The sequence below is a fragment of the Dendrobates tinctorius genome, unplaced genomic scaffold, assembly GCF_039654945.1.
Source record: "Dendrobates tinctorius isolate UK_male_01 unplaced genomic scaffold, ASM3965494v1 ptg000018l, whole genome shotgun sequence".
NCBI lineage: Eukaryota > Metazoa > Chordata > Amphibia > Anura > Dendrobatidae > Dendrobates > Dendrobates tinctorius.
Window position 1 is genome coordinate 17,568,966 of NW_027361686.1, and position 116,585 is coordinate 17,685,550.

At 44.7% G+C, this 116,585-nt stretch overlaps 1 protein-coding gene across 1 annotated transcript; it reads right to left on the reverse strand.

The window, feature by feature from the left end:
• Nucleotides 1-4,713: 4,713 nt before the first annotated feature.
• IZUMO2 (IZUMO family member 2) lies at nucleotides 4,714-71,880 on the reverse strand. Its single transcript, XM_073566423.1, has 7 exons — nucleotides 71,697-71,880; nucleotides 64,148-64,222; nucleotides 53,177-53,263; nucleotides 49,418-49,438; nucleotides 15,612-15,704; nucleotides 11,158-11,278; nucleotides 4,714-4,919 (listed from the first exon to the last, which is right to left on the reverse strand). The coding sequence occupies exons 1-7, from the start codon at nucleotides 71,749-71,751 to the stop codon at nucleotides 4,862-4,864; spliced, it is 510 nt and encodes a 169-aa protein (XP_073422524.1). The 5' UTR covers nucleotides 71,752-71,880; the 3' UTR covers nucleotides 4,714-4,861.
• Between the last annotated feature and the right edge of the window lie 44,705 nt (nucleotides 71,881-116,585).

The following is a 116,585-nucleotide window of genomic DNA, read 5'->3' on the forward strand; positions in this document are numbered from 1 at the left end:
CTGAGTCTGTATAAAAACTCACCAGACTTAGGGTACCATTACACATAACGATGTCCCAGCGATCCCAACAACGATCCGACGTGGATGGGATCGCTGGGACATTGCTAGCTGATCACTGGTGAGCTGTCACATAGACAGCCCCTTCAGCGATCAGGACCAGCGAGCACGCTGGTTACCAACACAAACATCGGGTTTCTGACAGACCGGAGTAGCAGATAGCAGAGCTACGCCGGTCTGTCTGCACCACTCTGCCTCCACCTCCTGCCCTGCCTGCAGTGCACGCTGGTATCTAGGGTAAACATCGGGTTTCTAAGGGCCCCACGGCCCTTAGAAACCCGAAGTTTACGTTGGTAACCAGCGCGCAGCGTCGCTCATCGCTGGCGCCTGCTGCAACACGCAGCGTTGCGCACTGGCCAGCGGGAGACCAGCGATGAAAAAACGGGCCAGGACGATCCAGCACGATCAGCGATACCCCGCGGGGGGGGGGGCGATTGCTGCTGGATGTCACACAGCGATCTCGTGGAGAGATCGCTGATGTGTCACAAAATCAGCGATCTCGCCAGCGAGATCACTGTGTGTAACGGGCCATTTATCCTTAATCATAACTTTTCCTTTTTCTGTGAGGAGTTAAACCTACAGCAATCTGGAACTGCTACAAGCAGTAAAATTGCCCCCCGACATGCCATCCTTATAATGACTAAAGTGGAGAATGAAATGTTATCATCCTGCTCCATCAAATCCTTTGCTTATTTCCGTTACATCAATTACATCTTCACAATCTGGATTGAGTCAGGAATCTATAAAATTCCAGGAAAGGTTCAATACCTTTCATCCCACCATAAACTTGGCATTGGGACAAATACAGAGATCAACTTTTATGATACCACCACACAAATTTAAAATGGTTCAATCCAGACATCCATGTATTAGAAACCAATTTACCAGCCCATACAGTCATGGCCAAAAATTTTGAGAATGACACAAATATTAATTTTTACAAAGTCTACTGCTTCATTTTTTCTAATGGCAATTTGCATATACTCCAGAATGTTATAAAGAGTGATCAGCTTAACAGCAATTACTTGCAAAGTCAATATTTGCCTAGAAAATGAACTTTATCCCCAAAACACATTTCAACATCATTGCAGCCCTGCCTTAAAAGGACCAGCTAACATCGTTTCAGTGATTGCTCCATTAACACAGGTGTGGGTGTTGATGAGGACAGGGCTGGAGATCAATCTGTCATGATTAAGTAAGAATGACACCACTGGACACTTTAAAAGGAGGCTGGTGCTTGGCATCATTGTTTCTCTTCTGTTAACCATGGTTATCTCTAAAGAAACACGTGCAGTCATCATTGCACTGCACAAAAATGGCCTAACAGGGAAGAGTATCGCAGCTAGAAAGATTGCACCTCAGTCAACAATCTATCGCATCATCAAGAACTTCAAGGAGAGAGGTTCCCTTGTTGCCAAAAAGGCTCCAGGGCACCCAAGAAAGACCAGCAAGCGCCAGGACCGTCTTTTAAAAGTGTTTCAGCTGCGGGATCGGGCTACCAGCAGTGCAGAGCTTGCTCAGGAATGGCAGCAGGCAGGTGTGAGTGCATCTGCACGCACTGTGAGGCGGAGACTCTTGGAGCAAGGCCTGGTCTCAAGGAGGGCAGCAAAGAAGCCACTTCTCTCCAGAAAAAACATCATGGACAGACTGATATTCTGCAAGAGGTACAGGGAGTGGACTGCTGAGGACTGGGGTAAAGTCATTTTCTCTGATGAATCCCCTTTTCGATTGTTTGGGACATCTGGAAAACGGCTTATTCGGAGAAGACGAGGTGAGCGCTACCACCAGTCTTGTCTCATGCCAACTGTCAAGCATCCTGAAACCATTCATGTGTGTGGTTGCTTCTCAGCCAAGGGAATGGGCTCTCTCTCAGTCTTGCCTAAAAACACAGCCATGAATAAAGAATGGTACCAGAATGTCCTCCGAGAGCAACTTCTTCCAACCGTCCAAGAGCAGTTTCGCGATCAACAATGCCTTTTTCAACATGATGGAGCACCTTGCCATAAAGCAAAGGTGATAACTAAATGGCTCAGGGAACAAAACATAGAGATTTTGGGACCATGGCCTGTAAACTCCCCAGATCTTAATCCTATTGAGAACTTGTGGTCAATCATCAAGAGACGGGTGGACAAACAAAAACCTTCAAATTCAGACAAAATAAAAGCATTGATTTTGCAAGAATGGACTGCTATCAGTCAGGATTTGATCCAGAAGTTGATTGAGAGCATGCCAGGGAGAATTGCAGAGGTCCTGAAGAAGAAGGGTCAACACTGCAAATATTGACTTGCTGCATTAACTCATTCTAACTGTCAATCTAACCTTTTGTTACTCATAATATGATTGCAATTATATTTCCGTATGTGATAAAAACATCTGACAAACACACATAAAAACCAGAGGGCAGCAGATCATGTGAAAATATAATATTTGTGTCATTCTCAAAACTTTTGGCCATGACTGTATACCTCAGATGGGGCAGCTTCCACCCAAAACACAATAAAAAGTCCATTGGCTTCAGCCAGGCCTTCAGATATAATCGTACCTACTCTAACCCAACAGAAAGGGATGAACACTTAACTCATCTGAAAAACACATATTTAAACAAAGGCTACCACCCCACTTCCATTGATGATCAGATCAATAAAGCCAGAAGGATCCCTGAAGGTCAAATACTTCAATATGGAGAAAAAGGGGTAAATAATTGTGTAGTTCTGGTGGTTGATGACCTATAACCCACAGGGTGAAGTGCTCAGAAAAACTGTAAAAAAATTTCACCATATCCTGCACAAAGATGACCGGAGATCTGGCAACTAGACCTCAATCTGAGCATGCGCCGCCCCAGCAGCCATTTTCCCGGAGACCACTGCATTACAGCAATGGATATGCGAGGCCTCCGGACTTTCCCAAGCTGCTGGCGGAGCCCCCCGCACCACCGCCACACCATCCTGGGATGGGACTTCCCAGAGGCCACCACATCACAGCAATAGATATGCAGAGCCTCTGGGCTTTTGCATGATGGCAGTGGAGCCCCTGAGCACCACTGCTGAACCTGCCTCACCAGCCGCAGCAGCCTGGGATGGGATTTCCTGGAGGCCACCGCACCAGCCTGGGATGGGAGTCCTATTGCCAAACCACCGAACACCCCCTGTGACCCTGCTCCACCAGCGTTGCTGATCCCCCTGGTAAGCTGAATTCAGACTGTAAGACGGACACTCAAATGACACATTAATTTTTTTTCCCTATTTTCCTTCTGAAAATTTGGGGTGCGTCTTATGGTTCCGGTGCATCTTATCGTCCGAAAAATACGGTACTTAATTTTGTACATTTGTCCTATTGGGTGTCTCCATGTTGGAGAAACAGGTCAAAAACTGAGAGCAAGGATGAGATCTCATCGCCACACAAGTACAGACAAAAAAACCCATCAACCTGTGGCCAAACATTTCTGTGATCCAGGACACAAAGTAAAAAATATCAAATAAGCTAGGAGGAGAAAAAACAGTGCAATGGCGTCTTATGGGTTGGGGAGATGAGGATGTTTAAACAAGGTTATGCTAACCTGATTTGGTTGTGTACACACAAAATTCCAAAGACATGTCAATCCAGCTGCTGCAGGTCCAGTGGGTCATCAGAGCAAGAAAACACAGATAAGGAGGATAATCTGCACTGCTGGTACACCCTTCTAATAGATTCAAGTCCAGACAGGAGGTACACCCTTCTAATAGATTCAACTTCAGACAGGAGGTATTAGCATTTTTTTCTTTATTCAGTCAACACGTTTCAAAGTGCTACAGATGTCTTCGTCAAGACAAAAAAACTTTTGGTGATCACATTTTGCACTCTGTGCAAAGCGTTTATGAGTGTAGAAGTGCTACAACTACCCTTTTTTTATTTTTTTTTATGAGGCACTCCAGTTGGTGCCTTCAAGTGTGTATGGATGACCCTTGCTTTGAATTCTTGGCAGGCTCTGCACTTAGTGCAGACCTTTTATGAGTGTAGGAATACCACAACTGCACTTTGTTCGCAATATTTGAATGAGGTACAGTTGGTGACTTGAAGGGGGCATGGATGACTTTGCTTGTAATTTTTGTCAGGCTTTGCACACAGTGCATAGCCTTTATGAATCTAGGAGCACCACTATATGGCAATTTGAACAGAATGTGTATGAGGCCCTCCTTTATGTCTAATACAGGGTGTATCTGACACAGAAGTTTCCAATTTTTTAATAAAGATTTCAATTTTGGTTTACTTATATTATTTTTTTTATTCTTTTTAAAATTTGCCTTATATAGGTCATTATATGGGGAAAAAATGTTGCTTAACATTATTTTTCCTGTAAACTCCAATTTCTTGTTGATTTTGAATGTTTTAATATCAATCCTTAAAGTAGAGTAAAAGTGTGACACCATTGTTCTAAGCAGCGAAATGGGGGTCAGAGATGGTTCCAGGGATCTTCCCCATGTTGTTCTCCTTCCATTCAGGAATTTTTCCATCCATTTCAACAATTTAACTGCCCCTCCAGAACCTCCTTGTAGGGTCTGGTCTGGTGAAAAAATGCTCTGATTTCCCATTGACTCCCATTATAGTCGTTACTCGAAATGAGCATCTGGAATTGCTTGGTTTGCATAACGAGCATCCTAGCATTTTAGTGCTCGCTCATCCCTACATACCAGACAACTTCTTATACTACCACAAAAATGTAGCAAAACAAAAACCAAATGGTGCAAACATATTACTTAAAGACACAATTTTATTGTTTAGCTCATTTAACTAAGATATCTAAGTTTGTTAGTGTCTCTTTATCTGTTCACACCAACATTGTTCTTTTGGCAAGTGACTTCTTTCTGTACCAGTACAGAAATGGCCTGAAAAGAATAATAAAAAAAAAAATATTAAAGGGATTGAATCATTATGTTAAATGAGTAAAATTACAAAATGCTTGTAAAAACACAATTTTCCAATTTACTTCTTATCTAAGATCTTCTCCATTCTCAAGAATGGAGGAATTTTTAATTCAATAGGTTACTACTTGTTGCTTAGTTAAATGTCACCTCTGCAGTGTATCAAAAAGTGACAAGCTCTTTGATTTCAAGCTTTCAAGTACTACTTTGAAGGTGACTGGATCTAGCCATCTTCAGTGCCACTGAGCTCCTTGAAAGCTGCCTCCACTAGCAGAATTGGGGAGCGTCCATCAGGACCAGAGATTAAAATCAGGAGCACACCGCCCTCCAATGAACAGAAAGCAGGAGCTGTTCCTGAACAGAGAAGATAAATACACCTTCGTAAACTGTATGCCAAGCCAAAAATGAACAGTCCATAGTAATTCTCAATCATATCCAAAGACTGTGACCTTTTCTAATTACAATTTTAGCCGTTTTTGCCGTAAACGACTCTTGGTCAGCCATATCTAATATGACTTTTAAATGGGCAGGCACAAAGTCAACTTTTCTGCTCTCCCCTTTCATATCGGCTTCCTATTTGTGCAGAGCAATGGTTACTGTATGTTTGCAGATTTATGGTGTGAACAAGTGTTTGCCCCTTCCTGATTTCCTATTCTTTTGTATGTTTGTGAAACTTAAATGTTTCAAATCACCACCAAATAAATTGAAATATTAGGCAAAGATAACACAAGTAATCACAAAATGCAGTTTTTATGTGAAGGTCTTTATCAATAAAGGAAAATGAAATCCAAGACTACAGTGCCTTGTTTGAAAAAGTGAAGGCCACCCTTAGCAGCAACAACTGCAATCAAGCATTTGCGATAACTGGCAATGAGTCTTTTACAACACTCTGGAGGAATTTTGGCCCATTTATCTTTGCAGAATTGCTGTAATTCAGCCTCATTGGAGGGTTTCCAAGCATGAACCACCTTTCTAAGGTCATGCCACAGCATCTCAATCGGGTTAAGGTCAGGACTTTGACAATGTAGTAATCGCAGGTACGCGGGATGCAGTGACGAGAATGGAGACGGGATGAACTTAAGATGTAACTTTTATATATATGTATACCTATAGGGGCTATCTTGAGTAACCAACAAGCTAACAACAGTTATTCTTGCAGTGATCAAAACAACAATACACTGGTAACACAAACACTACTACCCGGTCAAGACCGGTCACTATAGGGCCGCGGTATGGCCGAATACGGGTCCAGGGTATTAACTACAATGTGTCACTTATCCTTTCTGATGTCCAGCAGAGTGGTGGTCGGTGCTGCTTCGGTGTTTCAGCCGCTAGGCCCAGCCGACGAGGATCTGGCGGAGACTTCGGGTGTTCCTACGCCCAGACAAAGCGGGGGGCACAGCAGGCCCCTGAAGAGTTCCTCTGCGTTGAGCCTCTTGGCGGAGGTGGGACAGCATTGCCCGGGGATCGGGGGGTGCAGACCGCAGCCACAAGCTGGGGACTGGCAGCAGCGGAGGACAAGCAGCCGCAGGCGTGGGCCGGAGCCGAGCCTCGGGGGCTGCGGGCAGGCCACAGCCGCGGGTTGGAGCGGAGCGGCGGCGGCAGCGGGCAGGCCGCAGCCACAGGCTGGAGTCGGGCGGTGGCGACCACGCGCGGCAGCGGGCGGGCTGGAGTGGAGCTGCAGCATCCGCGGGCAGCAGTGGACAGGCCGCAGCCGCGGGCTGGAGTGGGGCAGCGGTGGCCGCGGACAGGCCGCAGCCACGGGCTGGAGTCAGGAGGTGGTGGCTGCGGGCGTCAGCGGGCAGGCCGCAGCCGCGGGCTGGAGTCGGGCGGTCGGTGTCTGTCTGCTGGACAGCTCGGTGCCGTCTCTCTCCAGTCGCTGCTCTTCTTCTGGCTCTAGCTCTCTGGCGCCCTCTAGCCTCCCTGCTCCTTCTCTCCTATTCGGTCGAGTGTCCCCTGCTGGCGTCCTCAGCCCCTTTTATACTTGCTCCACCCCCATCCCTTCTAGAACTCTCTCTGGTCTGCCCTCTAATTATGTCCCCCGGAAACAGTCCCCCTAGGAACCTTGGTGACAAGTCCCCTTGGTTCCGGCCCGGCTACAAAGCGGGGACTCCTCCTCCTACAAATATGCCACTCCAAAGTCTTATTTTTTTATTTCTTAACCCCTTAATGTCCAATGACGGACATAGTCCGTCATCAGACATTTCCCCTGCTTTGATGAGGGCTCCGGCGCTGAGCCCGCATCAAAGCCGGGACATGTCAGCTGTTATAAACAGCTGACATGTGCCCGCAATAGGCGCGAGCGGAATCGCCGTCCGCCCGTGCCTATTAACTGGTTAAATGCCGCTGTCAAAGGTGACAGCGGGCATTTAAATAGAATTTCCGGCCGCAGGGCCGGAAATGACGTCATCGCCAACCCCCGTCACGTGATCGGGGGTCGGCGTCACGTTGCCTGGACAACCAGAGGTCTCTATGAGACCTCTATGGTTGTTCCAGGCATAAGGCTTTCAGCGCCACCCGGTGGTCGGCGCTGAAAGCACAGCAGTAAATCTGCTACATATGGGCGATCTGCTCATCGCCCATATATAGCAGAGCCAATCGGGTTGCGCATGCTTCTAGCCTCCTATGGAGGCTATTGAAGCATGCCAAAAGTAAAAAAAAAAAAAAATGTTTAAAAATAAAAAAAAAATTAAAAAAACCTAAAAGTTCAAATCACCCCCCTTTCGCCCCAATCAAAATAAAACAGTAAAAAAAAAATCCCACATACACATATTAGGTATCGCCGCATTCAGAATCGCCCGATCTATCAATAAAAAAAAAGCATTAACCCGATCGCTAAACGGCGTAGCGAGAAAAAAATTCAAAACGCCAGAATTACGTTTTTTTGGTCACCAAGACATTGCATTAAAATGCAATAACGGGCGATCAAAAGAACGTATCTGCACAAATGTAGTGTCATTAAAAACGTCAGTCCGGCACGGAAAAAATAAGCCCTCACCCGACCCCAGATCATGAAAAAAGGAGACGCTACGGGTCTCGGAAAATTGCGCAAATTTTTTTTTTTTTTTTTAGCAAACTTTGGAATTTTTTTTCACCACTTAGATAAAAGAGGACATAGACATGTTTGGTGTCTATGAACTCGTAATGACCTGGAGAATCATAATGGCAGGTCAGATTTAGCATCTAGTGAACCTAACAAAAAAGCCAAGCAAAAAACAAGTGTGGGATTGCACTTTTTTTGCAATTTCACCGCACTTGGAATTTTTTTCCCGTTTTTGAGTACACGATATGGTAAAACCAATGATGTCATTTAAAAGTACAACTCGTCCCGCAAAAAATAAGCCCTCACATGGCCATATAAATGGAAAATTAAAAAAGTTATGGCTCTGGAAAGAAGGGGAGGGAAAAATGAAAATGTAAAACCAAAAATACCCCTGGTCGTTAAGGGGTTAAGCCATTTAGATGTACTGCTTTGTTTTGGATCATTTTCCTGCTGCATAACATAAGTGCGATTCAGCTTGAGGTCATGAACCAATGGCAGGACATTCTCCTTCAGGATTTTTTGGTAGACAGCAGAATTCATGGCAGGTCTTCCAGGTACTTAAGAAGCAAAACAGACCCACCATCACACTATTACCATCATATTTTACTCGTTGTGATTAGTTTTCCGAGCAATATGCGCTCCTGAAGGATGATGATGGAAATTGATATTCTGATTCAAGGATGATTTCAAACCAGGACACAACCGGTTTCGACTTCTTAGAATCTTCCTCAGGTATAATGTCATGCCTATACATGAGGAAGACTCTAAAAAGTCAAAACTGGTTGTGTTCTAGTTTGCAATAAAAATCATCCTTGAATCACAATATCGAGTTCCATCATCATCCTTCAGGAGCGCATATTGCTGGGAAAACTATTCACAAAGTGTTATCGCCTATGACAGCACTGTTCATTCCTCTCATGAGTTCCCAGATCTCTGCATCAAACTAAATGGAAAGAGGATAGGAGTGATCCATGGATTGGATCTACACGCAGTATCTCAAGACACCAAAAAGGTGAGTGGATTCACACTGAGTATATGCCTTTGGAAATTGGAAACTAACTACTACTCTCAGAAGCCTGCGCTTCCCATTTCTCTCCCTATAATCCCCTCTTGTTTAATATATTTTATTCGTGGTATGATGTTCCTTTTCTGAACTGCTGTGTTACTTCTACGAAAGATGAATTGAGACATACACCTTCCAAAAGTTCAACTTTTGTCTCGTCAGTCCACAGAGTGTTCTCCCAAAAGTCTTGAGTATCATCAAGATGCCTTTATGTTCTTATTACTCAGCAGTACTTTTCATCTTGGAATTCTGCCATGCAGGCCATTTTTGCCCAGTCTCTTTCATATGGTGGAGTCATGACCACTGACCTTAACTGAGGCAAATGAGGCCTACAGTTCTTTGGATGTTGTTGTGGGGTCTTTTGTGACCCCTTGGATGAGTCGTCGCTGCTCTCTTGGGGTATTTTGGGCTGCCTGTCACTCCCATGAAGGTTCACCACTATTCCATGTTTTCGCCATTTGTGGATAATTGCTCTCACTGTGATTCACCGGAGACTCACAGCATTAGAAATGGCTTTATAACATTTTTCAGACTGATATATCTCAATTACTTTGTTTCTCATTTGTTACAGAAATTCTTTGGATCGCGGCATGTAGTCTGGTTTTTCAGGTTCTTTTGGTCTACTTCACTTTGTCAGGCAGGTCCTATTTAAGTGATTTCTTGATTGTGAACAGGTGTGGCAGTAATCTGGCCTAAGAGTGGCTATTGAATTTGAACTCCGCTTTCCAAAACATGTGATAAACAGCAGTTAATGTTTTAAGGGGGGAGCAGTCACTTTTTCACACAGGGCCAAGTAGGTTTGGATTTCTTTTTCCTTTAATAATAGATATTTAATTAAAAATTGCATTTTGTGTTTACTTGTGTTATCTTTGTCTAATATTTAAATTTGTTTGGTGATCTGAAACATTTAAGTGTGACACACATGCAAAATAATAGGAAATCAGGAAGGGGGCAAACACTTTTCACACAACTGTATATTCCCAGCACTAATCCCTAGAGGTGTGAGATCTCACTGTCCTACACCAGCCCAAAATGTTATATAATGCCAGATACTATATAAGTGCTTACTGTCTATATTAGAGGTTACTCTAAAATAGTCTCCATGTCCCAGTTAATCCAACATAACCAGCTCTTGTTGCAGAATATGTAGCACTCTACTGGACACCATTGGTGGCACCTACCATAACTATTAGCAGAAAATAGGTAAAAATTATGAAATGGGTGGTCTCTTCAGACAAATATAGTATTTTACTTGGTGGTTATTCAGATGAAAATATTTCCCTGAAACACATAGACAGTTGATCTCGGGCTTCTGACCATTCTGGCTTACACAGGGTTTCCTGAGCTAGCCAGTCCCTGTATGATATTTCTTTGCTCTATCAAGGCATATTGACAGTTGCTTCCTCTGTGTCATCCCCTTAACCCCTCCATCAATAAGGGCGTAACTGTAGATCCTGCGCTGGGGTGACCTTGTATTGAGATGGCTCAGGAGCTGAGTTCGCTCCACACATGGCTGATGCCAGCTCTATTACATAGTGTCCGAAGCTGATCTCTGACCATGGCTGTTAACCATTTAGATGCTGCTGTCAATCACTGTCAGCAGCATTTAAATTATGACACTACCAATGCAGGCTTTCTCCAATCACTCCCCCACATGACATGATAATCGGACACAGATGGATTGCCATGACTTGCTGAAGGCCCCTGTCGCTGCCATCTTAGTCCTCCTTTGAAGTTTAGCCATATGTTGAGCTTCAAAAAAGAATGCAATTTATAGCAATTCTGAGGTATTGCTGTATATAGCATTAGGCATCAGACAATTGCAGGTTCAAGTCCCCTAAATGGACTAATAAATAAAGTAAAAAAAATTGTTTTTAAAAATGTTAAAAACAATAGCATCAACCTCTATTTCGCCTATCAAAAACCCAAATTAAATTAAACCAATCAGTAAATGCTGTAAAAAGAAAAAAAAACTCTTATGGCTAGGTCAATGGAAAAATAAAAATTTGAAAAAAATAACTAAATAAAAAGTGACAGAAGAAAGATGAGATAAGGTCAGCACATATAATTAAATGGAGATAATAGGGAACACTCACAGGAAGCTCATTACAATCAGTAGCATAAAAGCTAAAAGTGCAGCTTTGCGCAATCCATCCGACAACATGGCTGACATCGCTTCTTCCTCTTCTAACTCTACTGCAATCCTTTGTTTATCCTCTTTAAAAAAAAAAAAAAAAAAAAAAGAACACAGAGGTTAAAATATAAAATTGTATCTTACAGGTTTTATTGCTTAATTATTCAGTAATGTCTTTTAGAAGCATGGTCATGTCAAAGACGAGGTCACTATACAGGATACAAGAATGAAAATCTTCTTACGGAAACATCTTGACTACATGGAAGGTGGTCATTATATTACCCAGTAACTTATGGTAAATCAATGTGCATTGTGTCCAAAAGAATAATCCCAGACCTGAATCTTTTATATTTGATGTATTAATGTTAAGATTATTTTACCTATTACATATTGTCTTCTGTATTGTAAAAAGCAGAGTTTCCTTTGCACATAAGGCAGCACCCAAACAAGGAAATAGAGGAGAAAATGAGAATGCAGATTACCATGGCAGGATGGGACCTGCTGAAGCCCCCCATTGAGGCCAGCTTGGTCTGAAACCCAAGGTACATCCTGAGCTTCAAAATATAGTAATGGGGTGTTGCAGCCTATGGTTCCATTAGGATCCAGCCAAAGCTCAGAAAGTGCTGGATCACTTTGTGCCAGCGCTGGGTACAAACAGGCAGGTAGCTGCCACTGTTAGCAACTACCTGCCTGTGGTTTCTTTGTTTAACTATGTGTCAAAAAACTAAGTTCCGGACTATCCTCGAATGCATAAATGACCACATTTCTCAGAGTAACCTCCCAGAACTATAAAGAATCAAAGGCAATGGAGTCCAGTAAAATGATTTCTATATTAAAGTAACTGCAAAATGACTCCTTCATCAGGCATTTCTTACAGAGCAATGAAGTGGGTATACTGTATATAGACCTAAAAAAGCAGGGGGTAAAATAGAGAGTGGAGTAGGAAATTAGCATTACTTTAAAAATAAACTAAAATACTAAATAAAGATAAGAACCTTGTCTTATGAAAGCAATTAGGCCTGAACTGTGGTGTAAATTGCTTTGAAAAGATGTAAAATATTTCTGCAAAAATGTTGCCACTTTTGGTGTTTTCACACCAGTTTTGACCCAACTGTACCAACATAGCTGGAGCTCAGATAGCATGGAAGTGGAAAGCCACAGCTCATTTAAATTATGACAAGCTGCACCTCTCCTTAATCTTAGGGTCCCGTTTCACATAGCGACGCACCAGCGATCCCGACAATGATGCGACCAGGTAGGGATCGCTGGTGCGCCAACGATCGAGCACGATCAGCGATATCCAGCGGGGGGGCCAGTTGCCGCTATGTGTCACATGTAGCAAGATTGCAAGCGAGATCGCTGTTGCGTCCCAAAATCGGTGACGCGTTAGCAATCTCGCTATGTGAGACAGGGCCTTTATCCTATTCTGTGACTGGAGTAAAATTTGTGAAGACGTACAGTATATGGGTCACATGCCACTTGTCATATGTGCCTGCTTCATTAAAGGGGATATCCAGCACTTTGTAAAAAAAAAAAAATGGCGAAGCACTAATAGGCAGGTAGTTGCTAACTACCTACCTGTTGTGATTACTGTCATTCTTTTGTTGATTCAGCTGCCTCTGCTGATGACAGGTCAACAGAGCAGCTGGTTCTTTCCCACTCTACTCTGTTGTCAAGGCGAAACTGCAGACTTCATACTGATTGACAGCCAGCTCCCTACTGCCTAAAGGCCCCTTTACATTTAGCGATGCACCAGCGATCCCGACCACGATACGACCCGGTCAGGATCGCTGGTGCATCGCTAAATGGTCGCTAGTGAGCTGCCACACAGGCAGATCTCACAGTGATGCAGCAGCGATCTAGCGGTCGTTACTTACCTTTCAGACGCGGCGATCCTGACGTCCTCCCGTCCGCGTCCACGCGTCGCTCGTCGGCGCCAGCAGGAAGCGCCCGACGGGAAATGGATCTGCGCGATTTCGCGCGATCAGCGATGGACAGCGGGGGAGCCGGTCGGAGGTAAGTATCACACATAGCAATATCGCTAGCGATATTGCTGCTGCATCACCAAATCGGTGATGCTTTAGCGATATCGCTATGTGTAAAACCCTCTTAACTGCGGGGAGCTGGCTATCAACCAGCATGACATCAGCAGTCACTCCCCATCTACCGACCAGGCCAGAAGGAGGTCTCCTAACAGGTCACATGAGGTGGAAGTGTATGATCTCTCCATTATCTGTCCTGATAGAAATAAAGACAGGAGAAAAATAGAAACAAAGGAAAGGGTCATTTTCCCCCTAACACCCAGAGGTCTCCCAAACAGGTACTGACCCACTATCAATCCTGCTTTACTTCATAGACCAGCAGTAATCAGTGGAGTGTCCTAAAGATAGCTTATACAGAGAGAGCAAACTTCATAGTTCATGTCAGATAGGTGTAAATTGTGGCATTGATTGAGGGTCCATGTGGGAAAAAAATAATAATTCTTTCTTCCCCAGAAGTCTCCAATCCAATTGATGACCAAGGATACCCTTGTTGAGATGTAGGGGGGAGAGTTTCCGCTATGTAACCGGGCCGGAACCGAGGGGACTGTCACCAAGGTTCCCAGGGGAACTGTTTTTGGGGGACATAATTAGAGGACCGACCAGAGACAGTTCTAGAAAGTGTGGGGGCGAAGCGGTTATAAAAGACACAGGTCATCAGCAGGGGGCACTCGACGGAGCAGGAGAGAAAGAGCAGGAAGTCTAGGTGGCACCAGAGAGCCGGAAGATGTCAGCACCTGCCAGGGAGATTGGACGGGGACTCACAGGTCTCAGGGAGAGGACAGCTCCGAACAGCACAGCAGAGTGACAACGACCGGACGCCCGCGGTTGCGCTCCAGACACCGAGACCGCCGCAGCCCCGACCCCTGACCGTGGTTGCGGCCTGTACGCCGCCACCCGCCGCACTCCGTCCCGCGGCTACGGCCTGCCCACTGCCCGACCTCAGCCTGCAGCCTGCCTGCTGCCACCCGCGGCCCCCACTGTCCGACTCCAACCTGCAGCTGCGGCCTGACCGCTGCTACCCACGGCCGCCGCTGCTCCTCTCCGTCCCACGGCTGCGGCCCAGACGCTACACCCCGCGGCAGCCACTGCCCCGTTCCAGTCCGTGGCTGCGGCCTATACATTGAGGCCGACGACCGCCATTATCACGCCTCCGCAAGGGGGCCCAACGCTGAGGGACTCTCCGGGGCCTGTCGTGCCCCCTCTACACCTGGGCGTAGGATCACCAGAAGCTCGCGTCAGCTCATCGTCGGCTGGGCCCAGCGGCTGAAACGCCGAACGGACACCTCCTGGACAACAACTCTGCAGGACATCAAAGAAGGATAAGTGACACTTTGTAGTTAGCAAATTTTAGTTCCTGGTTGGCCACATCGCGGCCACATAGTTACCGGCACCGACCGGGTAGTTAATATCGTGTTATCTGTGTGTAATATTGTTTGAATCCCTGCAAGGAAAACGATTGTCAGCTTGCCAGTTATCCAAATAACCCATATATAAAAGTTGAATTTAAGCTTGCTCCGTCTCTGTCTTGTCACTGCATCCTGCGTACCTGCGAATACCACAGAGATTCTAAGGTCAAGCATATCCTGGGTGAATTTGCCAAAGAATAGTTTATGTAACAAAAACACCCATGTGGGATAGGCATAGGTTGTGGCTTTATGGCTTTGGGCGCACACCACTAGATAGAAGAATATTTAGAATTGAGAGTCCTCAGTGGTTGATACCTTTTAATGGCTAACTGAAAAGATGGTTAATACATTGCAAGCTTTCGAGACTACTCAGGTCTCTTCATCAGGCGAAGACTAATACAACATCTAGCTCATCAGGCTATTAGTCTAGCCTGATGAAGAGACCTGAGTAGTCTCGAAAGCTTGCAATGTATTAACCATCTTTTCAGTTAGCCATTAAAAGGTATCAACCACTGAGGACTCTCAATTCTAAATATTCTTCTATCTACTGGCTAACACGGTACAAAGATATATATCTTTCCTGCACCACTAGATAGACACTCCTGATTCATTAGGAGGCATGCACCTCTTCATAAATCAGGAGCATCTGACTACTATACGCCCCTCGTCAATACAGGTGAGAAAATCGCTGATCTTGATGAATCAGGCCTCAAACCAGTATTTCATTATGAAAGATCATTTTCTTTTGGCAATTTCATGTCTTCAAGAGTTTTTCCAGGGAAACTATCACTTGTCTTGAACGCCCCAATCTTCTTCACTTTGGTTTGGGACTGAATGAAGTGGCATGTTCGCGTTTGACTGTTGTCACTCTGTACATGCCTATGGGACTGACATCACATCTATAAATTAGAAATTATTTACTTTGTGCACAAATAAAATCATATAAAGAAATGAGTTGGAAATCTTACTAAAATGCAAGCCCATGCACACCGAATGACTTAAGCAGGAGGGCTTGACTTTAACACAGTTGGTGCAACTGAACACGTCCATCTTCAGCCAACCTGTGGAGGTAAAATGACAGTGTAATATAATGTGTATCATGTGTCCCCTACAATGCATCACATAGTTAATCCTATCCAACTGTTACCTGGGGAGGACTCAGGATTCAGTTCAAGGGATTCTGTCAGCAGGTTTTTTCTATGTAATATCAGAGCAGTATAATGTAGGGGCAGAGACCCTGATTCCAGCTATTTATCACTTACTGGTCAGCATGCTGTCATTTTAATAAAATCACTGATTTATCTTCTGCAGATCTAGAAACTCTCTGAATGCTAAGCTCTGCATAACCGAACCCACATCGCTGACAGTGGTGTACACCGTGCATAGGCAGAAAGCTGCTGAGCAGCGGTGAGGATAGCATTATGCAGAGCAAAAAGACTACATGGCACAAGACAACTAGTACTCCTTTCAGCAATGCTCATACTGACTGCACATTTCCTGATCCGAACCTGCAACCTTATACAAGTGCTTCACAAAATTAGAATATCATCAAAAAGTTAATTTCAGTTATTCAATACAAAAAGTGAAACTCATATTATATAGTCATTACAAACAGAGTGATCTATTTCACGTGTTTCCTTACAGCCAATGAAAACCCGAAAGTCATTATCTCAGTAAATTAGAATAATTAACAAAAAACACCTGCACAGGCTTCCTAAGCATTTAAAAAGCTCCCATAGTCTGTTTCAGTAGGCTCCACAATCATGGGGAAGACTGCTGACTTGATAGATGTCCAGAAGGCAGTCATGGACACACTCCACAAGGAGAGTAAGCCACAACAGGTCATTGATAAAGAAGCCGACCTGTTCAGAGTGCTGTATCCAAGCAGATTAATGGAAAGTTGAGTGGAAGGAAAAAGTGTGGTGAAAAAGTGTGGTAGAAAAAGGTGCACAAGCAACCGGGATAACCGCAGCCTTAAAAAGATTATTAAGAAAAGGTAATTCACAAATTTGGGGGAGATTCACAAGGAGTGGACTGCTGCTGGAGTCATTGCTTCAAGAGCCACCACACACAGACATATTCGAGATATGGGCTACAAGTGTCACATTCCTTGTGTCAAGCCACTCATGACCAATAAACGTCAGAAGCATCTTACATGGGCCAAGGAGAAAAAGAACTGGACTGTTGCTCAGTGGTCCAAGGTGTTGTTTTCAGATTAAAGTAAATTTTGCATTTCATTTGGAAATCAAGGTCCCAGAGTCTGGAGGAAGAGTGGAGAGACACACAATCCAAGCTGCTTGAGGTCTAGTGTGAAGTTTCCACAATCAGTGATGGTTTGGGGAGCCATGTCATCTACTGATGTAGGTCCACTGAATTTTATCAAGACCAAAGTTAGCACAGCCATCTACCAGGAAATTATAGAGGACTTCATGCTTCCCTCTGCCGACAAGCTTTTTAGAGATGGAAATTTCATTCTCCAGCAGGACTTAGCACCTGTCCACACTACCTAAAGTACCAATACCTGGTTTAAAAACAACAGTATCACTGTGCTTGATTCGCCAGCAAACCCGCCTGACCTTAATCCCATAGAGAATCTATGGGATATTGTCAAGAGGAGGAGGAGACACACCAGACCCAAAAATGCAGATGAACTGAAGGCTGCTATCCAAGCAACCTGGGCTTCCATAACACCTCAGCAGTACCACAGGCTGATCACCCCCATGCCAAGCTGCATTGATGCAGTAATTGATGCAAAAGGAGCACCGATCAAGTATTGAGCACGTTTACTGAACATACATTTCAGTAGGTCAACATTTCAGATTTTAAAATCATTTTTCAAGCTGGTGTTATAAAGTATTCTATTCTACTGAGATAATGACTGTCTAGAGCAGTGGTCCCCAACCTTTCTGACCTTGAGAGCCACATTCAGTTTAGAGAGAGAGTCACGAGCCACATTCAGCACTGAGAGGGTTGCAAGCCAAATCCAGCTCCATTCTCCCTCAAAGTAGTGTCAACCAAAGCCCCCATTATAGGCATTATCATAACCAAAGCTTTTCCGCATAAATTACTCCAAAGAAGTCCATGAGATCCAGGGGTTGTTCCCACAATACCCCCATTCAGTATTCTCCCTTGAAGGACTCCCAACACATTTTTGCATCCAGCTTCAAGAACCTCCTCTAAAAGGGAGTATCATCCTCCAGCGTACCATACCTAAATCATCTCTAAAACCCAAGACAGTATATGTGCATCCAGATCTGCTCTTCTGTGCAGGACTGCTCACATTCACCATTTTGAGATGTTCTCTTAATACCCGTTTGCTAGACCTGGAGCTAACACACCAAGCTGGCAATTCATGGGACCGCGAGCCTCCCGAGCTACAGGTTGGGGACCCCTAGTCTAGAGAAAAGAAGGTTCCATGATCATCATCATCACCACCACCACCACAGGTTATATGGGTCATTACAGTTTATTGGTCCTAGATTTCTGCAGACTGGACATTGATTCAGGGACTACCATATGTGGAGCTGGAAAGGAATATGGGGCAAATAGCATCTGCTTCATGGGGTTTTTGCCTTCTTCTGGATCAAAACACATTAGGATTATTGATTGAACTCAATGCATCTGTCTCTTTTTTAACCTTAATAACTAGTAGTACTTCCCATGATCAGTATAAGGCAGCCTTTGTTGGCCACGATATCTTCTTTTACTTAAATGCATTTGTTTGAGTAAAAATATATTTGTCAGTTCCATTTCATTAAAAATGATACACTGTTTTGCATTTATAGAGTCTTAGTTTTCCTACACATTCAACTTTAATGTCGTCCTTGAGCGCAAAAACAAGACAGAAAGATGAAATTTACAGTTAGGTCCATATCTATTTGGACAGAGACAACATTTTTCTAATTTTGGTTCTAGACATTACAACAATGAATTTTAAACAAAACAATTCAGATGCAGTTGAAGTTCAGACTTTCAGCTTTCATTTGAGGGTATCCACATTAAAATTGGATGAAGGGTTTAGGAGTTTCAGCTCCTTAACATGTGCCACCCTGTTTTTAAAGGGACCAAAAGTAATTGGACAGATTAAATAATTGTAAATAAAATGTTCATTTCTAGTACTTGGTTGAAAACCCTTTGATGGCAATGACTGCCTGAAGTCTTGAACTCAGGGACATCACCAGACGCTGTGTTTCCTCCTTTTTGATGCTCTGCCAGGGCTTCACTGCGGTGGTTTTCAGTTGCTGTTTGTTTGTGGGCCTTTCTGTCTGAAGTTTACTCTTTAACAAGTGAAATGCATACTCAATTGGGTTGAGCTCAGGTGACTGACTTGGCCATTCAAGAATATTCCATTTCTTTGCTTTAATAAACTCCTGGCTTGCTTTGGCTTTATGTTTTGGGTCATCATTGTCCATCTGTAGTATGAAACGATGACCAATCAGTTTGGCTGCATTTGGCTGGATCTGAGCACACAGTATGGCTCTGAATATCTCAGAATTCATTCGGCTGCTTCTGTCCTGTGTCACATCATCAATAAACACTAGTGACCCAGTGCCACTGGCAGCCATGCATGCCCAAGCCATCACACTGCCTCCGCCGTGTTTTACAGATGTTGTGGTATGCTTTGGATCATGAGCTGTACCACGCCTTCGCCATACTTTTCTCTATCCATCATTCTGGTAGAGGTTGATCTTGGTTTCATCTGTCCAAAGAATGTTCTTCCAGAACTGTGCTGACTTTTTTAGATGTTTTTTAGCAAAGTCCAGTCTAGCCTTTTTATTCTTGATGCTAATGAGTGGCTTGCACCGTGCAGTGAACCCTCTGTGTTTACTTTCATGCAGTCGTCTCTTTATGGTAGATTTGGATATTGATACGCCTACCTCCTGGAGAGTGTTGTTCACTTGGTTGGCTGTTGTGAAGGGGTTTCTCTTCGCCATGGAGATTATTCTGCGATCATCCACCACTGTTGTCTTCCGTGGGCACCCAGATCTTTTTGCATTGATGAGTTCACCAGTGCTTTCTTTTTTTCTCCGGATGTACCAAACTGTAGATTTTGCCACTCCTAATGTTGTAGCAATTTCTCGGATGGGTTTTTTTTGTTTTTGCAGCTTAAGGATGGCTTGTTTCACCTGCATGGAGAGCTACTTTGACCGCATGTTTCCTTCACAGCAAAACCTTCCAAATGCAAGCACCACACCTCAAATTAACTCCAGGCCTTTTATCTACTTAATTGAGAATGACATAACGAAGGGATTGCCCACACCTGTCCATGAAATAGCCTTGGAGTCAATTGTCCAATTACTTTTGGTCTCTTTAAAAACAGGGTGGCACATGTTAAGGAGCTGAAACTCCTAAACCCTTCATGCAATTTTAATGTGGATACCCTCAAATGAAATCTGAAAGTCTGAACGTCAACTGCATATGAATTGTTTTGTTTAAAATTCATTGTGGTAATGTCTTGAACCAAAATTAGAAAAATGTTGCCTCTGTCCAAATGTATATGGACCTAACTGTAAATATTACAACAGCTATAGAAGGCAAATGGTGCAAATTTAATGAAACCCAATACCAAAACTTAGTTTTAGTCTCAAATACAGTGACTTTATGTATATTTCAGTTACACAAGCCATCTTTTTTATGCGTAAGCAATTTATCTCTATTTTCTGACCTACTTTCTTGATCTGAAAGGTTGGGTACAAACAGGGCCGGACTGGGACTAAAATTCAGCCCTGGCATTTGAAGTTACACAGGCCCACTAGTCACATGGTGACAATATAATATCTTTGTACACTTGTAGGTTACAAGAAGTGAGAGGAGATTAACACGACTATATAACATGTAGTCACAGCTGTGCCCAGTATTTCAGCTCAGTCCTATTTATTGCTTTTAGTTGCAGTACTCCTCTCAAAGCTCTGTCCCCTTTTGGACCCATGGTGACAGAATTCCTGGCAGAACTGCTATCCATTGGGCAACCAGACCCCCTGATCATAGCCGCCCCTATCATACCTCCCAACTTTTGAAGAAGGGAAAGAGGGACAAAGACTGCGGCAAACAGCGCGCCGCTGCAAATTTTAGGCCACAGCCGGCCACACCCATTTCGCAACTAGTCACACCCATATCCACGCCCAACCGCACCCATTTAGCTGCTGATGACACTGACTGGTACTGAGGGCACAGTGGCTGGCATTATGGGCACATTTGCTGGTACTGTGGGCACACTGACTGGTACTAAGGAAGAGAGAAAACAGAGAAAAGAAAACAGAGAGAGAAACAAAGAACAAAGAGAAAGAAGAAAGAACAGAGAAAGAAAGAGGGGAAAGAAAGAACAGAGATAGAGAAAGAAGTAAAGAGAAAAAGAAAGAGAGGAAAGAAAAAGAAAGAAAGAGGGGAAAGAAAAAAAAAAAAAAGAGATTAGAGAGAGAAAGAACAGAGAGAAAGAAAATGAGGGAAAGACAGAACAGAGAATGAGAAAGAAAGAACAGAGAAAGAAACAGAGAAAGAAAGAAAGATTCTGTATAGATACTATAGCAGCCCGGCTCCCATTGTAGTGCCCACCTGAGCCTCCCGGTGCAAGACATATCATGATCCACTCACATGGCCGGAATCCCCGATTCCAAGGCGATCCTACTGTCTGCGCTGTCGGAGGACATGGTGATGGATCTGAAGCATTCCTAGTTCCGTCACAATCTCCTCATGAAATCATCTCATTTCTGGTCAGCTTCCAGCACATCACTTCCGGTGGAATGTCATGTGCGAGTTTTAAAATGCTCCTTGGGGCTCTGCCGTGTACTCCTGTGTCCGTGGGAAAAGCCTGCTTTGTATGCCTCGTACACATATGGCTACACTCCGTACACACAAGGCTCCACTCTGCATACCCCATACACACATGGCTCCGCTCCATACACCAAGTACACACGCGACTCCGCTCCGTACACCTCGTTTACACGCGACTCCGTACACCTAGTACACACACAGTTCCGCACGCCCCGTACACCTCGCACACACGCGGCTCCGCTCCGTACACCTCGTACTCACGTGGCTCCGCTCTGTACACCTCGTACACATGCGGCTCCGCTCAGCACACCTCGTACACATGCGGCTCCACTCAGTACACCTCGTACACACGCGGCTCCGCTCACATTCACTTCGTAAACACAGCTCTGCTACATCCACCCTGTAAACCCCTCCTGACCCCACACAGAAACTTACCCGCATCCAGCAGTGCACCATGACAACCAGAATGGCAGAGTCCTGCATACACACAGAGGCTCCTGATCATGTGACCCCTGACTCCTCCCCTCCTGTGACCTCATCACAGGTCCTGTGCGCACAGAGCAGCCAATTGCAGCCTGAGAACGAACCTGCCTGCAGGGGGTCAGAAGTTCCGTGCAGCGTCTCATCCAGTCATTGCAGGAGAGGGACCCCGCATTTGCGTGCAGTGCCCTGGAAGCAGGAACAGATCGAGCGGCCCACTACAGGCACCGGACCTTCTGGCATTTGCTAGAAGTGCCCGATGGTCAGTCTGGCCCTGGGTACAAACGGCAAAAAAAATGTTTAAAATTGAGGGTGAGTTTTAACTTTTTGGTTATAGATTGATTTTAAATAGGGATGGGGAAACCCAATCTGGAAAGTTCAGGGTTTATACTGGCCATCCAGTGTCTGGTAACGAACCCTGAACACTGACTTTTACTATATGTCCTGTTTCCTGTTCGGGTTCGTCAGTCTAATAAAGCTTGTTGAAAGGCTTCATCACAGCCAAATCACATGCTTTTAGACTGTGGGCACTTCTAGAGCCATCACAGCCATGCCAAGTATTTTCATGGCTGTGATTGGCCAGCGCTGTATAAAGGCTGGCTCATGAGTGCCGCTGTAGAGGAGAAAACTGGGCTGTTGATGCTGACAGGGCACCGGGTCCGGAACTCCTGGGGCTGAACCTATTGTTGCAGGGGGGAAGGCGAGCCAGGGAGGTATAAAAGGGTTTGCGCGGGAAAAGAAAGGGGCTTCGCGCCAGAGAGAGGAGTCAGTAAGGACTGGCACCAGGCTGCGGGGAAAGATAGGCCATATAACAGCAATTACGGCCAGGTGCGGCAAGGACTCAGTGGGTGTGTGAAGGAACGCACGCTGAGTGGAGGATTGCGGTGGATTCCTCTTTGCGGCTCTGCAGCATAACAGACTAGGTGCTCAGCAGGTTAGACCGGTGACCTCCCACTGCCACCAGTAGTGAGACCAACTTAGGCAGGGAAGCCGGAAGAACTCAACACCGTCCTCAGCAGGCTACCAACCATCCAACAAGGACAACCAAGTCACACTAAGTGAAGTTGATATATAACTGCCATCTTGAGTTACTCTTTCCCTTTGTACCCTTCAGCCTTTACATGTTTATTCCCTGTTGCTCCCAGCGAGGAGGTTACCCCTGTACCTATAAAACGAGTAATTGTTAACACCTGCTCTGTGCTTCTTGCTTCTGCGTCACTGCATCCGAATTTTTGTGCTACATTTAGCGTAGTCAGCAGGACTCAGTCCTTGGACACAGACGCTGCAGAGCAGTCCACCATGAGTAACCTGAGGTCTAGCTTGCCATTGGGGGCCATGCTCAGCAATCTCCCAAAATTCACGGGGAGTAATATGATGCTGTGGGACTGGACTGAGAGGGTTAAGAGCATGTTGCGGATGCACCCCATGACCCCTGCTATGCAGGCTGAGAAAGCTTTCATGACCCTGGATGGTGAGGCCCGGAACTCTGTTATGTTCCGCCCCCAATGAGCGGGATACGCTAGATAAGGTGGTGCAGATCAGGGCTGGACTGGCAATCTGGCAAATGCCAGAAGGGCCTGTCTGGTCATGGGCTGTCTTGTCTGCTACGTTGCTAACAGAATCGATGTTCTCAAGACACTCATACTGTTAAGAGTTGTGACGGAGCACCAAGTTGCTGACTCCGTCACTTACCCCAGCAGGCCACAGGTATCATTAGAAATATTGGTCTTGTATTAAATCTTTCATCCAGGGTAATATTAGTAATATATCCCATCTGGTTCTTGGGGACGGGGACAACATGGGCCTGTGCGATTTTAAATACCAGGGCTGAATTTCAGCCCCAGTCTGTACCTGGTGCAGATCCCAGAAGAAATGCATGGTGATCCGCCTGATGTAAGGGAGATGCTGACGCGATTATTTCCCCGCATTCAGCGAGTGGGAGAGACTGTGACTTGGTATATCAATGCATTGCAGCAGTGCATGTGCACATCACTAAGAGGGATAATGTGGGGACTATGGGAGTGGGGCCCCCTGATAGGATATTGAGAGATCAGTTTGTGTCGTGTCTCAGGGACATGCCGCTCAAGCAGGCTTTATGAGAATGCCTGCGTACTAGCCCACGTATGACCTTCCTAGAAGTAGGGCTGTAGGTGCGCGTGAGAAAGCAGGAACAGGGGGTGGCGGCCCTAGCAGGGATGGTCTGGAGAAATAAGGTGCCTACCCCACCCGCAGCTGAGCCAGAGAGGGCCTGAGAGATCCGGAGGGAAGAAATGCGGATTGAATGGTCCAGCTTCAGAAGAGCCCCCGCTCTGGCCCAAGAACCATCGAGAGCAGCCCCCTCACCAAGAGATAGGAGTGATGCAGGGTCCCACCCTTCTGCTGGACCCCGCAAGGGAGCGAGACAACTTAGTGCAGAAAGGGACCCAACTTGATATAGATGTGGAAACTCCGGACACTACGCCCGAGGCTGTTTGAGCCGAGGTCGGTCCCTGCCAAGGCAGCCGTTAAACTAGTGGGCTCTGTGGTTGAGGGACGCAGCTCGGAGCCTGAAAGACAAAGGAAAGGAGAAGGAACTCCCAAAAGCATTGTTTCTGCGAGCCCTACAGTGTGGGCTGAAGTAAATGGGCAAGCTGTTTTTGCTTGATTGACACCGTGTCACAGGTGACCACCATACCGGAAGCGTACTTCAGACAACATTTCCCAGAAGTATCATGGCCAGAGTGGGGGCCGGTAGTTAGATTGGCAGCAGCCAACCAATTGCATATTCTGGTCGCCAGGGTGGTCTGGATGGAGATCAGAGTGTGCAAGAAGGATGTAGGGCATAAAGAGATCGTTTTGGTCGCTGGGAATGTTGGCTGTGGGCCGTAATGACTCTCGGGATGAATGTACTGAAAGAGATTGGACAGCTCCTGATCAATGAGCTGTGAGAGCCCATTCTGAACCAGTGGAGCCCCCGAACCCCTCAACGGAAGGTGTTTCAGCAACTGATCTGAGCTGCCCAAGCACAGAAAACGTCGGGGGAAGGAAAAGTTTTGGGGAAGGTGATGGTTCCTGCGGCTGCAAACCGTTCCCTAGCGCCCGGCCAGACAGTGCTCACGTTATCAGTACGAACTTGTACACTCCTTGAGGGGGTGGAAGTGCAAATAGAGCTGACATTGATGGATCAAGTACCCCCTGGACTGCTCGTAGCTCGGACGTTAGCCACAGTCCAAGATGGCAACGTGGTAGTATGGTGCATCAACCTAGGGAAAGACAGTCTCACTCTCTTACCTAAAGGTGAAGTGGCCCAGATCTTAGGAATGCCAGAAAAGTTAGTGCGACCTGAAGCAGTACAACTGGTTGTCGTGCTGAGGAGATCCCTGGACTTTAGCAGTCCCAGTGACACCGGAAACCCCACCTGGCAGCACAAAGGAGGGTCGTAGGAACTTAGAGCAGATGCAGGATGAATTGACAGGACTCTCACCTCAGCAGGTGCAACAAATGGAAAATGTGCTAGAATGTTATCAAGAGGTCTTTGTCCACAACGAAGATGACTTCGGTTGCACTCAGACCATCACTCATGAAATCCCTACGGGGTGTGCTGCACTGGTTCGGGAAAGACACCGACAGATACCTCCCCAGATGTACGAAAAAGTGAAGGAGATGCTACCTTACAAGTTGCAGAGTGGAGTGATACGAGAAAGTTAGAGTCCGTGGGCAGCTCCCATATTTCTGGTCCGGAAGAAAGATTGGACCTTACGTTTCTGTGTTGATTACTGACGGCTGAATGCCTGTACGATGCGGGACTCCTATCCATTGCCAAGAATCGAGGAGTCGCTTTCTGCCTTGGAACAGGCAAAGTACTTTTTGTACCTTGATCTGGTCAGTGGGTACTGGCAGGTGCCCATGGCTGAACATGACCGGCCAAAGACGGCGTTCGTATTTCCCATGGGACAATTCAAGTTTAACCATATACCCTTTGGCCTGACTAACGCTCCCAGGACGTTTCAACGCTTGATGGAGAGATGCCTGGGGGACTTGAATTTTGAGGCCACTCTGATCTACAGTATCTTGACGATATCATCGTCTACGTGGACACCTTTGAAGAATACCACAAGCGACTGGAACAAGTGCTAAGTCGGTTACAGAGCCACGGCCTGAAGGTGAAGCCACAAAAATGTCATCTCTTTTGCAAGCAGATTGAATATTTGGGGCATGTTATGTGCGGTGAAGGAGTGAGACCAGCAAGTGGGAAGGTGGTGGCTGTGCAAGAATGGCCCACCCCAACGATGGTGAAAGATGTTCAGGCCTTCCTGGAACTTACTGGGTACTACCAAAGATTTGTGAAAAATTTCACCCACCTAGTCAACCCATTACTTTAGCTGCTAAAGGAAGTGCTGGCCGGCTCGAAGAACCGAACCATTCAGTGGGGAAGGAGTGAAGAAGAAGCCTTCAGAGCCTTGAAAATGGCTCTGACGGAGGCCCCAATACTCTTCTATGCAGATTTCTCATAACTCTTCATTCTCCACACTGATGGAAGTTTACAAGGTCTAGGGGCAGTCCTATCACAAATGCTGAGAGAGAAAGAACAAGTGATAGCCTACGCAAGCCGGTCCCCTTCACGACTCGGAACGGAACCGAGACAATTATAGCGCCTTAAAGCTGGAACTGCTGGTGCTGGTCTGTGCGATGACCAAGAAGTTTGCAGAGTACTTGTCCCAGCTGGTCATCCTGGTGCCGATGGACAATAATCCCCTGGCCCACCTGGAAAATGCAAAGTTGGGGGCCCTAGAACAACGATGGATAGACCGCATGGTGAAATATCGGTACAAGATTGTCTTCCGGGCTAAGGCTGAAAACACTCACGCTGACGCTCTCTCCAGGGTGACTTACGAGCGACCTGAACTTGATCGAGATGAAGAGCTAGAGGCAGAAAATATCCCTGGTTTCCGCTACTTTGCCAAATCGTTGGTGGCGATGCAGGGACAGATCAGAGAGTTGTCTGACGAACAGTGGCTGGGGCGGCCCCAGGATGACTGGGTTCGACTTCAACAGACAGATAGAGATTGCCCAGCTGCGACAGTGGGTGGCACTGAAACAACTCCGTAGTCAGAGAGACAGGAACTCACTGTCTCCAGGAACCTTGCGGATTCTGGGGCAGTTGAAAAGACTCCATTTGTAGGATGGATTGTTATACCGTAGGGTACAGGTGCTGCAAGAAGTGGGGGTCACTTGGAAAGTAGTACTCCGAGAGAAGTTGATCAGAGTAGTGGCTACGGAGGCTCATGAACGAAGGGCTCACTTCAGTCCGGAGAAGATGTTCCAGTGGTTACAGAAGCTGGTGTATCACCCACAATTGAGGACTGCAGTGGTGAATACTTGCCAACAATGTCGGAGCTGTAACCTGGCCAAACCCCCAGAACAGCGGGCCCCGATACAGACCATCGTGACTTCTGCTCCCTTGGAGGTTCTGATGATCGATTACTTGACTGTAGGACTGGCACATCTTGGATATGAACATTGCCTGGTAATGACCGACCATTTCACAAAGTTTGCTGTAGTAATCCCAACCAGAGACCAGACCGCTGAGTCAGCAGTACAGGCCATCTGCCGGGATTTCATCCGTGTGTATGACTGCCAAAAGTGGATCTTTTCCGACCAAGGCGCCTGCTTCCAGGGGTGATGGAAGAATTACACTGTTTATACCGGATTGAGAAATCCAGAACTACTCCTTACCACCCTCAAGGAAATGGGGCCTTTGAACGCTTCAATCGGACACTGATAAAGATGCTACGCACCTTAGAGGAAGATCAGAAGATACGATGGCCTGAGTTCATGGCTGAGCTGGTGTGGGTGTACAACAACCGAGTGCAAAGTTCACTCCACCTACCTTGCTGTTCGGGTGAAGGGGGCGAGAGATCACTGAGTTGGAGTTCGACCCGGAGGACTACCCACAGACGGGAATGTCTTCCTGGGTTCGAGAGGAGAGCATTCGACTGCAGACTCTCCATCGGCTGGTACAGATGAAGTTTCAAGAACTCAAGCATCATGAGGTGCCACCTTTCTGAGGGACAGCTCTGAGACCCGGGGATCGGGTGATGGTCCGGAATAAGCGGACGTGGGGGAAACTGGAAAGCCAATGGGAGTGAACCCCGCATCGAGTGAGACGACGAGTCTGCTCTAACAGGCCGGTGTATGAAATTCAGCCTGAACGGGTGGAGGGAGCTCCTAGCCAGGTTGGTCCACCATAGCATGCTGCGGCCCTGCCTGTCTAAAGGACCCGAGGGTGGATAAGAATCACCGAAAACTACTGAGGTACACACTTTGATGGTTCCATACTTCGACGGAGAGGAAAGGGTGCCAGCCTTGCTCCCAAACCAAATGCTTCGCTGCCTGCCACTCCCAGGGAAGTGAGCGCTGTGATAAAACACTCCGGGATCGCCTTTGTTGGGGTCAAAGGTCACGTGCGTTCAGCATGAAATTCAGGCGCAGAGCTGGGATTCGTGTATAACTGACCCTGGGTCAGGTTTATTAACAGTGAAAGCAATGCAAAAGGAAATAAAACATAAAACAAATCCTTGCTTGTCCGGCACTAACTAAACAATGGACAACCTAACTACCAACTGGCGGGCTTCTCCCGTCCAGCCAAACCACAGTTGCAGTGGGCACTGCTTCCACTCACATGTGTCTCTCACACAGACAGGCTCTCTGTGTTCCCAGGCTGAGACACTCACACAACCACCTGGCATCCTTTTATATCCACCTCCCATTATCCATTAGTAAGCAGGTGCGATACTGACCAGACTAGGCCACATAGGAAAGGAATCTGGGCGAGATATACCTGCCCTCATCCACTATTCCCCCATGATTCTCACATATCCCCCCCCTCTGCTCAGACCACTCCGGTCAAGCAATGACACCCGCCAAACAGTGCACTCGGGACAGGGCATCTGCGTTTCCCATCTGTACTCCTGGGCGGTGCTCCACCGTAAAAGTGTAGGCCTGCAGGGCAAGGAACCACCGGGTCACCCGGCTATTCCGTTCCTTGTTCAAGTGCATCCACTTGAGAGGGGCATGGTCAGTGATCAGCCTGAACTTTCGGCCCACCAGGTAATATTTGAGGGCCTCTAGAGCCCACTTAATGGCGAGGCACTCTTTTTCTATGACTGCATACCTTTGCTCGTGTTTATTCAGCTTCCTGCTGAGATAGAGGACTGGGTGTTCCACTCCGTCCCTCACTTGTGAGAGTACGGCCCCGATGCCGGTATCAGAGGCATCCGTTTGTACCACAAACTCGCTGCGGAAGTCCGGAGTCACCAGTACGGGCTGAGAGCAAAGTGCCCGTTTTAGTCTATGGAAGGCTTCTTCAGCCGCTAAACTCCATTTAATCATGACGGAGTCTTTCCCTTTTGTAAGATCCGTCAGGGGGGTAGCGATGGCTGCAAAATTGGGTATGAACCGGCGATAATAACCGGCGATCCCCAGGAAGGCTTGCACCTGCTTCTTGTTGACAGGTTGTGGCCAGTCCTGAACCGCCTGAATCTTATCAACCTGGGGTTTAACAACACCACTCCCAATTACATACCCCAAATACCGGGCTTCTTCTAGCCCGATGTGACATTTCTTGGGGATCGCGGTTAGACCTGCCTCCCACAGGTCGTCAATCACAGCTTGTACTTTTTGGAGATGAGTCTCCCAGTCCAAGCTGTAAATGACAATGTCGTCCAAATAGGCCGAAGCGTACTGCCTATGTGGCCTCAGGACTCGATCCATCAGTCTCTGGAAGGTCGCCGGTGCCCCGTGCAGTCCAAACGGCATATACACATACTGAAATAGACCTTCCGGCGTAGCAAATGCCGTCTTTTCTCTGGCAGCCTCCGCCAGAGGGATCTGCCAATACCCCTTTGTAAGGTCTAGGGTCGTAATATACCGGGCTTTTCCTAACCGATCTATTAACTCGTCGACCCGGGGCATAGGGTAGGCATCAAATTTTGAGACCGGATTCAGTTTCCTGAAGTCATTGCAGAACCGGATGGTGCCGTCCGGTTTAGGAATTAGCACAATCGGGCTGGACCACGCACTGTGCGATTCCTCAATGACTCCTAACTCTAACATTGCCTTCACTTCTCGGGAAACGGCTTCACGGCGTGCTTCCGGGATTCGGTAGGGCTTTACGTGAACTGTGACACCAGGTTCCGTTACGATGTCATGTTTCATTAGCATAGTCTGCCCGGGTTTTTCTGAGAAAAACTTTTGGTTGTGAAGTAGAAACTGCCTGACCTCAGTCTTTTGCCGCTCCGAGAGAGTCTCTGCAACCCGTACCTCCGGTACGGTATGCGAGCATACGGGACGGGCCAGCTCCGCTGACAAGGCAGACCGATCTTTCCAGGGTTTTATCAGATTTACATGATAAATCTGTTCAGGTTTCCGTTTACCTGCCTGGTATACTTTGTAGTTTACTTCACCAACTCTTTCCTTAATCTCATAGGGGCCCTGCCACTTTGCCAGGAACTTACTGTCCACCGTGGGGACCAGGATCAACACCCTATCTCCGGGTGCAAACGTACGGATCTTGGCGCCCCCATCATAGATTCTTTTTTGGGCTCCTTGAGCCTGCATCATGTGTTCTTTGACGATAGGCATAACAGCCGCAATACGGCCCTGCATCTGTGTGACGTGATCTATCACTGTTTTAAACGGAGTGACCTGACCCTCCCAGGTTTCTTTTGCAACGTCTAACAGTCCGCGAGGACGTTGGGCGTACAATAACTCGAAAGGCGAGAATACCGTGGAAGACTGGGGTACTTCCCTGATGGCAAAAAGCAAATACGGAAGTAAATAGTCCCAGTTCTTCCCATCCTTGTCTATCACCTTTCTCAGCATCTGCTTCAGAGTTTTATTGAACCGTTCGACCAACCCGTCTGTTTGAGGGTGATACACGGATGTGCGTAACGGTTCGATTTGTAACAATTGGCAGAGCTCCTTCATTACCCTGGACATAAAGGGGGTCCCCTGGTCGGTGAGTATCTGTTTTGGTATACCGACCCGACTAAACACATGCACCAGTTCCTTGGCAATCGTCTTGGTGGCCGTGTTACGCAAAGGGATGGCCTCCGGGTAACGAGTGGCATAATCCAAGATGACCAGGATATGTTGGTGTCCACGTGCAGACCGTGGAAGGGGCCCAACTAAATCCATCCCAATCCTCTCAAACGGGACTTCAATAATAGGTAGGGGTACCAAAGGGCTACAGAACCGGGGCTTAGGTGCAGAGGCTTGGCAGTCAGGACAAGACTCGCAATATACACGAATATCGTGATGCATGCCTGGCCAAACAAAACAGTGTAATATCCTTTCGGTGGTTTTCTGGACTCCCAGGTGACCTCCCATCACATGTCCGTGGGCCAGGTCCAGCACCTGCCGCCGGTAGGGTTTTGGCACGACTAATAGTTGCACCGTATCTTCGCCCTTTTTCTCTATCTGATAGAGTAAATCATTCTCCAGAACCATGTAAGGATATGCCAGCCTAGAGCCAGGTTCTACGGGTACCCCATTTATCACTTTTACATTTGTCCTAGCCTGAGAAAGGGTAGGATCCTTTATTTGCTCGCTTTGGAAGTCATCTTTCTGAACTTCTAAATCCGGCAAACGGGGAGGTGGACGGCTGTCGGCCTCCTCCTCTTCCCCGGTCTCCTCATTATCACCCGCCATGACTGAAAACGGGAACTGCAGGTCATTTCCCGCAGACTCTTCCCCCGAGTCTTCCGGGGAGACCTCTTCCAGGGGTTCGGGACCCACACGCTCCCTGGGAGAAGAATCATGTACACTATTACCCGAGGGCATCAACTGATTCTCCCACAATTGCCAGAAGTGGGGAAAATCCCGGCCCAGGATAACATGCAATAACGCCGGGACGAGTCCCACTTTATGTTGCACAGACCCATAGGAAGTAGTAATGCATATGACCGTGGTGAGGTACGAACAGGTGTCTCCATGCACACACGTTACAGAAAATTTGTCTGATGGTCCAGTTGGGGCCGACACCAGACTGGCCTTCACCAGAGTCACCACACTTCCCGAGTCTAACAATGCCACCACATTTTTGCCATCAACAGTTAAATCACACAAGTGTTTTTCCACATCCTTTTGACCGGCATTCACACTCACTACCCGTGCAACCATAGACATGCGGTTTTTAGAGTCTGTGACGTCACACTGCAAGGGTTCAGTAGTGACCGGACAGTTCGCAGCAATATGTCCCATCTCTTGGCAGCGGAAACACCTAACGGGCCCCTTGCTTAGACCATAGTTCGTTACTCTCGGCCTCGCAGTGCGGGCAGTCCCGTTTTCCTCCCCCACTGTCTTAGGGATTTTTCCATCTCCCCTACTCCCTGGAACAGTCTTACCGGTTCCACGTGGAGATGAAGAACGAGGTGGGGTAGCGTCGTCTCGGAGTCCTTCCGCCACGGAGTAACGTTCAACCAGATCCACCAGTTGATCTGCCGTCGTAGGATTTCCATGGCTTACCCACTTCCTCAGGGCTGGAGGTAGAGCTCTCAGGTACTTGTCCATGACGACTCTCTGGATTATCTCTGGCGCTGTCAACACCTCGGGTTGTAGCCACTTCTTCGTCACGTGGATCAGGTCGAACATCTGTGACCGCGGTGGTTTATCCGGCTGATAAGTCCATTGATGCACTCTCTGTGCACGGACAGCGGTCGTCACTCCCAGCCGGGCCAAGATCTCGGCTTTCAATTTGTCAAAGTCCTGCGCGGCTTCAGGCTCTAAGTCATAATATGCCTTTTGGGCCTCACCGGAAAGAAACGGGGCAATCAGGCCGGCCCATCGTGCCTTCGGCCATTTTTCTCGCACCGCCGTCCGTTCAAACGTGGTCAGGTATGCCTCGACGTCATCTTCGGTCGTCATTTTCTGCCAGTACCGACTCACGTGAATCACTCTCGACTCGGCTTCCAGGTTAAGCTCAGGTAAGCTTGCCAAGCGCTGCGCCACCTGCTGGAGAAGCAAACGATCGGTAACTGTCATGTCCACCAACTCCTTCAGCTGGGCCATCATCACCCGATTAGCTTCTTGCTGGACGGCGGTGGACTGTACCAGCGCTTTCACCACGTCCTCCATGCTCATCCTTGCAACGTGATGCCCGCGTTCTCCACCACAATGTGATAAAACACTCCGGGATCGCCTTTGCTGGGGTCAAAGGTCACGTGCGTTCAGCATGAAATTCAGGCGCAGAGCTGGGATTCATGTATAACTGACCCTGGGTCAGGTTTATTAACGGTGAAAGCAATGCAAAAGGAAATAAAACATAAAACAAATCCTTGCCTGTCCGGCACTAACTAAACAATGGACAACCTAACTACCAACTGGCGGGCTTCTCCCGTCCAGCCAAACCACAGTTGCAGTGGGCACTGCTTCCACTCACGTGTGTCTCTCACACAGACGGGCTCTCTGTGTTCCCAGGCTGAGACACTCACACAACCACCTGGCATCCTTTTATATCCACCTCCCATTAGCCATTAGTAAGCAGGTGCGATACTGACCAGACTAGGCCACATAGGAAAGGAATCTGGGCGAGATATACCTGCCCTCATCCACTATTCCCCCATGATTCTCACAGCGCTGAGTTATCAATGCTTGAAACCACAGAAGCGGTGAGCCCATTGGACCAGAGTAGCTCCCTGCCTCCCATTAGTCAACCCCGATTACGATGATCAGAGCGAACTATGGCTGGAGTGCCTCCCACCCGTTATGTGCAACATCAATTCATTTGGCAAAGAATCATCCAAGAAGTTGAGAAATGTGAACACCTGGTGAAAGAACTCTCGCCCGTGGAATGGCGAGTTAAAGGAGAATGGGGGTGTAGAGGAGGGGACCGGGCTGTGGATGCTGACAGGGCATCGGGTCCGGAACTCCTGGGGCCGAACCTACTGTTTCAGGGCGGAAGGAGATTGGAGACGGAGCAGACCCTTGACCTGTGTAGAAAGGGCGTGGGGAGCCAGGGAGGTATAAAAGGGTTTGCGTTGGAAAATAAAGGGGCTTCCCAGAGAGAGGAGTCAGTGAGGACTGGCGCGGGGAAAGATAAGCCGCATAACGGCAATTATGGCCGGGTGCGGCAAAGACTCTGAGCCAGGCTTCAGTGGGTGTGCGAAGGAACACACGCCGAATGGAGGATTGCAGTGGATTCCTCTTTGCAGCGCTGCAGCATAACGGACTAGGGGACCAGCGAGCAAGACCGGTGACTGTCCGCTGCTGCCAGAAGTGAGACCAACTTGTTTGGCGGGAAAGTCGGAAGAACTCAATACCAGCCTCAGCCGGCAACCAACCATCCAACTCAGGAATAGAGGAGGACAACAACCGAGTCACGCTAAGTGAAGTTGATATACAGTATATTAATTGACATTTTGAGTTATTCTTTCCCTTTGTACCCCGCAGCCTTTACATGTTTATTCCATGTTGCTCCCTGCGAGGAGGTTACCTGTTGTGAATTCATTTTCTCGTCTGCCTCTGGTTTCTGGTGAGGGAGCTGGTTGTGCTGACAGAGTTGTGAGTTCTCTTTCTGGGCTCCCTCTGTTGGTGGCAGGAGGTAATGAAGCTGTTCTAATTAACAGAGCCCTGCCACCTGATAATGAGGATGAGGATTGGATATCTGGAGTCTCAGACTGGATTTAAGACAGCCGACTCCTTATTCCCATGCTGGTGATTTTTTCCTGCCTCCTGAGGTCTTAGTTTCCAGCTCAGTTCCTGCCTTCTCAAGCTAAGTTGTCTCTGCTAATGTTCACATTTGATTTGGTTTGGTCTATTCAGTTTTTTGTGTGGTCAGCCAGCCCCAGCTGGGGCTGTGCTGAATTTCCACTCTTATGTCACTGTATGTGCCAGTTTGCTTTTTGTCCCTTATTAGATTGCCCTCTTTTTGCTCTGTTCTCAGAATATGCCAGAGTGCTGATATAGTGGGTGAAGTCTAGTGACTTCAGGGGTTTTTTTGCTATCAGAAGTGTTGGACATTTTTGCAGGGTTTTTTGGCGTGATTGCAGACAGTATCTTTCCTTTCCTGTCCTTTCTAGTTAGTGTGGGCCCATCGTTTGCTCAGCCTATTTTCCTACCTGTGTTTGTGCTTTCATCTTGTTTCACTGTCAATACATGTGCGGGGTCTGTCTATTCCTTTGGGGTCTGCTCTGGGGCAGTTTAGATTTCCCCTTTTCTTGCTTTAGGCTTATTTAGTCCTCCGGCTCTGATGAGGCGTCTAGAAACATCGTAGGTACGCTCCACGGCTGCTGTTAGTGGTGTGGTTGGGATCAGGGGTCTGCAATCCGCGTAGTTACCAACCTCTCTGGTTTTCTGTGACTTAGCTTGGTTTTGTTTTCCTCTTGGGTGACCCAATCATAACAGTTACCCCTGTACTTATAAAACGAGTAATTGTTAACCCCTGCTCTGTGCTTCTGTGTCACTGCATTCGAATACCTGTGTTACACAGCCACTATTATGCTCTCATTATTGTAGGGATAGGATGCAGCTTGAGAGAAGGACAAATTCTGACTTCGCAATGTACAAGAAAAAATACTGTGTGGACTCTGCAACCCATATCTGTGGCATACTGTGCTAAAAGCCGCTGTGTGTACTCTGCCCAATATCTATGGGAGGACTATCCTTTAAGCCAGTGTGTGTACTCTGCACCCCCCCATCTGTGGGATTACTGTGCATTTAAGCCACAGTCTGTACGCTGCACCCGCCTGTCTGTGTGAGTACTGTCCTTTTAACTCGCTGTGTGTACTCTGCAACCATACAGTATATGCGGGAGTACTGTCCTTTATGCCGCTGGGTGTACCCTGCACCCCCTGCCTGTAGGAGTACTGTCTTTTAAGCCACTGTGTGTAATCTGCACCCTCCCGCCTGTGGGAGTACTGTTCTTTAAGCAGCTGTGTTTACTCTGCACCCCCTGCCTGTAGGAGTACTGTATTTTAAGCTGCTGTGTGTACTCTGCACCCTCCCGCCTGTGGGAATACTGTCCTTTTAGCCACTGTGGGTACCCTGCAACAGCCCGCCTGTGGGAGTACTGTTAATTTAAGCTGCTATGTGTTTTTTAGTCATCTGAGAAATTGGCATCAGTCGTCTCATTGCCATTAGGAGGCCAAAGAAATAATTTTTCTGGCCCGCTCTGTGTTTTCTAGTAGTTTTGCAAATCAATATATCAGCCGTTTCATTGCCATTTCTAGACCAAAAAAATAATTTCTCTTATCTGGTGTGTGTTTTTAATTAGTTTATTTATTTTATTTATTTATTAGCTGAAGATCCCGGCATTGCCAGGGCATAGTAGCTATCTGTGGTTCATTATAACAAATTATATTTCCCCCTCGCGCCTCTTATTTTTTCCCCCCAACTTCCTGTTATGAGCACAGCGGTGTAATCCATGAGGCTTCACCCTTTCCCTTGATGTCATGCCTCACAGGAGTAACTCCATTCTAAACAAGACAGAGCTAGATGTGGCCTGTGCCTGCCACGCACTGATAGTCTGAAGGCGGCGGCCCTGATTGTAGCTCGCAGTGGCTGGGAAATCGCAGCCAGTGAGTTTTGCAGGGCGGCTTTCGAAGTGAATGTGTCTCCTCCTGTGTGCACTAACAACGTGGGCTGTGTATGGGGCTTTGCTTGTAAGGTGACTGTGGCTATGTGGAGTAGGCGTAGCTTGATACATACACACATACATACGTACGTACGTGCATACGTACTGTGGCGAGGCTAAAGGCCGTATAGTCGATGGGAGGTATGTGTCAGAAATGGCTCATCTCTGTGATGTAGCCGGGAGTGTTTTCTTTAGTGCACGTATGCACTAAAGGACATCACCATACCTCTATATGTGTTTGAGGACCTGCGGTGATGTCACAGTCACATGACTAGTCAGGTGATGGGTTCCTGGGTGTGGTTATACCTACATAATGTAGGCTACTACTTAACACGAGAGCAAGGGCAGAGCAAGGGGAGCAGATGCAGCTTCTGGCAACCGCCACACACAGACTACATCTGTTTGCTACAATCCCCTCTTGCATCAATCCCAGAAAGGCTGCAAGGAGCATTCTGCGTGTGGAGTGAGTGTGGCTTGATACACACACATCACACACATACACTCCGTTATATATATATATTTAACTCATTTATATAGCGCCATTAAATCCGCAGTCCTTTTACAGACATTGTCACTGTCCCCGATGGGACTCACAATATAAATTTGAACTGTCCTCCCATCTCTCTTCTTGCTCCCTCTTCGACCGCTTACAATCTGGCTTCCGGTCACACCACTCCACTGAAACTGCCCTTACTAAGGTCACCAATGACCTCTTAACTGCCAAGAGCAAGCGACACTACTCTGTCCTCCTCCTCCTGGACCTGTCGGCTGCCTTTGACACAGTGGACCATTCCCTATTATTACAGACCCTCTCATCCCTCGGCATCACAGACTTGGCCCTCTCCTGGATCTCATCATACCTAACAGACCGGACATTCAGCGTCTCCCACTCACACACCACCTCCTCACCTCGCCCCCTATCTGTCGGAGTCCCACAAGGTTCAGTCCTTGGGCCCCTGCTGTTCTCTATTTACACCTTTGGCCTGGGACAGCTCATAGAATCTCATGGCTTTCAGTATCATCTTTATGCTGATGACACACAGATCTACATCTCTGGACCAGATATCACCTCCCTACTAACCAGAATCCCTCAATGTCTGTCCACTATTTCATCCTTATCTGAAACTCAACATGGACAAAACAGAATTCATCATCTTTCCCCCATCTCACGTGACCCCCCCTACGAACCTATCAATTACAGTAAATGACTGCCCACTCTCCCCAGTCCCACAAGCTCGCTGCCTCGGAGTAATCCTTGACGCTGATCTCTCCTTCAAACCACATATCCAAACCCTTTCCACTTCCTGCCGACTTCAACTCAAAAATATTTCACGCATCCGTTCATTCCTCACCCAAGAATCTGCAAAAACCCTAGTCCATGCCCTCATCATCTCTCGCCTTGACTACTGCAACCTCATGCTCTGTGGCCTCCCCTCAAACACTCTCGCACCCCTCCAATCTATTCTAAACTCTGCTGCCCGACTAATCCACCTGTCCCCCCACTATTCCCCAGCTTCTCCCCTCTGTCAATCCCTTCACTGGCTCCCAATTGCCCAGAGACTCCATTACAAAACCCTAAACATGACATACAAAGCAATCCACAACCTGTCTCCTCCATACATCTGTGACCTCGTCTCCCGGTACTTTCCTGCACGCAACCTCCGATCCTCACAAGATCTCCTTCTTTACTCCCCTCTTATCTCCTCTTCCCACAATCGCATACAAGATTTCTCTCGCGCATCACCCCTACTCTGGAACTCTCTACCACAACATATCAGACTCTCACCTACCATCGAAACCTTCAAAAAGAGCCTGAAGACCCACCTCTTCCGACAAGCCTATAACCTGCAGTAACCACCGATCGACCAAACCGCTGCACGACCAGCTCTACCCTCGCCTACTGTATTATCACCCATCCCTTGAAGATTGTGAGCCCTCGCGGGCAGGGTCCTCTCTCCTCCTGTACCAGTTATGACTTGTATTGTTTAAGATTATTGTACTTGTTTTTATGTATACCCCTCCTCACATGTAAAGCGCCATGGAATAAATGGCGCTATAACAATAAATAATAATAATAATAATAATAATAATAATAATAATAATAATAATATAAATTCCCTATCAGTATGTCTTTGGAATGTGGGAGGAAACCAGAGAACCCAGAGGACACCCATGTAAACACTGGGAGAACATACAAACCCCTTGCAGATGTTGTCCTTGGTGGGATTTGAACCCAGGACCCCAACGTTGCAAGGCTGCACTGCTAACCACTGAGACACTTGGAAAAAAATAATTGGGATCAGCCGTCTAGTTGCAATTTCTAGGTCAAAGGAATAGTGTACTTGCTATGTGACCAAATACACCTTTCTCTGGTGCACGCAGGCAACAGGACGTTATGCATCCTTTCATAGGCTTGAATACCATTGAACTAATGGTGAGGCCACAAGATCTTGAAAAGATGTTAGGCTGGTTTCACACTTGCGTTTTTTAGCGCTGCACCTCGTGCGCATTTCTACCCTATATTTAACATAGGTGCGCATGGTCTAGCGCATGCACGCGTTCGTATGTGTTTTCGTGCGCATGCATTTTTTGCAGTGTGCGCCTAGGCGCACCGGACGCAACCTGTTGCATTTTTGGTCCGTCCGACCTGTCTCAAAAAAACGCATGCGCACGTTAGCGCGCGGAATGCGCAAAAAAACAGCATTACAGTCTATAGGAATGCACGTGTGCGCTAGGACATGCGCACGCATGTGTTTAAAATCGCATGCGTTTTTTAATTAACATGGTGACAAACTGGTTAAATCGCATGCGCAAAAAAACTGCAAACGCATGCAAAACGCATGATGCGTTCTTTGCATTCGTTTGGTATGTGCACGAGGCGCAGCGCCAAAAAAACGATTATGTGAAACTAGCCTTAGATTGGATGTCTGAGAGTGGTTCCAGTTCCTTCGCATTTCTTTACTCGGTACAGTGCAGAAAGTGCACAGTTGGCACGTGAGGACCATGGTCATCCGGCTTCCACCTCACCCCTTGGCAAATCAGCCAAGCAGTCTGGGCCCCAAGCCTCTTCTGATTTTTGATGACTTTGCTGGCTGTGGTGCCGTGGCCCATCCACATTCCACTGTTCCAAAAGTGGAAGAGACTGCGTGCACTGATGCCCAACCACTTGTTAGTTTGGATGATGAGTACGTGGAAGGGCTAGTGCACACAGTCAGTGGAAGACCGCTGCACATGTCTGATGATGACGAAACTCAGTTGCCAACTGCAGCGTCTTTATGCAGTGTGCAGACTGGCAAAGAGGGCAGGATTGAGGAGTTGGTGGAAGAAGATGTGACGGATGCTGACCCCCTAGACCCCACATGGAGTGGAGGCCATCCTAGTGATGTGCACCATTTGGAGAAAGAGGAGGTGGCAACGCTGCTACAAGAGCACAGCAAAAGAGGGAGCAGGGTGCAAAGGCACAGCGGGCATCCCCTAGCCAGTACATCAACTGCTACTCCCACCGTGCCGCTGATATAAAAACACCAAATACAGCTCAAAAGAGCTCCTTGGCATGGCATTTCTTCAGGGAATATGCTCCTGACAAGCAAAAGGTGGTTTGCACTCTGTGCTGTCAGACTTTGAAGATAGGCCTAAATGTTCTAAACCTGAATACAACCTGTATGACGGGGCATCTGAATTCCAAGCACAAAGTGCAGTGGAGTGCACAGCTTAAAAAGCATGTCAGATCTTTATCCTCCTAGTGCTCCCTCTTCTGATGCAATCTCAATCTCTTCCTCCCTCTCACGAACAAAAGGAAACCTGCCTCCGCATAAAGAAAAGATGTGCATCATCACCACCACAAGTGTCATCGAGCATCTTCTTACCCTCCCATGGAAGTGTTAAGCTTTCCATCCCCCAAATCTTCAAGAGAAAGAGCAGATACCACTCTAGCCACCAAGAGCCATGGTCCTCAATGACAGCATTTCAAAATTACTGGCCTTTGAAATGCTGCCATTCCGGCTGGTGGAGACGGATAGTTTTAAAAAACAAATGTTGGTGGCTGTCTCACAGTACATTGTGCCCAGCTGCCACTATGTTTCCAGGCATGCCATCCCTGCCCTGCAAAAACATGTTGCGGACCAAATTAAGTGTGCACTGTGCAACGCCATCAGTGGCAAGGTCCACATAACAACCGATACATGGACCAGTAAACACAGAAGGAGTTCTACCTTATGTCATACTACCACTCAGTATTGCTGGATGTATATCTGTCCAGGTTGCCTCCTCCTCCTACTCTTCTTCCAGCACTGCCTCCTCATTTGGTCACAGGAAGATTCTCACCACCAACTTGAACACAGCCAGGAGGAAACAACAGCAGGCTGTTCTTAAACTCCTCTGTTTGGGGGATAAATACCACAACGTGAAGTAGCTGTGTTCTGGGATCATACCACAGACAGATGAGTGGTTGGTACCAGTGAACCTCAAACCCTGCCTGGTGATGTGTGATAACAGGCGAAATATAATAGCAGCTCTGGGCCTAGCCCGTTTGACGCACATCCTTTGCCTGGTGCATGTGCAAAACTTGGTGGTACAGAGCTTCCTGAAAAACTATTTACATATGTCAGGTAGTGTGTGTGCACGTTCAGCATTTTAACCCTGCTGTTGCTCGCCTTTCTACGCTGCAGCATCACTTCTGCCTTCTAGGTCATCTACTGATATGCGACATACCAACAAGGTGGGACTCCACCTTGCAAATGCTGGTGAGACTGTATGAGCAGCAACAGGCAACAGTGGAGTTTCGGCTGCAGCACAACACTACTTCACCACCAATGACTGGGCCTCCATGTGTGACATGTGTGCCCTGTTGCGCTGCTTTGAATATTCCTCCAAAATGGCCAGTTCTGAAGACGACATCATCAGCGTTACTATATCATTTATATGCCTGTTGGAAAAAAACAATTCAGGCCATGATGGATGAGGTGGTGGCACGGGAGGAAGAGGAGCAAAGCCAGTTCACACATGGCTTGGTGTGTAGGTTAATGTTCCAATATCAGCCAGCAGACAGTTTGGGAGGATGATGAGAAGGAGGAGGCGGGGGGGGGGAGGAGACTGTGTTCACAGCAGGTTGGCACTAAGATCAGCTCACGGGCATTACTGTAGCGTGTCTGGGGGGATACAGAGTATCCAGAATCTCCGGATGATATACTTCCCACCGAGGACTGCTTGTTGATGTCTCTAGGCAGCCTGGCACACAAGAACCAATGCATTCTGCAGTGCCTGCAGAATGACTGCCGAGTTGCTTATATTGTTACCAGTGCAGATTACTCGGTGGCCACCCTGACGGATCCCCACTACAAGGACAAAGTACCATCATTACTTCTATCACTGCAGAGGGATCACAAAATGCGTGAATATAAGCACATGCTGGTAGAAAAACTAGTAATGGCTTTCTCACCTGACAGCGTCTCCACGTACTAATAGATCAGTCTGCCTCATTCAACTTCAGGGTCTCCAAATTGGACACATGGCCTGAGCTTGCTCTTTATGCCTTGGAGGTGCTGGCTTGCACTGCGACAAGTATACTGTTGGAACCTATGTTTAGCACGACAGGTGGTGTCATCACAGACAGGCGTATCCGCATGTCCACATCCAACGTGGAAGCTAAGAGTCCTTAAAATGAACCAGGTGTGGATCCCACAGGACTTGTCCATACCTTTGGATGACTAGAGAACTATACCAGCCGCAACCAGCCAGCCTCCAACTCTTTACCATTCGTTTCATTTGGGGACCTCCTCCCCAAATTAGAAAAAAAACAACAACTGCTGGGTACCTCCTCCTCTTCCACCTATACATTCACGTCCACCTCCTCCTCCACTTGGACCTGTTCCTCCTGGTTCAAGATTCTATTTATTTTATTTCTACTCTGCTTATCATAGGGACAGGATGCAGCTGAACTGAGGGACAGTATTCGGTTTAGCAAGTGTGCAGTTTTACAAAAACACTCTGTGTACTCTGCACCCGTGTCTGTGATAGTACCGTGCGTAACTAAAATAATCTCCAACTGAGTTAGTGGGAATGATGTTTGTGTGTACATATTTTTCTACTCAAAAGGCCCCTTTACATTTAGCGATGCACCAGCGATCCCGACAATGATCAGGATCGCTGGTGCATCGCTAAATGGTCGCTAGTGAGCTGCCACACAGGCAGATCTCACAGCGATACAGCAGCGATACAGAGGTCGTTACTTACCTTTCAGACGCGGCGATCCTGACGTCCTCCCGTCCGCGTCCACACGTCACTCGTCGGCACCATCAGGAAGCCCAGCAGGAAGCGCCTGACAAGAAATGGAGCTGCGCTATCTCGCACGATCAACGACAGACAGCGGGGGAGCCGGACGGAGGTAAGTATCACACATAGCGATATCGCTAGCGATATCACTGTTGCATCACCAAATCGGTGAAGCTTTAGCGATATTGCTATGTGTAAAACCCCCTTTAGGCAACCATGTCTGTGACAGTACTGTGACAAAAGCCGCTTTGTGTATTCTTTAACTCATATCTGTAGGAGTACTTTACCAAAAGTGCTGTCCGTATTCTTTAACCCATATCTGTGTGAATAATGTTCCTTTAAGTCGCTGTGTGTACTCTGCAACTCTGCCTGTGAGGGAACTGTGGGCCATTGTCTGAGTGCGAAATTTTTTATCAGCTTCTGTGGGGGAAATTTTTAACTTGGCTGCCAGTAGCAAGCCTCGCTGCCTACCGCAAGCTGGTTCCAAAATCATACTACAAGCTTTTCATTGGTGGCATTTGGAACGTACGCTATTGGAGCAGACATTTTGGAGCTCAAGAGGTACTGTGCTCATGCTCTGTGGGTGAATAGCTTAGTTACTCACCGATAACGGTGTTTCTCGGAACCCATGACAGCACCACGGAGAGAGGGGATCCGCCCTTCAGGGACAGGAACCTACAGAAAAAGGGCGGTACCTCTCCTCCGCCTTCAGTTGGTTACAGAGCATCAGAGGGTCTCCAGGTTAGTTAGACAACAGAAATATATACACAATATTATAATACTGCTTACTTATCAAAGCACCGTGCCTAAACGGAAACACTCTACTATCAGTAAAAACGTGCTCACCATACTCATGAAGGGGAGGGGAATAAGCGGGTGCTGTCATGGGTTCCAAGAAACACCGTTATCGGTCAGTAACTAAGCTATTCTCTCTCACCCATGACAGCACCACGGAGAGAGTTTCAGAGATTGGTAGCTTAGAGAGGGACCACCCCCTGAAGGACCCTTCTCCCGAAGGTCAGGTCAGATGTAGAGGCTAGATCTAATCTATAGTGCCTAAAAAAGGTCGAAGGTGATGACCAGGTGGCCGCCTTACAGATTTGTTCTATTGATACCTCAGATTTTTCCTCCCATGAGGTCGCCATTGCCCTTGTGGAATGAGCTCTCAGCCCTTCTGGGATGGAATTCCCGCTGGATGAATATGCCAGGGCAATCGCATCCCTTATCCACCTTGCCAGGGTACTTTTGGATGCTTTGAGCCCCTTCCTAGGACCCTGGAAACATACAAAGAGAGAGCCTTCCTTCCTACACTTTTTGGTGGCCTCTAAGTACTGTACTAGGCACCTTTTAACATCTAAAGTGTGGAACTTTTCTTCCCCCTTATTTTTTGGATTTGGGCAGAAAGAAGGAAGGACTACTTCCTGGGACCTGTGAAAATGTGATGACACTTTAGGTAAATAGGCTGGGTCAGGTTTTAGAATGACTATCCTCTAGAATTTTTGTAAAAGGAGGCCCCGCTGACAAGGCTTGAATATCGCTCACTCTTCGGGCTGATGTTAGTGCAACCAGAAGCACAGTTTTAAGAGATAGGATTTTTAGGGGTGCCGAGTGAATTGGTTCAAACGGAGGGCCTGTCAGTGTTGAAAGTACAAGATTCAGGTCCCATGATGGTAATCTTTGACTGGCTATTGGCCTAGATCTGGTTGCGGCTTTAATAAACCGTGCTACCCAGGGGTCACCTGCCACATCATGGTTATAGAGGGCGCCTAATGCCGCTATTTGTACTTTTAATGTGTTGACCGCCAGACCCTGTTCTAGGCCCTCTTGTAGGAGTTCTAGGATCTTATCAATCTGAACCCCGTCCTGAACCTTTGCCCTAGAGGTGGATAGAAATTTTTTCCATGTTCTGCCATAAGCTCTCATTGTAACCTGTTTCCTACTCTTTTGTAGTGTAGTTATCAGGTTTTCTGAAAAACCCCTGTCCCTCATCATTTCAAATTCCATGCTGTTAAATGGAGGTTCGGTGCCTGAGGATGTAGCACTGGGCCCTGCGATAGCAGGTCCGGGAGATCCGGTAGGACCCATGGGTCGGTTACTGAGAGCATTCTTAGCCAGGAAAACCAGGTTCTTTTGGGCCAGAAGGGGGCTATCAGTATCATTCTCGCCCTGTCCTCCCTGACTTTCTTTAGGACTGCTGGAATGAGCATGATTGGGGGAAAGGCATATGTTAGACTCTGTGTCCATGGGAGCATAAATGCGTCCAGAGTTAGAGGATTCCCCCTGGGATCTAGGGAGCAGAAGGCGTCTACTTTTTTGTTTTTGAAGTCGGCGAATAGATCTACGTCTGGGGTCCCCCACATTTTTACAATCTGCCGAAAAATGGACTGCTTTAGTACCCATTCCCCCTGTCGTAATTGGGTGCGGCTCAGAAAGTCTGCCCTTTGATTCTCTGTACCGCGGATGTGTAGGGCTGTCAGAGATAACAGGTTTGCCTCCGCTAGTTTGAGGATTTTGGCGGATGTGTCCATTAGGGCTTGGGACCTGGTTCCCTCCTGGTGATTTATATAGGCCACTGTGACCCGATTGTCCAAAAGGATATGGACATGGTGGTTCTGGAGTAGGGGTAGGAAGTGTGTTAGGGCATAGCCTACTGCTAGAAGCTCCTTTTGATTTGAGGAGGCTTTTAGTTCTTGATTTCCCCATACGCTCTGAGTCACCTCGTTGTTCATGTGCGCTCCCCATCCTGTGGGACTGGCATCCGTTGTCACTAAGTGTATTATCTTTGGTGCCCAGGGGATCCCTTTGGACAGGTTCTCCTGGTTTCCCCACCAAGCTAGGGAATGAATAGTGCTTGAATTTAGGGTAATGCGACCCTCTAGGTGTCCCCCTATTACTGCCTGGTTGGCCAATACGTCCCACTGGAGATTTCTTGTGTGTAACTGAGCCCATTGAACTGCTGGCAGGCAGGCAGATAGTGAACCCAACAGTGACATGGCCTTCCTTAGTGTCATGGAGGGATTTTGGATTGCTCTTGCTGTAATTTGAGCGATCTTCTCCTTTTTGTGGTCTGGGAGGCGACACTCCTGAATGTTTGAGTCTAGTGTTAGGCCCAAGAATTCTTGTACCCTGCTGGGCTCCAATCTTGATTTTTTTAGATTTAGAAGCCAGCCCAGGTCTTGTAGAGTGTTCATCACCCTGTCTCTCTGTTCCCTGCATTTTTGAGCCAAGCTGCCCGCTATTAGGAAATCGTCTAGATACGGGATTATTATTATATCTTGTTCCCTTATATGAGCCATCATTTCCGCTACTATTTTGGTGAATACTCGCGGGGCTATCGATATTCCGAACGGCAGGGCTCTGTACTGGAATTCTTTCACCTTGCCTTTTATTGAGATGGCTAACCTCAGATACTTCCTGGAGTCTTCGTGGATAGGGACGTGATAATAAGCATCGCTGAGGTCCAACACCGTCATGTAGCAGTTTGGGAACAGGACTTTGGTGGTAGATTTGATCGACTCCATTTTGAAGCTCTGGTTCTTGACGTATTTGTTTAGCTTTCTCAGATTTATAATTGTACGAAAGGTGCCGTCTGGTTTGGTCACTAGAAAAAGGGGGGAGTAGAACCCTCTGCCCATATCCTGCAAGAGAACCTCCTGGAGGACTCTTTTTTTTATTAGGCCTAGAACCTCGCTTTCTAGCGCTTCCTGTTCTCGCATGCTGGATCTCAGCGGCGTTGTTACATATTTTTGAGGCGGGAGAGAGAGAAAGTCTATCCTTAGGCCCTCCTGGATTAGGTTTATTATCCATGGGTTTGTTGAAATTCTCTTCCAGGCTGGAAGGAAAAAGGAGAACCTTCCCCCCACCCTTGGCGTACTGTCACTTGGAGGGCTTTTTGTCCCGGGGAGAGTTATTAAGGAAGAATTTAGATTGTGCGCCCCATCGGGGACAGTGATGAAAAATGTGTGCAAATTGTAAAGCGCTGCGGAATATGTTAGCGCTATATAAAAATAAAAATAAAAATTAATTAAAAAGCCTCTATCTCTTCTTTTATCATCCCACTTTTGTTCCCTTGGTCTTCTCTGAAAAAACCTCCTATTCCGAAAGGGTCTTTTAAATGCCGCTGGTCCTAAATTTGGGAATCCTTTTTTCTTGTCCCCTGCTTTCTGGAGGATGTCGTCTAACGTTTCCCCAAAAAGGAATTTTCCTTCACATGGGATGGAGCATAATTTCATTTTGGTCTGTAGGTCCCCTGGCCAACTTTTAAGCCATAGTGTCCTTTGGGCCGCGTTTGAAAGTGCTGCTGTTTTGGACGATAGTCTGACTGAATCGGCCGATAAGTCTGCTAGGAATGCAGCCGCTCCCCTTATTACTGGGATAGAATCTAAAATTTTATCTCTAGGTGTCCCTTCCCTCAGCTGTTTCTCAAGTTGGTCCACCCATACCATTAGGGCTCTTGAGGTACATGTCGCCGCTATCGCTGGCTTGAGGTTACCGCCTGCAGACTCCCAAGCCCCCTTTAGAAAGGTATTCGCCTTCTTATCTAGGGGGTCCCTGAGGGTGCCCATGTCCTCAAAGGGAAGGGCGAATTTCTTTCAGGCTTTAGCAACTGCTACATCGAGTTTCGGGGCTCTATCCCAAGACTTGGATGCCTCCTCCTCAAAGGGATACTTCCTTTTAAGGGAAGGGACCATAGTATTTTTCCTATCTGGGTTATCCCATTCCTTTTTGATTAGACCCTTGACGATTTCGTTCAGTGGAAATACTCTCCATTTTTTCTGGCCTAGCCCCCCGAACATTATGTCCTGGACTGTCTTATCCGGCCTCGGGTCCAATACTCCCATGGTAGACCTTACAGCTTTCACTAGTTTGTCTACCTCTTCTAGGGGAAAACAATGGCGCCCTCCTCCCACATTACAAGGGTGACATTCACGAAGATCACTTACCCCAAAAAAGGCTGCAGGTACCGATTCGGGAGACGGAGTCAGGTCCAGTATTGGCTGATCTCCTGGTGGCGTTTTGCTCCTCGCTGCTGACGTACTACGCCGCGTAGTGACTGCTGGAACGGCGCTGTGTTTCGTTCCTTTTGTCGGTGGTGGTGTTGGTGCTGTTTCAGCTGCTGCCTCTGCTCCTCAGCTGCTGGTCGCTCCATTATTAGGATTGCTTCCAGCCAGGAGTTTCTGCGCCTCACCTTTTTTAAACTTGGCGCCGCGTGACGTCACCGCTCCCCCTGCACGCGCTGGTCGGGGAGCGCGCTCCTGCGCATGCACCCGGTTCCGGGACCCGAAAGTCGCTGCTCTACTTCCGGGGCAGCGGCCATCTTGCTACTCTCCGTACCATGGCGCTGCCCACGCTCCGCCGGGTCCCGCTGAGCCCCGATCTCCTTTCCGGAGCGGCGACTCCGGCGTCGCTCACCCGGCAGCCCACATCGGCCCCGGACTCCTGGATGCACAGGTACCATCTTGTGGGTCCCTCCGTCAGGGACAGGAACCCAACTGAAGGCGGAGGAGAGGTACCGCCCTTTTTCTGTAGGTTCCTGTCCCTGAAGGGCAGATCTCTCCGTGGTGCTGTCATGGGTGAGAGAGAAATTTGTTATTACCTTTATTTTATTTACTTTACTCATTTATATAGCACCATTAATTCCACAGCGCTTTACAGACATTATTGGCACTGTCCCCGATGGGGCTCACAATCTAAATTTCCTATCAGTATATATTTGGAATGTGGGAGGAAACCGGAGAACCCGGAGGAAACACAAGGAGAACATACAAACTCATTGCAGATGTTACCCTTGGTGGGATTTGAACCCAGGACCCCAGCGCTGCAAGGCTGCAGTGCTAACCACTGAGCCGCTGCCCCACCTTCTGTGGGAGTATTGTGCACAAAAGCCTCTGTGTACGGTGTCTGCACGAGTGAGTAGTGTGCCTAAAAAATATTTTTTCTATCTTTGTGGCCGGGCCTAAAGGCCATTAAAAGATTGAAATTTGTAAGCTGCTTCTAAAGTGGTACTCTGCCTCATGCTCTGTGGGGGAAATTTTTAATTGCATTGGAAGCAAGTAGCCTCCATCTCTGTGAGGGCACTTAAAATTTTTGTTATTCATTTACTTCCTATTTTACCATGATTGCTATAGTGATCGAACCCCTATAAGTGATTTCCCTATTCACATTTATTTGCAAGGCAATTGTGCTGCTCTTACCCCGTTTAGCTTCCTTTTGTAGCCCCCTATTCCTGACTATGACCATTTACAGTCATTTTAACGCTCCGAAGTTCTGGTCCCCATTGACTTCTATTGTGGTTTGGTGCAAGGTCAAGCTCAAACCACAGTTTTTACTGAATGTTTGGTGAATCTGATCAGTCACAAAATTACTTATCTCTAAATAAATAATAATAATACATTTTCAAAGTGACTGAAGTTTTGGGAAAAACATGACACTTCAATTCAGCTTATTAAGAGAGTGTAATCCATGGCAGTAATAAAATATGCAGTACATGGCAAATTTAATTCTCCAGCAGGACTTGGCACCAGTAATAAAATGCCCAGTACATGGCAGTAATACAATGTGTAAGACATGGCAGTAATAAACACTGTTTCCACATTTTGATAGATTATAAACTAAAGATAAAGAGGAAGGATAAACACTCACCACATTGAGTGGGTGAACATGCTGCAAAGGAAAAGAAACACATGAAAATTACTAGAGTATCACATTAAACTACAAAACATGAAAAACATTAAGCACCAATAATTTTCAGATTTAATGACTGGCGTAAAGATTTCATAACTCATATTGTAAAGATTCCTATTACCCACCTATCTCAATCAAATGCTTGTTTCCAAGTGACAAACTTGGTTTCACTTCTTTATGTTTTGTCTGCTATGAAACTATCTAAAGGGGTATCAAAGTCTTCATAAATAGCTACTATAGAATAGTGCTTATATTGTATATACAAGTGCATCTAACAAAATTAGAATATCATCAAAAAACTACTTTAATTCAGTTCTTCAATTCAAAAAGTGAAACTCATTATATAGAAGTCATTACAGAGTGATGTATTTCATGTGTTTATTTCTGTTAATGTTGATGATTATGACTTACAGCCAATGAAAACCCAAAAGTCAGTATCTCAGTAAATTAGGATACTTTATAACACCAGCTTGAAAAAATGATTTTAAAGTCTAAAATGTTGGCCTACTGAATGTATGTTCAGTAAATGCACTCAATACTTGGTCGGGACTCCTTTTACATCAATTACTGCATCAATGCGGCGTGGCATGGAGGCGATCAGCCTGTGACACTGCTGAGGTGATATGGAAGCCCAGGATGCTTTGATATCAGCCTTCAGCTCGTCTGCATTGTTGGGTCTGGTGTCTCTCTTCTTCCTCTTGACAATACCCCATAGATTCTCAGGTGAGTTTGCTGGCCAATCAAGCACAGTGATACTGTTGTATGTAAACCAGGTATTGGTACTTTTGGCAGTGTGGACAGGTGCTAAGTCCTGCTGGAGAATTAAATTTCCAAAAAGCTTGCCGGCAGAAGGAAGCATGAAGTGCTCTAAAATTTCCTGGTAGACGGTTGTGCTGACATTGTTCTTGATAAAACACAGTGGACCTACACCAGCAGATGAAATGGCTCCCCAAACCATCACTGACTGTGGAAATTTCACACTAGTCTTCAAGCAGCTTGGATTGAAGCCTCTCCACTCTTCCTCCAGAGTCTGGGACCTTTATTTCCAAGGTCTAGTGTGAAGTTTCCTGATCTCAGCCATGATGATCCAGGGTTGTCATGACAACCCTCGGGTCATCCAGCTACGGAAAGCCTCTGAGACCATGCTCACAGCAAGGTCTCAGCAGCTTTCTTCATAGGTATAATGCATTGCAATGCTGGAGCATTGAAATGTATTATACCTGCAAATCAAAGTGAAAGTCCCATAAAGGGACAAGGTAAAAAAAAGCAAAACATTTTTTAAAAAAATATGTAAAAAATAATCAAAAAAATAATTTAAAAAATCCCCTAAAAAATATACATTTTTATGTAAAAAAAATAAAAAATACACGTTTGGTATCACCGCATCCGTAAAAATCCCATCTATAAAAGTGTCACCCTAGTTAACCCCCTAAGTGAATGCCGTGAAAAAACAACACAAAAAAGTAGTAAATTATAATTTTTCAAAGCGTTATGATCATACCACTTGGAAAAAGTGTAATAAAACGCAATAAAAAAGAGAATGGTAATAAATGTAGTATCACTGAAAGCGCCATCTTGTTCCGCAAAAAACAAGCTGCCATACAGCTCCATCAGCGGAAAGATAAAAAATTGGAATAAAAAGCGATCAAAACATATTATTTGCCCGGAAATTGTACCAATAAAAATGTGAGCTCGTCCCACAAAAAACAAGCCCTCACAAGACTATCGGCCAAAATATGGAAAAATTATAGCTCTCAAAATATGGCGATGCAAAAATTTCTTACAAAAAATTTCTTCCCAAAAAAAGCGTCTTTTAGTGTGTGACAGAAGCTAAGCAAGAAAAAAGGATATAAATCTGGTATCTCTGAAATCATACCGACCCGAAAAATAAAGTTGCCTAATCACTAATACCGCATGAGGAACGGCATAAAAAATAAAACCAATTCTTCACCTTTTATGGATTTGTTCATTCTGCCTCCCAAAGATCGCAGTAAGGCAATCACAGTGGTTCCCCCCACATACGGGTTATTAGCGTACCCAGGACAAATTGCACAACAACTTTTGGGGTCTAATTTCTCCTGTTACCCTTGTAAAAATAAAAATGTTGGGGCAAAAAGATAATTTTTGTGGAAAAAATATGATTTTTTTATTTTCACGGCTCTACGTTATAAACTTCTGTGAAGCACTTGGGAGTTCAAAGTTCCAGCTAATTTTGCATTGAAAAAGTCAAACGCGCTCCTTCCCTTACGAGCTCTGCCATGCACCCACACAGTGTTTTACCCCCACATATGGGATATCAGTGTACTCAGGACAAATTGCACAATAACTTTTGGGGTCCTGTTACCCTTGGGAAAATAAAAATTGGGGATGAAAATATAATTTTTGTGGAAAAAATATGATTTTTTAATTTTACGGCTCTATTTTATAAACTTCTGTGAAGCCCTTGGGGGTTCAGAGCTCTCACCACACATCTAGATAAGTTCCTTGGGAGGGTCTAGTTTCTAAAATGGGGTCACTTATGGGTGGTTTTACCCTGTTTAGGTACATCAGGGGCTCTCCAAACGCGACATGGCGTCCGCTCTCAATTCCAGCCAATTTGACATTCAAAATCTCAAATGATGCGCCTTCCCTTCTGAGCACTGCCGTGCGCATAAAGATTGGTCCTCCTCCACACATGGGGTATCGGTGTACCCAGAAGAATTGCACAACAAATATTGTGGTTCATTTTCTCCTGATACCCTTGACAAAATTTTTAAAAAAATTGTGTCCGAAGAAAAATTTTGGGGAAAAAAAAGTTAACTGTTCATTTTTTCCTTCCACATTGCTTGAATTCTTGTGAAGCACTTAAAGGGTTAATAAACTTCTTGAATGTGGTTTTTAACTTGAGGGGTGCAGTTTTTAGAATGGTGTCACTTTTGGGTATTTTCTGTTATACCGACCCCCCAAACTCATGTGAGGTGGTCCGCAAAAAAAAATGGTTTTGTAAATTTTGTTGGAAAAATAAGAAAATCGCTGGGTCAACTTTTAACCCTTATAACTTCCATAAAAAAAAAATTGTTTCCAAAATTGTGCTGATGCAAAGTAGACATGTGGGAAATGTTATTTATTAACTATTTTGTGTGACATCACTCTCTGATTTAAAGGTGCAAAAATTGAAAGTTTGGAAATTGCCAAATTTCCATTTTTTTCACAAATAAACGCAAATCATATAGAATAAATTTTACCACTAACATGAAGTACAATGTGTCACGAAAAAACAATCTTAGAATCAGTGGGATCCGTAGAAGCATTCCAAAGTTATAACCACATAAAGTGACAGTGGTCTGATTTCAAAATTAAGGCCTGGTCATTAACCTACAATGTGGCTTGGTCCTTAAGGGGGTTAAGGCCGGTTCACACTTGCCTTTGGGTGCTCTGCGTAGGGCTGCGTACTTCTTCCCTTAAGCTCCGCCTACGTTCCGCCTACTTCAGCATGAACCCTGCGTACCGATCTCTAACATTGGGTGCACAGGGACATGGTGCGCAGGGATGCGTCCAGGTGTGTCGTTGTGACGTGCCCGCCGACCGCATGGGAACATGTTAGGTTCACTTTATTGTTAAAATGAACATTTTTGTATTTTACCATCTGTTATATTACCAACCAAACTTAGGCAGTCTATTGCTTCTCATTGCCCCACCACACTGTGCTTATGTTAATTCCCATAGTACATATGATACCTTTATTACGGTACGCCAGCAGGCCATGCTTAAATTTCATTGTTGTATGATTTCGGAACGTCATCAAAGCATCCAGAAAATTTTGATCTAAGTAAAGAAAAGCCCTGAGATCAATCATCAGTATACATAGAGTAAATTAAATTATCTTATAATTGAAATCATATGTAATATAATGCACTGATTAATTTCTACATGTTCTGCAAGTTAAGCAAGCAAATATGGCAGTGATTTCATATTTACAGTCTTGTACTGGACTAATATAACAGATCCCCACATCCCCAAGGCCTGGAGCTCCTATGTTACAATCTACCTATCACAATAGGATACCCAAAAAAAGAATGGAGAACAGAGCAGTACTTAAAAAAAATATATGTTTAGATTTATTACAAATTTTAATCATACCAAGTTAATGTAAAAGATGTAGACAATTATAAAATACAAAGGGTAGCGAGTAGCGACACCTTTGTCAGTGCGAAAATGGATCCAGCCCAGGGTGTTGATAAAAATCTTTCATTCGGCTTTATTTGGAAGAATTCTTTTTAAAATGATGCAACATCAATTAGGACGTCCAGACAACATTGCAAATATAAAATCCAATGGAGCTTTTTTTTGGACTCCGTGCGCTGCTTAATAATATACAGGATTACAGTTGAGATGAAAGATCAATGTTTTTATTCCCAACGCGTTTCTTTGACAATTTCTCGGATGGGTTTTTTTTGTTTTTGCAGCTTAAGGATGGCTTGTTTCACCTGCATGGAGAGCTCCTTTGACCGCATGTTTCATTCACAGCAAAACCTTCTAAATGCAAGCACCACACCTCAAAATCAACTCCAGGCCTTTTTTCTGCTTAATTGAGAATGACATAACGAAGGGATTGCCCACACCTGTCCATGAAATAGCCTTGGAGTCAATTGTCCAATTACTTTTGGTCCCTTTAAAAACAGGGTGGCACATGTTAAGGAGCTAAAACTCCTAAACCCTTCATCCAATTTTAATGTGGATACCCTCAAATGAAAGCTGAAAGTCTGAACTTCAACTGCATCTGAATTGTTTTGTTTAAAATTCATTGGGGTAATGTCTAGAACCAAAATTAGAACAATGTCTCTGTCCAAATATATATGGACCTAACTGTATAAGTGGGCTAAAATCTTGCAAAGACCACGTTGACATGATTTATATCAAAAGCATACTTGGACAAATATTAAATATAAATGTGTTACATAAAAAAAAAAGTATACAAACTATACAAACTAAAGAGTCTGCTGAGATTAAACTTTTATGAGTATATCTAAATACAAGATTATTATCACATCTCATATGTGAACGCATGTCTGTAGTAAATGTTCAGATGTAGCTGCAGAACCTGCGGCAGCGGAAATTGGCTGTTGTCCATGCTGACCCTCCTGAGGTGGGTCGCCCTCTCCATCGGAGGCCTTCCTTACGGCCATCGCATATGTCCCTTTGAGTCTCGGCTCCTTAATGAAGGTGACATGGTCTCATAGTTGAAGGGGACATCCGGAGACAATGGACCCAGCATTCACGTAAATCTTTTCTCCAGTGTTGGCCTCCTGGATGAAGCCATATCTCTTGCCAGGTCAAGATGCCGGACAACTCCGCTGGTCATCCGGCGAGCTACAGCTCCCACACCCGGGGCGCTGCAGCTCCTTAACGATGCACTACTCTCGCCACTTCTTTTCCTTGATGACACTCTGGATCCACCGAGGCTCCATCGCCGTTGGTACCCAGGGCTCCTCCACATACGTGCGGCTGGCGCCGGTCAGGACAGGTGCAGACCGGGAGGACACAGGTGTCGCCAACACCGGGAACGACGGTTGGGTCGGGAGACGTGGTGCAGCCGGAGATGATGGCGGGGCCACAGGAGGTGCAGGGGCAGCAGTCGGGGTGGTAGGTCGCTCAGACAGAAACTTCCTACTCTCTGCCGCTGCATCCGGTGACAGTCCTCCTGTGCAGCTGCGGGAGCCAGTGATTTCAGCCGCAACGATCCCCTCAGGGCAGCTTGTAATGTCCTCCAAGCTACTTCCAGTTTTGCGTCCTCCAGTTCCTTGGGTTCCTCGCTCTCCACCAGCCGCTTGTCTGGCCGCTGGAAAGGATGCCATGCCTTCAGCTCCTCTGACCACCAGGCCTCGAAACGCAGGCCCATCTCCGCTCGGGCCACGAATCGCCTCCAGTCCTGATGGCCGATACCGCCAAGGAAAGAGGTGCTGCGCCTCTCCATAACATCCATCACTGGCACCTTGTCCATTAGCAGGTAGTCACTCTTTGCCAGGCTCCTCCCGTTAAGGGGTGGGGTCACTTCCTGCTGCTCCACCCGTTTCTCTAGATTCTGCTGCGGGGGTGGGAGCTCTCTCTTCGCCCGCACCCATTTTGGGCGGGCATTCATCACAGCGGGTGCAACTCCATCAGGTGAGCGTAATACTCCCCTTTTCTTAATATACAATGCCTTGCAAAAGTATTAGGCCCCCTGGAACTTTTCAACCTTTTCCCACTTATCAGGTTTCAAACAAAGATACTAAATGTAAATTTTTGGTGAAGAATAAACAAAAAGTGGAACACAATTGTGAAGTTGAACAAAATGTATTGGTTATTTTAAATTTTTGTGGAAATTGAAAAACTGAAAAGTGGGGCGTGCAATATTATTCGACCCCTTTAACTTAATACTTTGCGCCACCTCTAGCTGTGATTACAGCTGCAAGTCTCTTGGGGTATGTCTCTATCAGTTTTGTACATCAAGAGACTGAATTTCCTGCCCATTCTTCCTTGGCAAACAGCTCGAGCTCAGTGAAGTTTGATGGAGATAGTTTGTGAACAGCAGTTTTCAGCTCTTTCCACAGATTCTCAATTGGATTCAGGTCTGGACTTTGACTTGGCCATTCTAACACCTGGATATGTTTATTTGTGAACCATTCCATTGTAGATTTTGCTTTATGTTTGGGATCATAGTCTTGTTGGAAGACAAATCTCCGTCCCAGTCTCAGGTCTTTTGCAGACTCCAACAGGTTTTCTTCAAGAATGATACTGTATTTGGCTCCATCCATCTTCCCATCAGTTTTAACCATCTTCCCTGTCCCTGCTGAAGAAAAGCAGGCCCAAACCATGATGCTGCCACCACCATGTTTGACAGTGGGGATGGTGTGTTCAGGGTGATGAGCTGTGTTGCCTTTACGCCAAACATATCGTTTGGCATTGTTGCAAAAAGTTTGATTTTGGTTTCCTCTGACCAGAGCACCTTCTTCCACATGTTTGGTGTGTCTTCCAGGTGGCTTGTTGCAAACTTTAAATTACACTTTTTTATGGATATCTTTGAGAAATGGCTTTCTTCTTGCCACTCTTCCATAAAGGCCAGATTTGTGCAGTATACGACTGATTGTTGTCCTATGGACAGACTGTCCCACCTCAGCTGTAGATCTCTGCAGTTCATCCAGAGTGATCATGGGCCTCTTGGCTGCATCTCTGATCAGTCTTCACCTTGTTTGAGATGAAAGTTTAGAGGGATGGCCGGGTCTTGGTAGATTTGCAGTGGTATGATACTCCTTCCATTTCAATATAATCGCTTGCACAGTGCTCCTTGAGATGTTTAAAGTTTTGGAAATAATTTTGTATTCAAATCTGGCTTTAAACTTCTCCACAACAGTATCACGGACCTGCCTGTTGTGTTCCTTTGTCTTCATGATGCTCTCTGTGCTTTAAACAGAACCCTGAGACTATCACAGAGCAGGTGCATTTATACAGAGACTTGATTACACACAGGTGAATTAGTGAACTTGTTCCAGAAAATTATTCCAGTTACACATTTATTTCCTTTGTGTGTATTGGAACAACACCATAAACTGCAATCTTTAATCTCTCCCTCTCCTCGGGCATTTTCCCATCCTCCTTCAAACACGCCATCGTTACTCCATTACTAAAGAAGCCCACTCTCGACCCATCCTGCACAAACAACTACAGACCAGTCTCCAATCTCCCCTTCATCTCTAAACTTTTGGAGCGCCTAGTTTACTCCCACCTTACCTGTTACCTCTCCACTCACTCCCTTCTAGACCCCTCACAGTCCGGCTTCTGCCCCCTACTTTCGACTGAAACTGCACTCATCAAAGTGACTAATGACCTTCTGACAGCAAAACTCTCTGCTCATTCTTCTTGACCTATCTGCAGCTTTCGACAGTGTTGACCACCATCTCCTACTCTCTACGCTCCAGTCACTAGGCATTAAGGACACTGCTCTCTCCTGGTTCTCTTCCTATCTTTCTGACCGCTCCTTCAGTGTTTTGTTCTCTGGCTCCAAGTCATCTCATCTTCCTCTCACTGTCGGGGTACCTCAGAGCTCAGTCCTTGGCCCCCTTCTCTTTTCTCTCTACACGGCCCCAATTGGACAGACCATCAGCAGATTTGGCTTTCAGTACCATCTTTATGCTGATGACACACAACTATACACATCATTCCCCGACCTTACCCCCGCTGTACTACAGGACTGTCTGTCCACAGTCTCCAGCGTCATGTCTGCTCTCTATCTGAAACTCAACCTCTCCAAAACTGAACTTCTTCTGCTCCCGCCGTCTACTAACCTCAACAACAACAGAGCGGCCTATCACGTTCACTAATCAAAATCATTCTGTGTGTAAGTGTGCATGAGTAGCCCATTCACTATCTCCATCCATCCCTCACTCCCTCAAGATGGCTGGACCATTATTGTAAATGCACCATTGTACATACACACCTGTAATTTGTATCTCCCCCACCTCATTGTAGATTGTAAGCTCTCACGAGCAGGGTCGTCTTATTTTGCTTTAATTATTGTATTGTTAAAGTTGTTACTTATGACTTGTGTTTTGAAACTGTTAATGTCATGGACACGTGTCTCTGGACGCAGCGGTTACCGCAAGGCGAACCCATACGACACACGTGACCCTGGATACACCGCCTCCAGTGGGGCGAATTTAAATAATAAGACGTGCAGCTGGATACACCGCCTCCAACTGGCGAATTTCGATATTACACGTATATATACAAACGTCTGGAAACCCCGCCTCCAGTAAGGCGAATTTAAATAATAAAGGGGAAACCTGGGTAACATTAACAATAGTGGGCCCTGCGATGGGTAATAGGGACGTGGAGACTTCCTGAACTCCCCTGAGCCAGTGTCCCTGCACTCCTAATGTTCCCTATGCCGGTTCCGCACCGGGCGACACACAGGAGCCTAAAAACCCTGACTCGCCCTGCACCTAAACCCTCCCTAGGGAATTGGTCGGTGCGGAAACTAATCCCACCACTGCACTAAACACACATGAGGAAAGATGACAAAACAGGGGAAAACACCACTTAGCTTTGCTCTGTTGCGTACGCTCCTAGCAACAGAGCCCACCACCTGCGTGCATCTTCTCCTTCACCCGGATCCATCACCATAACCGGATCCATCACCCTAGTGCAGTCTTGGAGCAGAGTCCACCACCAGTTGCAGCTGCCCAGTAAACAGAGTCCCAAGGATGAGTCCAGCTTCTGCCAAAAAGTCCAGCGTGCTGGAGTCCAACTTTTCTGCCAAGAAGTCAAGCATGCTTGAGTCCAGCTTTCAGCAACCAAGTCCAGCATGCTGAGTGCAACTCTCACCATAGTCACCACTCCACCAAGCCATGCCAGCCCTTCTTCCAGACATCATTGTAGAACTCCACCAATCCATGCCAGCACTCCTTGCAGACTCCATAGCTGACTCAACCCCTCTGGCTGGGCAGCACAGGACCCTTGGTCAGCTCCTTCTTCACCCAGGCTTGCTTCCCAAATGAACAAACTATCAGTATCACCAACGATCATCAAACACACCTGACACTCTTTTATAGAGCATCACACCTGACCTATAATACGTGCACATTAAACCAAAGAACTAAAGTGCACTACCGCTCACCACCACCGGGGCAACTTAGAATGAACGACACCACGTGTAATAATTCTAATGGCCACCGGGGGCAATCACACCACTTTGGCACAAGGCCAAAGGAAAAAAGTTCACTTTGTGCATTTAAAACTGTCAGATCCAACTCGGATCATGAGAGTTAAACTGTTAAAGCGCTGAGGAATATGTTGGAGCTATATAAATAAAGATTATTATTATTACCTGTGGCAAGTAACAGGTGCAGGCAACATAAAAATTACACCTAAAACCAGATAAAAAGGGGAGAAGTTGACTCAATCTTTGCATTGGGTGTCTATGTGCCACACTAAGCATGGAAAACAGAAAGAGAAGACAACTGTCTAAGGATTTGAGAATAAAAATTGTTGAAAAATATCAACAATATCAAGGTTACAAGTACATCTCCAGAGATTCTGATGTTTCTTAGCTCACAGTGTGCAACATATTAAAAAAATACAACCCATGGCACTGGACGTGGACGGCAGAGAACAATTGATGAAAGGTTGCAGCGCAGAATAATAAGGATGGTGGATAGGCAGCCCCAATCAAGTTCCAAAGAAATTCAAGCTGTTCTGCAGGCTCAGGATGCTTCAGTGTCAGTGTGAACTATCCATTGACATTTGAATGAAATGAAACGTTATGGCAGGAGACCAAGGATGACCCCACTGCTGACACAGAGACATAAAAAAACAAACAAACTGCAATTTGCCAAAATGTACGTGAGTAAGCTAAAATCCTTCTGGTAAAGCGTCTTGTGGACAAATGAGATCAAGATAGAGCTTTTTGATAAAGCACATCATTCCCCTGTTTACAAAAATCAGAATGTGGCCTACAAAGAAAAGAACATAGTACCTAGAGTCAAATATGGTGGAGATTCAAGGACGTTTTGGGGTTGTTTTTCTGCCTCTGGCACTGGGTGCCTTGAATGTGCACAAGGCATATGAAATCTGAAGATTACCAAAATACCGTGTGTCACAATGTAGTGCCCTGTGTCAGAAAGCTGGGTTTGCGTCCTAGATCATGGGTCTTCTAGCAGGACAATGACACCAAAAACACTTCAAAAAGCACTCAAAAATGGATAGAAACAAATTGCGGGAGAGTTCTGTAGTGGCTAGAAATGATTCCAGATCTAAATCCATTGAACACCTGTGGAGAGATCTTATAATTTCTATTGGGAAAAAGCACCCTTCATATATGAGCCAGTGGTCCAAAATTCCAATTGAGAGGTGGAAGAAACTTCTTGATGGTTATAAGAACCGATTACAGTTATTTACTTCAAAGAGTATGCAAACAAATATTACGTTGAGGGTGACAACAATTTTGTCTGGCCCATTTTTGGGGTCTTGTGTGAAATTATATCAAATTTGCCTTTTTTTCTCCTTTTTTGCTTTGTACCAATACACACAAAGGAAATAAACATGTGTATAAGAAATAATGTATAACTGCAATAATTTTCTAAGAGAAATACTTCATTAACGAGAACAATTACAGTAGCTTAGGTAGCATGATTACAACCACTAGCAACTAATTGTCACTATATGAGTGGTTGTAACCATGGCGACCTAAGATACTGCAATGTCCTGCACATGAAATGAATCAGAAGAACTATACATTTCTAATTGTAGATATTTGCTATTATTATTATTATTATTACTACTACACCTGTTACATATTGGGGTAGGATCTTGGAGATGGAAATGCCCCTTTTAGTGTGAGTCGCCATTTCTCTACATGTATTTTTTGACACTGACTATTTGCAACAAAAGTTTTGATGGTTCTCTGATCGCGTACTAATATCATAGCAATTTCAGGAGTGCTGCATCCCTCTGTAAGACTTGTAACAATTTTTGACCTTTCTGTTAAATATGTTTTTTGGCCCATTTTGTCTGACCAAAACAAGCTGCCTAATCACTCTGCACACCTTGAGAAAAGGTGCTGATATATTATACATAAATACATGTTACCTGATCTGCTTCATTCAATAATCATTCAAGTTTTTGGAGCTTGGAGATGGAAAATAAAAATTATGATATAGTCAAAATACTAACTTGCCTAATAATTCTGTACACAGAGTACATCACTTGTGTACTGACCTCAGTATCCAGCCTTGTTGAGCTGTGAGTTAAAGGAAATCTGTCAGTGGGATCAACCCTCCTAAGCCATCTATATGGGCATGTAGGTCATAGGAAGCTGAATGTAATTATACCTTGATATCTGGGATGTGATGTCTTATTTCAGAGAAATCCATGTTTTTCTTATAAGTAAATGAGCTGTTCAGGGCCAGACTCTGATCTGCAGGCACTTTTACTAGAAGACTCCACTGAGCATACTTCGGGCTTTGATAGGTATACTTGTATATAGCACTAATTTCATTATACCTTACAGTTATCACAGTACTACTCTTAAATGATACTGAGGGTATATATAGCACTTATATAATGAACTTATTTTATTTCATTGATTCTATATATTAAAATACCTAATTGTTGATTTCACAATTATGGCTAGGATATTTTTGCTATATCTTGTGCCTCTTTTTACATAGTATTTTACCCTAGGTAGTTTGGTGGAATGAGGTCAGGCACCCCCTGCTGGGCACTTTGTTACTTATTGCTTTTTTTTGCCTTAGGGCTCATACTCACATGCGAGAAACTCGGAAGAGTCTTGCACGTCAGTACCCGACACTGCTGCCGGAATTCGGAATGGAACGTTCAGCTGCATGTATTTCTATGCAGCTGAACGCTCCGCTCCCGAGTGCCGGCGGCAGTACCGGGTATTGACGTGCAAGACTCATCCGAGTTTATTGCATGTGAGTATGAGCCCTTATTCTGTGTTTTAAATGATTTGAATAAACTATTATACATTTTTATCTATATGGTTCTCTTCTAGCGGCTATTTTAATGTACGTAAGCATTGGATTATATTTCATTTTGAAGTGCCATAGAACTTTATTTGGACATTTTTTGTATTCCTTTTGACCAGATATAGGTGCAGCATGGGATCATTGGTTTGGCACTTTTGTGGTCATTGGTGTCCTACAAATTGGCATCATTAATGGGTTGTAAATGGAGTAGTAAAGAACATGGCACTCCTTGTACAGTCAATACAGGAGGTAGTTCAAGGAGTGCCATGTTCTTAACAAAACTAGTACAGTCAATACAGGAGGTAGTTCTAGTTTTGTTTAGTAGTGATAGAAGGTCCAATCTCGCCATCTCTGCTGTCTCATTTATGTCATCTACTGTGTGCTCTGATACCTATGACGCTTTGCTTTTTTTCTGTGTTTTTTGCTGTATGTTCTTTGGAGCTGTTAGAATTGGTGGCTTCTACCTAGAAATTATAAATAGATTTTCCCTTTCACATTTAGCTATTCATGATGTTCATATTCACATCATATTTTGCTTTTCATTTCTAATTCTGTATAAGATCAAGAGGGTAAAGATTCTTGGCTACAGGTTGGACGAGTATTTGGCAGTGTAGTTTGTCCGGTAAGTATCCTGTCTAAGTTTTGGGTTGCCAGGTCGGTAGGACAGCATAATTTGTCAATACACATCGAGTTGACCCCTGTAGCAATATGTTATATGTGATGTGGCCTCTAGGGGTCTCACTACGTTGAGGTGTGTACTAGAGAGTTTAAGAACTTGTTGGTTAGTTGTTAGCAGACATCTTGTAATGGAGGAATGCTTTGCAAATGTCATGTAATAAAAAGCCTGGCGATATCCAAGGAGTGTGATCCATGACAGGAAACAAAACCTGGTTTTGTCCAGGTGCTTGAAGTACCACTTATTCATTCCGGACAGATGTAACCTCTTCATCTGTAGCAGGGTTAAATTATTCAATTGTTAAATGTATGGGTAGATAGTCAACCAGGCCTTACAAGGTATATGTTCGGTCTGAGCTCTATGCCTGCTAATTGCATTCTTTTTTAGTTTTTACAGATGTCACCAGATGGATTATTGGTCATTCCTTATTTTATAGGACAAGCAAAAGAACCAGAGAAAGCTCATACCGGTGATGAGTCTGTCCTATCCGGGTCCACAAAGTAAGGATCTACTGGAACGGCATCAGAGGCCTAACTGAGGAAGGTGTAATCCATGCTTGGCTTGAAATGTATGGTTTGTATCATAATCCTGATGTTATAATTTTTCTTGCAGGGGGAATGAAATTGGTATAATGGTTGAATTAGTTTTGCATCTGAAGAGGACTCCTGTGAAGGCAGTACGCCTCTTTCCAGATGCATGTGTTGTTTTTTCTGAGATGATTCCGAGTTAATAGTTGTCTTATGTCCACCTAAAGAATTTAGGCAAAATAAGAATCTGGGTGAATTAGTTAATGGCAAAATTTACGCCTCTGATATAGGATTTATTCTTCAGACGTGTAGATTTGGAGGGTGAAGTTCCCAGCCTGTATTTCATTGATGCTATACATCTGTCAGACATTGTTTCTCTGTATTTTTAACTTGGATTTGCAAACTATGATTGACATAGTAATTAGTGAGGTGTGGCCCATGCCACTTCGTTCTTATGGTTGGTTAGGAGAAGTCGCTTGTAGTAAGTGAGTGGACTGTTACTCATTTATTGATTGTCAAGTGTGAATTTATGGTTTTGGCCAATTTTTTGTTACAGTGCTTCCTAAAGGTTTAATAAATTGGTTATAGTTTTTAGATTTCAGTTAAACTTGATCTTTAATAAAGATGTCCGTGGGTGATTCACTACACCTAATTGTATCTATTAATTATAGCTAATAAACTTGATTTTTCTCATTAATACTTTATGTTTTAGTTGACAAAGAACATGCTTTATAATCTCAAGAAAGAACAAGTTTCTTAAAAATATTGTATTTTAAGAGAAAATACGGTAACTAGTCAAATTATTACCCTAATCCTGATCTCTTTAGTGAAGCTGCAATGTGCAGTAAAATTGTAGATCTTCTCATCTTGTATGAAGCTAGCCATGCTTGACTGAATTAATTCTTGAAATAAGAATACATTTCCCAGGTATGATAAATTTAGAAATTCATTCAAAATGAGGTCCATCATCAAATAATAAGCTTACCTTTTTCCCGTGAATGAAGAAATGTTTGAGCTTCTGCCAGAATGTATTCAACCAATGTATTGAAATAGGAAATTTCTGCAGGTGGTAGAGAATAAATTCAGATTAATGTCATGACTGTGAAAGGCCAAGTTCACACTATGGTAATGCGCTAAGTTGGGCATCAAGGGCTTACATCTGTATACCCAAAAGCAACAATCAGATGTATCCCCTGAGCTTCCCATTCACTGCAATGAGGCAACTTGATTCAAAAAGATGAAACTTCAGACTCCATTTACCTCCTTTCTGACAGTTTCCATCTGTTTTATTATTATTATTTATTTATTTATATATAAAGCACCATTGGTTCCATGGTGCTGTACATGAGAAGGGGTTACATACAAATTACAGATATCACTTACAGTAAAACTAACAATCACAGACTGATATAGAGGGGAGAGAAGACCCTGCCCTTTAGGGCTTGCATGCAACAGGTTGGTGGGGAAGGAGACAGTAGGTTTAGGGGGTTGCAGCAGCTCCAGTGAAGGTGAGGCGGTAGCTCTAGTAGTGGTGAGGAGGCAGCGGGGATCATTGCAGGCTGTAGGCTTTCCTGAAGAGGTGGGTTTTCAGGTTCCGTCTGAAGGATCTGAGTGTGATTGATTGCCGGACGTGTTGGGGCAGGGAATTCCAGAGGATGGGGGCTATTCGGGAGAAGTCTTGGAGGCGGTTGGGTGAGGAGCGAGTAAGTGTGGAGGAGAGAAGGAGGTCTTGGGAAGACCGGAGATTACGTGAGGGAAGGTATCGGGAGATTAGTTCAGAGATGTATGGAGAAGCGGAGGAGTAGCGAGGAGAGAGATGGATTAGTCAGGCGGCAGAGTTGAGGAAGGACTGGAGAGGTGCAAGGGTGTTAGCAGGGAGGCCACAGAAAAGGATGTTGCAATAGTCGAGGCGGGAGATGATGAGGGCATGCACAAGTAGTTTAGTAAATTGAGGGTTGAGGAAGGGACAGATTCTGGAAATATTTTTGAGCTGGAGGCGAAACGAGGTGGAGAGAGCTTGGATGTGCGGTTTGAAGGACATGGCAGAGTCAAGGGTTACTCCGAGGCAGCGGACCTCCTGTACAGGGGAAAGCGTGATGTTGTCAATTGTTATAGAAAGGTCGGGTAAGGAAGATCTGTGAGATGGGGAAAGATGATTACTTCAGATTTGTCCACATTGAGTTTGAGGAAGCGAGAGGAGAAGGAGAATATGGCTGATAGACACTCAGGGATTCTGGACAGCAGAGAGGTGATGCCTGGGCCAGAGGTAGATCTGAGTATCATCGGCATAAAGGTGGTATTGGAATCCGTGGGACTTTAGGAGTTGCCCCAGGCCAAGTGTGTAGATTGAGAAGAGTAGAGGTCCTAGAACAGAGCCTTGGGGGACTCCAACAGAGAGAGGGTGGGATGAGGAGGTAGTGTGGGAATAGGAGATGCTGAATGTGCGGTTGGAAAGGTATGAGGTGATCCAGAATAGGGCGAGGCCTTTGATGCCAAAGGAGGAGAGGATCTGTAGTAGGAGGCAGTGGTCAACTGTGTAGAAAGCAGAAGACAGGTCTAGAAGGATGAGTATAGAGTATTGTCCGTTAGCTTTGGCTGTAAGTAGGTCGTTGGTGATTTTGGTCAGGGCTGTCTCAGTGGAATGATGGGGGCGGAAGCCAGATTGTAGATTGTCAAAGAGCAAGTTAGACGAGAGGTGGAAGGAAAGTACAGCATGGACATGCTGCTCCAGGAGTTTAGAAGCGAATGGGAGCAGCGATATTGGGCGATAGCTGGATATGGCTGTTGGGTCAAGGGTTGGCTTTTTAAGGATAGGCATGATTGTGACATGTTTGAAAGCAGAAGGGAAGGTACCAGAAGTTAGTAATAAGTTGAAGAGGTGGGTTAGGGATGGGATAAGAGTGGTGGTGATGTTGGGGCGGAGGTGGGATGGGATAGGGTCAAGTGCACAAGTGGTGAGGTGTGATTTGCAGAGAAGATTAGCAAGCTCCTCTTCAGTGATGTTAGATAAGGAAGTTATGGGGTTTGTGCATTGGTTGGGCATGCAAAGGTGTTGTGGTGGTTGAGCAATAAAGACTTGCCATGTTTGGTCTCTCTTGTTTTTGAAGTGTGCGGCAAAGTCCTCGGCAGAGATTAGGGAAGTTGGTGGGGGCAGTGGTGGGCGGAGGAGGAAGTTAAAAGTATTGAACAACTGTTCGGGGTTGTGGTATAAGGAAGATACAAGGGATGTAAAGAAGGCCCGTTTAGCATACGTGAGCTGATTTGAATGCAAGTGTTGCTTGTTTGAGTGCAGTGAAGTCATCTTGCGAATGCGTTTTCTTCCAGCGCCGTTCTGCAATTCTGGATGCTTGCCGAAGCTTTTTAGTGGTGTTATTGTGCCAGGGTTGTCTATTGATTCGTCGCACTCTTATGCATGACAGGGGCGATCGAGTCGATGGCTGATGCAAGAGTGTCATTGTAGAAAGCAATGGCAGTGTCTGTGTCATGGAGTGAGGATATGGAGGACAGTGGTAGAATAGAGTCAGAGTGTGTGGGTGTCTAGGTGTGCGAGGTTTCTACGGGGGTGTGCATGTTGCTGGACATGGGTGACAAGTGAGGAGGACAGGGATGAGAAAGTGAGTAGATGTGGTCAGATAGAGGAAGAGGGGAGATGGTAAAGTAAGAAAGAGAGCAGAGGCAGGTGAAGACCAGGTCTAATGTGTGTGTGTCTGTGTGGGTGGCTGAGGAGGACCACTGAGTAGGTCCAAAAGATGAAGTAAGGGACAGGAGTTTGGAGACTGCTGACTGGTGGGTGTCAATGGGGATGTTGAAGTCACCCATGATGATGGTGGGAATGTCAGCAGAGAGAAAGTGAAGGAGCCAGGTAGAAAATTGGTCAATGAAGGCAGTGGTCGGCAGTGGTCGGGCCAGGAGGTCGGTATATGACGGCCACTTGGAGGTTGGAGGGAGAGTAGATGCGGAAAGAGTGGACTTCAAAAGAGGGGAGGATAAGGGAGGGTAGAGGTGGGATTGGGTTGAAGGTGCAGTTGGAAGAAAGGAGAAGGCCCACTCCTCCGCCATGTCTGTTGCCAAGGCAAGGAGTGTGGGTGAAGTGGAGGCCGTCGTAACTAAGCGCAGCAGGGGAGGCAGTGTCAGAGGGTTTTATGGGACACTAAACAAATAAAGCAGAACAACCAGCAGTGGAACCTCCAATAGTGGTGCAGGAACACGCTTGTAGTTGGTCTGTAGCCACTTTTCATACCAGTTTTTGGTATGTGAACTATCCGCTTATTTGATGGATAGCTCTTGGACTCATTAAAATCAGTGTCTTCCCACATGATCTTCAAAAAAAAACGACAACTGTCCACAAAAAAAGAAAAAATAATGTAAACATCCTTTTTTGTTTTGTGTTGCAGATCAAAGTCGCCCATTTAATTGAATGTGTCCATGACCTAAAACAGACATTACTTGGATGCTAACCGTGTGTCATCAGAATGCTGTCTGTCTTTGATTACGGTATATAATTGATAGAAGCTTTGAATGTTTATTTTTTTCCATATGACAAAAACAGACACCATATTGATTGAAAAAACTGACGATAAATGGATCCTGTACGCTAAGAAATATAAAAGTTTTTCAGAAAAATAAACTGATGTATGGAACACATTGATCAGACAATTGCAGCAAAAACATTACAGGTTTACTGTGATCAAGGGGAAAAAAAACATGGAGGCAGCAACATGTGAACACAGTCTAAGTGCACATTGTATAACTCAAAGTAGCTGTAAGGGGGTAAGATATGAGGTCTTTCATGCTCCCCTTCCCTCTGATTGTCTCCCAGTTCTCAATGTTTACAGATGTGTTTTATGATAATTGCCTGCGGTACTGATACATGTATAACTATGTATTACCGCTCATTGCTTATGGTATTACCACTTGAATGTGTTACGATTGTATAGAAAACTGTATATATTGCTTACATATTATGTGTTCTTTGTATATGTGCAGTCAGGGAAAGTTAGTGTATCCTCCTTGGGACATTAGAGAGGGCACTCTTAGTATATAGTTTCCCTTATAGACCGGGTAGTTGTAATTATGTCGCGGGGTACTAGATGAAGTTATACTAGTGGGGCCTGTTAGGAGGTTCTTAGAAGGTTAATTGTACGAGGGGCTGCTGAGAGTTAAGGTTAGTGACGAAGAGTGGTTTAGTCAGACGGGGCCAGGGCACCCATGTGCTATAGGCCCGGACAGCTCGGCAGTCACGTAATGTTAAGTCATTATTGCTCATGTTACCCACGGCCACTGCATGCCTTAGCAGTGGGTCAGAACAGGAAAAGGAAGAAGTGGCATTTTACCGCCTGGGCCAGTGCTTTTAGGGCAGAAGTTGGCTGGACTAAGGAAATGAAAGGAGTTGGAGCTTCGACGAGATCGGTACTGATTGGCCGGATGCTTTACCAGGGGCCACCAAATGTAGTGATTGATGAATTCATGTCTGGGGTGAAACAGGCTGAAGGAAATGTCATTATAGTAAGGTCAGTCCAGGAAGGAAATGGGAAGCAGTCTAGTACGGTCCGGACGTGTAATGCACAGAAGTGACAACGAGCAAGGGAAAGATCAGGAAGCAAGAAGATGTTATAATGTACCAACTGTGGATGTAAGGCTGGTTTCACACTAGCGTTTTTTTGCGCTGCGGGCAATGCGCCCCTATGTTTAGCATGGGTGCGCATTGCCTAGTGTTTGTATGCGTTTTTGTGCGCATGCGGTTTTTTGCAGTAGGCGCCTATGCGTGCCGGACGCACCCTGTTGCATTTTTGGTGTGCCCAACCTGTGTGAAAAAAACGCATGCGCACAAATGCGCACGAAATGCGCAAAAAAACCACATTACAGTCTATGGGAACGCTGACGTGCACATGGACATGCGCACGTCAGCGTTTAAAAACGCATGCGTTTTTAGAGTCAAAATGGTTAACAGGCATGCGCAAAAAATAAGCAAACGCATACAAAACGCTTGATGCGTTTTTTGCATGCGTTTGCTCTGCGCATGGAGCGCAGCGCAAAAAAAACCGCTAGTGTGAAAGTAGCCTAACATGCGAAATCCTAAGTAAAGAAAGTGTTAAAGTTGTCTCAGACTGTGTCTCCATTGATGGGGGTCACCTAGAAGAGGGACCGTTATGGCCTGGGAAGTGCCCGGGTGAAGCTGAATCTGGAGATGCAGGTATGCCGAGGAGAAGAGTATTATTTCATGTAGGGGAAGGACTGGACACAGATGCCACCAGGATTCAGGTCACGACTAAAGTCCTGTCCCTCCCTTACATAGCGATAGTGGAAGTAAGTGAAAGGTGTCCATAATAGAGTGGAGCAAAAAGATTTGCAAGACCCTCGCTGTTGCAGGGCTCACACATGATGTTGAGCCGGGCCGACTGATCAGAAGAGCTGCAGAGGATGCTGGCAGGTAAGAAGGACTTTGGGTCTGGTGGTCATGGATTATCCACATGGCCCCTGAATCCAAGGTCCTGTTGACTTTTTTTTTTCCTCAATTCTAGCCCAGAGTGTTTTAGTTATATTCTTTTAAATTAATGGGTCATCAGAAAATAATTTTACCACAAATCTTACCATTTTTACACTTGCCTATAGATCTTATACCAGACTGACTGCTTCCTGCTGTATACAGAAGACATTTCAGCAGTCGCATTATCATTACAGGCAGGATTACAATTAAACCCGGTGGTCAGTGTAAAAATAACAAGATTTTTTTATTTATTTTTTCCTAAAATATATCTCAATATCATAAAAAGGATCCTGCTCAGATCTGCTCCAAATTAGAATATACTAACACAATTCCTTCAAACTATATTACAAATACACAATTTTATTAGTCCATAAATTAGACACTCTTTAAAATTAAGAAAAGTACAGAAACCAGAAAAATGGACATTGGGCCTCAACAATTATTATTTACATGCTGCCTGGTAAGAAGCCATGATCACAAAATGTTAGTGACTCATGCTCACTTGATCAGCGACTGATGAGTAAAAAATGCAACTATAAAAATCCATTTTGTAAAATATTGTGGTCTACTCTGGACCAATAAATTAATTGGCTTCTATGTTGCTGCTAAATATCACAAGGGCACAAATGCCTATTCTTATTATACCATCAGAGGCTGACGTGCTGTTTATATGATATACTATGATCCATACAAAACTAAATTATACCAGCCCCGCTCAGGGTAAGTGTGTGGCTTAAATGTAAAGCCATGCAAAGGCTTCTTAGAGAGCAAAATGATAGGGGGCTGATGTAATATTACAGGCAGCATGTAAAGAATATTTGTTGAGACCCAATGTCCCTTTTTCTGGTTCAGAACTTTTCTTAATTTTAAAGAGTGTCTAATTTATGGACTAATAATATTGTATATTTTATTAAGAGAAAGTCTTACTCCTCTTTTTTTTCTTCAAAGAGATATAGTTTGAAGGAATTGTGTTAGTATATTCAAGTTATTTGGAGTAGACAAACAAATTTGCTACTACTAAGGACCCATTGGTGTATTAATGTATTAATCAAAACTGTAAAGCGCTGCGGAATTTGTTAGCGCTATATAAAAATAAAGATTATTATTATTTATTATTATTAATGTACTGCTCCAAATTAGGCAGTATTAGAATATCAGGCTGCTAAAAACATTTCCTGAAACATATTCTTCCAAAACTCTTCAAGGGTATGCACACACCACATCCTAATTCCAACAGTGAAGCCTCCAAAAGGTACCCCAAGTGGAGCATTTCCTACAATGGTTTCCACTGGAAAACCTCATCATTTTAAAATGCATAGAAAAAGCGATGTCTGAATATAGCCTAATAGCAGTGATAGGAGCTGGCTTCAATTGCTGCTTTTTCATCACTTAAATGCTGCTTCCAGTCTCTGTGTTGCGTGATCATGGTGGGGCATTCATGTGTTCGCCCATTGGGTCCCCTGCAAAGCAATCTCGAGGTGCTGATGGGCTGCTGAACCCCCCCCGTTACTGTCATCTTGGCGCGCCTTTGAAGCCTAACAACATGCTGGGCTTCATATCAGACCAGGATCTTTACAATATACTGCAATACTGAAGTATATAGTACAAGTGATTAAAAAAGTGCAACAGCAAGTCCCCGACGTGGGCAAAAAATAATGTAAAATATAACAAAAATTAGCCACAGTTAGTTACTATGCCCGGGCAGCGCCGGGCTCTTCAGCTAGTATGGAATAAAAATGGTATACCCAAAAATAATACCAATGAAAACTATAGCCTAACATGGAAAAAAAACAAGTTTTACAACAGCTCCGTCAATGAAAAATGAAATTATGCATCTTGGCACATTACCAAATTTTTTGTTTATTTTTTACAAAGCTCAGAATTTTGTTATGTTAATAAAACAATAATAATATCATAAACTAATGTAAATAATGTTGAGAGCATCACAAATACAAATTAACTACCGCATAACTGGGTACATTCACATTGCTTCCAAATCTCAAAGCTCCACTATAGTAATGCCATGAATCCTCTTACTGATACACACCTATGATACCTGCAAAGTGCTTCACAGCATAGTCTTTAAAGAAATTGCTGGCCATGCCCGTCACCAGAGCGTTCGCCCTCTTCTGAAGCCTGGGGTCTTGTATGTGGTTGGGTATGGCGTCATTGGTGATCCTTTTAAATAAATCCACAATTTCTGAATTACATTGAAAGCAGCTGGAAGCCGATGTGATGACAATGGCTAAAAGAAGAAGTGTGAAGCTCAGAGTCATGGCTGATCAAGATGATACTTTCTCTTAGACGCTTTCAATACATTTACTTCAGAACACAAATGACACGACACATCCTCCTTTGTGATGTCATCATGTTCCACCAGACACTCACCTGAGCACAACCTGGTGTCTATAGTGGAGGGAGGGGCTACCGTCACACATCCATGTGACGTCTCATAACTAACCATGAATAAAACGTCTGCTCTTCTAAAGGTTTTTATTTATTGTCTTGGAAGTAGCAGGAACTCTGCAGTGAAAAAAATCCCAGAAGTAACAAAGATGCAAGTAGTAAGCCACCGGAGAAAAAAAAATCATTCTGTTTCTGTGGGATGGTAAGACCCATGGACCTGTGAATTCAGCCGTAGGCTTTTCAATATATATATATATATATATATATATATATATATATATATATATATATATATATATATATATATACACACAGGGATACACCTGATACATGGATACTTTATTGTTTCAGGAGTTATTTACAAGTTTATGACCGCTTATAAAATGTGTTCAAAGTGCTGCCCATTGTGTTGGATTGTCAATGCAACCCTCTTCTCCCACTCTTGACACACTGATAGCAACACCGCAGAAGAAATGCTAGCACAGGCTTCCAGTATCCGTTGTTTCAGATGCTGCACATCTCGTATCTTCACTGCATAGACAACTGCCTTCAGATGACCCCAAAGAAAAAAGTCTAAGGGGGTCAGATCGGGAGACCTTGGTGGCCATTTAACTGGCCCACGATGACCAATCCACTTTCCAGGAAACTGTTCATGTAGGAATGCTCGGACCTGACACCCATAATTGATGGTGTGGTATATGGTGTACATTCTTCGTCAATGGAAACCTCGATGCCACTGGATATCTGAAATTGCTACATGATGATGTGTTGCCCTCTTTATGCACTGAAGATGGCACGTTCCCTGAGTTTTTCCAGTAAGATGGTGCATCACCACATGATGGGTGTCAGGTCCCAGCATTCCTACAAGGAATCTGACCCCTTAGACTAGCATTTCTTCTGCGGTGTTGCTATCAGTGTGTCAAGAGTGGGAGAAGAGGGTTGCATTGACAATCCAACACAATGGGCAACAATTTGAACACATTTTATAAGTAGTCATAAACTTGTAAACAACTCATGAAACAAAGTTACGTTTATACCAAGCACACCATTGTTTTTCTTGTGAAATTCTCAATAAGTTTGATGTGTCACATGACCCTTTTCCCATTGAAAAAATAAAGTTGGATCCAAAATGGCCGACTTCACAATGGCCACCAAGGTCACCACCCATTTTGAAAAGTTTCCCTTCTCCAATATACTAATGTGCCACTAACAGGAAGTTGATATCACCAACCATTCCCATTTCATTTAGGTGTATCCATATAAATGGCCCACCCTGTGTATAGATACATAAATATTCACATATGTGTTTTTTGTGTGTAAACATTACATTTGAACATGGTATGTGATGATATTATGGTCTTCAGTGGAGTATGTAAAAAGAGGTTGTACAAGAAATGACAATCACAATTTTTTTTTTGTTAAATAATATATCTTTATTTAGCTTACAAAAATGCATACAAATCCATATGAAAAAAAACACATGAAAATCAGCATCAAAAATGCATTAAAAAAATGCATTAAATCCGAGCGGATTTTTAATTGCGTTTTCTGCCAAGAGAGGAAGAATCCACGCAGAAAATTCCACAGGCAAATCCGTAACGTGTACAATACCCTTAGTGGTCTTGCCCAAGGACCACTACTGGTATATTATGTCCAACAGGGCAGAGCCAGGATTTAACCCCTAGTCTCCCAGGTCGGTGGTTGTGCACTTTTAACAGCTACCTAAGGTAGTATTATAGTGTATTACAGAAGCAGACATCCAACAGCGGGTCAAGAACATGAAGAGCTGGACAGCACCTGGCCCAGACATGATCCACACCTACTGGCTAAAGCAGTCAAAGCAGATGAACCAACTGCTAGAAGAAGGCCACCACCCAGCCTGGCTAACACAAGGTAGAACAGTGCTGATCGTGAAGGATCCTCACAAAGGAACAGTTCCATCCAGCTATAGATTGTAAGCTTGCGAGCAGGGCCCTCATTCCTCTTGGTATCTGTTATGATCTATGTGTTTATTGCTATGCTGTAATGTTTATTGTCTGTACAAGTCCCCTCTGAAATGTTAAGTGCTGCGGAATATGTTGCTATAGAAATAAAATTATTGTTAATTATTATTAGCTACCGCCCAATAACCTGCCTTACAACAACATGGAAACTCCTGTCAGACATCATAGCCACCAAGCTACAGAACCATATGAACCACTACATGAATCCAGCTCAGAAAGGCATTGGGACTGACACCAGAGGCTCTAAGCACCAGCTCCTAGTAGATAGAGCAGTCGCTGAGGACTCAAGATCCAGACAGAACAATCTCAGCATAGCCTGGATTGACTACAGGAAAGCCTATGACTCAATGATACACATTGAGTCAGTCAATGCTTGGCTCTCTACAATGTCACCAAGAAATTAATAACCTTCCTCATAGACTCAATGGGGCAATGGAGAACAACATTGGAAGTCAACTTAAGACAACTAGCACAAGTGACCATCAAATGCAGTATATACCAAGGCGATGCACTGTCCCCATTGCTGTTCTGCATAGGCTTGAACCCCCTTAGGCTAGTTTCACACTAGCATTTATTCCACACAGCGCACGGCACTGCTAAGCCCCGCCCCCTGCCGGCTCCCTGCCCGCCCCATCCGGTCATCGCCACCTACTATCGCACATTGACGCTTGCGATCTGCGCACCCTATCTTTAGCATAGGGTGCGCAGATCGTGCGCTGGCCGTGCGCTAGTAGGATTTTGGCGTGCGCTGCGCACTTTTGAAGGTGCGCCGAACGCGGGGAAATGCAACATGCTGCGTTCAGCGCACACGGGCGCACCTTCAAAAGTGCGCAGCGCACGCCAAAATCCTACTAGCGCATGGCCAGCACACGATCTGCGCACCCTATGCTAAAGATAGGGTGTGCAGATCGCAAGCGTCTATGTGCGATAGTAGGCGGCGATGACCGGATGGGGCGGGCAGGGAGCCGGCAGGGGGCTGGGCTTAGCGGCGCCATGCGCTGCGTGGAATAAACGCTAGTGTGAAACTAGCCTTAGCCAGATGATTACAGAATCTGGCTATGGATACAATTTCAAGAGTGAAAGCACCATCAGCGACCTCCTCTACATGGAGGACATCAAGCTGTATGCTAAAAATGAACGAGACATGAATTCACTGATCCACCTGACAAGGCTCTACAGTGAAGACATCGGGATGTCCTTTGGACTGGAGAAGTGCAGCCAGTTGGTAATAAAGAGAGGCAAGGTAGTCAAAACTGATGTACTGGAATTACCAGCAAGGCACATAGCAGATGTACAGACATGCTACAAGTACCTCAGCATCCCACAGGGATACGGTAACCATGAGGAGGAGGCAAGGAAAGCAGCAACATCCAAATACTATCAAAGGGTAAGACAGGTCCTGAAGAGCCAGCTCAATGGGAAGAATAAAATCCGCGCCATCAACATATATGCCCTGCCAGGTATCAGATACCCTGCTGGCATTGTGTCCTGGCCGAAAGAAGAGATGGAAGCTGCAGTTGTAAAGACACGAAAGCTCCTCACAATGCATGGAGGTCTCCACCCTAAGTCTAGCACCCAAAGATTGTATACCAACAGAAAGGAGTGTGGTCGAGGCTTGATAAGCATCCAAGCTACAATCATTGTTGAAACAAGGAGTATCCAGGAATACATCAGAAAATGGCACCAAAAGATGAAATGCTGAGAGAAAGCCTAAGGCAGCAACAACAACAGTTCTGGAAGGAAGCACAGGAACATGAAGCACCATGGCAAGACAAGCCGCTGCATGGGATGTACCATCAACAGATAATGGAGGTGGCTGACATGGAGAAATCCTACCAATGGCTGAAGAAAAAAAATAAAAAGGATATTTGTGTTTTTTGCTTTTTGTTTTCTCTGGTTAATGGTCATGTGTTGATATGCACTTACATTGTGCATACACATTAACTTACTTTTCTCAGTTCAGATTTGTTTTTTATTCATTTCATTGTGCATTCAGTGCATATATGGGTGTGACCGCCCTCTTTCTGAGCTGGGAAAGCCATCCAGTCTGGCCTAAGCTGTTACTAGTGGTTCAGCCGCTCGACCCTTGTTCACATTCACGCCACTTGGCAAGTGAAAAGGTTTTAAATACTAGAGTAGGGACTGTCCCACAAGGGTTGCCGTGACGTGGCGGGATGGCTTGTACATTATTTTGATCAAAATTATGTTTACTAAATACCCTTATTATTATTACCTTTATGCATTATTTGCAGTATACATTTTTTACTTTTTAGTTCAGGATATTTGTGTTTTTTGCTTTTTGTTTTCAATGGCTGAAGAAAGCAGGACTAAGTACCAGGTCCATAGAAGCAGGAATCTACCACACAAGACAAGACCCAAGGTGCAGACTACACAAAGATATCTGAGAAACAGACCAATACATAGTGACAGGATGCAAAATGCAAGCAAGAACAGCATATACCGAATGCCACAACCAAGTAGCGGGAATTGTATACAGGAACATCTGAACAGCATATGGGCTAAGTCCCCCTAAGTCCAGGTGGGAGACCCCAGAGAAAGTGGGGAGAATGAAAGAGCGAAAATCCGGTGGGACTTCAAGATCCAGATGGATAAGCAGGTGTTGGCTAACCAACCAGTCATTGTAATAGTAGACAAGGAGTAGAAGACAGCAATGATAATAGATGTGGCAGTGCCAAGCGACAGCAACATCAGAAAGAGAGAATATGAGAAGCTGGAGAAATACTAGGGCCTCAAAGGAGAACTGGAGAAGATGTGGAAGGTGAAGGCAACAGTGATTCCAGTGGTGATAGGAGCACTTGGAGCAGTGACCCCTAAGTTGGAAGAATGGCTACAACAGATCCCAGGAGCATCATCTGAACTCTCTGTCCAGTAATGGGCAATACTGGGAACAACTAAGATCCTGCGTAGAACCCTCAAACTCCCAGGCCTCTGGTAGAGGAACCGAGAATGAGAAAGGACAAAAAAAAAAAACACCCCCCCCCAGCGGGGGTGAGAAGGAAGTTTTTTTATATTTATGTATTGCACAGTATGAGCCCACAGACAGCCACCATACATACTGTAAGAGCCCTCACATAGCCTCTTATATACATTATGAGGCACCCATAGCCTCCTAGGTGGCAGAGAGATTTCTGTAAAAAGTGTATGGATGATGTTTGGGAATGCTCTTTCGATATTACTCCAATGTCATACATAAGTGATATAGTGTTTGGGGTCCTTAACCCCTTCCTGACATCCGACGTACTATCCCGTCCATGGGACCTGGGCCCCTATGCCCATGGACGGGATAGTAAGTCTACCGCGATCAGCGGCGCCCACGTGGTGAGCGCCGCTGATCGCGGCCGGGTGTCAGCTGATTATCACAGCTGACACCCGGCACAATGTGTCAGGGGCGGTCACGGACCGCCCCCGACACGTTAACCCCTTGCACACCGCGATCAAACATGATCGCGGTGTACCGGGGGTTAAAGGGAAGCATCGGCAGGGAGGGGGCTCCCTCCGTGCTTCCCTGAGCCCCCCACGGCAGCGCAATGTGCAGCGCTGCTGCGAGGGGCTCCTTTCCTGCAGGCCCCCGAATCCAAGATGGCGACGGGGGCCTTCGGGGGCCTGCAGGAAGCTGGCTTCCTCAGTGCCTGCAAAGCGCAGGCATGAGGAAGCCTTCTGCAATGCCTGTGACAGATCGCTGATCTGTCACAGTGATCTGTAATGTGACAGATCAGCGATCTGAAACAGGACAGTGATGTCCCACCTGGGACTATTTAATAAAGTTAAAAAAAAAATAAAAAAAGTGTTAAAATAATTTAAAAAAAAATCGCCAAATAAATTAGAAAAAAAAAAAATATATATTCCCCCAATAAATCCATTTTTTGGAAATAAAAAACAAACAAACAATAAAAGTACACATATTAGGTATCGCCGCATCTGTAATGACCCGCCCTTTAAAACTGTCCCATTAGTTAACCCCTTAAAAAATAAAAAACGAAGCAAAAAATAATGATTTATTATCATACCGCCAAACAAAAAGTGTAATAACGCGCGATCAAAAAGACGCATATAAATATCCATGGTGCCGCTGAAAACGTCATCTTGTCCCGCAAAAAACGAGCCACCACACAGCATCATCAGCGAAAAAATAAAAAAGTTATAGCTCGCAGAATAAAGCGATGCAAAAATAATTATTTTTTATATAAAATAGTTTTCATTGCATAAAACCGACAAAACATAAAAAAACGACCTAAATGAGGTATCGCTGTAACCGTACTGACCCGAAGAATAAAACCGCTTTATCAATTTTACCGCACGCGGAACGGTGTAAACGCACCCCCCCAAAAGAAATTCATGAAGCGCTGGTTTTTGTTCATTCTGTGTCCCAAAAATCGGAATAAAAAGCGATCAAAAAATGTCACGTGCCCGAAAATGGTACCAATAAAAACATCAACTCGTCCCGCAAAAAATAAGACCTCACATGACCCGGTGTGTCAAAATACGGAAAAATTATAGCTCTCAATATGTGGTGATGCAAAAACTATTTTTACAATAAAAAGCGTCTTTTAGCGCGCGACAGCCGCCAAAAATAAAAACCGCCATAAATAGTAAATCAAACCCCCCGTTATCACCCCCTTAGTTAGGGAAAAATAATAAAATAAAAAAAATGTATTTTTCCATTACGGTTAGGGTAGGGTTAGGGCTAGGTTTAGGGCTAGGGCTGAGATTAGGGTTAGGGATAGGGCTAGGGTTAGGGCTGAGATTAGGGTTAGGGGTGTGTTGGGGTTCGGGTTGGAGTTAGAATTGGGGGTTTCCACTGTTTGGGCACATCAGGGGCTCTCCAAATGCAACATGGCGTCTGATTTCAATTCCAGCCAATTCTGAGTTGAAAAAGTCAAATGGTGCTCCTTCCCTTCAAAGCTCTGCCATGCGCCCAAACAGTGTTTTACCCCCACATGTAGGGTATCAGCCTACTCAGGACAAATTGCAAAACAATTTTTGGGGTCCAATTTCTCCTGTTACCCTTAGGAAAATAAAAAGTTGGGGGCAAAAATATCATTTTTGTGGAAAAAAATGATTTTTTTATTTTCACGTCCGAGCATTATAAACTTCTGTGAAGCACTTGGGGGTTCAAAGTGCTCACCACACATCTAGATAAGTTCCTTAGGGGGTCTAGTGTCCAAAATGGGGTCACTTGTGGGGAGTTTCAATAGTTTAGGTACATCAGGGGCTCTCCAAAGGCAACATGACACACGCAGACCATTCCATCAAAGTCTGCATTCCAAAACGTCACTGCTTCCCTTCCGAGCCCCGACGTGTGTCCATACAGTAGTTTTCTCCCACATATGGGGTGTCAGCGTACTCATGACAAATTGGACAACAACTTTTGGGGTCCAATTTCTCCTGTTACCCTTGGGAAAATGGAAAAAATTGGGGACTAATTGATCATGTTTGTGGAAAAAATACGATTTTTTTATTTTCATGCCCGGGCATTATAAACTTCTGTGAAGCCCTTGGGGGTTCAAAGTGCTCACCACACATCTAGATAAGTTCCTTAGGGGGTCTCGTTTCCAAAATGGGGTTATTTGTGGGGGGTTTCCACTGTTTAGGTACATTAGGGGGTCTCCAAAGGCAACATGACACCCGCAGACCATTCCATCAAAGTCTGCATTCCAAAACGTCACTACTTCCCTTCCGAGCCCCGACGTGTGCCCATACAGTAGTTTTCTCCCACATATGGGTTATCAGCATACTCAGGACAAATTGGACAACAACTTTTGGGGTCCAATTTCTCCTGTACCCTTGGGAAAATAAAAAAATGGTGACTAAAAGATCATGTTTGTGGAAAAAATACGAATTTTTTATTTTCACGCCCGGGCGTTATAAACTTCTGTGAAGCACTGGAGGGTTCAAAGTTCTCACCACACATCTAGATAAGTTCCTTAGGGGGTCTAATTTCCAAAATGGTGTCATTTGTGGGGGGTTTCCACTGTTTTGGTACATCAGTAGTTTTCCAATCGGGACATGGTGTCCGATCTCAATTCCAGCCAAAAATGTCAAATGGCGCTGCTTCCCTTCCGAGCTGTGCCATGCGCCCAAATAGTGGTTTACCCCCACATGTGGGGTATCAGCGTACTCAGGACAAATTGCACAATAACTTTTAGGGTCCTGTTACCCTTGGAAAAATAAGAATTGAGGGTGAAAAGATCATTTTTGTGGAAAAAATATGATTTTTTAATTGTACCGCTGTACATTATAAACTTCTGTAAAGCCCTTGTGGGTTCAAAGTTCTCACCACATATCTAGATAAGTTCCTTGGGGGTCTAGTTTCCAAAATGGGGTCACTTGTAGGGGGTTTCCACTGTTTAGGTACATCAGGGACTCTCCAAACGTGACATGGCATCCGATCTGAATTCCAGACAATTTTGCATTGAAAAAGTCAAACGGCGCTCTTTCCATTCTGAGCTCTGCCATGCGCCGAAACAGTCGTTCCCCCCCACATATCAGGTATCAGCGTACTCAGGACAAATTGCACAATAACTTTTGCAGTCCAATTTCTCCTGTTACCCTTGGTAAAATAAAAAAAAAATGAACCTGAAGTACTTTTTTTGTGAAAAAAAGTCAGATGTTCATTTTTTTTTAAATATTCAAAAAAATTCCTCTGACGCACCTAAAGGGTTAATAAACTTCTTGAATGTGGTTTTGAGCACCTTAAGGGGTGCAGTTTTTAGAATGGTGTCACTTTTGGGTATTTTCTATCATATAGACCCCTCAAAGTGGCTTCAAATGTGATGTGGTCCGTAAAAATAAAATGGTGTTGTAAAAATGAGAAATCGCTGGTCAACTTTTAACCCTTATAACTTCCTAACAAAAAAAAATTTTGGTTCCAAAATTGTGCTGATGTAAAGTAAGCATGTGGGAAATGTTAGTTATCAAGTTTTTTGTGTGCCGTATCTCTGTGATTTAAGGGCATAAAAATTCAAAGTTGGAAAATTGTGAAATTTTCTAAATTTTCGCCAAATTTCCGTTTTTCTCACAAATAAACGCAAGTTATTTGAATTAAATTTTACCACTAACATGAAGTACAATATGTCACGAGAAAACAATGTCAGAATCACCGGGATCCATGGAAGTGTTCCAGAGTTATGACCTCATAAAGGTACAGTGGTCAGAATTGTAAAAATTGGCCCGGTCATGAACGTGCAAACCACCCTTGGGGGTGAAGGGGTTAATTCTCGGAGTCTGTTTGCCCCATATTAAATTTCTAAATTCCTGACTGACTTTAAAGAAAAATTAGAATTTATCCATACTGGGGAGTTGTATAGAACATACAGCAATTGTGGCATCCAGATCATTCTGACCAGGATAGCACGGCCCACAATCGACAACGGTAACTTAGGACAGGCACCTAGTTTACCTCTAAATTTAATTAAGACTGGATCAAGATTCAACTTCTCATAATCATTTATTTTGCCGAAATATTGATGCCTAAATATTTAAACTGCGATACCACTTGTAAACCCGAATTAATGTAATGGGAAGCATTCTCATCTGTATTATCCAATGGAAGTATAACTGATTTGCTCCAATTTATCTTCAGACCAGACTATTTTCCAAATGTTTATATCTTTTTCATTGCTATAAGAAGGGACTCAGAAGTTTTAGGTAGAAATCATAAATTGTCATCAGCGTGTAACGCAACCTTCTCTTCACTATTCCCTCCACGAAACCCAACTGTTCCTGGATCATCCCTGATAACCGATGCCAGGGGTTCAATGGCCAGTGCAAAGAGCAGGGTGAACAACGGGCACCCCTGCCTCGTACCTCTACTCAGTCCAAAAGCCGGAGAGAGGTTTCTATTTACCCGCATTCTAGACATTGGCCTACCATACAGCAATTTAACCCATGAAATAAACCTAGGTCCTATACCAAACTTTTCCAACTCCGCCCATAAATATTCCCACTCAACAGAATTGAATGCTTTAGCGGCGTCCAGAGAACATACAGCTCTATCCCCATCACCATCCACCGGCAATTGAAGATTAGCCTCTTTACTCCCAAGGGTGGTTTGCACGTTAATGACCAGGCCAATTTTTACAATTCAGACCACTGTCCCTTTACGAGGTAATAACTCCATCCACAGACAGCTGTTTCGGGGTATTGCCCCTCATCAGTGTGGAGTAGGAAACTGGCTAGTAGGAGCAATGCCTAGTCTGTGGATGGATACCATGTTTTGGCATAGGTGGTTTCCTTCATTGCAGACTGCCCTTCCCGTGGTTGTTCCTTCCCGGTGAAAGACCTGGCTAGTCATTGCCTGCGTTGAGAAACATGTGATGGTGTCTCCGCGGCTTATATATTTGCATGTTTTACATATTTCCCATAAGGGATGGGAGCAGTGCTCTAGAATCACTGCGTTGAGAAACACGTGATGGTGTCTCCGTAGTGTCGGATGTTGATCTCCATGAGGTCAATCATCCTCATTTTTTCATAGTCTACTACTAGGCATTGCTCCTACTAGCCAGTTTCCTACTCCACACTGATGAGGGGCAATACCCCGAAACAGCTGTCTGTGGATGGATACCATGTTTTGGCATAGGTGGTTTCCTTCATTGGAGACTGCCCTTCCCGTGGTTGTTCCTTCCTGGTGGAAGACCTGGCTAGTCATTGCCTGCGTTGAGAAACATGTGATGGTGTCTCCGCGGCTTATATATTTGCATGTTTTACATATTTCCCATAAGGGATGGGAGCAGTGCTCTAGAATCACTGCGTTGAGAAACACGTGATGGTGTCTCCGCAGTGTCGGATGTTGATCTCCATGAGGTCAATCATCCTCATTTTTTCATAGTCTGCTACTAGGCATTGCTCCTACTAGCCAGTTTCCTACTCCACACTGATGAGGGGCAATACCCCGAAACAGCTGTCTGTGGATGGATACCATGTTTTGGCATAGGTGGTTTCCTTCATTGGAGACTGCCCTTCCCGTGGTTGTTCCTTCCCGGTGAAAGACCTGGCTAGTCATTGCCTGCGTTGAGAAACATGTGATGGTGTCTCCGCGGCTTATATATTTGCATGTTTTACAAATATCTAAAGGGCTGTCACATTGGATCAACTTTATTCTCATTTGCACAAGGAAAGACTAGAAGCAATGGGATGAAACTGAATGGGAGGAGACACAGATTAGATATTAGAAAAAACTTTTTGACAGTTAGAGTGATCAATGAGTGGAACAAGCTGCCACGAGAAGTGGTGAGTTCTCCTTCAATGGAAGTCTTCAAACAGAGGCTGGACAGATATCTGACTGGGATGATTTAGCGAATCCTGCTTTGAGCAGGGGGTTGGACCAGATGGCCCAGGAGGTCCCTTCCAACTCTACGATTCTATGATTCTATTCTATGATTCTATGAGAATTGCCATTTGTACAATGTGCATGGCCAGCTTTTTGTACCACACCTTGTCCTTTCTTTTATATTGGGAAAATTATTCGTCCTTTATTTATTAGATTTCGGGAACATGTGAATTCAATACGTACAGGTAAAGGAATTCCACGACTCATTAAACATATTAGAGAACAACACGAAGGGGATTCAGGTGTCCTACTTTTTGCAGGTTTGGAAAGATTTACTTTACCACCACAAGGGGGAGATTTACACAAATTACTCCTGAGAAGAGAAGCCAGGAGGATAATGAGTACACGGGCATTAGAAGCTACAGGCTTCAATGACAAATTAGACATGTCTGTTTTTTTGTGAAAAAAATTTTTTGGGTAAAAAGTTTTTTCTGTAAATTTCTTTGCAAAATTTATAAGCTCTGGTTCCTTGATGTTTTGTGTATGGAAACTGCTATTTTAAATGTGAAATTGTATATAATCATTGTATTAGGTATTTCATAGGTATTTTGGAATTGTAAGGGAGGTGGAGGAGAGAGAAAAAAATGGGGGAGGACCTTATTTCCATAGGGTATTTGTGCTGCCTCGTCACTTCCCATTACCAACAGGACCCGTAGAAGCGCAAGGGAGCATGAAACGGCCATCATCCGACTTTTTCTTCCCGTTCTACCCCCCTGCTGAAGATGTTTTAATTTGTCATAATAAAGGTTGGATTTTAGAAACAGTGAGTGCAACCCTTTTGTCTCTTTAGTATATGAATCCAGCTCCAGGAAATGCTGACCTGGTATACGATACGAGCCCCTTCAATTCCAGAAGTACTGGGACCCACTCCTTCCTGAGTGCCAAATATCAGGGCTTTAACCACTGCCTCCTGGAACTGAAGGTACGACGTATTGGTGTGGCGTGCACGTCGTGAGAGCAGGAAAGCGTTGAGCATTGCCATTTGTACGATGTGCATGGCCAGCTTTTTGTACCACAACTTGGCCTTTCTCAAAGCACTGTACAGTTGGAAGAGTGGATCGGAGAAATCAACGCCCCCATGTTTTTGTTGTACCCCAGTACACAGTCCAGATAGCAGACTTGTGTAGAAGTACCTCGTACAGTGCCGAGGGCGCTGCCATCACCGTGTATGGTGGTCAAGGGAACATCCCTCTTGTACTTGACCACCAGCAGGTGGTCGCTACATTGGGCTCTGCTGTCACCCCTTCTGAGATTCTGCCCAATTAGCGTTTTCGGGAGGCCTCTATGATTTTTGCGGACAGTACTGCAGGCTTGCTGTACCTCGCACAGAGAGGGATTAAAAGAGTGGGATGTGGGTATAAAAATGTTAAGGTGATAACCTTTATCCAGCAGTGGGTGCACCAAATCCCACACAATTTTCCCATTCACTCCCAGGACAGGGGGACATTCTGGAGGTTCAATCCTTGTGTCCTTTCCTTCGTACTCTAAACTTGTGGGTGTCCCCTGAGGTACTCTCACATAGCTTATAGAGTTTGATTCTGTACCTGACCCTCTTGCTGGACAGGTACTGAGGGAATCTGAGCCTTCCCTTAACCCCTTCATGACCCAGCCTATTTTGACCTTAATGACCTGGCCATTTTTTGCAATTCTGACCAGTGTCCCTTTATGAGGTAATAACTCTGGAACGCTTCAACGCATCCTAGCGATTCTGAGATTGTTTTTTCGTGACATATTGGGCTTCATGTTAGTGGTAAATTTAGGTCGATAATTTTTGCGTTTGTGAAAAAATCAGAAAATTGGCAAAAATTTTGAAAATTTCGCAATTTTCAAATTTTGAATTTTTATTCTGTTAAACTAGAGAGTTATGTGACACAAAATAGTTACTAAATAACATTTCCCACATGTCTACTTTACATCAGCACAATTTTGGAAGCAAAATATTTTTTTTTGTTAGGAAGTTATAAGGGTTAAAAGTTGACCAGCGATTTCTCATTTTTACAACAAAATTTACAAAACCATTTTTTTTTTAGGGACCACCTCACATTTAAAGTCACTTTGAGGGGTCTATATGGCAGAAAATACCCAAAAGTGACACCATTCTAAAAACTGCACCCCTCAAGCTACTCAAAACCACATTCAAGAAGATTATTAACCCTTCAGGTGTTTCACAACAGCTAAGGCAATGTGGAAGGAAAAAATGGACATTTTAATTTTTCCAACACAAATTTCCTTTCAGCATCAATTTTTTCATTTTCACATGGGCAACAGGATAAAATGGATCCTAAAATTTGTTGGGCAATTTCCCCTGAGTACACCGATACCTCATATGTGGTCATAAACCACTGTTTGGGCGTACGGAAGGGCTCAGAAGGGAAGGAGCACCATTTGACTTTTTGAATGGAAAATATGCTGGAATATTTAGCGGTTGCCATGTCGCGTTTGGAGAGTCGCTGTGTGCCTAAACACTGGAGCTCCCCCACAAGTGACCCCATTTTGGAAACTAGACCCCCCAAGGAACTTATCTAGATGCATAGTGATCACTTTGAACCCCCAGGTGCTTCTCAAATTGATCTGTAAAAAAAAAAAAAGTACTTTTTTTTCACAAAAATTATCTTTTAGCCTCAGTTTTTTCATTTTCACATGGACAACAGGATAAAATGGATCCTAAAATTTGTTGGGCAATTTCTCCTGAGCACACCAATACCTCATATGTGGTCATAAACCACTGTTTGGGTGCAGGGCAGGGCCCGGAAGGGAAGGAGCGCCATTTGACTTTTTGAATGGAAAATTAGCTCCAATCGTTATCGGACACCATGTCGCTTTTGGAGAGCCCCTGTGTGCCTAAACATTGGAGCTCCCCCACAAGTGACACCATTTTGGTAACTAGACCCCTTAAGGAACTTATCTAGATGTGTAGTGAGCACTTTGAACTCCCAAGTGCCTCACAAAAGTTTATAACATAGAGCAGTGAAAATAAAAAATCATTTTTTTTTCCTCAAAAATGATTTTTTAGCACGCTATTTTTTATTTTCACAAGGGTAACAGGAGAAATTGGACCACAAAAGTTGTTGTCCAGATTGTCCTGAGTACGCTGGTACCCCATATGTGGGGGGGGCACTGTTTGGGTGCACGGCAGGGCGCAGAAGGGAATGAGCGCCATTTGACTTTTTGAAATGAAAATTGGCTCCAATCGTTAGCGGACACCATGTCGTGTTTGCAGATCCCCAGTGTGCCTAAACTTTGGAGCTCCCCCACAAATGACCCCATTTTGGAAACTAGACCCCCTAAGGAACTTATCTAGATGTGTTGTGAGCACTTTGAACCCCCAGGTGATTCACAGAAGTTTATAATGCAGAGCAGTGAAAATAAAAAAATCTTTTTTTTTTCCTAAAAAAAAATTTTTTAGTCTGCAATTTTTTATTTTCACAAGGGTACCAGGATAAATTGGACCCCAAAAGTTGTTGTCTAGTTTGTCCTGAGTACGCTGATACCCCATATGTGGGGGATGACCACTGTATGGGCACACGTCAGGGCTCGGAAGGGAAGTAGTGACGTTTTGGTATGCTGACTTTGATGGAATGGTCTGCGGGCATCATGTTACATTTCCAGAGCCCTTGATGTTCCTAAACTGTGGAAACCCCCCACAAGTGACCCCATTTTGGAAACTAGACCCCATAAGGAACTTGCCTAGATGTGTGGTGAGCACCTTGAACCCCGAAGTGCTTCACAGAAGATTGTAACGCAGAGCCATGAAAATAAAAAATCTTTTTTTTCCTCAAAAAATGAATTTTTAGCTCGCAATTTTTTATTTTCACAAGGGTAACAGGAGAAATTGGACCCCAAAAGTTGTTGTCCAGTTTGTCCTGAGTATGCTGGTACCCCATATGTGGGGGGAAACCACTGTTTGGGCACACGTTGGGTCTCAGCAGGGAAGTAGTGACATTTTGAAATGCTGACTTTGATGGAATGGTCTGCGGGCGTCATGTTACATTTGCTGAGCCCCTGTGTGCCTAAACAGTAGAAACCTCCCACAAGTGACCCCATTTTGGAAACTAGACCCCCCAGGGAACTCATCTAGATGTATGGTGAGCACCTTGAACCCCCAAGTATTTCACAGAAGTTTATAACGCAGAGCCGTGAAAATAAAAAAATCATTTTTTTCCCTCAAAAAAATGATTTTTAGCCCGCATTTTTTTTTTCACAAGGGTAACAGGATAAATTGGACCCCAAAAGTTGTTGTCCAGTTTGTCCTGAGTACGCCGATACCCCATATGTGTGGGGGAACCATCGTTTGGGCACACGTCAGGGCTCGGAATGGAAGTAGTGACGTTTTGAAATGCAGACTTTGATGGAATAGTCTGCAGTCGTCATTACGTTTGCAGAGCCCCTGATGTGCCTAAACAGTGGAAACCCCCAACAAGTGACCCCATTTTGGAAACTAGACCTTCCAAGGAACTTATGTAGATGTATGGTGAGCACTTTCAACCCCCAAGTGCTTCACAGAAGTTTATAATGCAGAGACATGAAAATGAAAAAAACATTTTTTTTCCACAAAAATAATTTTTTAGCCCCCAATTTTTTATTTTCCCAAGGGTAAGAGGAGAAATTAGACCCCAAAAGTTGTTGTGCAATTTTTCCTGAGTACGCTGATACCCCATATGTGGGGGTATACCACTGTTTGGGCACACGTCGGGGCTTGGAAGGGAGTGAGCACCATTTGACTTTTTGAACGCAAAATTGGCTGGAATCAAAGGTTGCACCATGTCGCGTTTGGAGACCCCCTGATGTGGCTAAACAGTGGAAACCCCTCAATTCTAACTCCAACCCTAACCCCAACACACCCCTAACCACAACCCTAACCCCAACACATCCCTAGCCCTAATCCCAACCCTAACCCCAACACACCCCTAACCCCAACACTAACCATAACACTAACCACAAGCCTAACCCTAATTCTAACCCTAACCCTCTTTTCAACCCTAATCCTCTTTCCAACCCTAACCCTCTTTCCAACCCTAACCCTAATTCCAACCCTAACCCTCTTTCCAACCCTAACCCTCTTTCCAACCCTAACCCTAACCCTCTTTCCAACCCTAACCCTCTTTCCAACCCTAACCCTCTTTCCAACCCTAACCCTAACCCTCTTTCCAACCCTAACCCTCTTTCCAACCCTAACCCTGATGGAAAAATAAAAATATTTTCTTTATTTTATTAGTTCTGCCTACCTATGGGGGTGATAATCGGGGGGTTCATTTACTTTTTATTTCATTTTGATCACTCTGAGAGTGATCAAAATGAAATAATGGAATCTGCAGCCGGCAGATTCGGGCGGGCGCACTGCGCATGCGCCCGCCATTTTCCAAGATGGCGGCGCCCATGAACCGGACCCGCCGGACACCGGGAGCGACGGGGGGACTTGGAAGGTGCCGGGGGCCGTGAGAGTGGGTGAGGGGAGGATCGGAAGCTGGCGGGGAGCGAAGGGAATGGGAGGGGGGGCAGATGATGACAGCGGCGGCAGATCGCCGCTGTCATTCAGTAGCAGGGGGGGCGATCACCGGTGGGGGGGGTCAAATCGGTGTCTCCAGCCATGTCCGATGCTACTGCAGCATCGGCCATGGCTGGATTGTAATATTTCATCAATTTTCATTGATGAAATATTACTATCGCTCTGATTGGCTGTTTCACTTTTAACAGCCAATCAGAGCGATCGTAGCCACGTGGGGGCGAAGCCACGCCCCCTGTGGTGAATTACAAAGCTCCCTGTATCTGCGGGTCGGGTGACCTTTCATTGACCCCGGTCACCCGACCCGCAGGGGGGCTTTGAATTCATGACACAGGGTATGCGTCATAGGTCGGATTGGCACCGACTTTCATGACGCATACGCTGTGTCACAGGTCGGGAAGGGGTTAAAATGAACTAAGGACTCATCCACACAGATGTCCTTTTGGTGCACGTACACTTCAGCAAACATTTTGTTGAAGTGTTCGATGACCGGCCGAACTTTGAACAGACGGTTAAAGTTGGGGTCATCTCGTGGGGAACAATGTGCATTATCGGTATAACGCCTGAGTTTTTGGATGGCCTCAAAACGCGTCTGGGCCATGACCATTCGGAACACTGGAGTGTTGTATAAAATATCAACACTCCAATACTGCCAAAGTTCTGGCTTCTTCATTTCAACTGCATCTACAGGAGATCAGTTAGAAAATGAACGGGGGGTTTGTGCCAAAAATTGACGAGCATATCAATTAGTTTGGCCCACCATGAAGTTAACAAAATCCTCAGAGATAAAGACTTTAAAAAAGTCTTTCCGTGAGGCCAGTGGTGTAAAACTTGATGCCTGATTCTGCCACAAAAATCAGGAATCAGTAGCTTGTAATTTTCGGGGGGGCGAGGTCCATATGGGGTCCGTAATGGGGTGCGCTGGTTCATCTTCTGGAATGGTGGGCGCTGCCTCATCTGTCCTGGGACATCTGTGTGGCGGTCCCGCAGGACCCGAGGAGGAAGATGATGAAGAGGAAGAGGATGAAGAATCTGAGAAAAAGAAATGTAGAATCTTCTCCCTCGCTATCAGTGTCAGAGGCAAGGAAAGCATATGCCTCCTCCACTGAATAGTGCTGTTGGGACGAATGTGACGAGCGGGACTTTTTTTTATGAATATGGTGCTTGTGTTAAGTACTTTATTTTTAACTGTGTGGGGGAGGGATAGTGCTTGGTGCAAACTTGTCTGAAAAGAAAAAGCTAAAAGAAAAAAAATCAAATAGGGAGGGTCCCTGATGAAGGACAAGCTTCCGAAATGCGCGTCAGGGTGTGCCATTCACGGTGACCGCAGCACACCCAGGTATTCTGTTTGCTTCTTTGCCTTTGTATTTGGCTGAATATTTTTTTTTCCATTTTTTGCCGTAATCTTTTGCATATATAGTTTTAGTTTTTCTATATCATATTTAAGAGTCACTACGGCATTTGTGATCTATTAGCTCTTTGCACATAGTTATATCATTATTCTGTGACCAATCGATACCTTTCTTTCCTTTCCCCTTCTTTCCCTCACCCTGTTTTGCACATGCACAATATCAATATATTTTGATTGTTGACTTATTATTGCTATTACTTTTATTCATTCAATTATGACTTATGAATGCACTAGGTTTTAATTGGCACATCATTGTCTTCAGTAGTCACATTGCAAATGCACTTTTTAGTGTGATATATATTTTTATATTTTTTTATATATCTATCGTCCCCTCTCACAGCTGACTGCGCTTAGGTCCAGATATATTCTGAGCCATGCGTCTGACCAAGACATAGTCTGATCCAGGCATCTTTCAAATTGCATATTTCAAATTACAGATTTTTAATTGCACTACTCTGAATTAGACTAGAATTAGACTGTAATTGACTGTAAGGTAACTGAATCGAAAACCACTACAATGTTTCGGTTTCTTTTCACTTTCACCCCCCCCATACTACTCTTTTTTCCTATCTCCTGTAATCCCCCCACCTCGTAAGGAACTAATCATTTCCCCCTCCATCCTCCCCAGCCATCTCACCTCCTCCTCAGACCTGTTCCTCTACATACAATGCTTTTTCTCCAGACACATACGCCGCATCATATTCTATCCTGCTCCCACCTTCTAACGCTCTGTCTGCTACTCCTCATTGCTGTCGCCGTGTCCCCAAATCCTGGTCTTCCTTAACACATCCCCACACTCATTTCTAACACCCTGCACGTTTTTGCAATGATGATAACCTCATACCCATTCATCCAGCCCCCACTCCCCGATCCCCCTACCTGGAGCACTATGGAACACACGCAGGGGTGGATTAAGGGTAGCCAGGGCCCGGGGCAGTTCAGACTCTGTGGGCCCCCCTCGTCACGTGACGGGGGTCACGAATCGTAGAGCCACACTCTACATAGAGAATAATGGGGCCTCCTGCACCGACCTCCACCCGCAGAGCCGCAGTCCACATAGAGAATAATGGAGCCTCCAGCACCGACCTCCACCCGCAGAGCCGCACTCCACATAGAGAATAATGGAGCCTCCAGCACTGACCGCCACCCGCAGAGCCGCACTCCACATAGAGAATAATGGGGCCTCCAGCACCGACCTCCACCCGCAGAGCCACACTCCACATAGAGAATAATGGGGCCTCCAGCACTGACCTCCACCCGCAGAGCCGCACTCCACGTAGAGAATAATGGGGCCTCCAGCACTGACCTCCACCCGCAGAGCCGCACTCCACATAGAGAATAATGGAGCCTCCAGCACCGACCTCCACCCGCAGAGCCACACTCCACATAGAGAATAATGGGGCCTCCAGCACCGACCTCCACCCGCAGAGCCGCACTCCACATAGAGAATAATGGAGCCTCCAGCACCTACCTCCACCCGCAGAGCCGCACTCCACATACATGGCTGCTCTCAGTGCTCTGTGCTGTGCGCACAGGACCTGTGATGAGGTCACAGGAGGGGAGGAGACAGGGGTCACATGATCGGGGGCCCTGACACCTTACCTTCTGTGATCTCATCACAAGCCTTTGCACGCTACCAGCAGCATCAGCGTTCACGCTACTTGTAGATGCTGCTGGTAGCAGAGCACATAATGCCGCCCCCACGGTCACTCACTTTTAGGTGGGGAGAAGATGGAGTGCCATTGCAGCAGCCAGCAGGAATGTGGTGGGGGCCCCCTTAGAAGCTCTTGTGGTGGGGACCCCGGGGCTGAAGCCCCGCCTGCCCTGCCTTTAATCCGGCCCTGCGCGGTGGCGGATTATAATGGGGCAATTTACTGGCCTGGGCTGTGGGCCCCTTAACCCCACTGGGCCCGGGGCAACTGCCCAAATTGACCTCATTATAATCCGCCTCTGATTACACACGCTTTGTCTGCAATTAATCCATGACCTCTTTATCACCAACAAACTAACCTTCCTTGGCATCACTGAAACTTGGCTCACCCCCTCTGCAGCTGCACTTTCTTATGGCAGATTCAATCTCTCTCACACCCCTCGCCCCAGCAACAAACGTGGTGGAAGAGTTGGCTTGCTCCTTTACCCCAATTCCACTACCACCCTCCGCTACTCTTTCCTCGTTTGAGGTGCACTCCTTCCCCATCTATTGCCCCTCCAACGTCCAGCTGGCTGTCATCTACTGCCTCCCAAAACTAGCCAGCTCCACCTTTCTCGACCACTTCACCACCTGGCTACATCATTTCTGTTCTGATGACATCCCCACTATCATCATGGGTGACTTCAGCATCCCCATTGACGCTTCCACCCCAGCTGCCTCTAAACTTTTATTGCTCACTGTTTCCTTTGGCCTCACTCATTGGTCCTCCGTGGTCATTCACAAAGATGGTTATATGCTGGACCTTATCTTCCCACCTCTGTTCCCTTACTAATCCCAAACCCCACTCCACAAACTCACTCACCCTCGCAGAAATCTCAAACACCTCAAATTACAGTCACTCTGAGTCCCTTTTTCTTATAGACATAACTTACCTTCATGACACAGATGCTGCTGCCACTTTTTATAACACCACAATAACAGCAACACATGATTCGGCCGCCCCCCTCACCCATAGCAAAACTCGTACAGTCAACAGGCAGCCCTGGCAGACCAGCCTGACCAAAGACCTGAGACGGGCTTCCAGTGTCGCTGAGCGGAGATGGATGAGATCCTGCTCTGCCGAGCACTTCATCGCATACAAGCAGTCCCTCACCAGCTTCAAGTTCATGCTCACTTGCGCAAAACAAACTATTCATCTCTCATATCCTCTGTCTCACAACCCTAAACAGCTTTTCAACACTTTCAATTCTCTACTCCATCCCCCAGCACCTCCTTCCTCTCCTCTCATTACGGCTGAAGACTTCGTATCGATCTTCTGCTTAAAGAGGCAATCAGAGAAATATTTGGACCGCAGCCCCCAATGCCCCTCTTAGCTGCTCAGCCCTGTTACTCCAAAACCAGCTTCTTCACCATGACAGGTCAGCTTTCCACCCTCCTGTCAAGCTAACATCTCACCACTTGCACGCTTGACCCGCTCCCGTCACACCTCATCCCTAACCTCGCCACAGTCTTCATCCCAACCCTAACACACCTCTTCAACATTTCACTTACAAATGGTGTCATCCCCTCATCCTTCAAACATGCCTCGATCACGCCCATCCTCAAAAAGCCCTCCTTCAACCCATCCTCTATGTCTAGCTATCACCCAAAATCTCTTCTCCCTTATGCCTCAAAACTACTGGAACAGCATGTCCATCTTGAACTGTCCTCCCACCTCTCCTCTTGCTCCCTCTTTGACTGCTTACAATATGGCTTCCCACTGCATCACTCAACTGAAACTGCCCTAATTAAAGTCACCAACGACCTACTAACCGCCAAGAGTGATACTACTCTGTCCTCCTCATGGACCTGTCTTCTGCCTTTGCCACTGTGGAACATTCCCTCCTGCTACAGATTCTGTCATCTCTTAGCAGCACAGACTTGGCCCTATCCTGGATCTCGTCACATCTAACAGACCAAACATTCAGTGTCTCCCTCTCCCCCACCACCTCGCCCCGTCTGTCGGTGTTCCCCAAGGCTCAGTTCTAGGACCCTTACTGTTCTCCATCTACACCTTCGGCCTGGGACAGCTCATAGAAATAGAATCCCACGGTTTGCAGCATCTTCTCTAGGCCGATGACACGCAGATCTACCTATCTGGACCCTACCTCCTTACTGACCAAAATCCTACAATGTCTGTCTGCTATTTCAGCTTTCTTTTCTGCTCACTTTCTAAAACTGAACATGGACAAAACAGAATTCACCATCTTTCCCCCATCTCACTCTACCCCTCCACCAGACCTATCCATCAATGTCAATGGCTGCTCACATTCCCCAGTCCCGCATGCTCGGTGCCACGGGGTGATCCGCGAACTGCCATCTCTTTCAAGACACATATCCAAGCCCTTGCTTCCTCCTGCCGTCTCAAACTTAAAAATATTTCCCGGATCCGTGCATTCCTTGACCATGAAACCACAAGTCTGCGTGGCAGTTCCGCAGGACCCAAGGAGGAAGAGGATGAGGAATCAGAGAAATAAAGAAATGTGAGATCCTCTCCCTCACTATCAGTGTCGGAGGCAAGGAAAGCATATGCCTCCTTCACCAATAACGCTGTTGGGACGAACGTGACGGGCGGGACTTTTATGACTATGGTGCGTGTGTCAAGTACTTTATTTTTAACTGTTTGTGTGTGGGGGGATAGTGTTTGGTGCAAAATTGTCTGAAAAGAAAAAAGCTTAAAGAAAAAATAGCAAGTAGGGTGAAAAAAATGCCTGTGAAAAGAAAAGTGTAAAACAGCAGGCACAAGCGCTGATGTGTGAACTGTTTCACTTATCAAAGTTCGGCGGCTGCTGAATGTGCACACAGAGGTGGCGAAAATAAAAGTCTAACACAGCAGGCATGAGTTCAGGTAAGTAAACTGCGTCACTTATCAAAGTCCGGCGGCTGCAGGATGTGCGCACGGAGGCGACGCAAAGGGAGGTGAAAAAGAAAAGCGAGCACGAGTGTTGATCGGTGAACTGCATCACCAATCAACGCACGGCGGCTGCTAAATGTGCACACAGATGCGGCGCAAAGGGGGTGGTGGAGGAGGTAAAAAGTGGGAGAAAGGGAAGGGGAGATGAAGAGAGATCAGGCAGAGATCAAAACACTTACGCTTGTAGTCTCTCTTCTTTCTTCTGTCTTGTCCTCTTTCTTTTTTCAGCAGGGATTGTGGTGCCACAGGCTTCTGTGGCACCATAAGTCCCAGCACAGCAGGAGATCCAGCAGTGTGACTGCTCTGCAGGAATCCTCGGCTAGTGGGAGGACCTGCAGAGCAGTCACAGACAGGTCACAGAGCAGACATGCCACTGCTGTGACCTGTCATTGGTGTAATCGATGATGACATCAATCACACCAATCAGAGCTGGCCCTGGTGACGCCGATGTTGCTAGGCACCAGCCTAGGACTGGAGCTCACAGCTCTGATCCTAGGCAGGTCACCGGCAGGGCTCTGCACGGTCACACCGCGGCTGTGCCCTGTGATTGGCGTGATCGACGATCACATTGATCGCGCCAATCAGCAGCTGCAGGCCATGCCTAGTCTTTCCTAGACACTGGCCTTGGATAAGTGCTCTTACAGCACCGATACTAGGCAGGTCACTGGCAGGGCACAGTGTGGTGCTTGGCACGATCGATGTGATCGTCGATCGCTCCAATCTGAGGGGTTTTCGCCGATGCCTGGCATTGCCAGGCACCAGCCTAGGATTGAGTACATCTGATTGGCTTAAACAATGAGAGAGGCTGCGATTGGCTCTTCAGAACTTAACAGCCAATCACAGAGATCGTGACTGCAGGTGAGCAGGGACACCCCCCGGGATGCCGACACCATCTTCCCTGAGGTAAGATGGCATCAGAATTTTAATGCGATCACCACAACTTCAGTCTATATCGTCCATGGTCAGACAGGCCCAGGTCATGTGGATGGTATAATACGTCGGATGGTAGAAAGGGGTTAAGAAACAAGCTCCGGATATTAACAGCTGTGGATCTAGCAGGCATAAAGCCTAACTGGTCAGTATGGATAACTGTAGAAATTACTGTATTCAATTTTGTCATCTGTTTTAGATCAGAGATACAATATAGTGGCAAGGAGAGCACCCACTCTAGGTAATATTCTGTCACCTAGTTTATTTTTGTCAAAAAGAAATCGTGATACTTGGTTGAGCTGTAAAGGTAATTTTAAGTGTGGGGGGCACAAATTGCAAAACTTGCAAACACATGATTAAAACAAAAAAATTTTGTAACCATGATGGTACCACATTATTTAATATAAATGGGTTTATTAACTGCAATTCAAATCATGTGGTTTACAAAATCGATTGCAATATTTGTAAAAAAATTGTATGTCGGGTGTACGTCTAGGAAGCTGAAGACACGTATAGTGAAACATCTAGTATATGATATAACGAATGTTAGTGATGGAGTACGTAATATATCTCCTGCAGCGAAACATTTTATCAATTTTGACTCACGTAGTGTTGCTTCTCTACAGGTAACAGGTTTGGAAAGAATTAAGAAACCTGCAAGAAATGGTAACCTTAGGAGAATTTTGCTTACCCGGGAGGCATATTGGATTTTCAATTTAGGAACTAGATTGCCAGATGGATTGAATAAAAGAATGAAATTATGTTTCATTATTAACTATCAAAGCATTTGCCTTTTATATGTCTGTTTAATTTTATGTATTTTGTTCAATTTTATTATTTATATGCCAATATATGTTTTTGCACCATTTTCTATAATATGTGATTAGGACCTTCAATCATGTGATCTGGTTCAGATGATTGGTGTTTGTTCATTTTAATCTGTGTGTGGTTTTGATATGTCAGCTTTGATAAAGATTGTGCAAGCGATCGAAATGCGTCGCTCATTTCTCTGCCTGATGAGCTGATGTAGTCCAAAGGAGCTGTATATTTGTTCTTATACCTATGATGGAATAACATTTCAAGTTTTATCATGAGGAGCTGGGCTTTCTTCGTGTTTAGACGGGCATGGCACCAGGAGATGGAACAGGATCCTTTATGCGAACAACTGGCTAAGACAATGGTGCAGTCAACAAGGATTCGGATTCCTGGACCACGGTGTAAGTTACTTGTACGACGGATTCCTCACAGAAGATGGACTACACCAACAAATCTGGGAAACACATATTTGCCAGAAGACTCGCTACACTCAAAAGGGGGGCATTAAACTAGAAGAGGGGACGGGAAGAAAAACAGACTCCAACATGAAGCCAGAAATAATACTGATGAAGGATATGAGGTGTGGCAAAGAAGACTCAAGACAACATACTCGGAAGGGAGGTAAGAAAATTTCTAAAACAATCCACAGGGAGGAGATTGGAACAAAACAAAATCCTCTAAAATTGCATGCTCGCAAATGCCAGAAGCCTGACAAACAAGATGGAAGAACTAGAAGGAGAAATATCTACAGGTAACTATGACAATAGTGGGAATAACTGAGACATGGTTAGAAGAAAGCTATGACTGGGCAGTTAACTTACAGGGTTACAGTCTGTTTAGAAAGGACTGTAAAAATCGGAGAGGAGAAGAAGTTTGTCTTTATGTAAAGTCTTGTCTAAAGTCCACCTTTAGGGAGGTCCATATGGGTGGAAATTCATGGAGGGAAAATAGTAACAAAATTCCGATTGTCTGTTACAAACCCCCAAATATAAAAGAAATCATGGAAAGTCTACTACTAAGGCAGATAGATGAAGCTGCAACCCATAATAAGGTCTGTTATGAATGAGTCACCGGAGGAGGAAAAAACAAAAATACAAGCTAAGTCCCGAAAAACAGGAGAGGTTGGTAGCTAGCGGATTGCAGACCCCTGATCCTATTCTCAACAACAGTAGCCATGGGGTGTTCCTACGGTGGTCCTAGACACCTCGTTCACAGCCGGGGAACTAAATAAACCTAAAGAAAGAAAGGGGAAATCTAAACTGCCCCAGAGCAGACCCCAAAGCAATAGACAGCCCCCAACATGTATAGACGGTGAAAACAGATGAAAATTCAAACACAGACAGAAAGACAGGCTGAGCAAACGATGGGGCCCTCACTAACTAGATAGGACAGGAAAGAAAAGCAACTGTCTGCAATCACGCAAAAAACCCTGCCAAAAATAATGTCCAACACGTCTGATAGAAAAGGCCCTGAAGTCACTAGACTTCAAAATCACTATCAGCACTCAGGTATATTCTGAAAACAGAGCAAAGATCAACTGATCAGAGACAAAAATGGAGTTCATCCAGTCCCAGCCAGGGCTGGCTGAACACAACACTAAGTAAACCAGACAAAATCTCATGGAACAATAGCAGAGCAAAAACTTAGCTTTAGTAGACAGGACTAAACTGGAGGCCAGAGCTCAGAGCAGAGAGGATCACCAGCAACCCAGCAGGGCGTCGGCGGCCTTATATCCACTCAGATTCCGGATGTCCAATCACACTCCACCTGTTCAGATGACAGGTTTTTCCCATCCAAATCGGTTTTACTACCTCCTTTCACCAGCAGAGGGAGTTCATCGGACATCAAAGATGAAGGAGAAAATGAGCTCATAACAGAGGTCCTTGGTATGGAGGACTTTACCTGGATATTAACTCGTAAACAAAGACCTGCAAAACCCATAAACGCAACAGGTTTCTGCTAAACGATCACTGGATTTTGGCCGTTGCAGCTCAAAAGAGGAAATCGGTAAACCGCGCGCCGAATTTTGGCTCATTTTTCATCGTTTTGAAATCTCAATATGGAAGAGGCCAGGAGCCATTTAGTGAGCTGCATTTCTTGCTACAGTCATGGCCAAAAGTATTGACACCCCTGCAATTCTGTCAGATAATATTCAGTTTCTTCCTGAAAATGATTGCAAACACAAATTCTTTGGTATTATTATCTTCATTTAATTTGTCTTAAATGAAAAAACACAAAAGAGAATGAAGCAAAAAGCAAAACATTGATCATTTCACACAAAACTCCAAAAATGGGCCGGACAAAAGTATTGGCACCCTCAGCCTAATACTTGGTTGCACAACCTTTAGCCCAAATAACTGCGACCAACTGCTTCCGGTAACCATCAATGAGTTTCTTACAATGCTCTGCTGGAATTTTAGACCATTCTTTTTTGGCAAACCACTCCAGGTCCCTGATATTTGAAGGGTGCCTTCTCCAAACTGCCATTTTTAGATCTCTCCACAGGTGTTCTATGGGATTCAAGTCTGGACTCATTGCTGGGCACCTTAGAAGTCTCCAGTGCTTTCTCTCAAACCATTTTCTAGTGCTTTTTGAAGTGTGTTTTGGGTTATTGTCCTGCTGGAAGACCCATGACCTCTGAGGTAGACCCAGCTTTCTCACACTGGGCCCTATATTATGCTGCAAAATTTGTTGGTAGTCTTCTGACTTCATAATGCCAAGCACACGGTCAAGAAGTCCAGTGCCAGAGGCAGCAAAGCAATCCCAAAACATCAGGGAACCTCCGCCATGCTTGACTGTAGGGACCGTGTACTTTTCTTTGAATGCCTCTTTTTTCTCCTGTAAACTCTATGTTGATGCTTTTGCCCTAAAAGCTCTACTTTTGTCTCATCTGACCAGAGAACATTCTTCCAAAATGTTTTAGGCTTTTTCAGGTAAGTTTTGGCAAACTCCAGCCTGGCTTTTTTATGTCTCGGGGTAAGAAGTGGAGTCTTCCTGGGTCTCCTACCATACAGTCCCTTTTCATTCAGATGTCGACGGATAGTACGGGTTGACACCGTTGTACCCTCGGACTGCAGGGCAGCTTGAACTTGTTTGGATGTTAGTGGAGGTTCTTTATGCAACATCCGCACAATCTTGCATTGAAATCTCTTGTCAATTTTTCGTTTCCGGCCACATCTAGAGAGGTTAGCCACAGTGCCATGGGCTTTAAACTTCTTGATGACACTATGTACGGTAGACACAGGAACATTCAGGTCTTTGGAGATGGACTTGTAGCCTTGATATTGCTCATGCTTCCTCACAATTTGGTTTCTCAAGTCCTCAGACAGTTCTTTGATCTTCTTTCTTTTCTCCATGCTCAATGTGGTACACACAAGGACACAGGACAGAGGTTGAGTCAACTTTAATCCATGTCAACTGGCTGCACGTGTGATTTAGTTATTGCCAACACCTGTTAGGTGCCACAGGTAAGTTATAGGTGCTGTTAATTACACAAATTAGAGAAGCATCACATGATTTTTCGAACAGTGCCAATACTTTTGTCCACCCTCTTTGTTATGTTTGGTGTGGAATTATATCCAATTTGGCTTTAGGACAATTCTTTTTGTGTTTTTTCATTTAAGACAAATTAAATGAAGATAATACCAAAGAATTTGTGTTTGCAATCATTTTCAGGAAGAAACTGAGTATTATCTGACAGAATTGCAGGGGTGTCAATACTTTTGGCCATGACTGTATATGTTCACAGACTTACCAGTGGAAAAGCCAAACTTCACATGCCACAAATGCAAGCTTGTGTCCCTGTTGGAGGAAAAGTTGCAAAATCTCAACGAGAGGTTAGCTACGTTGAAGATCATTAAGGAAGGTGAAGAGTTCTTAGAGCAGAATTATCTCTTCATGTTACAGAAAGAGAAGAAATTCAAAGTGCACCTGAAAAAACAAGAGGAATGGAAGCATGTGACCCAGAGAAGCAGGAGGATTGGGAGGCAGTCAGCACCCATACTGCTCAGGAACCAGTACCAGGCTCTCACGCAGGAGAACGATGAAGAAATACATCAGGATAAGACTTTGCCCACAAACAGCAACCTTGTACGCCTTCAGAATCCTCCTGGATGGAGAAAGAAAAATGTTGTGAAGAAGAAACGGAGAGTGGTGGTCACGGGGGATTCCCTGTTGAGAGGAACAGAGGCCGCTATCTGCAGACCGGATATAACTTCGAGAAATGTACTGTCTTCCAGGTGCAAAAATTAAAGATGTGTCTGACAGGATATCAGGACTCTTCAGACCTACAGATGACTACCCATTCCTGCTACTACATGTGGGGACAAATGACACCGCAAGAAACGACCTGGAAACCATTTGCAGTGACTTTGAAAACAGGCAAGAAAGTGAAAGAACTGGGAGCGCAGGTGGTCTTCTCTTCCATCCTCCCAGTGGATGGCCATGGAACAAGAAGGTGGAATAAGATTCTGCAGGTGAGCAACTGGCTATGTCGATGGTGCCGTCAGCAAGGATTTGGATTTTTGGATCATGGAGTGAATTACCTATACGATAGACTACTTGCTAGAGATGGGGTGCACCTTACGAAGACTGGAAAACATGTATTTGGAAGTTGTCTTGCTACACTCATCAGGAGAGCTTTAAACTAGAACAATGTGGGAAGAGAAGCAAAGGCCACAAAAAGCCATACACCTGGCAAATGCTATTGAGAACTCTGGCATTAGAAGTGGGAGGAAAGAACAAAGACAAAAAACCTAAATAGAAATATTGGAGAAAGAGAAACCAATCACAAACTAAAATGTTTCTATACTAATGCACAAAGCATGGGCAACAAACAAGGAGAACTGCAACTACTAACACAGGAAAAGAAATATGATGTCATTGGAATCACTGAAATTTGGTGGGACAATACACATGATTGGAATACAAGGCTAGAAGGTTACAACTTATTTGCAAGAAACAGAATTGATAAACAAGGAGGTGGTGTCGCATTGTATGTTAGAAACGCGTATATCTGCACAGAGATTGAAGCTTCAGAGACTGGGAGTTCTGTGGAAACTGTCTGGGTAAGAATACAAGGAAAGAACAATGGAAAGTACACCATTGTAGGCATTTACTACAGGCCGCCTGTGCAAGCTGTAGATATGGATGAACTCTTTATGCATCAAATGGCCAAGTTCTCCAAAAAACATGACAGTTGTCATGGGAGATTTCAACTATTCAGACATTTGTTGGGAATATATCTCAGGCAAAACTAACAGGTCAAGGAAATTCTTATCCTCTCTTGCTGACAACTTTATATTCCAAAAGGTAGGGGAGAAAACAAGGGGATCTGCTACCTTGGATCTAATCCTTATAAACAGGGAGGAAATGGTTGAGGAGGTAATAGTGGCTGGGACCCTAGGAGGTAGCGACTATGCTAATTTAGAATTTTGGATAACTAGAGGAGGAAGACCTGTGAAGACTCAGATGTCAAGGGATTCAGAAAGAGAATTGGAGGGATCCAATGACTGGATATCCTTAAAGACAAAAATGTCCAGGAAGGATGGGAAATCTTGAAAAATGAAATTCTCAAAGCACAATTGTTAACAATTCCAAAAAGAGGGAAGAATAGGAAGCATTTAAGGAAACCAGGATAGATGAACACAGAACTTAAGCACATGCTAAAAAGGAAGAAAGAAATGTTTAGAAAGAGGGAGGCATATCTAAAGAAGAATATAATGCTGTCTGCAGAACCTGCACGGCACAAATCAGATTATCTAAAGCTGACAATGAATTGAGGCTTGCAAGAGACGTCAAAAGCAGCAATAAAGGATTTTGGGGATATGTCAAAAGTAAAAGAAAAGTCAAAGATGCTATAGGATTTTTACAGGATGAAAATGATGAAATGGTAAGACAGGATGTTGAGAAGGCCGAACTTTTATATTCCTATTTTGCATCTGTTTTCTCTCAGAAAGGAAATGTAACATCAACTGTTCTTCACTGTCCTATTAAGGGAATAGAAGAATCCAGGATATCTATAAACAGAAAGATAGTGAGGAAACACTTAGCTAACCTAAATGAATTCAAGTCTCCAGGTCCAGATGAATTACACCCCAGAGTACTGAAGGAGATAGCAGAAGAAATTTTTGAACCCCTTTCCATAATCTTTGAAAATTCTTGGAGAACAGGAGAAGTCCCAGAAGACTGGAGAAGAGCAAATGTCGTTCCTATCTTCAAAAAGGGGAAGAAGGTGGACCCAGGCAACTATAGGCCGGTGAGTCTGACTTCTATACCAGGAAAGATCTTTGAACAAATTATTAAACAACATGTATGTCAGTACCTGGATAAGAATGAAGTGATCAAACAGAGTCAGCATGGGTTTGCAACTAATAAGTCATGTCAGACTAACTTAATTTCCTTCTATGATGGAATCACTGATTGGGTGGATCAGGAAAATTTTGTAGATATAGTATATCTTGACTTCAGCAAAGCATTTGACAAAGTATCTCACACAATCCTTATTGAAAAATGACTAGGTATGGAATGGACAAGGCAACTGTTAGGTTGATTCATAACTGGCTTAGTGATCGGACCCAAAGTACTTCATTCTTATCCAGGTACTGACATACCGTGTGTGTAATACCTGCGGCAGTCGTGTGGCATGGGTGCACCGCATCAGTACCACGAGGACGGGCGACAGGGAAGAAGTGTTACATTAAGCGCTGGGCTGGGTGCTGAACATGGCTCTCATCATTCTCCCCTGCTCTGCTGGCGATCGGCACATGCAGGGGAGAATGATGAGAGCCGAGTTCAGCACCTGGCGCCGGGGAACAGCGCTTACTGTAACGCTTCTTCCCCGGCACCGATGCGTATCACATGGATGACTATCCATGTGTGTTATGCGATGCGTATGCACATGTGCTGGATGTTTTGTAGTCTGTGCTGACATTAAAAAAAACGCAAAGTTGAATGAAACCTGGTCAGCAGGAGCGCAAAAACAGGGGCTAAATTAGTAATCAATCTTCTTTTATTAAATCCACAACGCGTTTCAACAGGTAATTCTGTCTTCCTCAGGTGGCAATATAAAAGTGCACAGGGGGCAGGATATTTAACCCCTTCCTGACATCCGACGTACTATCCCGTCCATGGGACCCGGGCCCCTATGCCCATGGACGGGATAGTACGTCTACCGCGATTAGCGGCGCCCACGTGGTGAGCGCCGCTGATCACAGCCGGGTGTCAGCTGATTATCACAGCTGACACTCGGCACTATGTGTCAGGGGCGGTCACGGACCGCCCCCGACACGTTAACCCCTTGCTGCACACCGCGATCAAACATGATCGCGGTGTACCGGGAGTTAAAGGGAAGCATCTGCAGGGAGGGGGCTCCCTCCGTGCTTCCCTGAGCCCCCCACGGCAGCACAATGTGCAGCGCTGCTGCGGGGGGCTCCTTTCCTCCAGGCCCCCGAATCCAAGATGGCGACGGGGGCCTTCGGGGGCCTAGAGGAAGCTGGCTTCCTCAGTGCCTGCAAAGCGCAGGCAAGAGGAAGTCTTCTTCAATGCCTGTGACAGATTGCTGATCTGTCACAGTGATCTGTGATGTGACAGATCAGCGATCTGTCACAGGACAGTGATGTCCCACCTGGGACTATGTAATAAAGTAAAAAAAAAAATAAAAAAAAAAAAAAAGTGTAAAAATAATTAAAAAAAAAAAAAAAAAAAAAAAAAAATCGCCAAATAAATTAGTAAAAAAAATAAAAATATTCCCCAATAAATTCATTTTTTGAAAATAAAAAAACAAAACAATAAAAGTACACATATTACGTATCGCCGCGTCCGTAACGACCCGCCCTATAAAACTGTCCCATTAGTTAACCCCTTTAGCGAACCCCTTAAAAATAAAAAACGAAGCAAAAAATAATGATTTATTATCATACCGCCAAACAAAAAGTGTAATAACGCGCGATCAAAAAGACGCATATAAATATCCATGGTACCGCTGAAAACGTCATCTTGTCCCGCAAAAAAGAGCCGCCACACAGCATCATCAGCGAAAAACTAAAAAAGTTATAGCTCGCAGAATAAAGCGATGCAAAAATAATTATTTTTTATATAAAATAGTTTTCATTGCATAAAACCAACAAAACATAAAAAAACGACCTAAATGAGGTATCGCTGTAACCGTACTGACCCGAAGAATAAAACCGCTTTATCAATTTTACCGCACGCGGAACGGTGTAAACGCACTCCCCCAAAAGAAATTCATGAACCGCTGGTTTTTGTTCATTCTGCGTCCCAAAAATCGGAATAAAAAGCGATCAAAAAATGTCACGTGCCCGAAAATGGTACCAATAAAAACGTCAACTCGTCCCGCAAAAAATAAGACCTCACATGACTCGGTGGGTCAAAATACGGAAAAATTATAGCTCTCAATATGTGGTGATGCAAAAACTATTTTTACAATAAAAAGCGTATTTTAGCGTGCGACAGCTGCCAAAAATAAAAACCGCCATAAATAGTAAATCAAACCCCCCGTTATCACCCCCTTAGTTAGGGAAAAATAATAAAATTTAAAAAATGTATTTATTTCCATTTTTCCATTAGGGTTAGGGTTAGGGCTAGGGTTAGGGCTAGGGCTTGGGTTAGGGCTGAGATTAGGGTTAGGGGTGTGTTGGGGTTCGGGTTGGAGTTAGAATTGGGGGTTTCCACTGTTTGGGCATATCAGGGGCTCTCCAAATGCAACATTGCGTCTGATCTCAATTCCAGCCAATTCTGAGTTGAAAGAGTCATATGGTGCTCCTTCCCTTCCAAGCTCTGCCATGCGCCCAAACAGTGTTTTACCCCCACATGTAGGGTATTAGCCTACTCAGGACAAATTGCAAAACAATTTATGGGGTCCAATTTCTCCTGTTACCCTTAGGAAAATAAAAAATTGGGGGCAAAAATATCATTTTTGTGGAAAAAAATGATTTTTTTATTTTCACGTCCAAGAGTTATAAACTTCTGTGAAACACTTGGGGGTTCAAAGTGCTCACCACACATCTAGATAAGTTCCGTGGGGGGTGTCTAGTGTCCAAAATGGGGTCACTTGTTGGGAGTTTCAATAGTTTAGGTACATCAGGGGCTCTCCAAACGCACATGACACCCGCAGACCATTCCATCAAAGTCTGTATTCCAAAATGGCACTGCTTCCCTTCCGAGCCCCGACGTGTGTCCATACAGTAGTTTTCTCCCACATATGGGGTGTCAGCGTACTCATGACAAATTGGACAACAACTTTTGCGGTCCAATTTCTCCTGTTACCCTTGGGAAAATGAAAAAATTGGGGACTAATTGATCATGTTTGTGGAAAAAATACGATTTTTTTATTTCCATGCCCGGGCATTATAAACTTCTGTGAAGCCCTTGGGGGTTCAAAGTGCTCACCACACATCTAGATAAGTTCCTTAGGGGTTCTCGTTTCCAAAATGGGGTCATTTGTGGGGGGTTTCCACTGTTTAGGTACATTAGGGGCTCTCCAAAGGCAACATGACACCCGCAGACCATTCCATCAATGTCTGCATTCCAAAACGTCACTACTTCCCTTCCGATCCCCGACGTGTGCCCATACAGTAGTTTTCTCCCACATATGGGGTATCAGCATACTCAGGACAAATTGGACAACAACTTTTGGGGTCCAATTTCTCCTGTTACCCTTAAAAAATGGTGACTAAAAGATCATGTTTGTGGAAAAAATACGAATTTTTTATTTTCACGCCCGGGCGTTATTAACTTCTGTGAAGCACTGGGGGGTTCAAAGTGCTCACCACACATCTAGATAAGTTCCTTAGGGGGTCTAGTTTCCAAAATGGTGTCATTTGTGGGGGGTTTCCACGGTTTTGGTACATCAGGGGTTTTCCAATCGCGACATGATGTCCGATCTCAATTCCAGCCAAAAACGTCAAATGGCGCTGCTTCCCTTCCGAGCTCTGCAATGCGCCCAAATAGTGGTTTACCCCCACATGTGGGGTATCAGCATACTCAGGACAAATTGCACAATAACTTTTAGGGTCCTGTTATCCTTGGGAAAATAACAATTGGGGTGAAAAGATCATTTTTGTGGAAAAAATATGATTTTTTAAATTGTACCGCTGTACGTTATAAACTTCTGTAAAGCCCTTGTGGGTTCAAAGTTCTCACCACATATCTAGATAAGTTCCTTGGGGGGTCTAGTTTCCAAAATGGGGTCACTTGTAGGGGGTTTCCACTGTTTAGGTACATCAGGGACTCTCCAAACGTGACATGGCGTCCGATCTGAATTTCAGCCAATTTTGCATTGAAAAAGTCAAACGGCGCTCCTTCCATTCTGAGCTCTGCCATGCGCCGAAACAGTCGTTCCCCCCCACAAATTAGGTATCAGCGTACTCAGGACAAATTGCACAATAACTTTTGCAGTCCAATTTCTCCTGTTACCCTTGGTAAAATAAAAAAATTGAACCTGAAGTTTTTTTTTTGTGAAAAAAAGTTAGATGTTCATTTTTTTTTTTTTAAATATTCAAAAAAATTCCTCTGACGCACCTAAAGGGTTAATAAACTTCTTGAATGTGGTTTTGAGCACCTTAAGGGGTGCAGTTTTTAGAATGGTGTCACTTTTGGGTATTTTCTATCATATAGACCCCCCAAAGTGGCTTCAAATGTGATGTGGTCCTAAAAATAAAATGGTGTTGTAAAAATGAGAAATCGCTGGTCAAATTTTAACCCTTTTAACTTCCTAACAAAAAAAAATTTTGGTTCCAAAATTGTGCTGATGTAAAGTAAACATGTGGGAAATGTTAGTTATCAAGTTTTTTGTGTGCCGTATCTCTGATTTAAGGGCATAAAAATTCAAAGTTGGAAAATTGCGAAATTTTCAAAATTTTTGCCAAATTTCCGTTTTTTTTCACAAATAAACGCAAGTTATTTGAATGAAATTTTACCACTAACATGAAGTACAATATGTCACGAGAAAATAATGTCAGAATCACCGGGATCCATAGAAGCGTTCCAGAGTTATGACCTCATAAAGGTACAGTAGTCAGAACTGTAAAAATTGGCCCAGTCATGAACGTGCAAACCACCCTTGGGGGTGAAGGGGTTAAAGGGGCAGTGGCCAATGAGAAATGACAAACAACTAGTTACATCATAGACAATTAAACACTTAATCAAAATACTATAAGATAATAAATACCTATATAAAAAGACAATCATGATAAGAAATGCAGAAATAAAAGAATGTTATAAATAAAAATATTTAAAAACATCATAAAAGCAGTAGCCAGCAGATCTCAGTTTTCTCAATTGTAAGGTTTAACCCTTCTGGGGCCAAGGTGCCGAGTTTAAAAATCCAGAAGCTCGCTCTCCTAATTAAATCATAGCGATTTATCACGTCATCACGAATGTGATCTATGATGGTGAGTTTCAGCAAATTTGGATTTTTGTTATGTGCAAGCAAAAAATGTTTAGAGAGGCTATGCAACAAAAATCCGTTCCTGATGTTTTGGCGATGTTTATTCAGCCTATTGTGCATATTCTGTATAGTCCTACCCACATACTGTAGCCCACAGTCACATTCGATTAAATAAATGACATAACTTGACTGACAAGTGACATGGCAGTTAATTTTGAATGTTGTACCACTAGTTCGAGATTTGAAATGTTGCACCCCATTCAAAATAGACGTGCAACATAGGCACTTAGAAGCCCTGCATGCAAAACACCCACTGTTGGACAAACCCAAGTGGGTGGTAAAGATGAATGCCTAACAGAGGTGTTACTAGGAGCCACCAAGTTCCGAAGGGTTCGTTTTTTTTTCTAAAGATGGTGATAGGCTGTGTCGGTAAATGTGCCGACAAAACAGGATCACCTTTTAAAATGAACCAGTACTTCCTAGGTAGGTTGCGTATGGATGTATGAGACTGGTTAAAAGTAGTGATGAGGCTCCATTTCACTAAAAGAGGATTCATCATTCCTTTGTGGGTCAATCCTACTTCTATTTTTTATTTTCGCAATACAGCTTTTTTTATGAGAGCCCACTGGCCCTAATCAAGACATCCTGCAATAATTTCTTGGGGTAACCCTTATTTATGAATCTATCTTTCAAGATTTTAGCCTCTTTATGAAAATCAGTGTCATAGGTACAATTCTTGCAGAACCTCCAATACTGCCCGTAGGGGATGTTTAGAATTCATTTTGGTAGATGACCGCTGGAAAAGCTAAGGTAGCTGTTAACATCTACTTTCTTAATGTGAGTTGAAATTGAGATACGACCATGATGGTCGATATTAACCATAAGGTCCAAAAACTGAATACTTGAGTTAGAAATGTTGGAGGTAAATTTAAGACCCCAAGTATTCACATTTAAGGATTGGGTAAATTCACGCGCTTCTAACTCTAAACTAGTCCATATTATGAAAAATCGTAGATGAAGCGTTGATACAGGGCTATCTTGCCAACCGCAAGTGGGGACATCACGATGAAGGTGGACTCAAAAGTCCCCATATAGAGATTAGCATAACTGGGGGCAAATCTTGTCCCCATCGCGCAGCCCCTCACTTGTCGGTAGTAGCGGTTCTCAAAAGAAAAGTTGTTATTGTTAACAAACAGTATGGCTTTTTTTTTTTTTTAAATCTTACTGTAGGAAAGGTAAGAGATCATCAGTTGAAAGGAATTGTTGAACTGCCTTCAAACTCAAATCATGGGGGATATTGGTGTACAAGGCCTGAATGTCATGAGTGAGTAAGAGGCAGTTACCCATGGTGGGAAGGGAAAGAAGGAGGTTGATTAGATGAGATGAATCCTTGAGGTGGGAGGATAAATTTAAAACATTTTTGTAAAAACAAATCTATATAATGGGAAAGATTGCAGGTGATTGATTTAATCCCGAGATGATAGGGCTGTGGGGAGGTTGAACTGACGGACAGGTCTGCCTGTGGAGAAAGGCAGAGGGATAGCGCAGTATAGGCTGAGATACAGAGAAAGGGGTGTCATGTGGTAGTTTGACTAGTTTTAACTGTCATTGGTCAAAGGTAACTGTCAGGTGATAGTGGGCGGAGCTACCAGGACTGGGAGTATAAAGGCTATGGGAAGGTTCTGGAAGGGCCAGTCAGCCAGGGGAGCTCACTAGAGTGGAGGATCTGCCGTAGAGAGAAAGACGGTAAAAGTCTTCAGAGAGTAACTGACGGTTGAGACGGTCATGGGGGGGGTGACCCAAAAGGACAGTAGCCGCAGACGGAGACGGTCTGGGGGTACCAAGTGGATGGTGTACTTTGAAGGGTGAAATGCTGTGGTGGAAGTGCCTAGGGCAGCCTCGGTGGGAAGAGCCATAAAGAACGCCACGACGGTGAAACTAAGAAGTGAAGGTACCCGGGTCTGTGAGTAAGAGAACAGTGAAATTCCTGTGATGAAGTGCGGTGGTCGTCAAAGAGGTGGCCAATAAAAATGGACCTGTTGAATATAACTCCTGTCTCGGTCTCGTGTCTGTCGGCGGCAAGAAGTGGGTCACCCCCCATTCCTGTTGGATCAGCACGCCTCCCCCGCCTATCCTACAGGGCGACCGGGAGGGTTTATGGGGGTCTTTATGAATTTTCGGTAGGAAATAAAAGGGTAATTTAAACTTAGAAATATTAAGGAATTTAAATTCCTTCAGATTTAAGATTCCAAGTGACCGCGCATCTTTGATAAATGAGGTATATTCAGATAAGATAGAGGAAGATGGGTCATGGGCAAGTTTCTCATAGTAGTCCCTGAGTAGTCTAAACCCCTCATGATTGTACCGGTGTCTGTCCATGATAACCACCCCACCTCCTTTGTCCGCATTCCTTATAATAATGTCCTTATTGGATTTAAGTGAATGGAGCTCTACTTTTTCAGCAGGGCACAAATTAGAACTTTTTTTTTTAAAACGGGAAAGAGATTGCAGTTCCTTAAGTAAAAGTTGTTGAAATGTCTCAACATGTGGGCCCTTGTGGTGTACAGGGTAAAAATTACTTGAGCTAATTTTGGGGTTGACATGTGCATATGGGTCAGGGTCAACCACAGGGGGTTCCGGGGAAGATTTCTTGTTAGCTTCAATCAGAACGTGCCGTTGAACAGTTATTTTTCTAAAAAAAACTCATTTAGATAAAGGTAAAGGTTAAAAGTGTTTAGAGGTGCATCAGGGCAGAATGATAACCCCGTTCAAGTAGTGATATTTCAGAGTCAGAGAGTATGTGATCTGATAGGTTAAAGATATTGGATTTTTCTTTTCCGCCTCCTAGGTCAATATTGATTTTTTTATAATTTTGGGGTTTGATATTAGACTTAGTTTTTCCTCTCCCGCTACATCCTCTCCTTAACATCCTCTCCTTCTCTTTTCCTTTTTATTTTTGATGAGTGGCCTGGAGCCACTTGAAAAAAATGGGTGATCTTATTTTTATTTATATTCTTCCCCAATGTAACCGATTTAGTAGATAGATCCTGAGTTAATAGAGGGGATATCAGTGGAAGGGAGATTGTATTGATACACGGAAGATCCACCAGATGGTTAACCAGTGGGCCAGTAACCTCTATTATCTCAACAATCGGTAGTGGGGGAATAGATGTGCTTAAAGTTGATGGAAGGGCAAAAAAAGATACAGAATTGGTGGATGATTGGGAAGAGGGAAAGTCGTCATGAATGGTAAGCTGAGAGATTCCCCCAAGATCATCAATCAAGGGACCTTGTTCATTGTTATAAACCTCTTGAAATAATACAGGAGGGTCAATATTAATGGCTGAGTCCTGAATAGACTCAATATTAGGGATGTCCTCCGGTATTAAGGCCATAGCGGTAACCGTTGAAGGTACTACAACATCAGCGGGAGCCAAAGGACCAGAGGTAGTGACAGACACTGATCAGAACGGACCCTACAAAGTTTGTACACCCCTTAAGGGCGTCTTTATGCCATTGATAATACAGGTTGTGTTGTTTATTTTTAAAAATACCTTCCTTACTAATTTTGGTGGGGGCCTTAATAATATTGTGGGTAGGTGTAGGAGAATTACTGACCACCTCGATAGTGTCTGCAATTTTGGTTTGTGTATCTACCAAAGTAGCTGCCCTATCCCTTAAAAGTTTACCAGCCCTTTTTTTTTTTTTTTTTTTTATTAAATCCTCCTCAAATTTCATGAGCTTATTATACAGTTTTCCATCCAAATCCTGAAAGTCTAAAGAATAACCTTGCAGTCTGAGTTTCAGGGTATCAAGTTCAGAGAGTGCATTGTGTGCTAAAGACTTCCTTTTGGAAATCAATAGTTCCATTAATGTGATAGAGCATTTTAGACATATGTTGTCCCATAAACTGGTAAACTCTGGGTCATTTAAAAAAGATGATTGCAGGGCAATCACCAACCCTTCAGGGACCAAACCCTTTGAGATATACTGTGGAAGGAAAAGATCATCAATGTTGTTGGTGATCTCCACCTTACTGAAATTCTCAAAAGATGAGAGTAATTTGATAAGGTCCTTTCTATCATCGTCGTCCAATTTAGGGTTAATCGGGGTGGAGGGCACAAGTCCAGAGCGAGTCTCCAGAACATGTGCAATCCTTTCGAGCCTAAAAGACTCGGACTTTAAATTAATATAATTCATGGTAAAAATATTGCAATAAAAGTAATAAAAAGTAATAAACTTTCACAAATACACAAAGCCAATGGTACCACAGGTATTAAATGAAGAGCAACACTTAATATCCGTTTTAAACAGAGTGGCCCCAATCCCAAAAAATTGTGACAGTCCAATTAATTTGGTCCAACGGAGGTTAATAAATAACCACGAGGGGTTAGATATTTAATTTATATGCTGTCCATTTCCTTCTGTTCCACCTTGAGATGGTTCTACTCCTTCATTGGAGTCCAGCTGTGTTTAATTAAACTGATAGGACTTGATTTGTAAAGGCACACATCTGTCTAAATGAGACCTCACAGCGCATGTCAGACCAAATGAGAATCATGAGGTCAAAGGAACTGGCCAAGGCGCTCAGAGACAGAACTGTAGCAAGGCACAGATCTGGTCAAGGTTACAAAATAATTTCTGCAGTACTCAAGGTTCCTAAGAGCACAGGGGCCTCCATAATACTTAAATGGAAGAAGTTTGGGACCACCAGAAGTCTTCCTAGACCTGACCGTCCAGCCAAACTGAGCAATCATGGGAGAAGAACCTTGGTGAGAGGCAATATAGGAAAAGCTGAGGGCACAACAGAGTTAAATTCAGGATCACTAGTCACACACCTAAGGCAATGCATAGAAAATAGATAAAAAGAAGCCTGTGCAAAAAAACAAAAAAAAAACAAACAGGATCACCTTTTAAATACTGACACATATATGAATCAAAATTTATTATGACATGGTTATACAAGCAAAATACAGAACATACATTTAAAAAAAAATAAACATTGAATGCTAAAATAACACCTGGAGGACCCAGTAGGGACCATCCAGATTCCTCCACTGTGTGCACCGAATATAATCAAAAGTCATCAGCTATGCATTAATAAACAGATCCATGTCAAAGAAAAAAATATAGTAGCAATAAAGCACAATATATAATAGCATACCAAATAAGGTGAAAAACCTCAGATTGTGTGTAATACACAGAACCTAAGGATCACGCTAAATAAAGAGGGTCAAAAAAGCAACTTCCTGTGAGTGAAGGATGTAGCACATAGTGAAAGCCATCAAGGAGAAAAAGAGCACAAGACCTGTAAATGGATGAAAAGAATACAAAGAATGCAGACACCCAGTCACAATATGGTATATGGAGGGAGAAGCCCCACGCGTATCGCCACTGAGTGTGACTTTCTCAGGTGAAAGTGTTGGTGAGAGAGGTAAAGAACCCTAAGATCACTGTGGCTGAGCGTCACAGATGCAGTGGGGAGATGGGAGAAAGTTCCACAAAGTCAACTATCACTGCAGCCCTCCACCAGTCAGGCCTTTATGGCAGAGTGGCCCGACGGAAGTCTCTCCTCAGCGCCAGACATATGAAAGTCCTTAGATTTTGCTAAAAAACACATGACGAATTCCCAGACACTGAGAAATAAGATTCTCTGGTCTGATGAGATGAAAACAGAACTTTTTGATTATAATTCTAAGCGGTATGTGTGGAGAAAACCAGGCACTGCTCATCACCTGCCCAATACAATCCCAACAGTGAAACATGGTGGTGGCAGCATCATGCTATGGGGGTGTTTTTCAGCTGCAGGGACAGGACAACTGGTTGCAATTGAAGGAAACATGAATGCAGCCAAGTACAGAAATATCCTGGATGAAAACCTTTTCCAGAGTGCTCTGGACCACAGACTTTGCCGAAGGTTCACCTTCCAACAAGACAATGACCCTAAGCACACAGCTAAAACAACAAAGGAGTGGCTTCAGAACAACTCAGTGACCATTCTTGACTGGCCCAGCCAGAGCCCTGACCTAAACCCAATTGAGCATCTCTGGAGAGACCTGAAAATGGCTGTCCACCAAAGTTCACCATCCAACCTGACGGAATTGGAGAGGATCTGTAAGGAAGAATGGAAGAGGATACCCAAATCCAGGTGTGAAAAACTTGTTGCATCATTCCAAAGAAGACTCATGGCTGTACTAGCTCAATACTGAGCAAAGGGTCTGGATACTTATGACCATGTGATATTTCAGTTTTTCTTTTGTAATAAAGGGTGAAAAATGTAAAGGGGTCTGAATACTTTCCGTACCCACTGTATATAGGGTGCAAAGGTACCATGTGTTTATAATCAGGTCAACGTAGTACCCTATATCTGATATATCATATGGTATGTGCACTATATTAAAGGAAACCCTCATAATGAGGGCACAGACAAAGTAGATAAAAATAGGCAAGTGGTTGTACTGGGAGGTGCATTTATAAGAATCAGCAAAAAGTGCAGTCTTTATGACAGACTAATGAATACTCTCAAAAATTATATCTAACTAGCGAAGAAAGACGGTATAAACTAAAACATAACTTTCAATATGTGGTCAAAAACTGGATAAATCATAACAAACGACAGTGATAAAGTGCAAGTGCTCAAAAAGATACCGTGCTCAATAATAGTTTGATCTCACCAATATTATAGTAATTCTCTGCAGGTCCAGTATGCTCAGAAGATCGTTGTATAGATTGGGGAGGGGAAAGTTTCTGATATCTCCTGTGTTGCTCCTGCCCTTACAAGGATGGTCCCCAAGTAAGGCTACTAAGATGTACCCACCAAAACATGTCAGGTCTCCCTACGCGTTTCTTCCTACTGAGCTCCTCAGGTAAGATCTTCGCGCTCCTGTGCTCCTCTTGCTGTGCTGGTCCTGATAGGGACAGGAAAAACACTAAGGGTGAGGTGGGACGGAGGGGGGCTTTTAACGTCGTGTGTTTCCTGTTCCTAGTGGATGAGTAAGACTATGTTGTGTTGTACTGTCAAGTGTCATATCCACTTTCTAGCTTCTCCCTAAGGTCCACAAGGATCCAGTTAACTCTCCTGGCCATCCTATTGTGTCAGGTATTGATATGCACCTAACCAAATAGGGAGGGTGCTGTCTGACCGCTGGAGGACAGCATGAAAATAATATGGGCTTTTAGTAGCCATCTCCTATGCCTTATATGGTCACACTGTTAAATGGGTTAGTGTTCCTGGTTGTTGGAAAAGACCGGTGTACAATTTTTCCCTCAGTCCAGAAGATGATGGACTAGCTCGGTTTGCTCAAACCATCCTTTCAACTTCCTTCCATGTCAGGTTTTATTAATAGGCTTATTTCTGTTCATCATCTACAGGGTATCTTATGGTCTGACACTCTTCTGACTTAATGATTAGTCCCACCCATCAGCTTGTTTGTAGCTGGAGGCGCATTGTCCCTCTGTTTTTTGTTATCTATTTGTCATAAAAACAACAAATACAAACTTTACTTTTTTTTTTTTTTAGTGACACAGCTGGTGGGATTTGTAAAAAAGTTATTTGTGGTAGAGCATCGAAGGCGGACATGCACGCTGGGAGTCCGGCTGCCGGCAGATTGCTTCCCAGCTCAAAGATTTAACAGCAATAGCACAAAGAGAGGACTTGAAAATCCTCCAAAAATTCAAACATACAGCAAAAAAGCCAGAGATGCTTACCTGCCCAGGCCTCCAAACAAATGCACTCTCAGGATGCAGTGGACCCATATAGTTAAGATGGCGGCAACACAGGTGCAAAAATACCGATGAGACAACCACTCACATCCTACCAATACATGGAGGGGGCGGCTGCTTGGTATATAAATGCACAATCAAAACTTGCATGCGGCGCTGTTCACACTATGGCAATGTACAGCATCCAGGTTAAGTAACAGCCTATTAGTTACGCCCTTCTATTAGATCAGGCGGGCTGCCCAGCGCTATCAAGATGCATCCCATGTGAACAGACACCACAGGGTCACAATGTAGTGTCCAGTATCAGAGAGCTGGGTTTGCGTCCTAGGTCATGGGTCTTCCAGCAGGACAATGACCGCAAACATACTTCAGGAAGCACCCAGAAGCAGATGGAAACAAAATTCTGGAGAATTCTGAAGTGGCAGCAATGAGTACGGATCTAAATCCCATTGAACACCTGTGGAGAGATCTTAAAATTGCTGTTGAGAGAAGGCACTCTCTAAATGAGACACCTAGAGAAGTTTACAAAAGAAGAGTGGTCCAAAATTCCAGTTGAGAGGTGCAAGAAGCTTGTTGATCGTCACAGTAAGTGATTGATTGTAGTTATTTATTCCACAGGGTGTGCAACCATATATTAAGTTGAGGGTGCCAATAATTTTGTCTGGCCAATTTTGGTGGTTTTATGTGAAATTATGTCCAATTTTTCTTTTTTCTTTGTTTTTTGTTCCAATACCCACAAAGGAAATAAACATGTGTATAACAAAACGTGTAATTGCAGTAAATTT

Coding starts and splice junctions, on each gene's coding strand:
- IZUMO2 (XM_073566423.1), bottom strand. CDS start 71,751: ATGGCCAGCAATTTCTTTAAAGACTATGCTGTGAAGCACTTTGCAGGT. Junction 64,223..71,696: donor GCACTTTGCAGGTATCATAG/GTGTGTATCAGT, acceptor TACCACCTGCAG/AAATTTCCTATTTCAATACA. Junction 11,279..15,611: donor GTGCATGGGCTTGCATTTTA/GTAAGATTTCCA, acceptor TTTTTTTTAAAG/AGGATAAACAAAGGATTGCA.